We start from the raw sequence: 144179 nt of genomic DNA on the forward strand, positions 1-144179 counted from the left end.
TGTCCTATCCTTTTGTTTTTGTCTTTGTTTTGTTGTTGTTGTTTTTTTTTTTAGTTGTCCTATCCTGTAAAAGCTCTACTCACTTTTACAAGGGGTCAAAGATCCAGAACACACATGTGTTTTTCAAATGACAATTCATGTTTTGGGTTAAAATATACTCCAGGCAAACCGAGCTCACTTTAGGTAAGATATTAGAACAAATTACAATGGATAAGGAACAATTATAAAGGGTAAGACAGGCCAAGGAGGGGGAAAAAAAACCCTAACAGTCTGGGGGCTTTGAAATGTAAATCTAAAGGGGGCGGGCTACTGGGCTACCAGCAGGGGTGGGAATGTTAGTTTCCTCAACTTCATACATTCTTTCTTTCTTCTAAGCAGTTTCTTCCAGTAAAACTGGTTCTTTTTCCCCAGGGACCACAAATATCTGATTCTTGTCCTAGCCCAGATGGTGGAGTACAGTGACCGTCAACAGAAGAAGAAAAGAGATCCAGTAAAAATAAAGGTCAGGAGATGCAGGCGCCGGGTGCCGCCTGGGTTGGTAAGAGCTTGCGAATCTGTCTGAAATGCCAGGCTGGAAAGAAAAGTCACATCTGCCCGGAGGCCCCAGCAAATGTTACAGGGTTTTCCTGCACCCACCTTTCTGGACCTGTTGAATGTCACTCTTCACCGCATTGACTCTGCATCAAATAGTTAAGGCAGAGCTTTGTCATTTCTGAATAAATGACCGTGAGTAAGGACGGTCGTGCCTTGAACATTAGTGAAGGCGACTAATTACATTACCTGCTGGATGGGCCTCTCAGGACTGGCAGGCGCACAGAGGAAACAAGTCGGAACGCTGAGGACAGATGCTGAGACACATCAAAAACCTCTATTACTAAAGAATGAAGGAAAACCTTAGCTTGGGGGCAGATTTACATAACAGATGTCAACGCAGCTTTCACAACCTCTTTCTGATTTGCTGACGGAGCAGCAGACGTGTGCGTGTGGTTGGGTGGGAGAGTGCGGCCCGCGGGCAGGCGAGCCCCAGCCCCAGCCCCAGCCCCAGCCCCAGCCCGACGCTGCTGTCTGCTGCTTAGACGTGGAACCAGGGACGGGGGAGCTGATCTGAGTCTGTTGTTCACCTCTTCAAGGGGGCTGATGCCTTTCTCTTTGGTGTCTGGTGAGGATCGAATGAGAGGAGGGTGTGCATCTTCTCTGATTGAACGGGGCCCTGATCTCCTGCTGCCTGGGCCCGGGGCGGGTTGTCTAACCTTACAGTTTCCTCATCTGTCAAATGGGGATAATTCACATCTCCCCAGGTTTGCTGTGACAAGTCAGAGTAAGTTAAGTGTCCAGTAAGTTAAGGGCCCAAGCGGTGATTGCTACTTGACATTGTCCAACCCACGTCCCAGGGTCTTCTTCCACCTTCAGAAATGGAAACCCGAAACAGGTAATCCCCTAAACAATAGCAGTTACTTAGAACTGAGGGGTGGAAGGTATCACCTTCAATAGGCATCGGCCACTTCTCAGGCAGGAATGAAAATACTGACCTCGCCAAAACTTTCTGCCTCGCATGATGATAAATTAATAGCAAACTGTGTTTGCTCACCGTTTATCTCCAGGGAGCTCTGGGCACTGTGCTGACATAATCTTCCCAACATCCTGGCGAAGAGATGATGAGTGATTTAATCACCATCTTCAAGAAAATGAAGGATGCAGGATTGTCCTCTGGATGGTGACCAGCTGTTTCCACCACAGCCAAAGCCAGATAAAGAGCCAGCAGGCCTAAGTCGTAGGAAAGATCTGGGTTAAACCCTTGGAGATACATCTCGAAGAGGTTTCCAGCCAGGAAAGTACTGAATTATGTGGCTGCTACTCTGAATTAGTTTCCCAGCGGTAAATTGAAGACACAGATTTCTTTACAGTATACACAAAGCCTCCCTTAACACCTGGGTGATCCCTTTGGGCGGGTCTTCCCCTCAACCGACTCCAGCCAATTTCCATGCCAGGCTGTTTGGCAGTTTCCCAGGGACATTCTGGAAAGGCTCAAATGAGCGGGTTATCCCACGGTTGAGTGAGCTTTGAGCAGCTAACCCAGACCAGGCCTGAAGGTGAAACAACACAATGGGTTGTTTAGACACCTGGACTTGTGGAAGGGTGTCTATGGCCCGAGTATGTCATGAGAGCAGTTAAAGGACGTGCCAAAGCCTCAGACTCCTGAGGGAATGCTATGTATCCCCACTGCCTCTTCAAGCAGTCACCAAAGTGGGCCTATCCTGCCGCCTTCCTACGGCTGCCGCGGGAGTCAAAGGGAGGCATGGAAGTTGGTAGAAGCCACAAGCACCAGCAAAACCCCAGTTCCTCCCAAATGAGAGCCCAGGGAGAGGCAGCACCCGATGTTGGTAGAAACCCCAGTCACCAGCACCGTCCTCTTTCCAGCTCCTGACGAGGACTTGTTCTTGATAGGAGTGCTCTTTAGGACAACGCTTCTCAAGTTGTAGCGTGCCTATACATCCCCTGGATATCATTTTGTAAAAATAGAGATTTTGATTCCATTGGTCTGGGTAAGAGTCTGAGCTTCTGCATTTCTCAGAGGCTCCCTGCACAGCAGTTTGAGCAGCAAAATCTTTAGGACTTGCATGTATAAGAACCCCCTAAGAACCGGGGGCGGGTGTTACACCTCCTTTATGTAACCCTGTTCTTTGGAGGTGTCAGGGGCCCAGTCTTCTGTCCTGCTGCTGGGCCATACCTGCTTTGTTGCCCTGGGTCTGCAGTCTACACTGGACTCACTTCTATAACCTGCCATTTCATCATCAGTGGTGAGGAAAGGGCAGGCCTGCCCCTCCCTTTAAGGGCCCAATCCAGAAATTGCACATTCCCCTTCCATTCTGATCCTTCTGGTTAGAATTCAGTCACATGGCCACATCTAGCCCCAAGTAAAGTTGGCACAGGTTTTATTTTATGCATATTTTATGCTCTGTTCTCAGGTATGCACTGAAAAATCCATACCAAGGAAGGAGAGAACGCATAGTAGGGGACGCTGACAGTCTCTGTCACAGTTGGGGATACAAAGTGACACTGGAATGGTATTGAGTACTTACTCTCTGGCAGGCACAGCGCCTTAAATGAATCCCCTCATCCAATCTTCACACACACACAAAATCACTGGTAAGTACTATTATTGTTCCCATTTACAGATAAAGAAACTGAGGCTTGGGGAGGTTAAGCAGCTTACTATGGTCAGGATTCAAATTCAGACACTGTCACTCCAGGACCTGGAATCTTAGGAATAGGGAAAGGACTGATTATAGAAACAGCAGCTGGGGTCAGGCCGTTTCAACCCTCAGAGGTCCCCCAGCAGTGGGAGGGGGGTGGGTCATGAGTCTATGAGATGAAACCCTGCAGGACTGACTACACAAAAAATCTTGTGCATTCCATGAGAAAGACGATGCTTACCTGGGACAGTTTATATGTTGTATCTCCAGAGGCGGAAGGTTGAAGATGTTCTCCTTCCGAGTTTTGAGACTTGTGAACCAAGGAGTTTATTATTCCTCTGGTGTTGGAGGTATGGCTGTCATCTCAGGCTATACCGGTCTTGAAAGGCAATGGTCTGTGGCTCTGCTGTCCATCTCCCCACCCCCACCCCCCAGGGGTAGACAGTACTCTGAATACCTGGTGCATTGGTCGGAGAGCCACAGCTGGCCAGGACCAGATGGGACCACTTCTTGTGTCAGTCACAAGTTAGAGGACATTTGAAAACTGTTTTCCAAAGTTCTCCCCCCCTCCTTCTTCTTTTCATGAAAAGGGCTTTTTGTTAGTACAGCCTTTGTTTGGGGATTCAGTTGATAAAGGGACCATTTTATTGGAATGAATTACTGACGCAAGTGCTGCCAGAAATCCTAGCAAGAGGCCAGCACTCTGGCTTTTATTCAGCAAGGTGAATGGAAACAGCTACTGGGCGTTGGTATCAAGGGCACTTTGGAGTTCAGTGCCATCAGCAACTTGGGAGTTTAGAGGAGGCAGTCAGAGAAAGTGCTAGCAATAAAATATAAGACTTTTTCCCTTATATATTTTTATATAATGTCAAATGGGCAGGAACTGTTGGCCAGGACTTCTAGAGAATGAACTCTTTCTACCTATTATTAACTTGCTAAATCTCCACTACAAAGACTGGGGTCCCTGTAACAATTTCAGCTCATTCTTCTGAATTCCGGAAAAAGTCACTTTTCTCTGTTGAGCCAAATGACAGCTGGGGGAGAGAACGTCAAACAGCCAAAAGTAAACCTCAGGTTTTGTGGGACTCACATAGACATGGAACATTTAAAGGTTCTTTAAAGTGATTCTCTTCAGATGGTGCTCAAAGGACTTTGCTAAAAGATACGAAAATACTAGCAAGCCGAAACTCATACATTCTAACTTGTTTTTCTCCCATGTCTGGGGTGTGCGGTGCCAACAAAAATTTGTGAAGACACATGGACTGACAGTGTTATTTCTCCATAATCTCATCTGCTGTTTTGTTGAGACTCCAAGACCCAGTATATTTGAAGTTTGCTAGATGAATCAGCATTTCTTGGGAAACCTCTTTTAAAATATTGTTATTTGCAAACAGTGGCAAGGAATGAGGCACTTAAATCAATTGACCATGAACTCTTCAGAGTTCAAGGAAATCATTAAGGGCTGATAAAGTCAATAGAAGTTTAGGTAAGAGAAAAGGTATCCCTTGATGTTGTTTGAAGGCATGTAACACCAATCAGTTCTAAGTGACTGAACCCCAAGTATTGATTAGAAAACAGGTGCCCACGGGCAGGTGCCAGCTGTCAAGCTTGGGAGTGTCACACTGACTGGGTCCTACAGATCTCCCTGAAAAGCAAGATGAACAGTGGGGGGGTCCTGCCATTTATGCCTTTCAAAGACAACACGCACTTGTTTTAAGAAAGGAAGACAAGTTTCCTAGTCTGTAAAGCAAGGATTGCTAAGATCTGGCCTGTTTATCTCACAAGCAAGACAATGAAGCATCCTTCTAAAACCGCTGTACCCACATCTGGTGGTGGCATTACTATGCAAGGAGAACAGTGCCCTATGTGGCTGGCGGGAAGGAAACATAGAGGAATGTTTACAGGTGCAAAACTTCTCTGAAGCTCCTCTTTAACTGTGCCCCCTCCCAGCCATCATTCATTCACAGATTCTACACGCCTTCTAGATTACAATTGTAATTCATCATTTGTATAATTTGCATTACTAATATTCTCTCCCCCACTTGGCCAATAGTTCTTGCCCATTTGTCACTTTTTATAAAGGAAAAAGTCTTATATTTTATCGCTAGCACCTTCCCTGTCTCTCCTAAACTCCAAGTCACCCAGTAACTAAACTCAAAGTTGCTGATGGCAGTGCGCTCTGATAGCAGTAAAGCTCCAGGAGCCAGAGATTTTGGCTCATTCCAACAGCAAATTCCCAGTTCCCTGGACTGGCCAGTCACATAGTAGGTGCATAATCAATACTAGTGAAGACATCAGTGAATGCTGAAGACAAATGGAAGGTGCATAGTCAATTCGCTTATATATCCCAAATTTGCCCTTGACCTCTGATTTTCTGAACTTGAGATTTTATAAACTAGTCTTTCAGGAGGGAAGAGAGTGGCTGGGATGCTGTAGCTGGGGTCAGTTTCTAATTCAGCCAGAGAGGTCAAAGCTTTATTAGTGATATCACTTCTCAGAGTATTTATAAACTCTACAGCCAGGGAAGATTCACCACCACTTGCTACAGGCCAGTACCCTGAAACCAGTTTTGAGAGGAAAAGCAAGGATGTGAGTCCATCTTTTCACATTCTCTGCAAAAATCCTACAAGTCATGCTAAGGAGTGACAAGAGAATGTCCAATGTCTTTTTTATTTTTAAGTTTATTTATTTTGTTTTTGTAATCTCTACACCCAACATGGGGCTTAAGTTCACAATCGAGATCAAGAGCTGCACACTCTTCTGAGTCAGCCAGGCCGCCCCTCCAGCGTCTTATTAGATGAGTCCAGTCTCATACAGAGAGGACATTACTTTGTCATCCAGAGTGCCGAACAGTCTTCTTCTCTTGAAAAAAACACATCTGCAGAAAGGCTAAGAAACACCTGCTGACCAATACCTAAATAGGTGGCAGGGAACCTCTTTGTTTTCTGAGCTGGATTTGGACATTTTGTAGGTTAAAGAAGGAAAACCACCATCTAAAAAGTATATTCCACCAGAATTTCCCTGGACGTGATCCCTCCTAGCCACAGGAAACACAGGAAACATAGCCCGTCGCTAAAATGAATAAAGTCAGGTTTCATTTGATGAACCACAAGTCCTATTTTTTCCCCACGACACTGAAAAGGGCAAGAAATTAATAATAATCGCTTTGATTTTGGGTTATCTTTTGAATGTTGATATATCAAAAAGCATTAATTACTAAGCCACTGAAAATTTTGTCTTGCGGGGCACCTGGGTTGTTGTAAATTGGTCAAGTGTCTGACTCTTGGTTTCGGCTCAGATCACGATCTCAGTCATGAGACTGAGCCCCACATCGGGCTCTATGCTCAGCACAGAGGCTGCTTGTGATTCTTTCCCTCTTTCTCTGTCCCTCCTGCTGTGCTTGTGCATGCATGCTCACTCTCTCTCTCAAATGAATAAGTTAATTGAAAAAAAAATTTTGCCTTGGTTATAATTTTTAAAAAACATTTATTTACTGGCAACCTTATAGTACTGATAGAAAAATGTGTCCTGGAATAACTCCAGACTATGGAAAAACAGCTATTAGTAAGGGAGGGATGTTTTCTTTTTTGTTTTTCAAAAATGAACAAATAACCTCTCCTCCTGTCACCACCTACACAGCTTTACTGTGTTCCAGGCCTTCAAGAGTGTAAAATCGATAAAATGGGGTTCTCAGAAGTAGTAGCCCTAGCCCAATGTCACAAGAAGTGCTTATTAAAACAGGAAGGAAACCAGTATTTCAGCAAACCCAAATTGAACAGGTTGGGACCTGACATGTCTTTAAGCGGTCTGAGGTAAAGCACTATTGCACCATAATCGGCAAAGCAAATCAAGACACCTCCAAAAAGGTGGTATAGTAAGAAAAATGTCAATTTAATCATTTACTTTAGCAAGCAAGCAATTTGTAAACATTCAGTAGCGGCAGCATCCAAGTTACAAACAATTTAAAAAGAAACCGAGATTAGTGATTATGATCGTTCCTTCCCTTTCCCCAAAGGAAAAAAAAAAAAAAAAGAAAAGAAAGAAAGAAAGAAAAGAAAAGAAAAAAGACTTGGAAATGAACGACTGAAAACACTACAAACATGGAACATTCAGGTACGTCTTCTATCAGCCTTCTATGCGTCCTCTCTGTGTTTTATTTTTAAAGATGTATCTACTCCTAAAATGCATTATCTTGCAATAACTGGTACGTGAGTGTCTGCCATCTAGGAAGTTCGGTCTGCACGCGGATGTGCACGCAATCGTCTCCGTTTAAATCCCATTGGCGAAGGGGATATTGAGGTCTTGATTCAAAGCTTCTTTGACTTCTAGTGGCAGGGTGTCAAAAAGGTGATCTTCCACCACAAGCCCGCTTTTCTTGAGCAGGCGACACTGGCCCAGCTGGGCTGGCAGGCGGTCCAAGCAGTTCCCCTTCAGCTCCAGCTGAGTGAGCTGGGACAGCTGACCGATCTTCTCGGACAGGAAGGTGATGCAGTTTTGCCCCAGATTTAAAGTCCTCAACTTCACGCATTTGAACAACTGTTTTGGCAGAAGGTCCACTTTGTTCCCAGTGATATGCAAATGCTGCAGGTTCTGAAGCAGCCCTATTTCTATCGGAATCACTGAAATGTTGTTGTAGCTGACATCTAAGCATCTGAGTTTCTGTAAACTGAACACTGCCACCGGTAAGGATTCGAGCTTATTGTTAGAGAAATAAAGCGACTCCAAGTTTTTGACGTGGGTAATGGAGGGAGGAATGGTGGCGATTTTATTATGCCATAATTTTAAACACGTCAGTCGTTTTAAATGCTGGAAACTGATGATCTCCTCGATGGTGCGTATGTTATTCGATTTTAAATCCAGTTCCTGCAGATTTGAGAGGCTGAAAATGGCATGGGGGATTCTCTCCAGCTCACAGTTCTGAAGTTCGAGCTCGGCGACATTCATCATTTTCTTAAGGCTGTTCAGTACCAAGAGTTTAGTGCCGTCATTATGAATGACTAACTTTGTAAGATGTGGGGCCACATCTGTAATGTTGGAGGGAACTTTGGTCAAGTTACTCTTCACGTGGAGAATCTTAAGGTGCCGCAACTCTCGGAGAGACTCGAGTCCAATCATCTTATTGTTTTCAGAGTTCAAGTTGCCTATCAAGTACAACTCTCGAAGGTTTTTGAGCAAATACACCCAGGCAGGGATTTCAGCCACGTCGGTGAACTTCACATAAAGGCATCTCAAGTGATCTCGGAGGAAGCTAAAAGCAGTCTGTTCAACTTTTGCAGGGCAGTGGCAGAGGTGGAGCTCTTGGAGGTTGGTCATCTGAGAGATCTTGGCGGGAATTTTAGCTTCTGGAATCAGTTCAAGTTTTAGGACATCCAGGTCTGTGAGGTCGAAGACGGCGTCGGGCACACCCGACAGCATGAACAGATGGAGCTCCTGCTTGTCCTGGGCGTTGCGGGACACGTGCTGCCGAAGTTTTTCAAATGTCCACTCATGGTTCAGACTAATTTCCCTAAGTTTATTTTCACTAACTTCTGACAAGAACACACCGAAGCGCTTCGAATACAGCTGATCGTATTGGTCCACCATGTGTAGGAGGAACGCAAAATCGTTTTTGACATCTGGAATGTCACTGAAACTGCTCTCTTCTCTGACTTTTTCGAAAGAATATTCCTTCAAAGGTATCCTGAATAACCAGAAGAGAGTGTAGAGGCAGATAAAACCATAAACACAAATAATGGATATGTAACTGATAAGCAGCTTTTTCAGCATGTAAGCCATGTTGTGGGTGCACTCAAACACCTCATAACCGGTCAGGTGCTCCACTTTGGGCTTGCAGACGTGTTCAAAGCTGATTGCGTTGACAAAGTTTGCAGTATAGCAGAGGATAAAAATGAATTTGGCTGTTTTGATAAATGTTTGGACCACGTAGAGTTTGTAGATCAAGTCACTGTCTTCCACGTGAGCACGGAACTTCCTTACTTTCTCAAACAGGGCCTTGGCCTGTTCCCCATCTTTTTTATCTAGGATGGTCATGCTGGGGACTTCGATCACAGGCTTCTCGGCTGAAAATTTGAAGCCCGTTTTGTTGATCATTGGGGTACTGGCACTGGGGCTCCCTTCATCGCTGCTGGTAGACACATGCTTTGGTAGAGTCTGGGCACCTGTTATTCTCTGCTTGTTTTCCTCCGAGTCTTCACATGCTGTCTCGGACAACGCTTTAGTAGTCCAAGGAGATTCAAAGCACTTTCCTAATATTGAAACAAAATGTTCTACTTTTGAGCATGTTTTGGGATATTTGAACCAAAAGTTGCTACTGACCATGAGAATAATAGTATGTATAAGAGCAAGGTATGGAAAGTACTTAGAATACCACGGAAGGGCCAGATGGTAACACATCTGATTAATAAATACATATTGCTGAAAATCCAAGTTTGTCTTTCGGCCTGTTGGATCTTTCTTCTCTTTCTTTGTCTCCTGATTTGGAACTGTCGAATCTGTGTGAGGATATGTGGCTCTGAGAGGTATGTCAGGTGTCACAGCAGATGCGCCGAAGGAAATGTCACTTGTCGTCCGCCCATCTCGGTCTTGGTCTGTGGCTGCTTCCATCCTGGGGATACTGGTGGTAACGTCGGCATTTCCCGGTGGTGTGTGTGCCTTTGAATTTACAGGAGATGGCAATACTGGCAAGCAGACCACCTGATCTTTGGTAAGCTGCATGGTTCCTGCAAAGATGGCTACCATCAACATAACGACAGCCAGGTAATCCATAAACACGTCCCACCATGGTTTCAGGATTCGGTAAGTTGGTTGAATGTCATTAAGTGAAGCAACTTCCGCAAGGGTAAACATTCCTAGAGAACAAGAAAACAAGAGAACATCATTACAAAGATGCAAGCGAAAAACATTAAATGAAAAAAATTCTTTACTTGCTCCAAACTAAAATGTTCTCCTCCACATCCTAGCTTTTTATCCACGATAGGTGTGGTAAAAAATAAAATAAAAGGAACACATATGAGAAAAATGGTGCTTTGTCACAGGAGCTTTTCTCTCCTTGCCCAAGAAAAGAGAAAAAAAAAAAAAAAAAAACGGGTGGGAAATAAAAGATGCCTTCCAGGTGAGACATAAGGGCAGTTTGCTGATGGTCTACAAGGGTTAGAGGAGAAAAGTTTGAGAGCTGTTTTATTTATTTTTTATTTTTTTTGAGATCTGTTTTAGAGGTAGAATCGAAAGACTTGTACTTCCTGGACCTTGAACAAGATGATATTTGCTGTAGACTGGACTTGTTTAAAGTGAAGACTGGAGTTTTAGGGAGAGAAGTGAGATGATTTCTGTTTTGTACAAGCCAAAATGGAAACGTCTGTATATACTAATTAAACTTTCGATAAGCCTTGTGTACCAGACTCCGGCTTATCCCTTACTAATGGTATGATTCTCCAAGCCTTCCTGTTTCCCATCTATATAATGGGGATGATTACTTCTGAGGGTTACTGGAAAGCCTCAATTAAGCACTGATTATAAAGCTCTTAGCACACCTTCTGGCCATAAGTATTTGTTACCTCGTTACATTAGCTCTTATCACTCTGGTGGAAATGTGCCATGGACAGCAAAAATCAGAGTTTAGAGTTTATTTTTTTAAGGTCTAAAAAATTTATTTATTCATGAGAGACATAGGCACAGGGAGAAGCAAGCTCTATACGGGAAGCTCAATGTGGGACTTGATCCCAGAATCCCAGGATCACAACCTGAGCCGAAGGCAGATGCTCCACCACTGAGCCACCCTGGTGCCCCTAAGGGTCTAGAGTTTAAGAGGACCCTTAGTATAATACTTGGGATTTATCGGTTATATATAGCTGAAAGTCTGGCCTTGGATGTAGTACCTGTGGAACAGCATGTGGTATGAAAAGAGGGCCAGAGACACAGGAGGGACAATCAGTGACACAAGATGAAATAGGTCAGGGCCAGTAAGACCTTTGACCTCTACCAAAGCAGGAGACCCTAGCAATGAAGGGAATTCCAGTACCAGGACACCCGAGAATGTTGCCACCATTCACTGACAGTTGGCAGCATTTTAGACCTGAAACTATTCCTACAAAGAATTAAAGTACCAAGGACAATCATTCTGGAAGAAACCAAGAAAAACACAAGGTTTATAGGGAAAGTAATGGGAATGGGCTTCTGTAATCACATATGTGAAATAAATGTTTATCGTCTTGAATTCGGAAGTTTCAACTTCTTGAAAAGTAACATTATCATAGCCTACTTTCTTGGGATGCTCCCAGGTTCCAATATTCATATATAAAATGATGTATTTCTTTGAAAAGCTAGTGAAAATAACAGATAAAAGTCAGGCAGATACCTAATGTTCTGGGAATATATTATTGTTTAAAATAAAGGAAAGAAGATAGATTTTTATCTAATTATGGAATGCTGTGTTGAGAGGGATTCTGAGGCTGACTCTCGTTTCAGCAGGAAAGTGTTACATGACTAGTTACTAGTGTCTCCCTTGGATGACAAAACAGAGTGGTCATACCAGTATTTTTGACTCTGCTTGCTCTGTTTTAGACCACGTCTTATTTCTTCTGAAACTCTCCATATACACCTATAAAATATAATTCTATTCAATTATAATAGCGATTCTCGTATCTGTAGTTTTTTTTTTAATGTGAAATATCTTTTATGTAACTAGGTAAATGTAAGCCCAAGAACTCCAAATGCATCTCACTTATTCTGTTGTACTTATATTTTGTGAAAAATCTCTAGAAATCACATTTCTAGACTTCTGGGCTTAAGTATGAAATGCCTGGCAACCCAGTCTTTATTTAAAAATGACCAAGGGAGTGGGAGACAACATTCCCACTGGAATCCCTTTATTCTGAGCTCTTGCATCTCATTGTGTGTTTGGTTTTATGAGTGGTCAGGAATTTAAGCAGGAAGGAAGGCTATTGGAATGCACAGTGGTCCCAACTAAATAAGAAATAGTTCAACCACACGTCATGTGAGCTCTTTGGTCCCTATATAGAATGCACAAGACACAGCACTGAGCCACAGGTTACAGAGTGACTCTTATTTCACGTATAGAGATTGCAGAAAACACCTCACAGGTTTCTTCCCGGCAAAGAACTCCATATGGTCACACTCAAGGACCATGGTCTTAAACGGCCATCGGTATAAATAATTGTTTGCACATAATACTTCTTTCTAATAAGATTTTTCTTTACTCTTGTCACACTGTGGTGGAACCAACTGATTACTTGTCTGATCCCACACTAGATTTTTTTTTTTTCCCACACTAGATTTTAAATTCAATGGGGCCAGGGACCATGTCCTTCCTCCTTATTCCCATATGACCAATGCCTGATGCACATAGCAGGTGCTTGATCAAGGAAAGACTATGTGGCTCTTGATCATCATCTTCAGCATGCTCCTCCTCCTCCTACCAATTCCTCAAGAACACTGATCCACTATCTACATATGGTATTGGGCAGACGAGCATTTTATTAAGCTTAAATGCCACCACACTGCAACTTCAAGGAGTACAAGAATAAAAACTCTAAGACAGGCCTCTGCATAAAAGTAAACAGCTAAAGGATCACAGAGCAAAGAAACCATGGGATCCTTGTAACCAGTATTCTGTAGCTGTTAAAACTTCATCTGTGGTTTTAAAGCACCTTGGACTCAGGACAGGCTTTGATTCCAGGAGAGAAGAGGAGGTCGATCACTTTTCCAAGGGAGGAGGAAAAAAGTCAAAAGGTGGGGGCAGAGAACACAGCGTGAGAGGACTCTAACTTCACAATGACCCTTCACTAGCTCAGCCCCCACATCCCAGCATGGGTGACAACATCTGAGCAACAGAGACCAGCCTGCAAGGTTGGGCTCTCTACTCTGTCGCTGCCTGCCAAGGGTTCCGTGCCCCTGCCACCTCCTCCAGCTCACTTCCCTTGTTTTTTCTGGTGAACTCCTACTTATTCCTCAAGCACCAGCTCAAGTATGACCTCTTTGCCCAAACTCCTATTGTATGGCCTAATAATCTGTAATAATCTCGTATTTGTCTCTTCATCTAGATCTTGAGCTCCTTTGGGCAGAGACTATGCGTTATTATTCACCTTTGATCCACAGTGACCTACTCTCTCCCTTCTAACGAACAGGGAAGGCATTTAGTGATGATGACGATGATGATGATGGAAGCTATTTTGTGTCGCCTTCCTTCCTCATGCAAAGCACTGCAACAGAACCTTTACATCTTGGGGCACCTGGGTGGCTTAGTAGTTGGGAATCTGCCTTTGGCTCAGGTCATGATCCCGGGGTCCTGGGATCGAGTCCTATATCAGGCTCCCCATAGGGGGCCTGCTTCTCCCTCTGCCTGTGTCTCTGCCTCTCTCTCTGTGTGTCTCCCACGAATAAATAAAATCTTAAACACAACACCTTTATATCTGGTATAATCTGCTTTTGTGTAAGATGCATTCCTGAAAATGAATATATGAAAGTTTGGAGTTTCAAGTTTTGGGGACTAAGGGAACAGTTCTATTTCCAAATTGCTGCACAATATCATAAAATCCACCAGAATTTCGAAAATTAAAAAAACAGACAATACCAAGTGCTGGTAAGGATGTGGAGCAATCGAAACTCTTAAACATTGCTGGTAGGAGTAAAATGGTAAAACCATACTGGGAAACTTTTGAGTTAATATCTACTAACCTGAACATGTGTATATTCTATGACCCAGCAATTCCATCGGTACCCATGAGAAATATATATTCTTTTTAAAAAATATTTTATTTATTTATTCATGAGAGACACACATAGAGAGGCAGAGGGAGAAGCAGGTTCCCTGCTGGGAGCCCGATGTAGGACTCGATCCTGGGACCCCAGGATCACACGCTGAGCTGAAGGCATTTGCTTAACCACTGAGCCACCCAGGCATTCCGAGAAATATATATTCTTATCAAAAGACATGTACAAGGATGTTCACAGTGGCACTATTTGCAATCACCCTAAACCGGAAGCTAGCTAGATGTCCATCACCACTAGAATGAAAAAACGCAACGTGGTATATTCACAAAGTGGAGTATCAGGCATCAATGGGAATGAATACTCTGGTTACATGGGTCTGCTCACTTTATAAAATATGATCTGTACGCTTAGGCTGTGTGCCTTTTTGGGTATACGTTTTTAACCTCAATAGATGGTTTCAGAAAGAAATGATAAAAGCACACACACCTGCCCTACGAATGTGCAGCGTCAGCAGACTGAGGTTTCGCCTTCCCACAGCCCAAGGCAATGCACAGTCTGGCTGGGGTCAGAGGCCAGGGAAGCCCATACTTTCTTCTGGCAGCCTCCCCTTGCTGACTCTCTTCCCCGGCCTGAGAGGAGGGCCCCAGTCTCCCAGGAGTACAAAGAGAGGTATGAATATACCACGCGCAAAAGCTCTGGCTGGGAATAGCTGAGTGTGCACAGATGGAACGCCAGTGAACACTGTCCAAATTCCATCTAACCCTCACAACATTACACTAATCTGCCACAGTGTTGTTATTTTCCCGTGACAGATAAAGAAAGAGGCTTGCAGGAGTTGTGGAAATCAAATAATTAGTGGTGGAATCTGGATTGAAAAATATCATCTAAGGCCAAACCACATGTTCCTTCTAGCAGATTACACTGCCTCTCTCCTTTACTTCTCATGTTTGCAGTGCTTTGCAGTTTGCAAGCTACTTTTTTTTTTTTTTTAAAGGATTTTATTTATTTGAGAGTGAGTGAGTGAGGGAGAGAATGAGTAGGGAATGGGGCAGGGTGAGAAACAGCACGGGCTCGATCCCAGGGCTCCAGGATCATGGCCTGAGCCAAAGGCAGACAGACGCTTATCTGACTGAGCCACCTAGACACCCCGCAAGCTACTTTCCTATAAAATACCCCAGCTGATTCTCATAGTGACCCAGTGACTGAGGCACTGCTACTGCCTACCAGTATGCAGAAACCTGAAGCACAAAAAGCGTAAATGACCTCCCTGGGCTAATAAATGACATGGCTAACAGAATCTTTCATCTCCACATCTCATTCTCTATCACGCGGTCTTCCAGTGGCGGTGTTGTTGGCCAAGGTTGGCTGCTGAAGGAGGAACTTCTGACCATTGTCCTTGGCTTTGAAGAGACAGAGGAATGAAATTATGTAAGCATCACCTTCCCTCCAGTGATCTTTCATGACATGTGCTCTGAATTCAAGAAAACTGTGAGCCAGGCACCATGGAGGGAATGCGGAAATGGTGTTAACTTAGTCCTTGCCCTCCAGAACTTCCCAGTCTACTGGGGATGACAAGCAGTAAGTGTGCTATTACAACACGGTAAGAAAACTGCCCTGACCAGGTTCATTCAAAATACGGGAGGCACAGGACAGGACAATCGTCTGCATCTGATAACCGGGAGGGCTCCACAGAGAGGTGGTTTGTAGGCTGAGATCAGAAGGAGACAGACAGTCATGGGGTGGTGGGGAAGGTAGGAAATACAATTTTGACAGAAGAAATAGCAAGTGCAGAGGCATGCAGACATGGGAGAAATTAGATGTTAGAGAAACAACAAATAATTCTAATGTTATCCCATTCTTAGTCTAGAATGCTCCTATACAGATAGCACATTTCATAGGTAAGTCACAAGATGGAAACAAACCAAGGCACGGATGGTGTAAATGTAGTCTTAAAGAAGTGTCTGGGCCATAAGGCAGGAAACCAGTACTTTCCTGCCATGTCAGGCACTGACTAGCTCTTATCTCAAACACATGACGTCAATAAATGTGCCTATTATCCTATTTTACCCATCAAAAACTGAGTAAAAACTTTCTACCTCCCAGGAAGTGTTTTATCCATTAACTGAGGAAATAGAAGTTGCTTTTCACATATACAAGTGCATACAAAGTATATTAAATACATATTCATACTCATGTAAAGTACATGATGATCCTCAAGTAACTTTCTAATGTGAAAGTCAAGTCAATGAGAGCGACCAGTACCTAACTTCCATATCTTAAGGTTTGATCAGGACTCAGAATAGATATACAAGGTTATCAGTGGATTTCTTTAATCTGAGGAAGGTACATTTAGTCAGTATTAATTGCTTACATTCTTTGGGTTCTCCTTTACAATTTGTCTGTTGCAAAGGATTTAAAGAATTACATTATGAGGATGAGGATTTCACATTCCAAGGCTTCTTTGTTTATGGTACATATGAAAATCAGCTTAACATTCTCTATAAGCACACATTTCTCATGGAAATTGAGAAAGTTTTTTGTACTAGAACTGAAAGAGGGAAATTGATGGACTCTGGTGAACAATGATGCATCAGAAAAGAACAGATACATGTAAACACATATATCCATACAGCTGGGCATAAATGCACACACATGCCACACCCAAACAGACATGAAAAATTCATATGATTAAAGAAAATAAATGCTTCATATGTAAAATGAGAGAGGAGGAATGTTTCAATTTTTCAATTTTTTCAAACAGAGCTCTGAATTACTGGTATTATATAAGTATTAACTATTAATTTATGAATTAATTAAAGTTATTAATTAATAAGTATTATGTGTTTTAATTATGCAAGATATTCTAGCTAATATAATTCTATATACAAATACAACTCACTTGGTGTTACTCCTTCTTAAAAGATTATACGTAATTTTCTTCATTTTTTTTTTAAGATGCGGGAGGGGCAGAGTGAGAGGGGGAGAGGATTTTAAGTAGGCTCCATGGCCAGCCCAGAGCCTGAAGTGCAGCTTGATCTCACCAGCCCGAGATCATGACCTTAAATGAAATCAAGAGTTGGATGCTCAACTGATTGAGCTGCCCAGGTTCCCTGAAATTTTCTTTTAAAGATAGTATTCCATTTTTAGTAATAGAATTTTATTTCTGATTTTTCAGTCAGTAGAGCATGGGACTCTTGATCTCATGGTTGAGCCCCATGTTGAGTGTAAGTTTGAGCCCCATATTGGGTGTAAGGATTGCTTAAAAATAAAACCTTAAAAAAAATAAATAATAATTTTCTTTTAATACTACTTTGGTCTAAATACCTCAAAAATCACTGAAAAAAACCACTTAGGGACTTATCCCTTGATTTTACAAAACATTTGGCCATATAAAACCTACTAAAATCATATTTCACTGACTGGGCAAAATCCATCCATTTTACTAACCCCCAAAGCTTTTTTTTCTCTTTTTTTTCTTTTTTTTAAGTAGAGAGAGGTGCAGAGAGAAACTTAAGCAGGCTCCATGCCCAACATAGGGCTTGATCTCACAATCCTGAGATTATGGCTGAAATCAAGAGTCGGATGTTTAACCGACTGAGCCACCCAGGCACCCCTCCAAAAGCTTTCAATAAATCCTTTTAACACCTGAAAGAAGAGGACATAAGAAAATTCAGAACTTGTGAGCTGTAAAAACAACTTTACACAAAGCGTATTTTAGTGCCTATTTGGAGTTTATCTCTAGAGTACCGCTAATCACAGAGAAAAATCTACCTCAAAGCTAAAACATAGAACTCTCAATACATTTTAGAAGATCTAAGGCAAAATATCTCAGGAATTAACAAAAATGTTTTCATACATCATTATGTATTTTCTTGCCTTGTCTTTTAGCTCTTAATTCTAAAGGTCAAGGCCCATGTTTGAAAGCTAGAAAATGAGATCTTATTCATAGAACAAAAGGACCTCTAAATCAATGGCTTCCACATTTCATTTCATACAACATCAGAGTTTCTTTTTACAAATTATCACTAGCATTGCCTTGACCAGGAACTCAGGCCAACAGAGTTTCACAGACCCTTCGGCACCTACAGGCCTGGTTTAGGATACCCTCTATTAGAAACTACATTTCCTTCAACAAGTATTTACAGAGTATCTATGTGCTAGATACAGGTGCTGGGGATAGAGGGAAATAACAGTAAGATAAATGAGTAGCTGGCCTTATTGAGAAAGCAGCCTAGAGGAAGCACAGAGAGAAAGAGGTAGGGCGATGGTCTGATTGGCCCCGAGAAAGAGCTGACAGCTAATGGGCCTTAATTAAAGGCTCCAGAGAAAGAGACATCCCACGCTCCGAAAAGCCTGTTTGGTCAAATCCTTCTAATCCTAACTTCACCCAGTTTGCCAGGCAGCCAGTGGGATTTCTAAGGGGAGTTCTGTTTGTGTTTCTAAATTCTTCCCACCTATAAGACAGACATCTCAGACCAAAACTGACCATTTTCTTTTTAAGTTTACTGACCTCTAATACTGCTTCTCCAGAGGATGAATGGTACATGTCTGAGACTGGAGAAAGGAAATTGAACCAGAATGGAGCTCCCTGACCCCTGGAGCACCTCTCTCCCAGCAAGTGTTGCCTTCGGGGCGGAAAGCCCTCCTCATCACAAACCCATGGATATCTGCTCTGGAAACAGACAGCTGGGAGCCTACTGGCCCTTATACCTGATTTGGCTCAGATTGCTTGAAAGCCCCTGAGTACCCTGCCGGCTGCTGATTTTACTAGCTGTGAGAAAACTTCTCAAAGTCAGGAAAAGATACTCAGGTATTAATACACTCTACCTTGGACATGGAGTTAATGTTAAAAAGGCTACTTGGCAGTTCGTTAGGACACCCCCCAATCAGGACTAGAAACGAATGTAGAGTTAGACACCCTGGCTGAACTGCAAGTTCCGTCTGTCCGTCTCCTTTTCTCCCCCTACCTGGGTTTGAATTCCTAACCTAAAGGAACAGGGTTTCTTTTATCTGCGTGCCCTGTGTCCCCAGAGCATGACATAGGGAAAAAAAAAAACAAACCTTAATAAAGGTCTGTACCAGAATGAATCCTGGTGACCAATACCCCCATTCTAGGAGCTGGCGAAGGCACTGAACCTGTGAGCCACTTACTGTCGCTGTTAATTACAGTGACGTCTAAGATCACCATCAATCATGCCAAAGTCAAAATGATCAGCCCTGACAGGAACTCTTCAGTGTCCAGATGGACACTGCCATACAACTCTTTTTAACAGGGTATTCTGAAGGTAACTCATCTGGATAGACCACCTGCATGCAGTTAGGCTTTGAAGTAAACATTCTGCAGGAAGACAGAAAGACAGGGGTAAGTTGGGCACACCCTCCCCAGGAGATAAGAGCCCAAGGTCTGATTCTTGATGGCGGACAGGTGATAAGTCAGAGGGAACTCTGAGACAGAGGTGAAAGAGCACCATTTTAGCACACAGCCGGGTGGTACAAAAAGGCCAAGCAGGAAGGAGCTCCAGAGAGGCAGACTCCCGGAGATGAGGAAGCTGCCAGAAGCTCAGTCTTTCCCTCTCCTTGTCCTCATGGGGTTTTCTGCCCTTCTGCACACGTTCTGGATGCAGATGTTCTGACCGTATCTAACTGTGTGTGCACAGTTTGCTGGAGTCAGTAACCACCACCGAAGTGCTGAGTAAGGACCCAGCACGTGGGAAGGGCTCGTGAAAGCTGCTGTTGTTACTCCCTGTGTTGTATAAGGCATTTTATATAAAGAACCCCATAAAAATTCTTTACTACTAGGTACTAAGAGAAGTTTGCCTTTCATGATATACGGATATAAGAACAATGGAATCTGTGTGTTCTCCACTTAGCTGTGGCTTCCAGGAAATTCAGCTCAATTTTATAAAGGCATTGTAAGCATTAACCCTTAGCCTGAATCTTTGTTTACTTACTCCCTCATCCTTCCATCCATGAAATAGATCTGGGTACTCAAGTGTTAACATGATGCAAATTCCTGGAGAAACTCTGGTGAGCAAATTCAGACATACCTCCTTTCTCACAGAGTGCAGTCTAGGAGAGAGAACTATTCATATCTGAAGATATAAAATGGTCAATCGAGAAGAGGACCACACAGAGGCAGACTGACTTTGCAGGGAGAGAGGAGTAAGCCTTGGGACCCCTCACTTCCACAGGCCCCTTTCAAGGCCCTGTGCCTACTTTCATATTTCTAATTTTGTGCTTTTTTCCTTAAAGAGAGCTCCCCAGTGTCAGGATTCCAGAAGATCTTGACGTTCCTCTGTATGCCATTGTGAAGGCAGATGATGAGGCTTTTCCTCCAGCTGGCAAGATCAGGGAAGAAGTCATGACTGGGGCAAGGTGTAGAGAAAGAGTGAGGAGGGGCTGGGCCAGAAGGTCCAAAGGCTTCATGTTGAGAGGGACAATGAGGACAGAGCATCTGAGGAACTGAAGGTTCTGTAGCCCGGAGCTCAGGGAGAGAAAGTGTGCGGTGTGAGGGGATGAGGTCCTATAAACCACGTAGAAGATTCTGACGTCCTACAGAGACACTATACTTTGGACATGTCTCTATAGCAGGGAGCCACTGATGTGTTTTGGGCTTGAGAGGGGAGGCATGTGAAAATCGGGGTTGTATCTCCTTTCCAAGATCTCTGCGGGCCAGGTGGACAGGCTAGTGAGGGAAGAGGTGAGGTTAGGAGAGGAGCTACTGGTTACTCAGGGGAAGGTGAAGACTGCTCTAAGTGCAGAAGAGAGGGAGCCAGGAACATGGAGGATTTAGGAGCTAACAGGTCCAAGAACTAACAACAGGACTTCATGGTCCGGATGAGGAAGGCAAAGGAGAGAAAGGTGTCAAGGGATGACCCCTAGACTTCCTTTAATTCTCTACCTCATTGTTCCATACCCTTGTACTTTTACATCCATTTACAGGATTTTACTCTAACTAAATCTTTATTCCTAAGCCCTTCAAATCCTTTTTTCTCCCCCCCCCCCCACATATCTTCCAGAATCCTTTATTCCTTTTTTTCCTCTAGATCCTTTTTAAAAGTAAGCAGATTATATATAATAAGGAAAAAGAAATATAAGCCCTCACGTGTTAGGGCATAAAATCTATAATCTTAGATAGTTTGAAAAACATTACTTAAGAGGCACCTGGGTGGTTCAGTCTGTTAAGGGTCTGCCTTTGGCTCAGGTCATGATCTCAGGGTCCTGAGATTGAGCCCTGCATTAGGATGGATCCCTGCTCAGCAGGGAGCCTGCTTCTCCCTCTGCTCCCTAACTCCACCACCCTGCCCCCACTCACGAGCTCTCTCTCGCCCTCGCTTTCTCTCTCAATTAAATAAATAATATCTTAAAAACCAACACTGTAAGAATCCTACATACAGTCAAAGCTTGTGACTTTTCATGCTAATAAAAACTGGTTTCTTCAATAAACTAAAATGGACACTAGTAAAAAACCAAATACATACCTTCATTAGCTCTTTCAGGGGAGACATGGAAAGGCAGCATAGTTTTATTCTTTCCTATGTTTTCTTTAGGTCAATACTCAAATGAGTTTGTATTTTATAAGTATACAATAGCTGAGGAGTGGGTGGCAATTAGATGGGGCAAAGATATCGGGTAGCAGTATAAGAACACCATGAAATACTTTCAACTTATACAAAAATAATTTAAAATTGGCCTAATTTATGTATAAATAATCTAGAGTCTCCTTTTACTGAACTAATAATTTAAAACAATTTCAATTCTTACAAGTTGGTAGCATAATGGATAAGAATGTGGCTTAAGGAGTTAGCCTGCCTGAGTTTTCATCCCATCTCTACCTCTTACCACTTCATCTATAAAATGAACACACAATTAATGTCTCCTATCACTAGCTGTGTCAACTTGGGCCTTCATTTTCCTTATCAGTGAGGTGGGGATAAAATACCACAGTGACATACACAAGACATCCAGGATAACGCTGAACACATAGTAGGTATGCTCACTGAATGTTCCCACACCAACCACTCTCCAAAATGTCCAGAAAAAAATTAAGGAAGGTGACAGCCTTTAAAGAAAACCCTGGAGAATGTGAGGGGGAGAAAACAATGAAGAAAAAAGAGAACAGAAACAATAGCAATAAGATAAAGAGGGGACTTCTGACAATAAGGCGTAAATCAAATACTGCAAAGATTAAAAACAACCAAAACTCCTAAAAATCATTAATGACATTTGACAAAATAATCTCTAGAATACATCACTGACATTAGAAACCATTATACATTAGAAACCATCTTAGTTAGGTTTAATACAAAATTCTCCCAAAGGGTCAGCCTTCTAAAGTAATATAAAGCCTTATTTTAGAATTAGTGATAAAAAAGAAAGAATTAGTGATAAACAGGTAAACTTGGCTGCATATCACTTTTGTCCTATTTCAAGGGATTTGATAAAAGAAATGTTTTATTCACATTCAATTTACTTAATCTTCTTGTTCTTAACATCTCTTTGTGTAGCTCTTGTGAAAATTATGTATCATCTTGATAAAAGTAGGTCTGATAGGATCTTTAACTGGAAACCCTTTACTAGCTAAGGTGTGCATGGAATTAATGGTATTTTCCCTTTTACCAAATTAGGATGAATTAGTGGAGTTTTAATAGAGAGCCACAATCATGATGATATAATTTATAAAATTTCCCCTAGAATTAGTGGAGCTGTAAAGCTGAATCACAATAGAATAGCCTACAGTTTGTAAAAGCTCCTGAACCTTTTTGTATGGGGAAGGCACAATGACTTACCTGTATGTACATGGTTACCTCACATATAAATAAGCGTAATTTCTAATTCAGTATGGTGCTTATTTTAAATGAGCTGCTTCTTTGACGATTACGTGAAGATCTTCGACTTAAAAAAATTGGGGGTACTGGGGCACCTGGGTGGCTCAGTCGGTTAAGCATCTGCCTTCGGCTCAGGTCACGATCCTGGAGTCCAGGAATGGAGCTCTACATTTGGCTCTGTGCTCAGCAGGGAGCCTGCTTCTCCTTCTCTCTCAGCCCCTCCCCACTTAATGCTCTTTCTCTCTCTCACTTTTTCTCAAATAAATAAAATCTTTTAAAAAATTGGGGGTCTTTACTTTCTGATAAAGCATGACATCTATTCAACCCTGAAAAAAATGGCTTAAGATAACATTTTTGAAAAAAAAAAAGTGTTAACATACGCAAGTGCCAATGTATTTATTTAGGCATCTGCTATTTTAATTGTAGAGATCCTTAGCGGTGTTGCTCAATCCATTTCATGTCATAGTCCACAGAAAAAAAGGACATTTTTACAAGCCCTTGGGTAAACACAAGAGGGTGAACACAATCAGGCCTTGGGCTTTAGGCTCCACCCAAATGAACTGATAATTCAGCCATCTGGTACCCATTCCTGGCACAGATTGAGAATTCCAGACTAAAGTATAAGATATTGGATGTAAATGAAGGTCTAAAATCTTCTAAGTGATAGAATCTATCCATCTGAAGTGTGATAATTTTTGGGAGTGATTAAATGTTATTTTCCTTTCTTCCTCATGAGACAGCCAAAACCCAGTAAAAACAGATTATAACCAAGAAACAATTTGCTCATTTGTGTCCTACATACAACACATTAGAACTATAATAATAATGATGTGTACTGTCTTAATGGACCAGTATCATTAGGTAGATGCTGCTAATGCTAAAATGGAGGGTGGCTGTTCAATCATCCATTGATTCATTGTCAAGCGCCATATACTGTGTTAAAGTATTAAGGATCTGTAGTTGAAGATAACTTACTGGCCCATCATGGACTTCAGGAAACCTTTACTGTCATGAAGCCATCAGGCTCACATCATTATACATTATCAACAATTATTTGGCTTACGTAATATGATAGTGCTGAGAATATGTATATAATAGAGAAAGATAGAAACAGTTCTTGTCCTCCTACGGCTTAAGGATCTGCCCATGCTTACTTTATTTACGTACTCTGGAAAAGATGAAGCATGAACCACTACCATCATTCTGCCCAGAATTATCTAAACAGTCCTAACACATCCTAATCTAAAGTGACAACAAAGTAAGTATATGACCATTAAGAACTCTGTGATAGTCAAGACTAGTATTATGCAATAAGGGTGAAAATGCAGTTCACCCTCTGAACTAGAAAGCTTTTTTTTTTTTTTTTAAAGATTTTATTTATTTATTCACGAGAGACAGAGAGGGGGGGGTGGGGCAGAAACATAGGCAGAGGGAAATGCAGGCTCCATGCAGGGAGCCCGATATGGGACTCGATCCCAGGACTCCAGGATCACGCCCTGGGCCAAAGGCAGGCACCAAACCGCTGAGCCACCCAGGGAGCCCTGAACTAGAAAGCTTTTGAGAGTGACAAATGATAAACAAAAGGGATAAGGTAACTGGAACTCTCCCATGGAAACCAGGGGTTGTTGTTGCCCTTACAGGCCACATGAGCTAGAAACATTTGAGGCCGTTATGCAAGGCTGATGTATAAACACAAGCCTAGATTTTTTTTTTTAGGAAAATAATCTGTAGACACATCCTATCTTAAATATTTCACTCTATAGCACTTGATTCAAAGTAGCTGATATCTCAAGACAGAATTTACTACCTTACGGATGACAACTGACCTCTTATCTTGGTAGGATGTTGCACATTACAATTATTTTCTAGTAAGAAACCTAAAATTTTTTAAAAATGAAAGAGACATAAACCATTTAAACAGCATTCCCCTACCCACCAAGATATGTGCAGAAAACAACATTTGTACTGCACAAAATGGAACACCACAGAAGCTGCTGGAGTGCCCTGCAACGTGGGCTGAGAGCATCTGTATTTTGGCAAACATGTATGCAATTCTGTTATGTGTGCCACACCATAGCAGCTGAAAAACTGACCCAAATTATGCAACACATCGACGGATGCTGTCTGTTTACACATCTGAGACTAAAGAATACAAAAGGGCAGGATGAATGATAATTTCCCTTAGAAGGAGAATATATCAACATCACCTTTCAGAAAATGCTCTGAAGATGGAGGTGAAATGTTACCAATAATGGTACCAAATGTGAAAACCTAAGTGCTGAGGTTAGCAGCACTATATGCTCCTGTGTCTTGTCACCAAACTTTTACCATAAAGCATTAGTTGAGAATGAGAGCTACAAACTGCTCTTTCCATGTATATGCCCTCAACCCTGGATGACACACTTTTTTGGATGGGGAAGGAAATAAAGTACGAGGTGTTGAATCCTATGAACTACATATGGCAACTGCTCAATCTTCCAGGGTAGGTTCAGATGGGTTAAAAAAAATCACCAATTTTCTCCCAGTTTGAGATCCTTTTCTTCCCCAGTTTGACTTTTAATCAACATCATTCTCCCTTTCTACTTTTTTGGTAACAGACACCTGCTACTGTCACCGTTCAGTTGAGCTGGATGTACTGTTGCCCAGGTAGAGGTCCTATTTCCTAGTCTTACTTGTAACCAGGTATGGCCATGTAACTGAGCTGGTTGTGAGAGGCTGTGAGAGGTGATTGCTCACTTCTTGGTAAGTTCCATAATGACAAGCTTACCTGCTCTGGCTTCCCTTTTTCCTTTTTCCTGCTAGCTGGAAAATGGGGAAGCGGGCACAGCCTCAGAAGGCACAACAGAGCAGTCCTGCCAAGTGCATGCTGCTCACATCTGGACTGCTGTATGAGAAGGAAATGCCTTTTAAGCCACTCTGTTTGGGAGTCTCTGTTACAGCAGTTTAGCTGGTACCCAAATTAATAAAATTTTGAACTATTCAAAAACGCCTCTTAAATACAAGGATCCAGAAATAGATTGGATTGACTCATTTGTGGGTACTTCTATGTGGTTTCCCAGAACACAAAAGAGTGGAGGCTTTTCCAAGAGTAGGGCTCAGGGAGAGCATGACATTGTCATATCCAAGTTAGCAAAAGGGCAATAAGGAACCCCTGACGGGTCTGAACGGGGAGGCGGGCAATGGGATCAGAGCTCCAATTTAGAAAGAATCCTCTCCAGAGTGTGGAAGTTGGACTGGAGGCAGGAAAGACTGGAGGAGGGCAAGTTTGCATGAAAGTTGTACCAGTCAAGGTGACTTCCAGGTAAATTTAGTTTTTCAGCTTGAATAGCCTAGGACCTGTGTGTAATACATTTAAGTAGCGATTACCAGGAGTCACTTGGCCTAAATCTCAGGGGAAGGATCCAGGACAGAATTACTCATTTGTGACTAATCAGTATATGGAAGATGAGAGTACATAAGGAGAAAAAGGTCAAAGAATCCTGGGGATCTCTACCAGTTAGGGAACAAATGGGAGAAAAGGAACAGGGGGTCAGAGAAAGAGGAGAACTGTGCTCTGGAAGCTGAAGGGGGAAAGTCAAGGAGGTTAGGGAGTAAAGAGTGACTGCTCGGTCTGGCAGCTGAGGGTCACTCGAGACCTCAGCCCAAGCACTGTCCATTAAGAAGTCTGGCTCACTGAGGGTGAAGAGTCAGTGGGAAAGAGAATGTTTGCTTCTCGAATGTTGGCTGGGGAGAAAAACAAAAGGCTGAGACAGCAAGAAGGGGAAGGAAGTTAGATGGAAGGGTTTACTTTTTAGGATGGGAAAGGAGCTGGGAGTTAGAAGTTAAAAAGAACAGGGTGAGAAGGTACAGAGGTGTTTTTTATACGGCTGTCTGTTATTTGGAACATCGAGTTAAAACAGATGCAGTAAACACATTTCTACAAGGAACTCAGTTCAAGTATGCAGCACGCTGTTATGACTAAATGAAAGTATCAAGATTAAAGAGTTCATAACTCCACAGAAATTCTTAAACAGAGTTTGGACATATATTGTTTGCTTTTCTCTTCAGTAAGTCGGTAAACATTAACCTTGCTATCTGACATATTACTTATCCAGTTGTAAAACTTTAAAAGAGGCCTTTCTGGGGAAAGTTGAAAAAGAGAAAACAAAAAAGAAAGGTGACTTGCAAAAAAAAAAAAAAAAAAAAAGAATTCCACGAATCCTATAACGTTGAAAAGAAAACCCAGCACATGGGCATATGAGGGAGTAGCTCTCTGTAAGTTCAAGTAATCTAAACAGTGTCAGGCACTTTCACCCACTGACACCCCCTGGTAAGGTCAAGCATTAAGAGAACTCAAGTCAGGTTACACTGAAAGGAAGAAGGTGGTTAAAGAAATATTTATTATTCCTAAGGAGAGTGGTAGTGACCTAAAGCTGCTTGATTTACTTTTTGTTTCACTGGCTGCAGTATGGAGAGGAAGATGGGGTGAGGAGGAGGAGGTGGTGTGCGCAGCTGTCGGGGGCGAGTGACACGCTTGGTTGGGAGCCACCGTCACAGAACGTGGACACCGCTGTGTATACACAGGAGGTGGGAAGAAAACTGCCCCTGATAAGGAATCAACACACACTTGAGCCCAAGAAATTGTCACATCCCCCGCTCTGAGCAGAGGCATTACTGTTCCAGTTTTATGGAGAAAAAAACTGAGGTTTAGAAATTTTGCGATGACCAAGATCACGCCGCTGAATTCCAGTAGACCCAGATCTGACTGATTCCTACCAAGCCCATACCTGCCCCCATGAGCTTTTATTAAATTGGAAATTAGCTCCAACTCAATTAAAAATCCCCCCCCCCCCCCAGGGGCGCCTGGGTGCCTCAGCGGTTGAGCATCTGCCTCCAGTGCAAGGCGTGGTCCTGGGGTCCTGGGATCGAGTCCCACGTTGGGTTCTCCGCAGGGAGCCTGCTTCCCCCTCTATGTCTCTGCTATGTCTCTTCCTCTCTCTGTGTCTCACATGAATAAATAAAATCTTTAAAAAAAATTTCCCCCCAAATTAATGAATTATTAGAATGGATGCTTAAGTAAAGGAGACACAACCCTGATGTTCAAAGGCTGCTTCAGGACACAAGGAGCAAAGTCTAAAAAGTGAAATGATAATTTACAACCTGATGGCCATTTAATCACAGGATTACCTCGTGTCTTTATCATCATGTCAGCTTTTAACAGCACCTGCATGGATTTCAACTAATCTGATCCTTACAAACTGCTAGGAGACAAAGAAATAGTGTCAGATTCATTTTCTAGCCAAGAAACTGCTGCAACGAGGCAGTGGCCAGCTGAGATTGGAAGTGGAGAGCTCTGTCACCGTCAGCAGCTTACTTACCAGGACAGGCTCCGACAGGTGTGACAGTCTCACAATTTTACAGATCTTCAGAAGGAGTGGTTAACAGACAAAATATTCTCTGGAAACCCTTCTTGAAATGTAGCCTATGAAGCTTTCCTTTTTCTCCTGAATTCATTTACTAAAACTCTAACTGTACTTCTTAAAGAGTAAATAACTCCCAATAACTCACTTGGGCCAGCCAGTTCTTGTGGCAAAATACGTAGTGATTACCCAGTGTGAACAGAGCCCTGCTTTAGCTATGACCGTAGGAATACCACAGGAAGGTTACGGGACTCCATCAGATCTAACCTGCTTACTCAGGGAGAGACTGCCTGCATTTACTATATTCTTATAATTCTATTTCGCCAAATAAATTGCCTTTGGTGCTTCTGGAAAGATGCACCATTGGTGCACCCCTATAACATTCTCAGACTCTTATACTGGACAATGAAAAACACTGGTATTAGAGAAAATATTTGTACCTATTGCTTTTTTAAAAAAGATTTTATTTGAGAGAGTGTGTGTGAGAGTGAGAAAGCACAAGCAGGGGGAGCAGCAGAGGGAGAGGGAGAAGCAGACTCCCCGCTGAGCAGAGAGCCCGGTGTGGTGCTTGATCCCAGAACCCTGGGATCATGACCTGAGCCAAAGGCAGCCGCTTAACCAACTGAGCCACCCAGGCGCCCCCTACCTATTACTTTTAATTCAAAGATAACACAAATCCAGCAAGTGACATCCTAATAATCTATACCCAAGGGCTACTTTCCATGAACTACGGCACCTGAGGAGGTAGTGTGTTTCTTAAATAACGTGGGTTTTTATTCACCAATAACACAGTCACAGGCAAAAGAAAAACCAGACTTGAGTTGCACAAGCATAACTGAGACATGTAATACCACTGATACAAATGACAGACCTCCTCCAAATCAGAGGCCATCCTCCATCTCAGCTTCCTGCTCAATAAAATCTGCCTTAATTGATTTTCTTTCTGTTGAAAGAAAGAAAATTTTCTGTTGAAAAATAGAGAGTGAGCCAGCCCAGGCAGCATCATGGGAATTTCACACACACACACACACACACACACACACACACACACCCCTGGCAGCAACATGGGAACTTCACACACTCACAGACACATGCATACACACCAGGCAGCATCATGGGAATTACACACACACACACACACACACACACACACACACCCCTGGCAGCAACATGGGAATTTCACACACTCACAGACACACACACACACACACACCAGGCAGCATCATGGGAATTTCACATACTCACACCCACCCACACACACACCAAGCAGCAACATGGGAATTTCACACACGCACACACACACACACACACACACACCAGGCAGCATCATGGGAATTTCACACCCACACACACCCACACCAGGCAGCAACATGGGAATTTCACACACACACACACACACACACACCAGGCAGCATCATGGGAATTTCACATATACACAGACACACACACACACACACACACACACACTAGGCAGCATCATGGGGATTTCACACACACACACACACACACACACACACACACACACACACACCAGGCAGGAACATGGGAATTTCACACCCACACACCCACACACACACACCAGGCAGCAACATGGGAATTTCACACACTCACAGACACACACACACACGAGGCAGCATCATGGGAATTTCACGCACTCACAGACACATACACACACACACACACACACACACACACACAAAGCAGTAACATGGGAATTTCACACACACACGCAGACACACACACCAGGCAGCAATATGAGAATTTCAAACGCACACACATACATACTCATTAAAGCCCAAGTGACTACATCTAGTTTTTAAGGAAATACTAGTAACAAGGAACAGGTTGAGGGTATTTTCCACTGGTTTAAAAATAAAGCATTCTACCCTTTAAAAAAATAAATCTTAGAATTATAGAAACAGGAAGCAGCAGCTGGATTTATCATCCTTCATTTCCTCTGAGAGTCCTGGTAAGGAACTCCCCATCGAGACAAAAGCCATGGAGGGCCAGCCTCCTCCTGCCGGGACCCACAGCCACATGCTGCCGCCCTATCAGAACTCTGGCTGGTCACTTCAAAATCAAACTGCTCACTTTATCTTTGGAAGCTTTCCATGCCCAGGTCCTACATCTTGACAAAATAAAAAATCTGACTAGACCTGGAAGACACACAGGTAAGGGCCCCCGTCCTGGGAAAGCCCAGCTCCCACCTCCCCCGCAGGTCTCTCTCCAAGGGCTCCCTCCCTGAAGGACCCCGCAGCCTAGTTCTGGTGGCTGGTGTCGGAAAGAGCAGGAGAGCTGGGCTCTGCTTCCTTCAGCCACTTTAGTGACTGTAGCTGACGTTCTGCACTTCTCTCAGGTTCAGTTCTCTCATCTGTGCAATGGCAACAAGACATCCTTTCGCATGGCTGTAATGGGCAGTCAATGAGATGATGAACGCCAAAGTACCTTGCAAATCACACATTCAGTCATAACACCCAGAGTAATAGCGACATATATCTTTGCAGAAGGGGTTTTACCAGTTCCGAAGCTTTCACAAATATTATCTTTTCGTTTGATCCTCAAAATGATCTAGCAGCTTAGGTGGTGGCGGCGGCGGCAGCATCAACACCAACACTATTATTAGTACTGTTTTATAAATGAGCTCGTCTAGAAGAGCATAATAGGAAAACTGTGTCTTAACTCCTTAGCAGCATCCAAGTCATTTGAAAACATTTCTGGCAGTACATGAGAGATAAGTACCAGGCTGGGAGTTATGAAAGCTGTTCACATTTCAGGTCTGCTACTCTGGGCAAGTCCCTTAACCTCTCCAGGCAACATGATTCATCCATCTGTCACCAGGCTGGTGGGAGACAAAAATAAAATTAGACCTGGTTCCAGCTCTTGAAGAACTCACTTGGAGGCAAGGGTGGGGGATGGAAACAAGTGACATATAAACAGATTAATTGCAAAATGGTATTTACTTAAAATATGGAGTTGAACAAAGTGCCTTTGGGATCACAAAGCAGGAAATGACTAACTTTGGGGGACTCATGGAAGAATTCCTTTCATTTGTAAACTGGGAAAAGAAGGAAATCAGACTCTGCATTTATCAATGTCTCTTTGGGGCTGAAGCTCTCAGAAAACTAAGGCTTAGCAAGATCATTGGCAATGTCAATTCTCAGCATGAGGCCTCTTATACACCTGTGCAGCCAACACTTATTTATTTATTTATTTATTAAAGATTTTTTTAATTTATTAATAAGAGACATACAGAGAGAGAGAGGCAGAGACATAGGCAGAGGGAGAAGCAGGCTCCATGCAGGGAGCCTGACATGGGACTCAATCCTGGGACCCCGGGATCATACCCTGAGCCAAAGGCAAATGCTCAACCACTGAGCCACCCAGGCATCCCCCAACAAATCATTTAAAAAGTAATGTAGGCATCTTACATGCTAGAAAAGTGTACTTTAGAAATCTCTGAGCAATATGATTTTTCAGAATATTACTCAAATACAAATCATACTTGAAAGTCTGTGGGAACTGGGAACACACACACCCTATTTTTTTTTTATTTTTATTTATTTATGATAGTCATAGAGAGAGAGAGAGAGAGAGAGAGGCAGAGACATAGGCAGAGGGAGAAGCAGGCTCCATGCACCGGGAGCCCGACGTAGGATTCGATCCCGGGTCTCCAGGATCACGCCCTCGGCCAAAGGCAGGCACTAAACCGCTGCGCCACCCAGGGATCCCAGTTAACCCTATTTGTACTAATTATGAGACTTAGACACTAGAGCCACATTATCTGGGTTAAACTCTTGATTAGTTACCAGCTGTGTAACTAGCGAAGTTATTTAGTCTCTTTGTGCTTCAGATTCCTCATCTATGAAATGGCAGTGGTGTGGGGCGGGTTAGTGGTAGTGATTATAGTAATACTACCACCTACCTCCTAGGGTTGTTGTGAAGATTAAAAGTACTATATATTTATAAAATTCCACATGAGTGAGATTACATAACTGTCTTTCTCTGATAAACTTATTTCACTTAGCATAATATTCTCTAGTTCCATTCATGTTGTTACAAATGGCAAGATTTCATTCTTTTTGATAGTTAAATAGAATTCCATTGTGTGTGTATATATATGTATATATATACACCACATCTTAACAGAGGATCATAGAGAAAGCAAAGAAAAAAATTTAAAAAGACAAAATCAGAGAGCGAGAGAAATCGTAAGAAACTCTTAATCATAGGAAACAAACTGAGGGTTGCTGGAGAGGAGAGAAGTAGGGGGACAGGGAAACTGGGTGATAAACATTAAGGAGGGCACGTGATATAATGAGCATGGGGTATTATATACAACTGATGAATCACTGACCTTTACACCTCTGAGACATATAACATATATTGTATGTTAACTGAAATTAAATTTTTTTAAAAACTAGAAAAACAGGGGATCCCTGGTAGCTCAGCAGTTTAGCATCTGCCTTCAGCCCAGGGTATGGTCCTGGAGTCTTGGGATCAAGTCCCACATCAAGATCCCTGCATGGAGCCTCCTTCTCCCTCTGCTTGTGTCTCTGCCTCTTTTTCTCTCTCTGTCTCTCATGAATAAATAAATAAAATCTTTAAAAAAATAAAAATAAAAACTAGAAAAACAAAAGTACTATATACGCATACTTAGAGCAGTTTTTGCACACGATAAAGGCTGAGTTAGCTACTGTCAGGACATATGCAAAAGTATAATAACTGGCATTTTTGGACTGCTCTTCTACAGATACTCTCTTAAGCCTGAAAGTTTCCAATTTAGTCTCAATCCACAATTTTCATTTTCCAGAAATTTATGGGAAGTTCAATTAATCAATAATGAAATATTGGTTATCTGCTTCAGAAATACATTCCCCCCAAATCCTGCTTAAGCATGATTTTAAAACCCTATTTCCAGTGGCAGATATGAAACTAACAAAGGCAATACAGGTTTATGGTGACAGAAATGATTGCGCTTCAGAAAACTGTACACCTTTAAAGCAACTACGTGGGGGTTTTGAATGATGTTTTGGACTTATGGAAAACAACAAAATGAAAGAGGAAGGATGCCTATATTCCCACAAAATTTCTTTTTTTTCTACTTAGTTTTATATTTAAGACATCATTTATAGTACCTTTAAAACATAAACATTCAAAGCAATATTAAATACGCAAATTTAGCCACCCACTGAAAAATATAAGCATTTAAATAACAACTTTTTTTTCATTTTTCTCTCTGAATTCACACAGAATTTCAAGAAATTACTTGGACTGGTAACAGTATTTTATCATTATTATATAGTAACCATCTGCTGGAACGGATTGTATGCAGATAAAATTAAACCTCTATAAATCAAACTGTCATGTTTTAATTGGCAGCATTAGCAACACTCACCAAACCAGAAGATTCTGCATTTAATATTTAATATATAAAACATCATTATCCCATTGGCTCTCAACCAACATCAATACTTACTGACTCTTGGGACCTGTGGTTTTCATCTTAGTCAATAATGCTTAGGTTCAGGCCTCAAAATTAATCATTAAAACCTGCTGTTACAAAAAAAAATGTCACTAGAACCCCAAAAGAATAAAGACAGAGGCAGGATATTTATCATACTGTTATGTTCTGGGAAAGAATAGGATACTTTTTCTCAATACAAAACAGATTTGTTTTGTGACTCTATTTAATGCATTATAATATATCCATAGGAAAAGCAGCAAGATACTTCAAGCTATAATTTACTCAGATTCAAGTATGTGTTAGGCACATTTGAGGAGAGGTTTTATGAAGACTACTTAATTCATACAGCTTCTTGAGGCAAACTGAGGAAAATTATTTCCCTAATTTTATAGGTTGGAAAAAAAAAGCTAAGAAATGTTAGGTAACATTCTGTAAAGTCACAGAACTAAAAACTGATAAACCAGAGGGTGCCTGGGTGCCTCAGTCAGTTGGGCATTTGACTCTTGATTTTAGCTCAGGTCATGATCTTAGGGTCATGAGATGAAGTCCCATGGTGGGCTCAGTGCCTCAGCACAGTCTCCTTGAGATTCTCTTCTCTCCCTACCTCTGACCCTCTACCCTACCACCCCTCATTCTTAAATAAAGAAATAAAATCTTAAAACAAAAAAGCTGATAGACCAGGAAGCAAAACTAAACCTAAATACACAAGCACACACACTTTTTTGTAGGTTGTCCAGGTAATCATTTTAGAGACATATAAGGAAGGCATTCAAATATTTCTTAATGAGGGTACTAAATGAATCTACTTAATTCTACTAATCAAGAATTACAAATGATATAAAATGAATTTAAAAATGCTCTGTGGACATATGGTCAAAAAGTTAGGAATAAACCTTACAGGAACAGAAATTTTATGTACCCCTATTAGGTCAAAAGGCTGCTTTCTCAATTAACCAATCTTTATAATCAGAATTAATTAAAAACAAAAAATACAGTGAAATCTTAATAATTTTATAGAAAAGGTTTAAGATAGCATTCAACATTCAAATAATTCAGTGCCCTTTATTCAGTTTCACTTATGTACCAGGAGTATGCTCAGAAAATAGATGAATAAGATTCGTTCATCCTTTCTTTTATCTGCCTAATTAATTATACTGTGTGACATTCTATTATGTTTGGTGCAATGATTTACAATTCCTAGATTACTTCAGGGCCACACACTATTCCAACTAGCAAGTTTCCAGACTGCCCTGCCTTTTACTGTTTTGTAATAAAATATTAAAATAATGTAACTAGTTTATGTACCAGGACTTTAGGCTCATACAAAAGAGAGTTTAACAGTTAATCAATCCTTCTAAGATAGCTTCATGATAAAGGTGACTCTAACATACCCGGTTGTTCTAGGAGAACCGATACTTAGAGTTGATCCCATTTTCCCCAAACAGTCAATTCTTTGGGTTCCCCAAGTTCTATTTCTGGAAGCAACAGGAAAGTTCTGGTAGGATTCTAGTTCTGGCACGGAATAGCTTTTGGATCCTAGCCTTAGGTTCTCTATCTGCAAACAGTAACACTGTATTAGATTGTCTCTTCCTTCTTGACATAAAAATTTAAGACTCAGTTCACATTGGGACGTCTGGGTGGATCAGCAGTTTAGTGCCTGCCTTTGGCCCAGGGCATGATCCTGGAGTCCCAGGATCAAGTCCCACATCAGGCTCCCGGCATGGGGCCTGCTTCTCCCTCTGCCTGTGTCTCTGCCCCTGCCGTGTCTCTCATGAATTAAAAAAAAAAAAAAAAAATTCAGTTTACACTTAAAATCCAAACTCAAATATATCCTTCCACAAAAGCCATCTGCCTCCCATCTTCACCCCAAGGCAGTCAGCTGCTCAGATTAGCTGAGTCCCCACACTACTTGGTTCACTGTTCATTAGGGTAATCATTAAGATATAAGCGTTTGTTTATGCAACAGAGTGTTAGTTATTCCAGAGCAGAAACTATGCCTTATTGATCTTTGTATATTTGTCATATGACAGATTCTAATTGCTTGGTATACAAAAAGTATGCAACAGATATTTTAAAAATAAATTATTCGAGCCACCCTATCAAGCAAGCATTCATTTGGTACCTCTCTGTTTGGGATCTAGACCACATTCTGGAGATGAATCAAAGTTCCCACCCATAAAGTACTTGGAATTTAGAAACAGGGCAATTGGGATTCCTGGGTGGCTCAGCCGTTTAGCACCTGCCTTCGGCCCAGGGTGTGATCCTGGAGTCCAGGGATTGAGTCCCACAACAGGCTTCTGCATGGAGCCTGCTTTTCCCTCTGCCTGTGTCTCTGCCTCTTTTTCTCTGTGTCTCTCGTGAATAAATAAATAAAATCTTAAAAAAAAAAAAAAGGAAATGGCAATCGTGTGATGACGAATAATAATACGAGTTTAGTACACTTTAAGTCATAAGTTTGAGTTCTGCAGAAAAAAACATGCCCCTGGAATTTAAAATATCTAAGACCCTTTGCTGTTTTAACATTTTATGACCAATCCTGCAGAGCCCTACAATTTCCCCCTCCCCCACTCCTCTATATAATGGGCATGAATCTATGTCATGCTCACTTTTAACGATTCAATTGTTCAGGAGAAAAAGTGATCTTAAAAGAGTAGAGACTCATTCAAAGCTGGAAAAGACTTAGACAGTTGAAAATAAGCAGAAGAAAAAAAAGTTTAGGAAAGAGTAATAAAAATTTTTAGTGGGATGGTGTAAATTGAAGCAAAGGTTACCTCAGGCCAGGGCACGGAAAAGAAAAGAAGTAAAAATATATGTTTTTTGGCCTGGGAGTGTTTAGCTTTCAAGTTCCAAAACAAAATTTCATGTAGCACTTGTCAGTTCTCTGGTATTTATTTTTCTTGTTCATGCACATCCCTGCCACTTAGCAACAAAATGAAGTGAAGGCCGCTGGCATTGGTGTGTAGAAGCATGGGAGAAGACAGGAAGCCCAGCACCTGAAGGATGGCCAAGAAGCCCTTCAGGACCCTTTGCTGGCAACTCACAATAGCCTCTCTGCACGAATAAATGCTGACAGGTTTGCATGGAGGAGACTGAGTGACCCATTCTTTTGCATTTTTTTCTAAAGCAACACCAGAATCAAGATGAGTTGGGGTATACATTACAAACCCAGATTCCTGGGCTCCACCAAGACCTATCCCTTTCTACATAAGCTTCCCCTCCTCATTTGTGAAAGAGCCTCTGACAGGCTAAAATACAGTAAGTAAAGCAAAGTAAATGCAGCTTGGGGACTCTTGCCAGCAAGGCTGAGCTGAGATGACTCAGCAGGTTAGAGCTGTGACCCTTTACTTCTGGACTCATTATTCTGGTTCTTATCCAGTGGCTACTACAAATGCACAGGCACGGATTGGTCTTACTCCAGAGCCCATCTGAGAACAACATGGAGTGGTAACAAAGCTTGGCACGACACAGGGGGAGGTTTCCCTGAAGAAAGCCAGCCTCGGGTCCTGGTTGATAACCAGCTCTCAAAGTTTGGCTGAGAACACATTAACAAAAAGGTCATGGTCTACCATAAATTCTACAAAATTCTATTCTTTAAAAACACACAGAAGTTGGGGAAAGTAGAAAAGAGAAGGTGGGTGAGAGGTGGGATTATGTGGTTCTATCAGTGAAGTGCTACAAACCAATTTCCAAAGCTATGAAATTAATGGTGCTAATAAAAATAAAAATAGTAGAATTCCTTTCAAGGCCTACTTTTTTTCTACTCTTCAACTGCTGCAATGCACTTGCTTCTATGTGAGCTGAGTGTTGCCAAACAAGGTATTCTGTGTCCTGCTTAATCACCTCTGGGCTAAGGTATATGCACCACCAGATGTATGTAAGGCAATACTGTTTGGCTCCTTAGAAAAAGGAATTAGTCCTTTCGTTATTATTTTTTTCGTCAAATAAGAATTTTTTTTTTTAAAGCCTAAAAGTGGTGCTTGAAAGCAGCTTCGGATATAGGAAGGGATCAGAAGTAAAAAGGCGTGGGGGCCAGTTAAAACACCTCCTCAGTAGGCCACATAAAATGTGCTCCTACTCCAAATTTAAAGCTTTAGCTAAAGGGTGAAGAAGCACAAAGAAGAGCAATCTCAAGTTCAATCACACGGACAGATGTCTTATCTCCCTTCCTCATCAAATGTCCCTGGTGAGCAGGGCCAGGTCTGATCAACCCTTGGAGAGGCCACAGCAGGTGTCATAAGAGGACTTTTATTTGCTCTCCTCATGTTATCACCTGGACAAAATTCGCCACAATAACAGATCTAGCCTCTTCTCTTTCTTCTTCTTCTTTCTTCCCTTTGGGATCTGCCTGCCTATAAAGATGATGCATTCTGGACTCCTGCTGGCTGGTAGGAGGCTTTACCTCCTGGCTGCCAGCTTCCGCTGTCCTGCTATGCTGGGGAAAGAGTGGGTAGTTTATCTAAATCAAGGATGAAATTTCAGAAGGCCCACTTGGCTGCAGACCCAAAGCCACATTCTCCAAAAAGTATTTTCAGTAATAAAGATGGGATCTTGCTGTCCATCAGCCTGACTCCTTTATCTTTCTCAAGAGCTTTTTAATCTGGGCAAGGGAGGAGGGGTTATTTCTGGGCCCCCCTCAAACCTCAAGAGTAGGTAGGTCACCTTGCTTTGTCTATTGCATAGTTTCTAGCAACTATTTATTGCAGATATATGTATAAAATTGTGGTGAGAAGGAAATGAAAAGCATCTATCTGGTCTTATTTGTTCATGGGTGGCTCTGTGACCATATCCCTCCCCACCAGTTTCTTGGGGAGGTAGACCCAAACATGGTACCAATTTTTTTGTGAAATCTTGGAAACAATTCGTCTAAAATATATTCAAAAGAGAAACAGCTCTATCAAAAATATTATTGATGACTTAGCACACGGGAATAGGTTTCTGACCTATGAGGAGCATGAACCACCTGCACACTTTTCTTCCAAGTATTTTGCGAGCCAAATGGCAAAGGTGAAAACTTGACCTTTGGCGTGATTTCTAGAATCGTAACAAGCAAAGATACTATATAGCCAACAAAGTAATTTAACACATGTTATTTTTAGAATTTATCTCCACAACTACCCTGTAAAATAAGTGTTATTATCAATCTCCAACTAGGGGAGAAAACTGTGTTTGAGTAGTTCACCTCTCTGCCTAAGACTACTCAGCTAATTAATTAATAGTGGTGGCACTGAGACTCAAACCCAAGTCTTCTGATGGTTGTAAAAGCCCAGTGCTTTCTGTGAAGTCATGATGCTGGAACTGGGATGCTAAGGTGTCTATGCCCTTGCCTGCAGTTTTCCAGAGACCTGGGCAGCAGAAGCCACAAGTAACCTGGAGCCAACAGAAGAGAAGCTAGCTCACTGAGGTCAAATTCCCCTGACCTTCTGTATTCCTTCTCAGTCCTTTTAAGGAAGAAAAGTGAGAGAACTCATTTCATTTTATTTCCTTCCTTCCCTTCCCTAGCACTGATCCACAAAGACACAGCCCAGGAACCAGATCAGTGGGAAGCTGATATCTCTAAAAACAGTTTCACATCTGTTAAATTATAGGATGCTCCATTAACTCCAAAGAGAAGCCGAGGGTCCAACTTCCTTGAATTCCCCAGTGGTCAGATGGTCATTACAGCTGTGATGAAAACCGCAGCTGAGCCTGGGGACTCTTGGAGGAGCCAAGCTAAGGGTGAGATGCTTTTGGATTCGAAGGAAGCATGGGAGGAAGATAAGAGAGCTCTTCCAGAATGCTCCAAAAGACACTTCTCTCTTCTGTTTTCATCCTGTCCCCTCACTTTAATTCTCAAGACCCCGCCTTCTCTTCTTTGTCCTTAAAAAAACAGCCACAGGCTTGAGTCCTGAGAAGGGGGAAACTGGGTGGTCTCACGCTAAACTGGGAATTCCAGAATGATCATTACTCTTAGGGTCAGAAATAATGAGTAACTGGAGCCTCCTGAGCCACTAAATAAATGACTAGTGGTTGTTAGATACCAGAGTTCCTAAGATGATCTTAATAGTACACTTATGTTTTGGTAGACATCAGTGCAGAGGCAACTATAAAATTTCTGGGCTCAATCTGAGGCATCAAATTACTCTTCAGAACTCCATTCAAGGGAAGAAGCAGATCGAAAGGTTCATAAAGTAAGAAACTGCTTTTGATGAGTCATGGTTATCACCACTATTACAAATATCAGCAAACACACCCAAAAGTCAGTAGTGCTAAAGAAGCAGAGGAAACAATGTGTTTAACTTTTGGAAGGAAACCCTCTTTTTTAAAGTAAAAAGTCAACCAAAACCACCAGAATGGTGAAAAGACACATTTCAGTGTGTGTGACTGTGCTTGGTTGAAGAGGAAGAGGTAAGATACCTAATACCAGCCTTTCTGGCTAATCCTGCCATTTCCCTCAGCGGTGAGAACGGTGTCACCTGAGTGGAAATTACACGTGGCAATGTGATACTGTGGAGCTCATTGAAAAGGCATCCCTATCAGACAATTTTATTTTGATCAAATACAGGGTAAAAAATAAAAAACAAAAACAAAAAAAAACACGAGGAGGAGAATGAAGAAAGGTGGCATTACAGAGAAAAGTTACTATCTAATATATTTAAGAGGAAGCATTTTCTTGCCAACAATTTAAAACACCTTCAACTTGCCAGAAGGAAAACTCAGAAGCAGTTCTTCTTCTCTTCAAACACAAAGCGCTACCACTTACCCCATGCTGTTTCCAGCCCACCAGACCTCCCCAGCCCCTCTTCCTTGGAACGCATGATACAGCGTCATGGTTAAGAGCAGGGGTCAGAAAATCCCACCACTGGCTTAAGAATTCTGGCTCTGCCATTCGTTAGCAGTTTGATCTTCAGGCTGGTTACTTCACGTCTCTGTCCCTCCCTTTCCTCCTCACTAAGATGGAAAAAACAGCACTCATCTGAGGCTGGGCTGAGGCTAGGAACCTGTACGTGTGGCACCCAGCACATCATAAGCACTCCATACATCTTAGGTTGATGATGATGGTAATGATGGAGATGAGGACAATGAGGACATGCACTTAACTAGACTGTGGTGAAAACAAGCACCGGGGGACCATGTAAGCCCCCCAGGCAACCACATGGAGAGTCTGCTAGAAAAAAAAAAAAAAAGGCAACCACATGGAGAGTCTGCTAGAAAAAAAAAAAAAGACTCCTCGTAGTCTGTGGTCCCAGGGCACTCAACTGGACTCTTCTTTTCAGTGGCTCCAGTGGCTTATCAGAAGGGGCAGGCTCAAAGGACCAAAGCCAGGGCAGGAGAGATACCGAGGAACAGGGACAGAGTGCGTGAGCCTGGAAGAAACTAGTTTGGGGCAGCTCGGAGAAGGGGTAGCAGCCAACAGTTCACAATCATGGGATTTAGAACTTAGAAAGAAAGTAACAGGTCAGTCAGATATGCACATTTTGTTAATATGACAAAACCCTCCACCACCTTCCCTCAAGGTCCCTGCGGCAGGGAGCATCTCCCAGAAACGGCTCTGCCTCTAAGCTCCTATAGCACTCCTTCACATTTTTATGGCTACTTTTTGCATGTAATCGTTCTGGAGAATAACGACTGTCTCAATCTGACTGTAAATTCTGGAAGGAGGACTGTAAATTCTGGAAGGACTGGCTCATACTCTTGCATCTCTCTTCCTGGCCTAGCTCTGTCCCAAGGCCTAACCCCAACCATGGACATTTTCAACTGGAAAGTACACATTCCAATGGGAGGCTTTGGTGAGCCAGTGCTATAGAGATACATGTTATGATACTAAAATAAGTGCACACGTGGCTAGTGCAGAGAAAAGGGCACAGAGCAAAACAGCACGCTTGCCTTTACGTCTTGGAGGCTTTCGTGAAAAGGCCGAGTCCCAGAAGTTAAGAGGTAGGAGATTAAGCCTTTAGTGATCCTTTTAAAAAAAATTGTATAAAATTTAGGGGATCCCTGGGTGGCTCAGCGGTTTAGCGTCTGCCTTTGGCCCAGGGCACGATCCTAGAGTCCCGGGATCGAGTATCATGATCTGATAGTCAGACTATCAGACTGCAGTTTGAAATAACTTAATTAGGTTTTATCAAAAAGAAAGGAACTTAAGTGGCAGCCGTGATCTCTGTGGATCTCAAGGTGGCAAAGGAAGGAAAACAGTGTTAGGACATTTCAGGCTGTCAGTTTATTCCTCCACACATGCTTGTGTCTGATTCAGCAGTAACCAAATGTATCTGGGGCTCAATTAATTCTGGGGATCCCTGGGTGGCTCAGCGATTTGGCGCCGCCTTCGGCCCAAGGCGTGATCCTGGAGACCAGGGCGTGATCCTGGAGACCGGGGATGGAGTCCCATGTCAGGTTCCCAGCATGGAGCCTGCTTCTCCCTCTGCCTGTCTTTACCTCTCTCTCTCTCTCTTTCTCTCTCTCTCTTTCTCTCTACCTCTCTCTATGTCTATCATGAATAAATAAATACAATCTTTAAAAAATAAAAAAATAAAAAATTGTATAAAATTTAAATTTTATGACCATGTTTGCACTTTTTTTACATTAAGCACAATGGAAATGTGCATATTCATTTTTGTCCTCAAAGGAATAATGTCTGAATAATCAAAATACTAAAAAGATTATAGAGTTCCCCCAAATAGAATTTATTTACTTTTTATAAAGATTTTATTTATTCATTCATGAGAGACAGAGAGAGAGGCAGAGACACAGGCAGAGGGAGAAGCAGGCTCCTCGCAGGGAACCTGATGTGGTTCTGGATCCTGGAACTCCAGGGTCACACCCTGAGCCAAAGGCAGACGTTCAACTGCTGAGCCACCCAGGTGTCATCTCCCCTCCCCCAAATAGAATTTAAATGACAAACCATAAAATAATAAGGAAGTCCAGCAAAAGTCCACTCTTCCCCCATGATGGTCACTTTGATTTTTTTAAAGCAGTGAATACCAAAATTCTTTTAAAGACATTTTCTAGTGGTGTCTTTGCTTTGCAGGTGCCCTAAATGCATGTTTCACCTGCCTACCTGGCAATCTAGCCCTACTTGGGCACCAAAGGATCCCTCCAGACATTGAGAGGCAGGCATGAAAGAACAGAGTACGGCAAGGGCAAGTAGGTGGAGAAGAACGAGACGACAGCTGGAAATCAGGCAACGATGCAGTTAGAGTGAGGTTTGTGACTTCGATTCCTGCCAGCTTCGATCTAGAGAGAACTGCAGAGAATGTCTTCCTTTTACGGGAAAAAAGTTATAACCCATCGATGACAACTTACTCAAGGCCAAAGCTGCCAGTGTGAGGCAGAGTGAGAGCTGGAATCTGGGTCTCCTGCTGCCTCCTGGGAGCCCTCCTCACTTACACATCCCCTCTTCTGTACACTCATAGGGCACAGGGCATCAGGGCTCAGACAGGCAGCTCAGAACTTGAGGAGCCATGAAAAAGCCCATAGTCTCCCCCTTCCTCAACACCACACGTGGTCAGAGTCAACAGAAGAGGCAAGAGAGATTAGGCCCCTGGTTGTCACATTTTTTTGATGAGACCATCTGCCCTTCTGCTAGGATTCGCTGGACTAGAAATGCATAGGCACAATCTGTTTCCTGGCCAGGAGGAAGTCTGGCTGTGTCAGGCCTGGGCTTGACAACTGACGGCATGGAAGCACACAGCACAGGAATTATGACCATTTACACTCCCAGGGCCCCTACTGCCTCCGCTGGTCATTGCAGAAGAAATGAAATCACTGCAGGATACACGGCTTTGTGGTCTCCCGATTCCTGGGGGAGTACAACTGGGAAGGGTACAGGATGAGGACAGGACACGTGAACCAAATGAGGCAGCTGCTTTAAGAACAGTCTTGAAAGGGATACTGTTGTGGTTTTGCCAGCTATAAAAACTGAGGCAGACACAGAAAATTGCTGTGAGGCTCAACTGATGCTCCTGCTAAGTGCTCTGCATGGCTTGTGGACCAGCACTCGGCTTAATTACAATTCAGACCCCCTGAGCTATCAAAGCTTTCTTTATAAAAGTCAGCCTCCTGCCTCTGAGAGAGACTTTCTGTAAGTACCACGATGCTTCAATGACCACCTCAAGCATTCAACAAATATATGACACCTGACCCAGGCAAAGTGGTCTTTTTAATCTTGGGGTTTTGACGATGTACATGAATCACGGAGCCTCATTCCCGTTCCATCTCCCGAATACCTACACAAAATCGGACAAATGGAGAGGAAAATAGATGACTATGTATTAAGCCTTTTCTCTTCTTTTGAACCCTCTCAAAGCCCTCTACATAATAAAAAGGTCATTTCTCCCAAGGGAAAGCAAGTGAGACCTGAAATAAAACACTTATAAGCATTAGCATCACAACATCCCCCTTCATGGTCCCCATGCCTCTGCCACTCTGTTCCCTCTGCTGGGAATATCCAGCTTTCTCGGACTCACCCTGACTTCTCCTTAGTCGCCCATCAGTACCTGTGAGAAGCCTTCCCCGAAATCTCTTTGCCCGTAACCTACTCCTTCTAATCCTTCTTTAAGGCTCTCAAGAGTATCCTGTGCATTTTGGCATCTCCACACCCTTTTACAATTACCTGGCTTTGAATCTATCTTCTTTACTGAGCTGTATGATTCTCCAGGGCAGGGATCATTACTTATTCATGTCTGTTTCCCCAAGGATGAGTAACAGCACCTGGCACACAGTAACAGTGCAACACATGCACCGTTGTAAGGCATTATCACACACATCCTCTAACTGGATTCTTAAAGTGACACTTAGGCAGGAATTGTTAGTCTCATTTTACAAAGAAACTGAGGTTCAGAAGGGTTTTATAGGCTCCCCCAGGCCACCAGTTCTGGCACCTTCTGGCTCCAGGCTAGATTTTCATTGGACCACATTATAATCAGTTAACTATACAAGCTCTGTATGAAAGATAAAAGAGAAAGCACTGATCTTCTGATGTGGGCATATATGCAGTGACCCGTACCTCTGAAAAAGAGACACAGAACTTTCAAATGTGGATAAAATCATTGTTCTGAAAGCAGGAACACTGACCAGATCTGGATATGGAATTCACACTTATTCTTTTCTCAAGGTCTTTTCTATCCTTGAACTCTGCAGAAATGTCTGGTGGATGTGAGTTAGAGACAAACAAAAGCTCATCTGATTGAAAGAAAGGTCATGAGACGAGCCATCTCTGGTTAAACCACCAAGGGTGCCTCGGACATCTTGAAAGAGCCAGACTTAGGACCACAGCAGCAGCAGCGGCTGCCAAACTAGAAGTCACTAAGATGGGGCTGAGTCACCAACAGGGCTCAGAGAAACAACTCAGAGAAAAAACAATAGGTAGGAGCTGTGGCTGTTGGCAGGACGGGGCTAGTTTGGGTCTTTGACCCTCCATAACCTTCTTAAGTGCACTTGAACCTCTCCTCAGCTGAAGAAAGCAGTTTTCAGCACAGCTATATCCTAGAATAATGTGATGGAGCCTCTAAAGTGTGGTCAATGGGGGGGGGGCCCAATTGCAGAAGTGCTAAGCTGGCCCTGGGTGTTTAGCCCTCATACCATATTTTATTTTATTATTTTCTCATATCATATTTTAAACATCAGAAGTGTTTAAAAGCTCCTCTGCAGGGGGGCCTGGGTGTACAGTTGGTTGAGCATCTGACCCTTGGTTTTGGCTCAGGTCACGATCTCAGGGTGGTGAGATTGAGTCCCGTGTTGGGCTCTGCATTCAGCACAGAGTCAGCTTAAAACTCCTCTTCCTCTGTCCCTCTCCGCCATGTTCTGTCTCTAAAAACAAATACATAAATCTTTAAAATAAATAAATTTTAAAAAAGCTCCTCTGCAATTCTAGTGCACAGCCAAAGTGAAGACGACAAGCACAACCAATGTCTTCTGGGCCCTTCCTTTTTCATGTATCCATCAAAGTTTAAAACACTGAAGTGAACAGCTAGCTGCTCAGCACACTCTGGGGGTACTGAAACCGTTTTTGCATTACTTACAATCAACTTTCCTAGAGATGGAAGCAGAACATTCTTCTACTATATCCTTGACTGGGAAATTTTCCAGCTTCTTCTACTCAAATATTTTCAATGCCAGGCAACTTGCTACCTTAAAAGGTCCTTTGGAATTATATGCTTTACAACAGTTGAATGTTACAGCATATAAATTACAGATCTTCCTCAATTTATGATAGGGTTATGTCCCAATAAGTCCTCTGTGAGGTGAAAATATTGTAAGCTGAAAATGCATTTTAATAGTGATGCCTGGGTGACTCAGTTAGGTGTCCAGTTCTTGATTTTTGCCTCAGGTATGATCTTGGGGTCATGAAATTGAGCCCCACATTGGGCTCTGCACTGGGAGTGGAGCCTGCTTGGGATTCTCTCTCCCTCTTTCCCTCCCCTCCTCTAAAAAATAAGTAAATAAATTAAATGTTTTTAAGAATTCATTTAATATACCTAACCTACCAAAAAACATCACATCTTAGCCTAGCCTACCTTAATCATGTTCAGAACACTTAAATTAGCCTATATCTGAGCAAAATCATCTAACACAAAGCCTAGCTTATTATAATAAAGCTGAATATCCCAAGTAATTTATACAATACTGTACTGAAAGTGAATGCTGTATGGTTATAGCATGATTGTCAGTGTATCAGAATTCTATACCATTGTGATCCTGTGGCTGATGGGGAGCTGGGGCCCCTGCCCAGCATCGTAAGAGACTACTGTACTATTGTTAGCCTTGGAAAAGATGTAAATTCACAATTTGAAACTTGTTTTCTACTGAATGTGTATCATTTTTGCACCATTGTAAAATCAAAAAATTATAAGTTGAACCATCGTAAGTAGGGGGTTGTCTGTGTATCTCACTAAAACTATGTGTGTGCGTGCATGTGTAAGTGGTCTATAGCAAATGATCTCAATTTCCTGATCCATAGCAAGTGAGAGTATTTCCTTTCTATGATTTATGAGAACTGGAAAGCACCTAATATCTGGAACACTGTAAGATGCTCAATGAATAATGCTTCCCTTTTTCTCCCCTTAAAGGCGGAATGCAAGTTTTCTTCCAAAGCCCTTTTTCGGGGTAACCTTCATTGATGTTTAGAATCCACAGATACTTAATGACTCCTCATCAGACTGTGGTTTTTTCCATTCCTCACCATTTCATTTCTCCTGCACTGAAATCCTTAGATTTTGTTCTGGTTTTGGTTTAAGTAAGCTCTATGCCCAAGGTGTTATTTGAACTCATGACCCCAAGATCAAAAGTTGCATGCTCTACTGACTGAGCCAGCCAGGCACCCCTGAAATCCTAAGATCTGACAAATGTTTGTGGTGGCATCACTTCCAGAGTATCAGTGGATTCTGGTACACTGGCATACCATCAGTTAGTTGCCTATGGGCACTATACCGTATATGCAGGTTCAGCAACATTTAGGAGATAATGGGTTATCTTTATTTACTTCCTCAGGAGATAAGTATAGGGATTAGGTGGACATTCCTTCCTATAGGTATCCCTAATTCCTACACTGTTAACTACTGTGCCAGGTGAGGTGGACTCCAATTATACCATGACAATGTTGTCCTCGTGTAAGCCTCCAGGACCAGACACATATCATGCTGCTCCTCACCCTATCTGCCCATCTCTGATGCTGTCACATCTGCCCAACCCTTTCTGATCTATGATTCTGGTTTGGCAGCACAACACTGCAGACACCAAAGATACATGGCTAAAACAGGTCCATATCATGGCACTCTCCCTCAAAGCAAGTCATGTGACTTTGGGCAAGCTGTGTAGCTCTGAATTATCAGCAAGCTCTTCTGAAAATGGAAACATAGCACCCTTCTATGGGGTTACTATGAAAATTAAGTGATATGTTATAATAAAACACACAGCCCAATGCCTAGTATTCAATAGGTATCCAAAAAGTAGAAGAGTAATTATTATCATCAGCACTATGGTATAGCAATTTCCCATTTTTACACTGGACTCTGTCCTAAATGCTAATTTATTTGGCTAGGGCCTTGACCTCTCTGCTTAGTCCCTGCCATCTCTGTCCTCCAGGAGAGAGAAAACCTGGTCCCCACACAGGAACTTCCCCCACCCTCCACTCTTCTTCATAGCTCCTCTCCCCACAAACCCCAGAGTGTGGACTTGGCAGCTTATCAGCACCCGCCAGTGTATAAATTGAGCAGGGAGTCAGGAGACCTGGACCCTAGGTCCTGCTCAGCTACTAGCTATGTGACCTTGGGCCAGCAACACAGACTTCTTGGATCTCTGTTTCCTCTTCTGTAAGATAATGGTACTAGACAACATAGTCTCCAAGGCCTCTTCCTGACCCAAAGTTTTATGATCCCCTCCTCCCCATACCCCTCCCTCTGGGCCTCTTCCTAGCTATCCTTTATCACTCCCAATTCACCCATCTGCCTTCTCACCCACCAAAGGAAAGACTTCAAGTAATGACCCTCTCAACACATTCTGACTTCTGCCCAAACCCCAGAAACACATTATTAGTGGCAAAGAATATATAACAACAAGCCACTTAAGAGATATATTTCTGGAGGCTAGTCTGCAAACTAAAACTCATGTATCATATTATGTTTATTAGAGAATGTATTCATAAACTACACTGAGATTATATTGAGATTATAATCTCTACTAATGATTCCAACAACTGCCTGTTAAAAGAAAATGTAATATATATACTATGTAAAATGTTTCATAAACATTTTCTGGAATAGCTTTCTTTTCCTGGTGTTTCCTATGGAAATATTGCCTGCTCTGCTCCCCAGAGCTGGAGATGATACCGTGCAGTGTGAAACTCAGAGACAAGTTTATCCTGGTCTCAAAAATTATACACAGATGTAAACTGCTTTAAGAAAATATGATCACTAAGATCACAGAAAAATTTAGAAATTATTATTCTTTTCTTTTTAAAGAGCTCTTTTAGGGGTCTCTGGGTGACTCGGTCAGTAAAGTGTCCAACTATTTTTTTTAAAGATTTTATTTATTTATTCATGAGAGACACACACAGAGAGAGAGGCAGAGACACAGGCAGAGGGAGAAGCAGGCTCCATGCAGGGAGCCCGACGTGGGACTCGATCCCAGGTCTCCAAGATCATGCCCTGGACTGAAGGCAGTGCTAAACCGCTGAGCCACTGGGGCTGCCCAGTGTCCAACTCTTTTTTTTAACTTTATGATTTTATGTATTTGAATGAGAGAGAACAGTAGCTGGGGGTGATGACAGGGAAGAGGCAGAGGGAGGGGGAGGGAGAAGCAGACTCCCCTCTGATCAGGAAGCCCCCAACACAGAGCTCAATCCCAGGACCCCAAGATCATGACCTGATCCGAAGGCAGATGCTTAACCGACTGAACCACCCAGGCACCCCAAACATCTCACTCTTGGTTTCAGCTCAGGTCATGATCTTAGGGTCTTGAGATGGAGTCCCGGGTCGGGCTCCCTGCTCTGCTCTAATTCTGCTTGAGATCCTCTCTCCCTCTCCCTCTGCCTATCCTGCTTGCTCCAGTGTGCTCTCTCTCTCAAATATATTAAATAAATAGATAGATAGATAGATAGATAGATAGATAGATAAATAAATAAATAAATAAAATCTTTTTTTAAAAAGAGCTCTTTTAGGGTCACCTGGGTGGCAGTATAGTCGGTTAAGTGCCCAACTCTTGGTTTCAGCTCAGGTCGTGATCTCAGGCGCATGAGACTGAGCCCCAAGACAGGCTCTGTGCTCAGCATGGAGTCCTCTTAAGACTCTCTCTCCTTCTGCCCCTCCCCTTGTGCACTTTCTTTCTCAAATAAACAAATAAATCTTTACAGATTATTTCTCAAATAAACAAATAAATCTTTACAGAGAAATAAAGAGCTCTCTTAAGACATCTAAAAACAATTTCACTTTCAAAAGTTCAAGGCCTCAACAACTTTTCAGAAGCTCAATTGCTGTATAAAATGGAATAGATCATGTATGAATAGAAACTTGTAGAAACAAAGACATTTTAAGTAATTTTAAAAGTTATAAAAGTTAAACCTGTTCACATATAAAATCAGAAACTAAGAGAAAAAGAAACTAAAGATAAGCCAGAAAAATGAACAGATACATCTTTATATATATATATATATATATATATATATATATATATATATGAGTTTTTCAAGCCAACATATATATTACCTAGAAGATACATACAAAAAAATTCACTACACACATTTTTATATACAGTTTCTGAGCTTGCTAAGGACTAACTTCTGTTGTCTTTGGAATTTAAGCAGACATTTGGGATAAAATTACCTATCTGAATTTCTATAAGCTGTTTGCTTGTTTACAACAACAGCTTGAAAAAAATATTCCAAGTCTGCCAAGTTTGTAAATACACAGAGATTTAAAACTTTTGTCAAATAAGAGAAACAAATGAATTTAAATGCCATCTGACAGATGTTTACAATTTATTCTATGAATACAGAAGGCTTATCTTTATGCAGAATTAATGTAAAAGTCCTGTATATGCTCCTAGTATACTCAGTTACATATTTAGGAATATGTAATAATTCTGCTTCTCTCTCTCTCTCTCTCTCTCTTTTTTTTTTTTTTTGCTTCTCTCTCTTTTTTAAAGATTTTATTTATTTATTCATGAGAGACACAGAGAGAGGCAGAGACACAGGCAGAGGGAGAAGCAGGCTCCATACAGGGAGCCTGATGTGGGCCTCGATATTGGGACTCAAGGATCACGCCCTGGGCCAAAGGCAGGCACTAAACTGCTGAGCTATCCAGACATCCCAATAATTCTGCTTCTCAAAAATGTTCACTGTTACCACATATGTTATTAATTTTTCAGCATACTTATCTGTCCTCAGACAAGCAAGTACAAGATTAGTCAATACTGTTCACTGCAGCTACTGAAACAGCAGCCTGTTTGCTGAGTGATGGGTGGGCAGGGTGGCGGACATATCTGGCTCCTGGGGATAACAATGAAAGCACATAAGTATGTTGCAGGGAATACAGCTTTTTCCTCTTTTAAATGCATGGTGCTTTCTGAACTTGACAGAACTTTCCATAACTTGTAAGCCAAGAGCTTTCTCACTTATACAGGATAGCCTGTATCCTGAAGGAAGGAAGGAGATGACTTTTTAAATGGTTATTTATCTTGCCTTTATGAAAATATACTTACGTTATTCATATCCAAATAAGGGTAAGTATAAATTATTTTTATACACTTCAGCTTACCTAATATTGTGCTGCTATACATGAATTTTGTTAGCATTATAAATAAAATAAAAATAAGCAAGTAGTGAACAGGAGCCTGAGATGTTCTATGCCAACCTATGAGGAAGCCTTGAATGCACAGGGTGCACAAGGCTCTCTGTCCTGTTCCTATCCAGTTCCACGTTTAGATCGGTGATACCCTTGCAGAAAACGTTTTGATGGCACAAAGCTTAAGAAGATAGCAAAAGAGAATTAGCAATGAAAACACCTCAATAGGTTGAAAGAGGGGCCAAAACAAAACAGGTTATAGTTAGCAGGAATCAAGTCAAATCATTCAATTCAAAAACTTTCAAGAGCACAAATCAGGTTAAAGAACCATCTAGGGGATCCCTGAGTGGCGCAGCGGCTTAGCGCCTGCCTTTGGCCCAGGGTGCGATCCTGGAGACCCGGGATCAAATCCCACGTCGGGCTCCCTGCATGGAGCCTGCTTCTCCCTCTGCCTGTGTCTCTGCCTCTCTCTCTCTCTCTGTGTGACTATCATAAATTAAAAAAAAAAAAAAAAAGAACCATCTAAACAGTTACCACATTTATGAGAAAGGCTTTGATGTTTTCATAGATTGGGAGCTTAACAGGAGACAAAGAGGAGACTGGCCACCAAACAAATATTACCAGATGGACAATGACCGGGACGGGCGGAGGTGGCCCCACTCATCTCTGTGCTTGTCAGATCATGCCCACTGTTCTCTGTTCAGTTCAGTTCTGGGCATCAAAGTCCAAATGTGACACAGCTATGAGATGAACCAGGGTTGTGAAGGGTCAGAAAGATGAATTTGAAAGTACTTTGTGAGTACTACAATTTGTACAAGGTATTATAAAGTGTGCTAGGACCTGAGGGTGATAAAGAATGAAAATGAGAACGAAGGAAATAACTAGCTTATCTTATCCCAAGCGTTGCTCAAAGCACTTTCTAGGTGTTAATTCACTTAACCAGACAACTGACTTTGCTTCTTGGTGATCTTCCAATGGGCTCCCCATTTCTGCCTAAGTGAACAACCCCTATATCAACACATGGTATTTAATCACTTAATCTTCCATATTTGAAACCATGTTTCCTCCCATTTTTCTTTTGTTAAAAATAACATTTAAATTAGCACCAAACTGATTTCCCCCCATCATCACCTGACTTTTTAAAAGTAACTTTTTGGTTATAAAGCTAATAACAGAGCAAAGAAGATTTGGGGAACACAGACACAGAGAGAGAAGTAAAAGAAAAACAAATTAGATGATTTTCCGACCATTGTTAGCATTGTGGAGTTCCCCTCCACTTTCTGCTGTGAATACGTTTGTGGTTTTCATTTTACATTGAAGTTATCATACTGCTTAAGCATATTTGTATTTGACCTGGCTAACCTGACAAGCATTTTTCCCTTTTACTAAACAGGCTGTTACTGTCAATTTATGGGCTGTGAATATACCATATGTTTGGAGATACAATCCAAAGAAAACGTTTCCTCATTCGCCCCCACTTTAAATTGCTCATTACGAGGGCTTTAAAGTTTCTGAGAAGATGTCCTTGTCCGTGCTAATAGAAAAAGAGAAGTAGTCTCTTAATTGCTTTAGAGATTTAATGAAATTTAATGAGCACTTACTGGATAAGGAGAAATTTTACTGAGTGAGCTAGACTACAAGAGTCACTAGATCCTTTTTGTACTACTTAAACCTCTAAGAACAATCTTGAGCAGAAAAGAAAGTCCTAAATGTAACTGCTATCTCTTAGGCAGTTACAAATCACTAACTCTTGAGGCTCTTGAGAACGAGAGCCTCCCCGTCCATCCTAAGGCAGTCTCTCCTACTTCTAAATGAATTCGCAGAAAGAGAAATCAGGCTATTGAAGTTCCTACTAACCTGCCACAGATGAGGTGCTATACACTTTAGAAAACGGAGAGAGAACTTCAAAGACTGATGAAATTCATCATGGATGAGGTATGACAGGGAACAGATTCTCTCATTAATATCCCTCTCTCTTCCCTCACCTCTTCTTACAGAGATAAAGGAACAGAAGGAGAATGCAATCAGTCTATATTCCAAAAAATATCTGGTTACACCTAAAGAAAAATAATGGAAAGGAGTCTGGGGAGTGAACTTAAATGTCTTTTTCAATATTCTGCTTCCCACAGCTTGAGATCTGAAGCCATAATTTGAGGTGCTGAGATTCCTGGCACTCTTCCTATGAAGGGCTCCACACACACGGTCTTCACTAATGCCTAAGTGTGATGTGCTTATTCCATCTAAGTAAAAGGTTAAGGAATGGCAGTAAATCTAGCAATAGTAAAATAAAGGTTCTCTGGGAGGTTTAGAAAAATGTTTCTTCGTGCCATAAACAGGAAACTTATTATTGCCTTCTTGCTCTTTCCAAATCCCCTAATTCAAAAACATCTTCCTCTGGGTGGTTTAATACTCTGGTACTACCTTACTAGGATGTACTGATGCCATTACGAAGGTAATATATCCCAACACTGTCGAAAAACTAATTATCAAGGCAGAAATAAAAGGGAAAGCAAAGGGCTATGTGTCAAGATATTAAGCTCCTCATCATTTTTTAGAAGAAAGATGTATTTCTGGGTCCTCATGTTTCTTTCGTGACTAATGATACATGCATATTTTAAAATATAAGCAGTGCTGCATGTGCATTTTGGGCCCAAGGAACAGCATAAGCAAAGGCACAGAAGTAGGACTGAGTTCATCATATGCCCAAAGTTAAGATGCCTACGTGACTGGAACACAAAACTGTACCGAGTCATAGGAAATGAAGTTAAAGGGTTAAGGTTTAGCTAGATTCCAGAAGACACTAAAATCCAGGAGAGTTTGGTTTTAGTTAGTAGGGCAACAGAGAGACCATGCAAATTAATAAAAACATGGAACAGAGCTTTGGAAAGTAGAGTCACACCATGACACATGAGATAGAAGGTAGCTGTGATGCAGGGGGTATTAGAGACGCAAAAGCCTGGCTGGGGGGTTGCTGCCATTGTGCAGCTGGAGAGAAGGTCCAATCTGGTATCCGTGGGACTGAGAAAGAAAGAGCAGATGTGTGGTCTCAACAGACAAAACCCAGGTGGGAAGTGTGATAGTGCGGCCATGAGGAACAGAGGTGAGGACAGTTCAGTGGTGCCAGGATCTAATAGCAGGCCACCAAGTCAGGCATCCTGGTAAGGCGTCATCAGCCACTGTGCACTTCTCAGTTCAGGCCACGCCCGACAAGTTCTGTGAACCCTGTTTCTTTCTACTGTCATGCCAACTCTGAGAGGAATTACCACTCCACTTTCCAACGAGGAAGTTTGGACTTAAAGACACTGAGTGCCTTGCTGAAAGCTGCTGGCTGGAAGAGCTGGGATTTGGACCCCTAACTCTGTGGGTGTTTTTCACTCCATTGCATCCGCCTTGTGAAGGTTTTGAGAAACCCAAGTAGCCTGCCCATCACAAGTCCTTACCCAACTGATCATAGTCTCCTATGCACCCAACAGCTAGATTTATTTTGCTTTCACTGGTTTACAGTATAACATCACGTATATGATTTCTGATATTTGGTTATGAATATATATGGCACTTGGGAGCTCTAAATTGACGAACAGATGTTAGGTATTATTTTTATTATTATGTGGGTGTTTTCCTTCAGTGACTAATGTCAGGAAATAGAAAGGGCTCCATTACACACAGAGTCTATCTCATCCACAGCCCACCCTAAAGATGAACTTATTAAGGCTTACTGTGAGGTCATTTCCCTTTATACCAAGATACACAGAACAAATGAAGAATCTGTATTCACGTGCTTCGGATTCTTACAGAAAGGCCCATCTGCAATTTTAGGTACAGGCTGTAGCACGACCAGATGCTGTTCAAACAACATGCCCTACTTTCTTGGGTGATGACAAAGAGAAAAAAAGGTGAATGTGAAACACCCTGAACTGGCTGGTTTATTTTCCTATAAACTTTACCTACAAAATATTAGTAATGAGTAAGCAAGATATGGATCAAAGTAGCCACATTGTGCCAGGTTTAGATGCCCCCCCACACCACCCCCCTGCTGGGTGCTGGCAGAGGGTGGCCGGCTGAGCTTTCAGAAAGCATCCTGCTTTTCTAAGTCCCTTATGTCTCCACTGACAGATTCATAGGCTGTTAGTGCTGAACAGCATCTGAAGAGTTCTGACAAAGAAGGTCATTAAGGCCCTGAGAGATGAATGTAGTACATTCTGCATTTTCTGCCCAATTGTCAATATCCCAATTACACCACCTGAACAACGTGTTAGAGGCTAGGGAACATAGAAGGGATGTGGAATTAGCCTCTTCTGGCTTCCTTTCTTGTCCCCCTGTCCAATAGAAACCCTCTGGTTAGCCATTTTTTGAGTGGCCTCAGAAGCTCAAGAATCTGCAGCCTAGGCCAGCTCCTCTAAAAGCATCTCTCTTCAGGGAGGGGAGGGGGGTAGTGTCCTGCACTTGGCCCTCCAAAGGCATGCTGCTCATCTCACCCTCCCTTAGCACCTCAGAGTGACCTTGAAACTTAGGAAAAACCCCTTTTTCCACTAGGCCCTTCTCAGCCTCCACTCATGCCTGGGTCTCCCCACCCCCACTCTAAAAAAATACAACCCCATTTTGATCCTGCAACCCCTCCAATTTACCTATCAAACTGCCACCAGTGGCGGTTTCTGAGAGTCCCCTCTGGAGCAACCTTTTAAAAACTCAGTGACCTACTAAATAAAGTCTAAACGCACTTGACTGGCCGTCGGTATCCCACCATTACTGGCCCCTGGCCTTTCTCTTCTCTCCACATTTTCCCATATGCCCTGTGCTCATCACCAAACAGAACCCCTGTTGTTTCCTGGGCTTCATGAGTGGCTCATGCCATTTCTGATATTTGGACTATGCCTTGGGGCACCTCCTCTCTTTTCATGTGGAACTGCCACCTATTTTCTCAGGCCCAGCTCAAATGTCACTCCTTCTGAAAGAATGGCTCTCTATTACAACAACAAGTTAATTTCTGTCTTGCAAAGCATACTTATTGATTCATTAATTCAACCAACACTTATTAAGTACTTGAGCACCAGGTACATTGCTGGGAATAAAAGACACTTAGAATCAGAAATACAAATTATCAAACAGCCGTATGTGCTTCTGGGGGTACTATGGCTTCGCTTCTTCCCATGAGACCGTATGCTCCCTGATGATGAATCCTCTTCTTCAGTATCTCCCATAGCACCTAATACCATGTGTGGACTCACACAACTCTCAAGCTCTCTCAATTACGGAATGTAAATGTATCGCAACTTATGTGCTTATCCTTGAGCAGACCGACATTAATTTTTTTTACATTCCCAACAGCCACTCCAATGGATGCCATGTAGTAGTCTCTTGGTAATTCAGGAATGAATGAAGAGAAGGAAGGAGGCAAGAAGCAAACCACCATGACAACAGGAATGCCTGCCTTGTTCACATTTGTGCCCCTGGGGCCCTCTCCAGGGCTTGGAACATATGAAAAATAACAAACACTTAGCAAATAACCATAGCCTCTGTCCGTCAAGAACGTGTCTCTCAACCATCAGGTTTCTAGTCTCCTCTCCCAGCACACAGCCAAAGGAAGCTCCTAGGCAAGCTTCTAACAAGCATCAGAAGTCCTCGTCCAATTCCTATGGGAGTGAGGTCTTAGCTTCACAACACTTTCCCAGGCAGCTGCTCTGTTGGGCAGAGTTTTAGCACCTGACCCTCCCAAGACATCAACTAGGCAGAGGTGTGGATGAACCGTCTCCAGAATAAGGCCCAGGAGAAGCTCAAAGAAAGGCATAAAGTGAGCAGCGCCAACTCCATCTCTTAGTTCAGGGCCAGGGGTACCCCCTCAGCATGGCCTTGCCACTCTGGGCCAATGCTTCTACGTTCAGTTATCAATTTGGAAATGAAAAGCAGAAGAACCGCCTCCAGAATAAGGCCCAGGAGAAGCTCAAAGAAAGGCATAAAGTGAGCAGCGCCAACTCCATCTCTTAGTTCAGGGCCAGGGGTACCCCCTCAGCATGGCCTTGCCACTCTGGGCCAATGCTTCTACGTTCAGTTATCAATTTGGAAATGAAAAGCAGAAGCTAAAAATAAATTTCAGTGAAACTGTTGAAGGTTAATGGGATGGAAACCACAAAGAATTCCTGCCTGAGGGCAAGGCCCGCGGTTCTGGGGAGATAGCACATAATCAGCACCACGCTGGCCAGAGCTCTGTAACCTCTCCTGGGCCTCTTCTCAGAACTGCTCTCGATGTGTGGCCTGGACCACACAACTCAGCACCCGGTTTGCCTCTACCTCATGTGGCTTCAAATTCTTTCTTAAGATGGAAGTATAGGTGCAATTTCATGTATATAAATCTTACTTACTGGACAGAATGTCTGCAAGGGAAAAAATGGTCTGGGGTCTAAATACAACTTGCTGCTGTTTAGCTAAGAAAAAAAAAACATGTAGTCAGCATTTATAAATTGAGAGATCATATATTAAAAACCTGACTATTTTTAAAACCGGAGGCTCTAGCAACCTGGGATCCCCATACAGCAAGAACAACTACAGCTGAGCTGTCTGTCCCCTTTCAGAACGACATGTGTCTGCCAGTTTACACAAGCCCCTAACCATTCCTTGTTTTTTTTTTTGTTTTGTTTTGTTTTTTTTGACATTCTTAGCTGCCTGACCTGGTGAATACCTGAGCTTGGAAACCACATTTATCAAGTCAACTCAAGTGAAAGCCTGAATACTACTCCTGAATTCACTCTTTTTCTCACTCTTATATTTAATCAACAGAAAGTTCTACTCATCTTTTAAACATTTCTGAAACCCTTAATTTTCCAATTCAATCCCTCTTGCATTCACGCTAATAATCTGTTAATCCCACTGGGACCAAAGTCCATGGATCCTGTAGGTTTTCACGGTCACTCAGCCTCCTGTCTTTCCACACGCCTACTATTATAAATCCTGTCTTCCACCTCAGCTCCCCCTGTCTCTCTCCTTCATCCTAGCGAACTGGCAACCCATAGTTCTTGTTCCAAATTCAACTCTCTGCTTGCTCGGCACCTGTACCTGGGTTGCTGAATGTGGCTATGGGGAAACACTTTATCATGCTGACCGATGAGATCTATTTTAAATTCATAAATGATCTCCAGAGGGTCCAGTGTAGACTCAGCAACCCAACTGTCTTTTCCTACTCCGTGATTCTTCCTGTCTCCTAAGTGACTATTTCACACATTTCTCCTTTGTTTAGAAATCTCCTCCCTGCCCGCAGCTGCAAACCCCTGTGCTCTGAGATTCACTGAGAAAACAGAAGAAATGGAAGGAGAATTTCTACACTCTCCCATTTCCATCTTTACCGATCTTCCTGCATGTAGACCCATGCTCCTCCACCTTCCTCCTTTCTGTTCCTATGGATGAATGGTCTGCCCAGCTAAAGTAACTCCTGCTCTTGTATTCTAGATGCCAGCTTCTGATTTCCACACCATTATTCCTCCAGCAACTCCCTCTCTCTTAGGTCACCAATCGTCCCTTCACCACTGGGTTGGACCTGTGGGCAAAGTGCAGGTTGCAATTATCTCCAATTTAAAAACTGCCCCCTTCACCTCATCTCCTCCTTTGGGTTCTTTTACCTCTCCACTTCCCTTTATTTTATTTTATTTTTTAATTTATGATAGTCACACACAGAGAGAGAGAGAGACAGAACACAGGCAGAGGGAGAAGCAGGCTCCATGCACCGGGAGCCCGACGTGGGATTCGATCCCAGGTCTCCAGGATCGCGCCCTGGGCCAAAGGCAGGCACTAAACCGCTGCGCCACCCAGGGATCCCCTCCACTTCCCTTTAAAGGGAAATTCCTCAAGAGATGTCTACAGCTCATTCCCATTCTCTTTATTTTTTGTTATTTTTTTAAAAGATTTTATTTTTAAGTAATCTTTATACCCAATGTGGGCTCTGAACTTACAACCCTGAGATCAAGAGTCACATGCTCCAGTGACTGAGCCAGTCAGGTGTTCCTTTTGCCATTTACTTGAAAAGCCACGAGACCAGGCTTTCATCCCTTCCACTCCATCAGAACACTCCACACCAGCGACCCAAGCTCCTTGCTGATCCTTGGACATGCCAAGCATTCTTCTGCTTGGAACCTTTGCTCAGGCTGGCATTCTGCTTGACACACTCTCCCTGATATAGCTCCACCTGGCTCCTGCCATCCCCTTCCCCAGGCTTTCCTGACCACTGTCCTCTCACACACACATCTTGACAGTGCCTAGCCCCCAGTCCTGTGTTTTATTTTTCTCCATTGTCCTTATTGCTGTGACCTATTGTAAATTTACATGGTTCTTATCCATCTCTCTCCTCTCCCACTGGCTTTCTCATTATTAAGTTCTGAATAAGATAATATGTGTGGGGTTTTTGTTCTTCGATCACAGAATACCCCTTGGGTTATTACTTAAAGTATATGATTTGCACTCTCTAGCAGTTTACTTTCTGCGAGAAGACACATCGGATGGGAGACTGGGAAGGCTGCTAGGAAGAACTTTAGGTCTGTCATTTGGACCGAGTCAATACTTGTGATTCAGTGCAAGTCTTCAGGTATCCTGATATGATGGATTACACAAACTTGCTACTTACTAAGTCACATGAAAATATGTACTGAGCATAAAACTACTCAGACTCTTGTTAACAATGTCTTCAATGTTATTTCTTTTGTTCCCCAAGGTTATTTCTTAATCATTCAAATACTAAAGTCCCTTGGTGGACACAGACACAAAACTTCTTTTTACCAAATCGCTCAACGCTGCGATCAATGTAATATATTCAAACTACTGTTTGGTTACAATGGTGCCATCATTTCTTCACCTATCGTGCAGGGAGGCGATAAGTAAAACAAGTCCTGTGTTTTGAAGAAAATGATTCCAACAAATGATTCTGCTGTCATTTTTAACATTAGAAAAAGGAGAATAGCCATTTTGGAAACCTTGCCTAAAGAAATATTTCCCCAAAACTTGGGGAAAAAACCTTGCCTAAAGAAATGTTTCCCCAAAACTTGGGGAAAAAGTATATCAGCATTACAGGTTATGGTATTTTGCATGACAGTGAAGTACTTGATCTTTCCCTCACAGTAAAATGATGGTATGCCACTAAATGGAATATTATATAGTTATATAAGAGTGATAGTTAAATATTAATATGAAAAAATATAGTCTCTCAATTGTTCTGTATACTACAACTTTAACTACATTTTTAGAGACACGGAATGGAAAGAAGTCAAGATGTTTATAATAATTATGTGCAGGCACTTTTTTCTTTTCTCTGTCAAAAGTTTTATTGCTTTTAATTTAAATGTGTGACTAAATTTTAAACTTAAGAAAATACAGACAACTTTGACACACACATATTAACATGAAAAGGCTCAACTGCACGTTATTTTGTGAACTGTCAGGTCTTGAGACTTGAGTTCACATCCTGTTCCAAGTCCCCACACACTCCTAACTTCCTCTTTCAATAGTTTCAGTCAGTCTTCTCTACATGGTATATGGTTTTAAGTCCCAACTAGTTTTAATTTCTATAAAAATGTAAAAATATATACAGAAAAAAATATACTGAAGATACAGACAACTTAAAATGTAAACTCTTTCAACAGACTGAATTACATACAAATAACAATCAATATCACTCTGCATGTGAAGAGTCCAAAGAACAACTATTTCTTTTACTTTTACTGACTCTGTTTTTAATTATAAAACAATGATGTACTCATTTTGTAAGTGCAAAGACTGAGAGACGGAGTATTCATTGTATCACTAAAAATCCCACAGTGTATCTAGAATTTTATACAAAAAACTGGAACAATTTTGTTAAACTAACTTAAATTCAACCACTTATTTAGCAAAATTTACACATTGCTAATGTAAGATGCCCAGAGCTATATAGAAGTGTAGAAATATGTAGTTTTAATCCTCAAGGAGCTTATGGTCTGGAAGTAGTGGTAAGATGTGTACAGCTGTGACTATCACTAGGTGACTCAAATGGGATGTGACTCAATCTTATTTACCCGTGTGTCTTCACCATTGGGCAGAGTTTGTGACACACATCAGATGCTCAATAAATGTTGGTTGAGTAGATAAGTGAATGAAAACTGTTACAAAATATAAAAAGCAATGAAGAAGAGAGAAATTAGTTTGGATTAGGGGATAGAAAATATAAATGGAGCTGGAAATGAGAAGAGGCCAAAGACAGGCAGGCGAGAAAGAGAGATTAATGTTGGAATAGTTGAAACCAGTAGGTAAGAACCTGTTCTTCATTCTGTGGGAGATGAAATGCCACTGCAGATCTCTGAACAGGGCAATAAAGTGACATATGTTATACTTGAAAAAAATTACTCTGACAGTCTACATTTAGGAGAGCAAGTGTGGAAATTGGTTCAGAGACTCTTGTAACAGTCCGTGTAAGACGAAATAAGGTGCTAAGTCCAAGAGGTTGAAAGGGAATAGAAAGGAAATATATTTAGGGTTTCTGGCTGACTGGTCAAGAGCTGCTGTTTTAAAATCCCATTTTATGATTTCGATTCAATTGATATTTTACTAAGTCCTTCAAAGATATGTACGTATGGCACCAAGTCTGGACCTGTCATATACTCATGGAACAGTATTATTGCCCCTCATATTATGGATGGAGAGACATAGTCTCTGCAGCACACTCAGAAAGTGGTAAAGGAAAAAAGAAAAAAAAAATCAGGCCCAGGACTTCTGGGTATTCTTTCTGGTCACGACAAATGTTCAACTTAATGAGATTTCTCTGTATTACAGTCTAGAACTGCAATCTAAAGCTCATCATTCCAATGCCAATATATTTTGCAGGAGGCAGTTTGTTTGTGATAGCCCTAGAAGTGACTCTGGAAAGTCAACTTTTTCATTTGGATTACATAATTTGCCTCCAATATACCTTTCCTCTGTCTTATCCAGTTTTCTGTCTCCACAAACCCTGCACCTTCAGCCACACCAGACTCTCAACATTCCTTTCTTCACATATCCTGACCACATTCTCTTTTACACAACCCATTTTCTGATCTGTACAATGAAGGTAACAGTGTCAAACCTCACAGACACACGAAGCACATGTAAAAAAATTTCACATATAGCAGATACCAAAATGAATGTGAATTATTATACCTGTCCCTCCAACCTTATTTGTGTTTTAAAGTTCAGTCTACATTGACTCTTTGACTTGTTCCAGGAACAATTAAATGGCTCCCTCTTTGCTCTTTCTGCAATTTGATATTAAATTTTTTTATAGTTTCCTTTAGGTTCTGGCTAAAAAGCACAAGTCTAGTTCTCCAATTATAACACTAAGGCACTATCTCATTTATAGTTTTATCCTCTGTGAAGCTGGCACAGTGTGAAGGGTACAGTAGGTCCCAAATAAGTAATTGCTGAATTCATCCATGTATACTTTAATTAGTAAATTGCTAATTAATCTTAAAATGAATTTGCAGGCCAAATGATTATACAACACACATCATTAGAACAAATGTATCTACTAGAGCGTCACATTTAATAAGTTAGTCTCACAATTCAGCTAAAAAAATAATTCCTTCTACACAACACTTTAAGGTAACATCACAGATATAATTGGAAAATATTTATTTGTGTTATAGTATCTCTGACGGGTACAATATCACAGCAAACAATATCATCTCGTCCAGCTGGCTATCCATTCCCACATCCTCACAGAATGGTCTGACTCCCCACATCCAAGGTCTGTTAATGGCAGATCACTGGCCAGCTCTGATGCTTAACAAATGTTTCCTTATACTGAGCTTAAGTCAGTCTTCTCATAACTTCTACTCATTAATTCTAGCTCTGCAATTTACATTAATAAGGTTTCTCCCCCAAGGAAATTTATAATTGAAGCTACAGTCCTCTAAACAAGCTGCCTCCCCTGTCTACAGTTCAAACAAAAAAGAGAGGGAAAATACTGAATTTATAGCAGGAGAAAATGTTTTATTGCGTACTCTCTTTCAACCTGAAGTGATACAAATGGGTGTCAATAGGCTGTAGAGAAATGTGTCAGAAGAGCAGTAGATAAAGGCCAACCAGCAAATGTGGTGGGGTGATACGGAGCAGGGAGGTGCAGAGAAGTGCACCTAAAAACAGAGCCTGCAAGTCAAACAGCCCTGCCTGCTTGGGCAGCCTCATCCCTCGTGGGTCACATCACATCAGAGACTCAGATACTTCCATCTTCTCCTAACTAAGCTGACTAAAGTTTCAGGCCGCACATGATTCCAAGTGAGAAGATATGAACAGTTGACTATTTTGTCATTTTTATTTTGTGCAAAATGACACCTTGAAAACTTATAGCAGGTTCAATGTATCTTTGATACATTCAAACACAATCTAGAATTTGAAAACCGAAAACAAACAGGACACTATGGCCTAAACAAAGGATGGGATCACCACCTGCACAATGAAACAGTGCAGGTCATCTGGGCCAGGTTTTCTCCTTATATTATTTGCTTATCGAGGAGTGTTGCAACACAGTCTTACAGATCAAAAAGGTAGCCTTGGAGAGTAACCGTTGAGCACATAATATCTGCTGAACACTGTTGTTCCAGCCTTGGGAACAGATCTAAGGGCTGAAAAGTACTGTTATATCATCATTATCTCAGAAAGCCTAAAAGTAGATTTTCAAGAGGCTGCCTTCATTGGCTTTTGGAAAGTCTTCAAAAGTAGTATTGTTTAGCCATGGCAAGTATATACACTGGGTTATTAGTAGGTAATACTGAAGATGAGAAAGTTATCAAATTGTCAATTTTAAAAACCCCATAGTGATTTTATTCTGAATTTTTTTTCATTTCTGGATTTGTACTACTGCTATCATTTACACAAACAATTGCCAACTATCCCCTCCCTATATGCTCCTGATGGCCCTGCGCATGGTTCTATCATAGGGAAACCATCAAACTTACTTCACGTTAGAAGAGCCTTACATGTTTCCAGATAAAATAGAAACATACTTCCTTTCAAATATTATGAGGATTTCTTCAGCTTAGGGAATAAACACCGATACTAAGAAATGTTCTGTTTCTAGCTAAATATGCCTAGTTTATTTGTGAAGAGTGAGAGTCTCTACAAAATAATCTGGCCATCTATCAGTGATGACAGTGACCAACCAATAAAACTCAGACAACAACCTTACCACATACATATGTCACATGCTGGACCCACCCAGGTTAACCGTAACGAACCTACACAGAAGGACAGGAAGTATATCTGGTCTCAAAATCAGAAACACAATACATTAGCCAGATTAGTGTACAAATTACCCTGGAATTCAGAATCCACTTTCCTTTAAGGAAGAAAAAAGGAGGGGAGATATAGAAGGATTATATTCCTAAACTAGGCCATAAAAAACTTATGAAATAATGATAAAGGGCAGCAAAAATCTATAAAGTGTTTATACTGTTTAAGAACTCAAACTTCATAGCAATCTTATTAGGTAGGTACTATTACTATTTCTTTTACAAGATGAGAAAATTGATGCAGAGAGAAGCCAAGTAACTTGACCAAGGTCAAAAAGCTGGTAATGGTAGAGATGGATCCTGATACAACTTGCTTGCTTATTTGAGAGAGAGCAAGCACGAGCAGAAGGAGAAGAAGAGGAAGAAGCAGGCCCCCCACAGAACACGGGGCCCAACACGGGGCTCGATTCCAGAATCCTGAGATCACAAGGTGAACTGAAGGCCAACACTTCACCCACTGAGCCACCCAGGTACCTCTAAACTTAAATTAATTTTCAAAGCTGAATTAAAACTAGATAAAACTTTCAGTTACTCAGTCACATTACTCACTCTTCAAGTGTTCAATACCCAAACTGCAAGTATCATTGGCTAGCAGAGTGAGGAGAGCAGAGAGAAATATTTCTACCTTTACAGAAAGTTCTATTGGATAGCTCAGCTGCCTAAATTCTTCTGTAAAAGGCCAAATAGTAAATATTTTCGGTTTTGCAGTCCGTATGGTCTTTGGAGCAACTACTCGACTCTGCCATTGTAGCGCTGCAGCCACAGACAATACATAAAGAATGAATGTGGCTGTGTTCCAAACACACAGCAGCTGTCCCACAGGCCATGGTTTCCTATGCCTTATTCTAGATGACTGTGGAGTTTGCCCTTAAGGTTTGAGCTCCCACCATCCTGCAACTTCTCTTAGCTAACAGAGAAAAAAATTACAGTAGGATACAGGATCCCCTGCACTCTGTGGAGAGGAACTTGGGTCATAGACCTCTCTCTTATTTCATCTTTTTCCCCCTCACAAGGGCAAGGGCACATCTTCTAACCCAGTAGCTCTTTTTTTTTTTCTTTTTAAATATTTTATTTATTTATTTGAGAGAGAGAGAGACAGAGCATGAGCTTGGGGCAGGGGGGAAGGGCACAGAAAGAGAGAGAGGGAGAAGCAGACTCTCCACTGACCTGGAGAGGGTCAGGATCCCAGGGAGCCCGATGCAGGACAGGATCCCAGGCTGCCACTTAACCAACTGATGCCCCTGTCCTGGTAGCTCTTAAGCCTAAATTGCAGATGTGGGAACCCCATGTGCAAAGACGGACTTAGTGGGGCTGAGGTGGAGCTCAGGGAGGCACATGTCAAATGAGGCCCACGGTGGTGTTACTCCTGGTTTTCTGTGCACCACGCATAAGACATGCTGCCGGCCTTTTAAACACAAGGTGGGAGAAGAGACGGGAGAGTTAGGCGGAAAGTTCACCTCTAGAAGGTATAATCCTCAAACTGTGTAGAAAAGCCAGCACTTATCCCTGGCAGTCCCAGCAAAGTCCAAGCATCGACCGAGGAGAGGAGGCAACAAACGAGGTGCCAAATGGGCTGGCAGGAAAGAGCTTGGGTGGAAGGAAGCCTACTTAGAGTGGAGTCGGCCTGGCAGGAGCGGTGGGAGATGAAGAATCTCCCAAAGTGCTTTAGGAGTGGACATGTTCCCCCACATGTGGACTCCCATGCTGGCACCTGGGTGGATCAGTGGTTGAGCTTCTGCCTTCAGCTCAGGTTGTGACCCTGGGGTTCTGGGATCTAGTCCCGTATCGGGCTCCCCACAGGGAGCCTGCTTTTCCCTCTGCTTATATCTCTGCCTCTCTCTCTCTGTCTCTCATGAATAAATAAATAAAAACTTGAAAAAAAATAAATGGGTCCATTCATTATTAGCTGTGACCTTGTACAAGTCCTTCAATAGCTTAGTGCCTCAGTTTCCTCCTAAAATGAAACCAAGAATCTAGAGGGTCTTGTGAAAATCAAATCAATGAGTATGCGCAATGGGCTTAGAGCACTGGCTCAGAGTAAGTGCTGTAGAGGCGTTTGTTAAATAAAAAATGCCACTTAACATTTTATAATCACCTCCCACCCGTCAGGTACAGTGTTAGATGTAAAGATACAGAAATAAAGAGAATTTCAAAAGAGATGGAAAGTGAAACACTGTTGGATATGCTATGTGTGTAAATAAGGGAATGCTGTGAGAACACAAAGGATACAATTCAGGAGATGTGTTGCATTGCAATGTGCATATAAACACTACTGCACTGTGCACTGAAAAATGGTTAAGATGCTAGGTTTTATGGTATATATATTTTTTTACCACAATAAAAAAATCACAAGTGAAAAGGAGAGGGAGGCGTTGAGGAGAAAGGGGAAGAAAAGTTGATGGGGATAATAATTTGGGATTGGACAGAAGCAAGAGGGATAGAACAGAAGAACCAGTTCTAATAGGGAAGCCTAGGTTCCCAGATAGGCTGGGGATGGAGCTCAGAAGTGCCACATGGGAAGGACAGGAGTTAGGCTAGTTGTCGGAGATGGTGGTTAGTTTGTTCATTATCAAATCTCCAGCAATTATAAAAAATCAAAATACAAAAAACTCTAATAAATCCTGGATATTATTTATGGGGACTTAATATTATCAATCAGAAAATGGGAGGCTTTTTTTTTTTTAAAGGAAATTCATTATTTGATTCATGTTATAAACTGGTCGTTTTGCTTCCCTGATATGATATTTCATGAAGACGCTTTAGTAAGGACTTTCATTGTAGATTTATGTGGTTGGTGTTTTGTGATATGTGATATTATCTTCCTAGATAAGGTTTTGTCATCTTATTGAAAAAAAAAAGTATCGCTACTCTAAAAAACAAATACATAAGCAGTGCCCAGGTGGCTCAGTCGTTAAGTGTCTGCCTCTGGCTCAGGTCATAATCCCAGGGTCCTGGGATGGAGCCTCGGGTCAAGCTCCCTGCTCAGTGGGGAGTCTACTTCTCCCTCTCCCTTTGCCTCCCCTTACCCTTGCACTCAGTCTCTCTCTCTCTTAAATAAGTAAATAAAATCTTTTTTAAAAAGTATCAAAAAAACAACAAAAATCCAAATGGAGAGTGTATTATAGCCCAGGAGACCCTGGGTGGGGGGATCCATTCACCTCCCTGCATCCTCCTCTGAACTGTCTCCTCTGCTCTGCCCCCACTGTTCACCTTCAGCCACACAGCTGCCAGAAGGCTTCTGTACTTAACGTTTCCTCTGCCTGGAACATTTGTTCTCCTAATACCCTATCTGGCATGTACCTTTATTTCCTTCAGATCTCTCCTCATGTCTACTTCTCCCATTGCTCCGTCTCCTATCCTGCTTGATTTTTCTTATTAGCACTTATTATAGGATAGATAATACTTATCAGCCCCATCCACCTCATGATCTCCTTGAGGATAAGGACTTTGTTATGTTCACTACTGTATTTCTAACTTCTAAAACAGTGCCTGGTGTACAATAAATGATCAAAAACTATTTCTGACATGAAATTAAGTGTAGATGAAGAACATTTAACAAACCCTTATTTATATTATGGTATTTTATAAAGGCCGGGTAGTCAAATATTTTGGAGCCTCTCATTTTTAATCACATGCATATTTTAGATTTTACTTATTTAAGAGAGACAGAGATAGTGAGAGAGAGTACAAACAGGAGAAGAGGGACAAGCAGGCTCCCCACTGAGCAGGGAGCCTGATGCAGGGCTCAATCCCAGGACCCGGAGATCATGACCTGACCTGAAGCCAGACGCTTCACCGACTGAGCCACCTAGGTGCCCCTCATGTGCATATTTTAAAGCTTATACTTTAGTAAACCCTCCCATGTTAAACAAACAAACAAAAAAAAACAAACAAACAAAAAAAATCAAACAGCGAGATCTAATTATCAAAAGGACATTTGTGTTTTGAGCAAGTCTAAAGATTCTACTTGGCTATTTATCATATAAAGCAACATTGTTTATAGCTTCACTCAGGTCTCTTGTTTATCCTTAAAATGCTCTTGAGGGGTAAGGATGGGATAGGCATTTGCCCCCACTTAATAATGAGAAAATAGTCCAAAGAAGTTTCCTTGTTCACACACACCCAGATTAGCAACAAAAGTGGAAACATGGACACCCTTCTCACAAGTTTACTGAATCATTTGGACTAAGTGATTCCAATTCCACTTTTAAGATATTCCTATTACAGAAACTGCCGAAAAGACAGTCACGACAGTCTTAGAACTGAGAATTAAATGGATATATGAATAAACATTCTCACTAACCAATTCATTCAGCCTCCACTTCCACAAGTCAAATTAAACATCTATAATTCAGATTATTACATACTTTGTCACTACTAGATTCCACTGGTATTCCCATGTCAACATATACTGAGTGGAGAGGAAGGAGGGATCCACTGACAAACGGCAACATGTGACCCCAAACCATACTGAATTGTTTTTAGGAGATAAAGTCATTGCAGTATAACAATGATCCTCATTACTCCTGAAATAATGAGAAACATCCAAGTATAATATCTCCCATCAAAAAAATAGTTTCATAGTTGAAGGAACAATGAAGGAAAACAGATTCATCACTTAGGGGTCATGGAGTCCAACTCTATCTTGTTACAGTTGAGAAATCTGAGACCCAAATAAGCTAAAAGATTTGTCAAAAGCCACACAATTAGTTTTTACAAGAGCCAAAGCTAAAACCCTGGTCTCCTGCCTCTCAATTCCAAGTTCTACATGTACAAACTTGATAATCCACATAAACTGGGATCTTCTCCTCCTAGTTTTTTCCTTTGTTTTTGGTTTTGTGTAAAGGAAAATTAGTCATTAAACAAAGTACCACAGACTTTTTGATCGTTAAATGCCCCATAAATATTTGAGTGAACTGAACCGAATCTGGATATGACGTATCCCCATAAGAAGCAGAATGCTTAATACTTAAGACTATCCCATTTGTGATTTTTGGTTTCCATAGTGATACATAACATTTACTGCTACATGTGGTCTGGCTTACATCTATGAACAAGCATTTCCTGATGAATGGCAACTCCCACAAGATATAATTTCCCAAATATCTTAGACAGCTGATGAAGAAAAAGCATTCCCCATAGAAAAGATTAATATCCTATTAGGTCATTCAGCACTGAAAGGCACTGTTTGCTATGAAATTGCTGATACTCTGCCCTTATAAATCTGCTTTAGGCACATAATGGTAGATATTTGGGCTTCATTAACCATCTTAACAGACAGGATTAAAAATTTAGGATTATAAGAAACATACCCTATATAATTTTGATTCAATGGTCTAAATCAAGAAAACTTCCAATCCTACACAATGACAAGGTTTTATTTCATATTTTAATTCTTCAATGATTAGTGTTAGCTTTACAGATGGTTCTACTGTATATGATAGTGAGTTTCCTTCTCTACTGTATTTAGTATATTTGCACCATAACATAATGCAGTCACTTTATTCAGAACATAAGCATGGAGCAATGTCCAATGGAGAAGCCATGGAAAAGAGCCATGAGCTTCAATAACTGCCTAGTCCTTCACTGCCTCCAGCTGCTTGCTGTGGGGTGGGGGTAGGGTAGTTCAGTGTTTCTGTAACAACTATACTTGCTGAAAATGTTCAAGGTTAGGACACTGAAAATAGAAGAGGAACCTAAGAAGGGTATATATGAAATGATATATTTAGAAATACATATATTATTTTTTTCTCCTAGCATCCTCTTCCCAGAAAGCTGTAACACAGAAACTGGTTTTGATCTCTTTCCTATTTTGCAACTTTGTATTGACAGCTTTGAGGGGTTATTCAGTTAAAGGGAAGGGGTCAAATATTTTTCCTAAAGTACAGGTTGAGTTAGTATCTTGATGTTCCCTGGATCTCTATCTCTCCCCTGTATGATTACAGAAGACCGTACACATTGTTTCTAAGAACATTTCAACAAAATTGCCTCTAGTGAGAACAAGGCAACTGTTCACAGTCTGGACAGAATAAGTAAATCATTTGTACTAGAAGCCTGGCTGTAATATGGCTTTAAAAACCCATCTTTATTCATCTTAGGTCACAAAAACTATTCCTACCTAAAACTCCCAAGATTCTATCCCAATTTTGACTCCAACTAATCCTCTTAACTTGTAGAGATTAAGCAAAATACTGTTAAGAGTTAAACATCATTCCTGCAAGTTTTGAACAAACATCACAAGCACTTATTATATACGTGGCACCAGGCAGGAGGTAGAACGGGCCATGCCACATGGTTCCGCACATTGACCTAAGAGGGGAAAGGCTAAGCTGAGGAAGGGAACAAAAACACACCAACACTGACCTCAGGGAAACACAGTTGTATTAAGTAAGCAGACAGAATCCATAGCACAGATAAAATAGTGAAATACGGATAGTGCTTGGTTTCTCCAAAGGACAGCATAGAGCTACCCTTCAACATCAATAGGATAGATTTTTCACAATTTCTATCCTTAATGGGAATTCTCTTGGAGATGTGGAATGAAGAAAACAGAAGCTGGGGAAAGCAGAACAAGCTGTTAATGTCTTTGTACAGAATATGATTGGGTTGGTTCATGTCTGCTTGCTCTGTTACAAACAGCCAAACAAAGTCCTGGTCACTCTAATGCAAGAACTCCCATCAAGAGTGAGGAAAGAAAGCATCAACAACTGACTGACTGCCTCCGCTCTACCCCACCCACCCCTCAACTGGGCAGTCAGGCTTAGTGTCTTGGCAATGAGTGGTTTGGCCTGGAATGGATATGCAACATCCCTGGAAGCTGTTAGAACACTCTATGTTCTACTTCCAGATAATAAGGGCTGCCTCTATCACACAACCTGACAGTTCATTTCAATGAGTGCTTACCATGAAAGCACCATGTAGTTAGCTTGAAGCTAGTTTCCATGACTGGATAATTTACATTTAAACTATAATACTTACCTCAACAAACAAACAAACAAACTATAGTACTTGTCCCAAAAGAACCTGCATTTAAGTTGGAGATAAATATATTCTCAGGAAAGCCATATTCCTAATTCTAAATTTGAAATTCTGTAAAATATTGCCAGGTAGTGAGGAAGAAATAATTAAGGGACTTAGCTATACATATCAGGTTAAGAGAAATACAATGGCTCCAAAGCCAAATGACAATAAAAGCCACAGGTGCCCAAAAGGAAAATACAAGGTAGCACTTGAGAGCAAACTATCAAAAATAAAGACAATAAAATAAAAGTACACACAGACAAAACCACCTCACAATATTTTCAATGGAGTTTTACTACGGAAAAGAGTCACTGAAGGTATTGGAATAAATCTGTCTACCATTTGTACCAAATCAAACCAGGTACTATAGGTCACCTACATTCCAACATTCTCCAACTGCAAATCACCAGGATGTTTTATAATGAAGTTGACTGACATAAATCATTAACTCTTGAGATGATACTTAAAGTATCTTGTTAATAGTCCTGTAAGGAGCAGAAACAAACAAGTGTTAAAATATATATATATATATATATATATATATATATATATATATATATATACATATATATATATACACACATATATATATATATATATAAAAGGAACTCTACTGCTATTAGAGACCTAAGGGTAATTATGCCCTATGTAAATTAATGTAAATGCAAAAGTCTAAGAACTCTAAGCTTTGAATTCTGTTCAAATAGATTTTAAGTGTAAGAGTAAACATAGTTCTTAGGAGGGGTAAGAGGATATCTCTTGAATATTTGAGCCCTCAGAGACCGTTATGTACAGGTACTTAGAAAAAAGGTACTTCTGTATGTTTTTAATTAATCATTAATGAGGCTTGAAATACCAATTCAACCTCAGGTAATCATCTACTCACTTTCCTTAACAAAGTACAAACCAGAAACTATGTTACACTGTATTACCCATGAGATTATGACATTTAACCCTAGATATGCATAAGATAACTTGGCCCTGTAAACATAAGACAGCTGCAAGAAAAGGCCAAAGATACTCATCATGCTAACTGCTAGGGGTCTGTACCTTCTAGCAGTGGCAAATGAACTTTTCTTCACTAGCATTTTATCTGTAAACAACTTACATAACTTTGCAACCTTGAGGCATGAATGAAACAACAGAGGAAGTAACTTCATCATCCACCACTTCAATGCTGTATTACTAAGTATCTCATCTCTGAAACAGATTTTGAAGTAGAATTAGTAAAGCTCAATTCCATGTACAAATGGAAGGTGTGGAGTGTCCTATATAAATGTTTAAATGTAATTCTTCCCAGAAGAAAAAAATGCTAAGAATACTACTTGTTTACTTCTAAATTATCAAACCGGACCAACGTTCACCAAGCTGAACTGGGAGGGGTACCCAGTCCTAGGTGGTCAGGCTGGGCACTGCTGGTCAAGAGCTGTCTGCTGCTCTTCAACTAGAGCTCAGTCTTGAGAAATCTTTTTTTTTTTTTTTTTTTTTTTTTTTTTTTAAGATTTAACATTTTATTTATTTGACAGAAAGGCAGAGAGCACAAACAGGGAGCGGGAGAGGAGAAGCAGGCTCCCTGCTTGGGGATGCTGCGGGACTCAATCCCAACCTGGGCTGAAGGCAGATGCTTAACTGACTGAGCCACCCAGGTGACACAGTCTTGAGGAATCTTACAGCCAAGGATGGGTCAGATGCTGGGAGCTACAACTGTGAAAGTACCTGCACGAGAGACTGGATTCCTTTGGGGAGCAGCAGAATGCAAAATATCTCTTATCTCCTGACAAAATGGTATTTGTTGAGTTTCCCTGCTAAATGCTCCTACTTAAGAGAAATTTTTGAAAAAGGTAGGAAAACTGTAAAGTATTAACAGTTCAAACTCTTTTCTTTCCTTATTCAACTACCTGAGGCCAACAGAAACTTCAGTGTTCATCAACTTTCTAGAAAAAACAAAAAGGCAAGCAAACACAATTTAACTTCTTTTATCTTCTAATTGAGTTGACTAAAGCAGCCAAGCTCAAGAGAGCCACTAAGGTTCTCAGTCCCTCAGGGCAGAGCCTTGAACCTAACTCTACCACTGGCTCTGGTATCCTTCATCCCACCTCTTCCCCAATCCTACAACTCTCCATCAATATAGCACCTTTCCCACGTCCCCTCAGCTAGAATTGTTGAAACTGTCTTCAAGTTAACTCTCTTATCCAGAAAGCGGCTAAGTCCTAATGGTTTCAGTTTAGAAATCATTCACCCTGGCCTTCTCTTCCCCACTGCCTAAGTCTAGGCTTTAACTTCAACTGGACCCTCTGCCCCCCATCTCTACCTACTGCAGCCTATTTTCTCTAGAAGAGAAAAAGGAAATCTAATTACAACTTTCCCCTGCTGGTTCTGGGATCAAGTCCAATCTTCGCAGGTGTGTAGAAAACTGAAATGACTACTTCAGGTGCGCACTGTAGCCACACACCCTGTGAGGTTCCTGCCATGCTCAACTGTACCTGCAGTGAGTAGACCAAGAGAACAATGACAAAATCTCCATCAAAATAATACTCTGGCAATATTTATTCAAAGTTCTTGTTCTACATCTTTCCCCAACTCCTGTTGCAAAGACTCAGAGGGGTAACGGAGGACTTTTCTTGTCCTGAGTAGAGTGACTGAGAGCGTTGGTTGGAAGCCTGAAATCCTCCTGGCCTGCCTCTTGATAGCTGGTGTGATCCTGGGCAAGTTACTTAAGCCTGCTGAGCCTAAACTTCCTTTTCTGTAATATGGGAATAAGAGGACCAACTTTACTTCAAGCGCTGTGTCAATTAAGTGACACAGTTAAGTGTGTGCTGCTTAGCAGAGCACCTGGCATACAGTTAGAGTTCCCCAACTAGCTACACAACCATGGGAGTTTTATATGGGGAGGAATAAAGTGAGGTATAATTACATACATAAATCTCACTGGCATCACAGAATTCACAAATACTCTTCAAACTCATGGTGTGTGCAGTAGTTGTGGGCGAAATGAGGCACATATTTTTTAAGAAATCTGTGTGATCTGAGGTCAGTCAGCTTTTAAGAACTTAATCTAGAGATGTTTTATTTTGCAACCTCTTTTTATTTTTTAATTTATTTTACTTTTTAATTTAAATTCAACTAGCTAACATATAATACATCATTAGTTTCAGAGACAGAATTCAGTAATTCATCAGTTGCATACAGCACCCAATGCTCATCACATCACATGCCATCCTTAATGCCCATCAGTTACCCCATCCCCCCACCGCCTTCTCCAGCAACCCTCAGTTTCCTTTCCCATAGTTTAGAGTTTATCATGGTTTGTCTTCCTCTCTGATTTCTTCCCATTCAGTTATCCCTCCCTTCCCTGTCGTCTTCTGCACTATTTCTTATATTCCTCACAGGAGTGAAACCATATGATAATTGTCTTTCTCTGAATGACTTATTTCACTCAGCATAATACGCTTCAGTTCTATCCACGTTGATGTAAATGGTAAGATTTCATCCTTTCTGATGGCTGAGTAATATTCCACTGTATACATATACCACATCTTCTTTATCCATTCACCTGTCAATGGACATCTGGCCTCTTTCCATAGATGGGCTATTGTGGACATTATTGCTATAAATATCAGAGTTGCAGCCCCTTTTTAAATGATGTAAAGTTCCCTGCAAGGGGTTGTTTCTAATTCCTACATTTTATGATTCTAAACTCTTTTGATTTGTCTGCTCCATTACATCTTCTTCAAAACCAAGAATAAATACTTTGTGCCAGATACCAAACAAGAATTGGGAGTTATAAAGATAGCTTTTATATTTTCTCACCATTTGAAGGCTATTCTTTGGCTTGCTTATGATGGTAATTTAGTACCTTGAAAAGAAAACTCTTACATTTGTGCCCATCTTCCACCTTCTTTTGCTTCCTTTACTTATCATAGGCAAGGATTCCATTTAACATGTTCCTGAAGAGGAGAAATTGCTCAACTGCTTCCACTTAAATTCTAACCTACCAATAGTCCTTAGAGTGAGGACAGTAATTTTCTCTCAATCTCCCAATCCCAGAAGTCACAGGGTCATAATGTGGGTCATAATTTGTATCTTTTGAGAATTCCCAAAGGGTATATTTGTTAAGTGTATTAGAATTCCTAAGAGCCCAGGAAATCTTCATTTTAAGGAAAAAAAAACATTAATTAAATATCGTTACATGAAAAGATGCTCTACATCATTAGTCACTAGATAAATGTAAAATACAGTGGTACACCATTTCAGCCCTACTAAGATGGCTACAATCAGAAAGGCAGGTAATGACAAGTGTTGGTCAGAATGGGGCAAAACTGAAACCATTATACACTGCTGGTGGGAATGCAAAATGATGCAGCTGCTTCTTAAAGTCTGGCAGTTCCTTGATATGTTAAACATAGAATAATGTATGGCCTACCAATTCCACTCCTAAGTATATAACCAAGAAAAATTAAAATATATACCCCCACAAAAATGTGTACATGAATGCTCACAGCAACATTATATACAACAGCCCATCAGTGGCAAACAACCCAAATGTCTGACAAGCAATAAAAATGGATAAATAAAATTTGGTATATCTAATGCAGTTTTATAAGAGTTTTGCAAAAGTTCTGAAAAACCTGTTTACCACAATCTGAACATAATACAACTGAATAGACACTTAACAATATTTTTTGGCGTATCTATTCAACAGAATACTATTGGACAATAAAAAATGAAATACTGACAACATGGATGAACCTTGAAAACATTATGCTCAGGGAGCATACATTATGTGCTAGTCACAAAGGTCACATACTGTATGATTCTATTTATATTAAATGTTCAGAACAGGCAAATTTACAGAAAGTAGATTAGTGGTTGCCAGGGGCTAGTGGGGTTAGGGAAAATGGAGGATGCCTTGAAATGCGTACAGAATTTTAGGGTGTTTTTTTTTAAGTTTTATTTATTTAAATAATCTCTACACCCAATGTGGACCTTGAACTCATAACCCTGAGATCAAGAGTCACATGCTTTTCCAACTGAACCAGCCAGGAACTCCCCAGAGTTTCTTTTCAGGCAATGAAATGTTATAGAATTGATTGTCATGATAGTTGCATAATTCTGTGAAAATACTAAACGCCACTGGATTGTATACTTTAAATGGGTCAATTGTATGGTATGTGAACTTTATCTCAAGCTGTCAAAAATATGTAAGCAAAAAGAAAAAAAAAAAAACAACAAGTGACTTGCTAGGTCCTTAGGCTAAAGCCATGACATTTTGTTTAGAGGTCTGCAACAGTAACATTTGTACCAATTTTTTCCTTTCAATGTTAAGTATAAGGATCTGATATAATTGAAGTCTTTGTGGCTTCTCTAGTTGCTCTGCTGCATTCTTACTACACTCCCTCTTCAAGAAGTTGCTCCTGAGTGACAGGGCTGCAGGGGGTTCTCTGGATAACCATATACTGCCAAGATACAACAACAGAGAGCCTACAGCCCTTAATAAGACAAGAAAACAAGGCTTTATAAGATGTAGGAAACTCGACAGGTAGAGAACCAAGGGAATGACCCACATGAGCCACAGCACCTTTGGAAACACAATGATATGGCACAATGACATGTCTGTGTATGGTCTGCATTCAGTCTGCTATGAGTGCTATAAGCAAGTGTTCTCAAGTGGGGCTCTAAGGAGCTCTAGAGGACCAGAGACACATTCAAGAGTCTCTGACCTCTCTAAAATGATCTTTCAATTTTGTTTTCATTTCACTGTTAATCTAAAAGAAACTGATATAAATACACATTGGACCATATGAATGATCCCCTTACCAACACAATGCCCAGGTTTGCATTCATGACTGCAGTGGCTTCTAGTGATCCTCATCACTAATAGTACTTATAATACGCTGGCAAGCACATAGGGCAATGACAAAGGTCAATGTAAGACACTTATTGAATAAGACTTTGATTTCATGACACCATGAAATAAACAGTATTGTACTATGTTAATTGCTATAGGCTAATAAGGACAGAAGTAGAACTGATACATAATTGATGTAGTCACACTAAGTGAAGACCAAGTGATTTTAACACATTCATAACACCTTCATAATGGCATGAAAGTACTGTAGAACAAAGGTTTTGTTTTAGTAATTCAAAATTTTGCTTTAGTAATTCAAAAATTACTAAGGGGAGGCAATTATCAGAAAAAGAGTTATGTTCAAGTTGTTTTCAAAATAGTGTGAATGAGTCATTTCTATTATCTATTGACTTCCTTTGGCAGTCTGACGCTTGGCCACATGCTAAAACTTAAAAAATTTTCCACATCTACAAGAACTAAAACTGACAAACATATCCCTGTTCCTGGTTTTAGTAATAGTTGAATTAGGTATATGTTTGATGTTGATTTCAGTAGTTCCAGGAGGCTAACCTTATCTTTAATGACAGGAATTTATAGCACTAGCCAGAAAATTAGAAATCATTAAAATCATCAGAATTGTAATTCACGGGCTGCTCACTGACATATGTGGCGTGTTAACATCTTATGGTTCTGAGATAGTCAGCAAGGCCTTCAAATCCATAATGTGCTTCTGAATAACACAGTTACTACAAACAAGTATTTTCTACATTAACTATTATCAAAATCAAGAGATTTATGTGCATTAAGTAAATATTAGGACCCAAGACAACAATTTCATTATCTTAAAAAAAATCAGTATAAGGTGTCTAGGTGACTCAATCGGTTAAGCATCCAACTCTTGATTTGACTCAGGTCCACTGATCTCAGGGTTATGAGACTGAACTCTGCATCAGACTCCATGCTCAGCTGGAAAATGTACTTAAGATTCTCTCCCTTTGCCCCTCTCCCCTAACCCACTTGCACACATGCTCTCTCTCTCTCTCTCAAAAAAAAAAAAAATCAATATAAATGATTTAGTTTCAGCAAAAGAACACTCATCATATGAATATTTTTTATTTAAATTTTAATGGTTTTAAAATATTGTTTGTACTTTTTGGTGATTTTTCAAGTGTTTCAATTGTTGCCCAAGAACTATTAGCATAAGGAGCACATATTTTATTTCATGTTTGTACATACAAATAAGCAAAGCTAATTTAAGTCAATAAAAGGAGTTTACTAAAAACTCCCTTAAAGAAAAGAAATTCATGCATGGCTGTGGGACAAGCAATACTGTAAGTAGTAACACAGGAGTCATTTGGAACATGTTCATTTCATTCAAAGAACACGTGAGACCCTACTAGGCACAAGGCACTAGGATATGGAGGGAAACAAGATTTGACATATCTATGCCCACACAGAGCCTGGAATCTATTAGAAAAGATAAGTAAATGCAATAAGCGAAATGTTGGGAAGATATGAGTTACTACAGAAACAAACATCAGGGGGACCTAATTTAGTTTAGGGGGTAAAAAGGGCTTCTTGAAGGCTATAACATTTAAGGTAAGGCAACAGGAAGAAACAGAAGTTAGCTAGACAAAAGTGAAGCAGCAGAGGAGGAAGGGTGTTTCAGGAATCAGATACACCCTGCAGGCTCGTTTTCATGAAAGTGTAGCAGATTTGAAGAACAGAAGTTCTCTGAGGCTGTAAATGGAGTGATCTGGAGTGCAGTTGGGGATGAGGTAAGGCAACAGCTATAGACTGAAGACTTCCTTATGCAAGGTCTTAAAGTCTTCTTAGGGAGTCTGGTTTTTAACTTCTTATGAAGAAGTTCCGAGTTCTCAGTGACTGAGAAGTCACTGGAAGGTTCTGACATATTGTGTTCAGTTTTGTAAAAGCCTGTAAGACTTCAGTGAGTAGAGAGCACTGGAGGTCAGAGGCAGGGAGAGGAGCTGGAGGTAGCTTCCTGGCAAGACTTGATGGTAGACCCACTGGAGTTGTGTACTGGAGCAGTATATTGGAGTTTCAAGGGATATCAGATAAAGTTTAAGAATTTAAATTAAGATAGAATTGGTACTACTTGGCAAATCATCACAAGTGGAAGTTAAATGAGAGGACATACAAAGAAAAATGGCCAAATGGTAACTGGTGGACAGTGATGTCGTTCCCAAGATGGAGGAAGAATTGCAAATCCTTGTGTTGAGGACCACCTGCATTCAAAGACGGCTTTGTACAAGCTGTTTGAAAAAAACATTTTGTTTTTCTTGCAATTTCATACCTCTAAATCTATTATGAATAGTTTTTCTTTTTTTTAAACAAAAATACTACTGACTTGCATAATCACTCACACCCAGGGGCGGCAATATTCAAAACAACTCTGTGTTCTTTTTAGAAAGTCTTGGTTCAAAGACAAAAATCAGAGAACAGACAAATCTTTTGATCCTTACTACTGACATGGTGCTTCAGTGCAAACCCAAGCACTACTTAAGACTTTTCTTTGATGGGACAAAGGGCAACAGCTCAACATAGGCACTTAGGTTTAAGAGGCTCACTCTACACTTCATGTGATAGAAAGGAGGATTTAAATATCAAAAGAACTGGGAACTCAAGTTCAAGTGACCAATGCACCTAGCAGAATTTAACCCAGCGTTAAACCTCTCCATGCAAATTCACAATTTTTTAGGAATAAACAACCCTGGGAAAATTTTCCCATGACCCACCTCCTCATGAACGTTTTTAATATTTCAAAAATGTTTAAAAACCGGAACAAAGCAATTTTGAAATCTCAAAGGGTCACAGCAACTGGAATTCGTTTAAGAATGCATTATACATGAAAGACGCCAAGGCTCCATAAACAGGGCATCTTCTTCACACCGAAGCACAAGAAAACAAAGGAAGAACTAAACTAACACAGACCGCAGAAAATATCACATGAAAGGAAATCATGTCTGGCCTAGCCTGCAACAGAAAAATCTCAAATAAACAGGCTTGGGTTTTGTGAGCTTCCTAAAAGCAACACGTAGAAAAAGGAGAATCACAACCATTTTGAACATCTTGAAAGTGAAAGACAGTAGAATTTCAGTAATATTCCAAGTTATTAGGATTACTAAGGAAACAAACAGAAGCAGAGGATCCAGGGCCACCAACCCTGCCTGGTTGTGCATAGAGCAGCCCATTACCCACTCACTGCACTGCATAATCTACCTTCTGGGTCTCTCTCTACCTCTTCCTCCAGGGGCCAGAGATGGGAAGACTACAGCTGACCCTTGAAAAACAAGGGTTTGAACTTTGCAGAATCCACTTGTACCCAAATTGTTTTCAGTAAATACAGTACGGTATTGTAAATATACTTTTTCTTCTTTATATTAATAACATTTTCTTTTCTCTAGCTTATTTTATTCTAAGAACATAGTATACAATACATATAACACACATAATACGCTAACCAACTTTATGTTATTGGTAAGGCTTCCAGTCAAGAACAGGCCATTAGTAACTAAGTTGTGGGGGAGTCAACAGTGCCCCTAACCTCCATGTTACTCAAGGGTCTAATGTATTTACATGGTTATTTATTTATTTATTTATTTAGGCTCCACACCCAGCATGAATCCCAACGTGGGCCTTGAGCTCATGATTCTGAGATCAAGACCTGAGCTGAAATCAAGTGTTGGATGTTTAACTAGCTTAGCCACTTAGACTAATCGTCCCAATGGGTAATCATTTATTTTATTTAACCAACATTTGTATTGTACTTGCTGTATGCCAGACACTGTTCTAAATGCTTCACAAATAAGAATCCATACTTAATCCTCATAACAACTATATGAGAGAGGCAGTATGATGGGATTCCTGTTTACATGCAGAGAATCAAGGCACAGAAAGTGATAAAGCTTGCTAAAAGTCAAACTGCTAGTAATTGGTACAGCTGAGATTTGAACCCACTCTTCATCATCTGACTATGGAGCTACAAAGGTTGTTTTAATGTCTCCTATATTTTCATATTTTCTTTAAATGACAATTTATTATTTTCATAATAAGGAAAAGCTAAAAGATCATTTCTATTTTGAAACAGAAAACAAACCAAAAAACCCCCAAAAAAGACCTCAAATACCTCTTCTATGAAATCATAGACACAAACACCCCAACTGCTGGAAGTCAATGGGTTAAGCCAGATGATCTTCTTTGAATTATCTGCCATAGATCTTCAATTCCATGGGGTTCCCCCATTATACAAACAGCAACAGGAGCAGAAAATGTGGAGAAAAGTAGCAGTTAAGGACATGTTATCTGGAAAACTGACCTGGGATCTAGTTCCACTTACAAGCTGTATAAACCTAGAACAAGTGGCTTAAGACCTATAAGCCCCAGTTTTCTGATCCCACAAATGGCTACAGCTATACCTGTCTCCTAGAACTAACTCACAAAACCACTAAAAAACACAAAAGTGCCTACTATAGAGTAAGAGGTTAAAAAACTATTCAACAGAGGAGGACCAAACTGTTTTAAATATTTAAGATTATTCCTGGGTCAGAGTAATTGAACCCACCAAATATCTCATAAAATAACCAAACACGGACAAAAGAAAGAATTTAAATAACAACACAGAAAGCTTTTCATCCATGCTTTAGTTAGCAATTAGCAACAGGGCCAACAGGATGGAGATCACCTCTGGGCCACAGAGAAATGACTCCTAGGTCTAAAGGCTAGCATCATGGTGCTGCACTGGAGTCTAAGAAAATAACTACAATGTTAGTAGCCGTGTCTCCCTGATTTGCCTTTTTATAATATGAAGAGCTATGTTTCAAGGAACAAGTTACTCCACCTGATTCCCCATTTCATTATTTATACAAGAAAATCATTGAATTTAGTGGTCCCAAAGATTCCCTCTAGCTCTAAAAGTCTGTATTTCTTTAATGGTATAAACCTGATGTCTCTTAGTCATGAAGTCTGTACTGATGAGATTCTATCACATTTCTAAGTGATACCATTCTATCAAGCAAGTAGGTCTTCAAATAGCTTGTACTGAATAAATTTTTTATGTTGCCCATTTAGTATCTACAGAGATTCTCTAAAGTTATGTTGAATGTTCTCTCTTAAAATAATGCTTCTGGCCCCTCTGGACCCAATATTATTCTTCTCTGTCAAATACAACATCTATGATCAGGAGTTTGGCTCAAAAAAAAAAAAAGAATAAAAATAAAAACTTAAAGAGAAACTAAATGTTACCAACACAGATTTCTACATCCATAAGCCTTTATATAGGGTAAGAGTGTTCCCTCTCCATACCCAAATGCCCTTTAGTGCTTTCGTGACCATCAATGATGACACAGAAAGCAATATAGTAAAAGTTCATGGGAAAGCTAAAGCAGCAATGAATCTTGGCTTTATCAATGGTTTAAGGACCCCTGGGCACCACTGGTAGAGAGGTGGGTAAGAAAAAAAATAATTAAAAGCTCAGAAAGAATGAATGGGAGGACAGAAAAGGAAGACCAGAGGGAAATGAAAAGGGAAACAGAGTAAAAAGCTACAGAGAATCATGTTCAGTTGGAAGGAATAACTATACCAAGGGCTTTACATACAATTAAGTTCACATGATAAGCCTCCCATCATTTTATCCCTATTTTAAAAGGAGCAAACTGAGGTTTAGAAAATATAACTTAAGAGTGAATGGTACGTATGCACGTTATGACCTCAGAGAGCTCACTTTGTGACAAGGGGAGATGTTGGGCTCTCTGCACCTTTGACTGAAGACAGCCTCTCCAAGGTGCCCTCAGCACTGAGACCCTGGACATCACAGGGCACTTCGGTCCAGCTCTGCAGAGCTCTGAAGAAGATTTCTTCCTCCTCTGAAGCCAAAGTCTGTCTCTCTGCAACTTCCACCTGCTGCCTTTATTCCAAGAGATTAACACCCTTTTAGCCACAAGGTTTCCTGTCAAAGCCTCCATTAATAACTCAAAGGGGAATGGAAAATGTAAGAAAAATTTCAAGAAAAATCTCCAAAAATCCTACAAATTAAAAAGAAAAAAAAAAAGACTTGTAAGGTAAGAGTTAAGAACCTTGGAATTTGTACTCACTACAGAAAAGGCTGAAATTGGGTCTGTCTCTGATTAGGTACTTCAGAGAGGATGATGTACATCTATTTCTATTAAGAAAGGAATCAGAGTTGCCTTAAGTTTTAGTGTAAAAGATTTCATTTAAAATATTACTGACTTGAGATCAGAGAGTGCAGAGATTTTTATTTCTTCTCGAAAAGCTTAAATTGTACATTGCCTTTACCCTGGAATGCTTCAGATAAAAGTCTGCCTTCAGTAAGAGATTTGTAAGCTTTCTTTCCCAGTACTAATGAAAGCTTCCTTAAAAATGAAAAGCTCATCTAATGTGTGACCTTCAACTTAAACTACCTGGCTTTTAAAAGTTCCATCTGTAAAGTGGGAATACTACTTGGTAAATTGGATTTTAGGCCTGTTGTAAAAATGTTGCCTTTTGCTCTCACCGTTATAGCCCTCTAAAATACATGAATTACTCATCTAGAATTAAACACTAAAAAAGCAGGGAAACTTACTTTAACAAATATATAAAATACTTCATAAGTTTGGTAACTCATATGTACCTACATAACAGATATTAGTTTGGCAATTATAGAAATATTATTTTAATATTCAGTATTTTTACCAGGTGTTGCCAAAATCATTTTTTCAATTTTTGAATTTTCACTTCACTGTTTGTAACCACCTCCTGAAGGCACAAAATGGGAGTCAGCCTCTTTGTCAAATCACTGCTCTAATATCCAAATCTCATACTGGGCATTTGTGGCAGCGCTGATCACAAGCTCACACTTCTTTCAAAGAGCAAGTGATTAGGAAACACACAGAGGAACCATCATGGAATAAGTGGATGATAGGCAGACCAAAATTCATGCCTACTGATTTTTTTTCTAAGAGGACTTATTAAAGCATTACGGTTTACATTTAGAAAAGCAAAGATAACCTATTATACTATCAGTTCTTTTAGGGTGAAAGCTCAGGGTTGCAGATAATCCTCTTTCTCCCTATTTAAAATAATGAGAGGATTATTTCTTTCTTCCATTCACAGTTCTTACCCCCAAACCATTCTTCACTTAAGTAATTTTCACAGCTGTACCTGAGGAGCAAAAAGGCAGACAGGATATTACAACATGGATGTTGACAAGTTAAAAACCGAAGGGACTAATGGCAGCTCAGGTCAAAGGGACCAAAGCCAATACAGGTAATGCTTAGATAAATGGGTAACACAGTAACAACCCCTAGAATTCTCATCATTGTTTCTCCACTAACATTTCCATGTATCAAGTCTCTCATTCAAAAGTGAATTTAAAAAAGAACCAATTATTTACCCTTACTCCTGCACCTACTGAAGAGTTTACGAATATGGTTTATACTGCAAATATAAAAATTCATTTCAAGCCTATCTTAATAAGCATCAGAAATCAGAACTTGATCTCTGATGTCTCTACTTCTTACAAAATATTTAACAGCAAAATAATACAGAGAAAATGTATTAAATTCTACCCATAATCCCTTAACTAGCAACATTTGTATGTTTGTATTCCCTTCAAAATTTGTATTTATCTCAACACCGTCGCAATAATTAATGTTGTGAATGAATTCCTTTTTACGCTTATTTCATAATTTTTCTAATTGTTTTTGTATATGTCAAAATGTTTAATTCTATTAGCTTTAAATTCTTTTTTTTTTTTTTTAATTTTTTATTTATTTATGATAGTCACAGAGAGAGAGAGAGAGGCAGAGACACAGGCAGAGGGAGAAGCAGGCTCCATGCACCGGGAGCCCGACGTGGGATTCGATCCCGGGTCTCCAGGATCGCGCCCTGGGCCAAAGGCAGGCGCTAAACCGCTGCGCCACCCAGGGATCCCTAATTCTATTAGCTTTAAACAGAATATGAAGATTAATTCATTTCTTACCTTAAATGAAATTTCCTAGCTCTAATAATAAGGAATATTAAAATGGAGACCTACAATTTTAACTTGGAAATAGAGATAACACTGGTTTGCTTTCTAAAGATGCTCTTCTTTCAGAAGACACAAAAAAGCTTCATTGGTCTTTGCTTACTTGAATGCAGTGATTAAGCAGCAAAAGATAATGATCCCAGTTTTACAGGCTGACAAACTATGGTATTCATAAAATTTCTGACTTTCTTGAAAACACCTGGCAGGTTAGTTGGTACTAAAACCATTTTTTAAAGAAAATCTACATTTTATCTGTTTGCATTGAGCTATGAAACTTTTTTAAACCTTAACCTGGTTTGGTTTATATGCAAACTCAAAGTCAGAGAATATAATCAACATTATAATAACAATAATGGTGATTTTCTCTAAAACTGCATGAAGGGGAGTTTTTGGAAATAAGGACAGTAATGACCCTGCATCACTTACGAGTTCTTCACCTACTACCAAATGTACCAGCTCTAACCCTCTTGCCCCCACCCCGCCCAAGACGACAGCAGGTTTCATACCAGCACATCAAAAAACTATTACAAGTTTTATAGGGAAAGCTATACTTTAAACTACTTTTCAAGTGTTCTTACTCTGCTCATTATTTTTTGAGAGACAGTAAAGAGCCATAAGGACCTTCCATGCAGATGAAAACTTAATTATATAGAAAGAGAGGAAGCTGGTTAACTCTGTATAAGTGAAAACCTTTTTTATGTCAAACCACATAGTGGATGGATCCTAAGTCATTTGGAGGGTTCATTCTCACTGTGTAGGCAGACAAGGTGTAGGACAGGAGCTGACAACCTTCCCAGTGCAAGGTAAGAAACGGCCAACCCCTTTTCCTTTTTTACTCCCAATGCAGTAATGGGAATTGTGGGGCGTGGTAGTTATCTCAAGCTGGAAGACAAGATAGGTGTAAACTGTAGAACCATAGGAGATTTTCAGCTTGTTTTGCTATGATTTGACCTTTCCTTTCTCTTTGAAATGAAAAGAGCCTTGTTATTTCTGATTATAAAAGCAATACCTGCTTGCCATTAAAAGAATCAGATAATACAGACAACTGGAGAAATGAAAGTAAAGATTGTCTATAATCTTTCCACCCAGAGATTAACTACTCAATGTCTTAATACATATCCTTCCAAAATTATTTCCACTCCATATGCACACAACCATGTTTTTGCTTTTTTTTTCTTCAGAAAGTAAAATCAATTGTAAACTCTAGGGTAACCACTGAAAAAAATTCTGCAAAAAGTTTAAATGATATGCTTAAAGAGGAGATAGAACAGAATCCTATAAAATGTTCACTTAAAAACCATAGACTGCCTGGCTGGCTCAGTCAGTTGAGTGACTTACTCTTGACTTTGGCTCAGGTCATGATCTCAGGGTCCTGAGACTAAGCCCTACATCAGGCTCTGTGCTCAACATGGAGTCTGAGGATTCTCTCCCTTGCCCTCTGCCCCGCCTTGCCCTGTGAATGCAAGGGCACACACATGCTCTCTCTCTCCCAGAAAGAAATCTTAAAAAAAAAAAAAAAACCCACCACAGAAGGAAGAGAAGAAGGGGCACCTGAGTGACTCAGTTCAACGTCCACCTTCAGCTCAGGTCATGATCCCTGGATTGTGGGATCAAGCCCCATGTTGGGCTCCTTGCTCAGCAGGAGCCTGCTTCTCCCTTTCTTCCATGCTTGTGCTCTCTCTCTGTCTCTCTCTATTTCTTTCTCTCTCAAATAAATAAATAAAATCTTTTAAAAAGGGGGTGGGGGAGAAACAAATAGAAAATAGTTAGAAACATAGTAGATACTAAGGTGACTATATCAATAATTACTTCAAATGGGACCCATGTCAATACACCAATTAAAAGATACAGTTTAACAGATTAGATTTTAAAAAAGAGATCCAAATACACATGGTCATTAAAGATAAAACAAAACAAAACAAATATACATGGTCTATGAGAGACCCACTGTAAACATAGACTTAGGTTAAAAACAAAGTAAGAAAGAAACTGAGATCAAAGCTGTATGGTACTCTGAGATGTTTTCTACCTTGTTTTGAAGATAAGCACAGAAAAAAAAAAAAATGATTGGGACACCTGGGTGGCTCAGTAGTTGAGCGTCTCTGCCTTTGACTCAGGGCATGATCCAAGAATCCCGGGATCGAGTCTCACCTCTGGTTCCCCACAGGGAGCCTGCTTCTCCCTCTGCCTATGTCTCTGCCTCTCTCTCTGTGTCTCTCACGAATAAATAAGTAAAATCTTAAAACAAAACAAAACAAAACTCGATTTATTGAGAAATTCTGTAAAGTTCTCAATATATATATAATTTCCCTAATACATATAAACAATGCCCAATATTTCAAAATGTTGACTTACTTATACAATTTGAGGAATACAGAATTGCATATTATTTGAACTCACAAATTAATGATCGCTGAACACTTAATGCCCACATTTCTCCCTAATCTTGCTTATATCTCACAAACAAAACTCTGCTGACCATAACACAGCTGATTTCCTTTCTTTAAGATGAGCTCTCACTTCTTGTTTCTAGATGTAGAGAAATATTAATAAATGTTTTTATTCCTATCCAAGGATGTGTGTGTATGATATATAAATAGTTACTGTAGCAGATTCCTTTTTCCATGTAGTTCAATGACCAACATGAGCTGTTAAACTTTTCTTACTAGCAAAGTTATGAAATAATTCACTGATCTAGAATATTTCAGTTGAAATGCTATATGTTGGTCTTCATCTAGTCTTCCTGAATTGAATATCCAAAAAAGGCATCTTCATCCTTGCATGTCTAGCATGCCCATACTAATCAAATACATCTTGGAAGTGGAACCTCCTAGAAGTATTAGCGGTTAGACCATGACGATTTCACATATGCTAAGTGCATGTTTGTGGATTTCACATACATACCCCAGCTCCTCATGTTAAAAGTGAAAAAAAAAGCATTCGATTTGATTTTCCGAGGTCGGAAAAAAAATGACTGAAACTTTTCCCATTGTGTGATGATCCTGGAATCTTTGATCTCTACTACTCTAAGTTCACAGTCAGGCTACTTAGTTTATTTTGAGAAAGCAAATCCTTCCTGTTGTTTCTCAGGAAATGGAAGAACACATTTATAGACTATGTTTTAACTTCACGTTTAAATGGCTTTAATTTTTTCAAACTATGTTTCACTTTGAAGAATATTTAATTATATGGAGAAGTTTAGGCTTTCGGAGAGAAACTAGAGCAGTGGGGTGGAGAGAGAATACTATTCTCAGACTTAAGCTAAAAGGGTGAATTAAAAAAAAAAAAAAAAGAAAAGGTCTCACGCAAACTGTTACACCCTGTTTTCTTCCTGTGAAGAATTTTCCAAGCATTAAGTTGTGTAAGAGCTTAATGAGGAAAAAAGGAAATGCCCAAGTTTCTCTCAAATATATAACAGCACAGAGGAAGATGAAGGATTTACTTTTCTAAAAGGGTGTCCTATTACCTGTTTAGGCTCATTAAATTATTAACAATAATCTCTTAGAGCCACTCACCTGATCTGGATTCATTTTTTAATGCTAGCCACACCTCTGGGGCTTTGAGATGTCATCCACGTTCTTAACAGGAGGCACAGACAGTTTAAATGGCTTTGAAAAGTAAACCTTCCGGAGGAAGAACATACCCTACTGGGCCTTAAATGATGAAATGCTTCAAACGGTCTCTGGCTGCTCGACCAGCAAAGAAGTCGAGGTGTAGGGAAGGAGATGGAAAGGAGAAAAGCCTTTTGACGTAAGATGCTAGAAATAATGCTCGGCCTTCCTCCAACTGTTGAATTCTCTTCTACCAGGCGACGTTTCTGAGGAGGAGGGAGCCGTAACCCAGGGAAAGGAAAGCGCAGTCCTACAAGGGAAAGCAATGGCACGATGACAAGTGCAAAGTCTCTTTACGAGGGGGCCTGGGAAGTCTCGGGGAGCCTTGGCGCACCCACGGCGAACCCGCCCTGACAGCCCGCCCGGCTCCCCTTTTCCGACGTGCTACCGGGTGCAGCCTGGCCGCGGACACTGGCGTGCTCACGACAGCCGGCCTGGCCTCGTGCTGTCACCTCCCCAAAGGCGCTGGGGACAGCTGCCATCGGAGCAGCTCACGAATGATAAACGACAGGACTCGCGCTACTCTCACTCCTCTGTCCGCTCCCCGTGGTCTACTGGTGAACAAGCTGACGCTGAGGGAGACTCAGGAGGACACGAACTGTAACTTCCTCCCCTGAAAGAGGAGGACCGGGGGGCTCCCTGAGATTAGCGGGTCCCCAAGGCCCTCGGACCAGGACTGGCCTTCCCTGACGTCCAATCTCGTCCAATCTCTTCACTCCTCCTCCCTGCCCGGCATCTCTAAGTGTCCTTAAATCACCATCTAAACCTAACATTTCAGGCAAGGCCTTTGTGTTTTATTTCCAAAGGCCATTCATGATTTTCCTTGTGCCCTATCAGCAGGGAAAGCCCCCACCATCAGCACCTAATGGCGGCGACAAAGCCCCGAATGGGCCCTCGATGATACCCAACTGCTGTGCGTCCTACCTCAGTGAGTCCTTTCTCCAAGTCTGCGGTTACTAACTTTCAACTGTCTTCCCGAGGCCCCTTCACTCCCAGCAGCTGCCAAAGGCTCCTTCTTTACTGAGAACACCCGAGCCTTCAGGATGAACTTCCTCACTTCCTTCTTGCCTACACTCATCTACAGGCACCCATACCTCCTCTTCCTCTCCTGCCCCAAAGGAATGAATGTCCCTGTTCCCTCTCAAGACACCTCCTTTGACCGTGCTTGCACCCCAGATCTTGACCAGAACTGGCTTTTTTTGTTTTTGTTTTTGTTTTTTGTTTTTTTTGGGTTTTTTTCTGGAGCCTTCCTGCATCAATTATCCTCTCTCCCACCTTTAGTCACTCCCTCTCCACTATTCTCAAACAAGATACAACTTCGAGACATGACTGCACACACAAAAATATTCCTTCACGGACAGACGTGTACATATACACACTCCAGCTGGTGCTCCCGTTCTCAACACCTACTCTCTGCTCACCTGCGACCATGCAGACTTAGATTTAAGAACTCTTCCGACTACTGAATACCAACTGAATACCTCATTGCCAAACCCAGGCTCCCACTCCCAATCTCTGCTCTACCTGACCTTCCTGCGGCCTCTGACAGACCCGAGAGCTTTTCCCTATTTACCACCTAGGTGGCTTTGCTTACCGGGGCTTTAGAGAGCTTATCTGTAAAAGTCAAATAACAATAATTGCTGAAAGGACTGTATGACAATATATTGAAACAAAACAAAAACCCTAGTGATCAACAGTCCCACTAGTTTTGTTTGTATCTTTCCCTGATCCTTCTTTCTCCTCTTGTCTGCTGGGTCTCTGGTCACTGGGGCCATCCGTGGGTGGTCTCAGCTACATTCATGGCAACAACCAGCCATTCCAGTCACTCCTCAAAACACATCTTCGACCCTGACTTCTCCCTGGGGGCGAGGCCTCTCAAGATCAACTCAGTGTCCCAAGGGCACCCCAACTTAAGTTCATACTGATCTCATTGCTCTCTCTCCAAAAGGCTCCTCTCATATTTTCCATTCTGACTAATGTCACCTTCAGACAGTGAATCTTCCAGAAACATCAAGAGTCCTCTTTCCTATGTCTTCTTCTTCTTCCCCTCCCACTTCCCATTCAGTCAGTAACCAATTCTCTCTCCTAAATGAGTCTCAAACCTATTTTCTCTTTTCCTCCCCCACCATTGTCACCATACTTTGAGTCCTCACTTTCTATCTGGATCGTTTTAATAGCCACTAGACTTCTCCCTGCTTCCTTTCCATATACCTTAAGACCATGGTTTAAACATTTATTTCATCTCTGGTGATTTCACAATGCTATCAGGAAAAAACCCACACTTCCAGAAACAGCAGGTGTGGCCCTAGACATGGCTGGATCAAGAACCTAGACTAAGATGCAGCGCCCCTTCTTCCCTCTGCACCACGACCTCTCTGCACCAGTCACTCACACCCTGTTCCTCATGCACTGAGCTCTTCTGGGCTCTGAACCTGGGCTCTTTTTTCTGTTTTTTTCTCTCCTGCTCAGCCTAGTAAATAATCCCATCTCTCTAATAATCACCAAAATCACCTCCTTCATGAATTCTTTCCTCATGGACAAGAAAGAACAAATCACTGCCTCCTTTATGTCTCACCCTCTATTATTATTTATCACAACATGTTGCTGTAGAGTGCCTCACATTCTAAGTCTCAGTTAATGATTTATGTGTCTATCTTCTGAGGTCAGGCACTGTGTCATATTCACAGTGTATCTTCAGAACTTAGCACAATGACTGGTACACAACAGGTAGGAGGAAGAGAGATAAGGGAACTAAGAGTTAGTAGTCTGGAGCCCAGCAAATGTCTGTCGAATGGATGAAGTAGCTTTGCTGTCAATTATATTAGAATAACTGAGCAAGAGAGGAGGCTGGTAAGACAGGTGGATCTGACAGCTGGTGAGGTGAGCATAAAGGAACCTGAATGAGAAATGGAAAATGTCAGCACTGATGAAGACCTCTCCTGAGTATATAAGTTCAATCAGGTCAGTAGCTGGGGTTGTTATAATCAAACTTAGGTGAATACCTAATAAATCCTGTTTAAAGCATACTGGGAGAACAACTCTAAGAGCCCAAGGACATGGTCTTAGCTGTCTAAGCAGGTTTTAGACTTTAAACATTTTACATTATACTTTTATTGGACTTTGTGGAAGCTTACTAAATTTCAGTAGTTAGACTGCAACCCTCCCCTACATACATAAAACACCTTAAGATCTCCGGATGAAAGAAGAATAAAATATAGCCTATCACCCATATAATGCTACAACTAATGGCCAAGGGGAGCATCTTTGGTCCAGACAACCATGTCATGCAATATCTATTTTGAGACCACAATTTGTCCCCCACAGTAATTTCAAATTTATTTATAATGATAAGCCATGTTATATACAACATGGTTTCCTGCCATTTTATCAACTATGGAAAAAAGACACTATATTTTGTGTAGGCATACAAATGCCTGTTTATCAAACCAAGTGATCCAGCATTCAGGGTGGAATGAGACCAAGTGAACTGAGAAGAGAGTGGAGAGAAGTGGACTTGGAGAACTGGAGAAAACCAAGCCAAAATTGGCCATGTTTTCCCAATAATAAAGAGACATCTATAATTAACAGGCTTTCAAGGCTGTTCAGCCATGTGTTACAGCATCACACCTCATAAAACATTCATTCAAAAGCCATACCAGGAACGCACATCCTAGCTCTATAAGCACATGCAGAGCACTGACTAGAGAGAAGCCTTTGAAGTGAGATACCCCCTTGCCCTACATAGATGACCAAGTGTGAAGGGAGCCATATTGCTAAAAATGAAGAAATAAAGAAAACTGAGAAGGAAATGTAATACTAGAGATGTTAAAATTAAAATATGTTATTACATAAATACAGAATGTTCCTAGTGAAGTAAACACATTTCTAGAAAATGTTTGCAAGTGTAAAGAGTTAACATGCAAGTAACAGCAAGAAATCTACCTAACACAATCTATTTTTAAACTTTCAAATTTATATTAATCTTGGCAATAAGATCAAGTTATATAAATGCATATGTATCAAGACATATTTCAAAGCCATAGTACTTTATTTTTCTTAAAGATTTTATTTATTTGAGAGAGAGACATAGAGCGTGTGAGCAAGGGCAGGATAGAGGGAAAGGGAGAAGCCCACTCCCAGCTGAGCAAGGAGCCTGACATGGGGGCTCCATCTCAGGACCTCGAGATCACAACCTGAGCCAAAGGCAGATGCTTAATTGACTAAGCCATCCAGGCACCCCTAAAGCCACAGTAATTTAAAAAGTGTATTAATGACCCAGGAGCACACAATTAAGCCACCTAAACAAACAAGAGTTCTCAGAAAGAGATCTATATAAATGTAGAAGTAGAGAAAGAGGATTATTTCATAAATAGTATTGGTGAAACTGGCCAACAATATGTCCAGTATTTTTTTTTTATTTTTTTTAAAAGATTTTATTTATTTATTCATAGAGACACAGAGAGAGAGAGAGAGGCAGAGACACAGGCAGAGGGAGAAGCAGGCTCCATGCAGGGAGCCCAATGTGGGACTCAATCCAGGGTCTCCAGGATCACGCCCTGGGCTGCAGGCGGCCCTAAACCGCTGTGCCACCGGGGCTGCCCATGAATAGTTTTTTAAAAGTAAAAATGGGTTTCTACCTCATAGCTTCAATTCCAAATAAAACTCAAGAGGAAAGCTATAAAATTAATAAAGTGAGGAAAAACTAAACTCTAAGCCTAGAATAGGGAAGGATTCCTGAAATAACTCAATGCACAGACCACAATAATATCAAAAACCAATGGGGTTCACCTACATTAAAATTTAAAATTTTGTTGTTGATGAAAGTCACCACAGACAGTTATCTGGCAAGTGACATATTGGGAGAAAGTGTTCACAATACCTAAAGCTAAGAAGGGTTTAGTTTCTAGAATATACAGGAATGCCAGAAGAAGGCTTTCAAGGAACTTCTGGCCAGAAAGAGGGAAGAGACCCGATTCACAGAAAAGGGAAACTGAATTAAGTAAATTGAGGAGATGCTCAACCTCACTAGTCATCATAAAAAGGCAAAATTAAACTCTGAAGTACAAGTAACATCCATCAGATTGGCAAAAATCAGGAAATTTGTTAAGAAAAAAAGAAATCATCATGCAGTACTAGTGGAGATACTGTTCACTAAGACAACAACCTGTAGAGCTCCTAGGAAAATCAGTACACTTAGAACCTAAGATCCAGCAATGCTACTTATGGGCAATATTGCCTCAAGAAACTATCACCAACAGATTCAATATATCTAGGCTCCTTAGGGGGAAAAAAGCATACATATTACATGAAAGCCAAAAATATTTATAAAATGTTGTTTATAAAATTTCTAAAAATGTTGACTCATACCATGTATGTCCCTCTTCCCTTTTTTTTAAGATTTTATTTATTTATTCATGAGAGACACAGAGAGAGAGGCAGAGACACAGGCAGAGGGAGAAGCAGGCTCCATGCAGGGGGCCTGACGTGGAACTCGATCCCGAGACTCCAGGATCACGCCCTGGGCTGAAGGCAGGCACTAAACCGCTGAGCCACCCAGAGATCCCCTATGCCTCTCTTTCCTAACACATATTCTCTATGGGTATAACTTAACCCTTACTGAAAAGATAAAGTGAAAGGTAACACTAAGCAGAGTTCTATCATTTCTTTTCCCCTGTGAGGTTAAGGACTGACAAAAAAGCAGATATACAGGAGGGAGTGTTTGAGCATGGGGAATCAAAAACAGTCCAGGCCTTAGCTAGTTTCTGTACACTGGATAAGTTACAATCTCTGCCCACCTCAGTTTCTTCACTTATAAAACAGGGATGTTACTCACCCTGCACAACACTAGGAGGATTAGAGATAATCCAAGTAAAGTGTCTGACTCACATGAGGTGTTCAATAAATAGGAAGCGACTTTTTCTTTCTTTTTTTTTTTTTTTTAAAGAGTAACACTGGAACCCTTGGGTGGCTCAGGGGTTGAATGTCTGCCTTTGGCTTGGGTCATGATCCCAGGGTCCTGGGATCGAGTTCCTCATCAGGCTCCCTGCAGGGAGCCTGCTTCTACCTCTGCTTAAGTCTCTGCCCCTCTCTCTGTGTGACTCTCATGAATAAATAAATAAAATCTTCAAAAAAAAAAAAATGCACTAACCCTAAGAGATTTTGGTGCTCAGCCTCCCCTGTCTTAAACAGAATACCAAAACTATAGCAACAGGCATGGAAACCAAAGAGGCTGATTCAATAAGAGTTTATAGTACTTTTTTTCCCCACTACAGAATAGAGATAAATAATATCTCTTTCTACATACTTATCAAAAATGGTAAAGGTTACGGTTGGGAGGAACTTCTTTTAGCTTCTGGGAAATGAATATAAGGCTGCTGCTCGGTGTACTTAAGACAGTGGTGATTATGCAACTGGTGTCAAGAGTCCTGACTCAACAAACATTAAGGAAGGAGCATTCATAGAAGTAATGTAGGCAAAATGTTCTTAGAAGACTTGCAGTTATCTGCAATGGAGTAATTCTAAGACCTCAAAGCAGACAATGAAAAACAATTAACCTTGAAACAAAATCAGATCCAAAGTCAGGACGTTACACATCATCTATTTAATGGACACCAAAGGGGAAAATCTCTACCTGGGAATCTTGATAATCCGATGGTGAGCGTACTATACATTTAAATTACCACCTCAGCATTTCCAGCCTGGAACAGTTGTTTAACTTCAGCCCTGATTTTCAAACCTACGGACTTCAGGATGCTGGCGGAAGTGAGCATATGTACTACTACTTTATAGAAACAGGAAGATGCTGTTATAATAATGTGGTCATTATTTACAATATGTACTCAGTTGAATGATATTAAATAGTACCTGTGTCACAAAATATTAGCAATCATCAGAAACAAGAAGTGAAACTCTAAGCCTGTCAAAATCCTTGATATCTTTAATTTTTTTTTTTTTTTATGATAGTCACAGAGAGAGAGAGAGAGAGACAGAGACACAGGTGGAGGAAGAAGCAGGCTCCATGCACCGGGAGCCTGATGTGGGATTCGATCCCGGGTCTCCAGGATCGCGCCCTGGGCCAAAGGCAGGCGCCAAACCGCTGCGCCACCCAGGGATCCCAATCTTTGATATCTTTAAATATTAATAAAAGCTTCCCAACTTTTGTAAGGGTTGAGAAATGCTGCTCTAAAGGTTACAATTTTCAATAAAAGACAATTTTTATTTTATAATAGACATGAAAAAAAATGAATGAAAATCCTAACACATTTATCTCCACCCCTAGTCCTCCCTTGGTCATAAACTTTTCCTTGGCATTTAACATCAAAGCGTGTTATGCTTTAATTCCTATTCACAAGCCACTGTAACTGTCCCAAACAGAAATGGCAGTGCATTGTGTATTAAGAAAACATACATACTTCATTCCTCACTTATAAAACAAAAATCACTCACTTTATCTCTTTCCTCCCCCATTTTCTCCCTTTCTCCTGATACTCTGACACAATTCTAAGGAGAAGTTATAGATCACGACAGATATTCCAACTGTTGAAGAGAAAATAAATCTTTTATCCAGCATTTCCCAGTGAAAATGTATTCCCCATTTTAATTTATATTCTCAATGCAACATAAGATATTAGCTAAAGAGAGGCTTAACTTTAAGCATTGCAAAGGTAAGAAAAATAAACTTACTTCCATCAAGGGAATGCTACAAAAATACTTAATTTATAAGGTGTATATGGGTTTTCCAATTTCTTTCTATAACATGACCTTTTCTTTCTTTTTTTAAAGTAATCCCTATGTCCAACATGGAACTCAAATTCACAACCCTGAGATCATGCTCTACCCAATGAGCCAGTCTGGTGCCTCTGTAATATGACCTTGTTAGTGGGTATCCCAAACTGGAATAGGGAAGCTGGAGGGCTATGTATGGTGGTGGTATGGTATGTATGGTAGTGGGCTCTACAGAGTCACACACATCATTTTTTAATATATTATTTCTTTCCTGGGACATAAAGTGTTGTAGGGGTAAACCAGAAGTACTACCTTTTTTATTCTAAAAAGATACAATATGCCAATCTGACCCTTCAAAAAGATACTGTTCGCTAACACCTGATACAAGGTATCCATAAATTAAAATATGTCATTGGAATTTTGGCAGCGGAAAATAAATCACATTGATGCAAACACAGCTAAATCTAGTCACTAATACAGAGGAAGTGTAAATTACAAATGTGGAGGAGGGGGTGGAAATCACCACAAAGAAACCTTTGACCTCTAGGTGGAGAGAGTGGGAAAAGATGGGAAGATGTAGTAGCCTCAAGTCAGTGTTACCTCTCTTGGAATGGCAAAAGACCCCTGAATCAGCACTGCCATCTCTTCCTCAGGTTGCAACTTTCCAGATTACAGAAGAGCCAAGGACTGTAAATCAAAAGACTGTTGAAGTCCGAGCATCTTCATTTACCAATATGACCACTGACAAGTCACATTTCATCAGCCTCAGTTTCTTCTCTCCATAAAATGGAGTAAATGAGTTCTATTTCACCAGACCATTAAAGGGAATAACACATTATAAATGAGATCTAGCAAATGTGCTCTGTAAACAGAAAATGCGGCTCTTAAGATCAGTTATCATTATTCCTGGGTTATTACTTAATAATTATTAAACTCGGCCAGGGTGGAAATAAATCCTGTTTCTATATAGGGTACACGTTTGGAGAGTCACAAAGGCTGCTGAAGCAGAATGACTGATGCTGAAGTAAGTCCTCAAGTAAATTAATGAACCAGAGGGCCAAGGGTATACTCGGGTATAAGGCAAAGTACTATGGTTATACGGGTCTTTCAAGAGTCTCTCTCACTGACAAATTGTTTTCACTTTTAATCTTGTCATATGTTTGGCAAGAGAAGAGGCATAAACACAGACATATCACAATGAAATTCAAATTTAAGAAGTCCACGTCCATCTATCTAGAAAAAGAGGAAATTAATTGCTCAGTTCTTATAGTGTATCTTGGCTATTTACTGCTAACACAATTATGGCAATTATTGATATTATCGCAATGCTTAAAGCAGCTGCCTTTTAAAAGAGACTAAGTTCTGAAGGACCATTGGAATAATGGGATCACAGAATTCAAACCACTACTGATGGGGGGGGGGGCGGGGAAGAGAGGGAGAGGGCAGTACAAATTTATTAGACTATCTGACTACAAAAGATTTTCCTTTCAAAGCAAAATTAGGTAGGAAATATATTTTATTACAAAAAGCACACGTTAGAATCACGTAGCCTGCATCTGACATCATAAATTTAAATCTACAACGGATCCCGCTTGGGGATGAGGCCTGGCCACCCAGTAAGGTGAGGGAGCTAACCGCACAGGGTGGCAGCATTCTGCATATTCCCTCTGGGCTGCGGAAAGGGACCCTTCCTCGCAGGATCCTGCTTCCCCCCCCCCCCCCCCCCATTTGTTTGCATCCCTTCTTCCAACATAAAAGAGCAAGAGGAGCTTGCACACTGTTCAAACACTGCATTTGAGGCCAGTCTTCCCCTGGAGCTGATTCTTCTCAACCGTCCAACCTCCCTTAGTGACCCTCCACCAGACGGGAGTTTCACCAGGTGGATAAATATAGGCAGAGAAACAAGGCCAGGCTTTCATTAGGGGGAAGTCCATCTGACTTGGGCTGCGGAGGCCGGAGCTGCCGGGGAAAGAAGCCGCACGGGCCGGGCCGCGCCTCACACCCGTCGGGTCCCCAGCAGTGTCCTCCCCACCTGGGAGCCGGGGAGGGGCCCAGGTGCCCGCGTACGCCAACGGTCTACTTGGGGACCCCGAGAAAAGTCACTCTCCGCTTTGCTCTGATGGGAAAGGGAAGACGATGAATAAAGATGTCTGGCTCACACCTCTCATAGCACCTCCTGTCTGAGCACGGCCCGGCCGAGAAGCCGCCACCCGAGCTCCAACGAGCCAGACACCAGACTAAACACCTCGGCACCGGCTGCCCTTCCCAGCGCGCCGCCGCATCACTAATTCCCTTAATTCGCTCCGTTCCTGGAAGTCTGGTTCCCCCCTCATCGCCCCCTCCCTCCAAAAAAAAAAAAAAGAAGAAGAAGAAGAAGAAGAAGAAGAAGAAGAAGAAGCAGCCAACAGAGTGGGGCTGTGCTGCAGGGGTGCAATTTCCGAGCCCGGGCACCGAGACTGTCGCTCCCCTTCCCCTCTGTGTCTCCCCCTGGGTCCCCACTTGCAGGCACCACTTTTCCTTCCGCGGAGGAGGAGGAGGAGGAGGGGGAGGAGGAGGCGGCGGCGGCGGGGAGGGCGGCGAGGGCAGCCGGGAGCTCGGGGAGGGCTCCCGGGCTGCACGAGCGAGGGGGGCAGGTCCCGGCGGCCGCCCCCCCTCCCCTCCCCTCCCCTCCCCGGCGGAGACCCCTGCGCGGGGCTGGACGCTGGCTGCGCGGCACCCCGGGCACCCCGGGCACCCCCGGCCCGCATGCTCGCGGGCTGACCCCACGCACCTGGACCCGGCGGCCACCCTGCTCCCTCAGGGCGCTCTCCGGGGACTCGGCTTCAGCGGGGAGGGGCGCTCCGCAGGCAGGACCCGGCGGCGGCGGCGGCGGGGACCTCACTCCTCCATCCCGGGACCGGCGGCACGTTACAGGCGGCCGTGCACTTCCTGTTTGAAGGCACAGGGGAGAGAAAGCGAGAGACCCGAGGTCGGCGGGGTGCAGGGCGCAGCCCCGGCAGCGAGCACGGGGGGCTCCGGGTTGCATAACTCCGGCCGCCCCCGCCCCCGCGCCCGCGCCCGCCGGCCGCCCCCCCCCCCCCCCCCGCCCGGTGGCGGAGGCCTCGCAGCCCTTCCGTTTCCAGCCCCGCCGCCCCTCCCCTCCCGACTGTACCGAGTCGAGGGACCGCGCGCTTCCTCCCCGACTCGGCCTCGTGTCGTCCTTTCCTCTCCTCCCCGCCCCCGCCCGGGGAACAGAATCGCCGCGGGGAAGGTGTGAAGACGGGGACCGAGCCTTTCCAGGGGAGTGGAGGCTGGATTTATGCAAAATTGTAGAGTGAACAGCCACATCCCAGCACATCCTCTCCGGCTCGGCAACTGGAGGCGCCCCGGGATGGGAGATCACTCGTGGGTGCCGGCAGCCTCCGAGGAAGGAAGCGCGCACGCAGCCGCCTGCCCGGGGTGCTGGGGGGGGGGGCGGGGGGGGTCTCTACTACGAGCAACCCCATCCGCACAGGCCCCCAACACTGCATATCCCAGCTCCACGCAGATGATAACGGCATAGTGTATCGTTTCAGAAAACAAGTTCTTTCTTTGTGCTTATGAAATCACAGAGCGGTTCGGGAATCCGGAGTTTGGGTTCCCTGCATTGGCCCCCCACTTAAGGTGAACTTCAGGGTAGCGTTTAAGAAACAGGAGACAGATGGCTTAGGGATCTGCCATGCAGAGCGCGCCAGCTCCAGGAGTTCCTATGTGTGTGCAGTGCCGGGTCTCTGGGCTTCCAGGTGCGGACGGCTTCACCTGTACCCTGCCTGCCCTTGCACACGAATCTCTCTCTCTCGGATCACAGGGCACCTACAGGACGGTCTGAGATAAACAGCTCTTTCTGTCATCAAGCTGATGGCTTAAATAACAGTTATTCGTGTGTCAAAACGCAGCATGCAGAGTAAGATCATTACGCTCCACGAAAAACCAAATTTGGACGAAAGTAGAAATTAATCAATGGACGTTAAGCTCCTACTCTGCGCTAGACAGCATCTCATTCTAATCTGCTCTTAGTTTTAACATTTCCCAACAGATCTACAAATGTCCTATTCTCATATTCCCCACTGAGGAAACAAGGTCAGAGAAGTTAAGTAACTGTCCTGATGTCTCAGCTAGAAAGTGGTCAAATGGAGAGTTGAATAACAGGTCTTTCCTAAGTATAAAATCTGGGCCATTTCCTCTACACTCTGCTAATTCTCAAAACAATAGTGAATCCTGGGAGAAAAATCAAACCCAGCGACCATCTGTGATCCATTTCTTCATCTCTAAATGATCCTGCAATTTCCATGCTGTAACCCGGCTGAACTGGCCAGGGTCCTTACCCACCTCAGTAGTATGTACCTTGATTACCCGAGCAGAGGACACCATGCTCTTTCCTACTATCTACTACTGGCTCTTTCAGCCTTTTCAGAATTACTCAGTGGCAAAAGTTCAAAAGGTTCTAGGATAGCCTCTCTTATGCCAAGGTACAAAGTCTGAGCAAGTTCGGAACCTAATCGGCTGACTAATATTTGTTCCCTGAATTCTTTTTCACTAACTGGGATTTTTTTTTAAAGAGGGCAAACAAAACAAAACAACACATACACACATGACCTCAACTTTTAGTAAAACTGTCGAAATTCTCTTATTTTCTATTTCCTTCTGCTTCAGCCCTTAGCTCACACTCACCTGTCAGTAGCATGCTATTAGCCTCCTGACAAGCCAAGAAGCAAAGCACATGCAAAAAGATGATTGAGAACCTTGGCAATGCAAGACCCCAGAGGCTTGCTGAAGTGAGTGCTTTTATCCTGTGTCCAGATGAACTGCGTCTCACTTGCCCTTTGCCTCCCCCCTCACTGAGGAGCACACCGTGGAGCTGTAGATTGTGCAGGTGAATGGCAAGGGCAGTCCAAGTGCAGCAGCAGGGTGCGGGTGGGGTGTGGGGCAGAGATATAGTCCCAACCATCGGGCATGCTCAGTGTAATGAGGGCTTATTGCTGAAATCTTCCTGAGGGCTCTCAGCATCCTTTTAGGGTCCAGCTCTGCATCGGCTGCCACCTTTACCTTCTCACAGTCCCTTGCTTCCCTGGACTTGTCTGTCAACTCTTCATCTCTTTTCACAGACTTAATGCTTTTTCTCAAAGCACTGCCATCCCCCCCCCTCCACACACACACAAAGTACATGGTGGGAGGGAAGCAGAAAGGAAGGCATGTAACTCAAAACTTCTCTCACTTCTCTCTCATCTAAACAACCCTGTCAATAATTACCATGTTTTTGAGGATGCAATTCTGTTTTAAAATACGTTTTGGAAAAAATTAATTAATTAATTAATTAATTAAAATACATTTTGGTATCCCTGCCTTCATTTCTGTTACTCATTTTTTTTTAAAATTTTTATTTATTTATGATAGTCACACAGAGAGCGAGAGAGAGAGGCAGAGACACAGGCAGAGGGAGAAGCAGGCTCCATGCACCGGGAGCCTGATGTGGGATTCGATCCTGGGTCTCCAGGATCGCGCCCTGGGCCAAAGGCAGGCGCCAAACCGCTGCGCCACCCAGGGATCCCCATTTCTGTTACTCATTATAACTCCAAGAGCCTAGATGGAAAAGCTCTGAAGAAAAAAGAAACTCTTAAGAAAAACCAAAGGAAATATGCTTAAATTAACCTGCATGGATCCCAAAGTATACAGTTTGGATAATACATACAACATTCCTACAGGCAGGTTTCCTAATAGCTACAAGGTCTAAGTATCATATCACACTTTCAGCTGTACTTTTCATTTAGGTATTCTCCTACACCTTCTGTGTTTCATAGAGAGGTGTTTCTACCTTACAACTATTGAGGTAAAAAAGAAAAATTAGGGGACACCTGGTGGTTCAGTGGTTGAGCGTCTGTCTTTGACTCAGGGCCTGATCCCGGGGTTCCAGATGGAGTCCCACAACGGGTTCCTGCAGACAGCCTGCTTCTCCCTCTGCCTATGTCTCTGCCTCTTTCTGTCTTTGTATCTCATGAATAAATAAATAAAATATTTTTAAAAAATTAAAATCACAACCTCCTAGAAAGAGAAAAATATGCTCCCCAGCAGGTACAAATCATACCACAAGAGATATAACTGATTTTAGAAGAATACTGAAAGTTCATTTTCAAAAGTCTCCACTTCTGGGGCACCTGGTTTGTGTTGGTCAGTGGTTGAGCATCTACCTTTTTGGCTCAGGGTATGATCCTGGGATCCCGGGATCGAGTCCCACATCAGGCTCCCCACAAGGAGCGTGCTTCTCCCTCTAAGTTTCTGCCTCTCTCTCTGTGTGTCTCATGAATAAATACATAGAAATACATAGAAAGAAGAAAAAGAAAGAAAGGAAGCCTCCACTCCCTAAGTTCAGCAGTCTGTGGATGAAGATGGCAATACTGTAAAAGCCATTTTGGAGGCTCCAAATTAAGTGACAAGAGATAGCTTGTCTGAGGACTAACAGGTGTGGAGGAGGAGACAATATACCCATTATCTTAAATGATGCCGCTTATCTTTCTTCATCTTAAAAAAGAAAAAGACCCTACTTTGGTGGTTAAAAATGTCTGTCACAGATTTCTTTGTATGAGAATTCTTGGTCATTATTACAGCTGGATTTTACAAACAAGAAAAAGAAAACTGACAAGCCGTCTGGCTTACCTAAGAGATTTGCCTCTCTGCCCTAGCAGCCTTCACATCAGTGTCCCTGTCTGTCTGCACTTCCAGGAGGCACATGCAACAGGCTTTTCTGTAAAGGAGGTCTCTGGCACTCACACTCACCTCCTAGCCTCTGCAAAACCTGGGCCATGGCTTTCAAGGAAGATGTTCTCGGAGCCAACTGGCTGGCTTGATTGGCATTTACCCACAGTGGTTATTAGCCATTTTCAAGAAGCCAGAATGTCATTTCCCATGGCAAAATAACAGCAGAGGGGTGCAAATCATTTTTTAAAAATTGGCCAGCAAGACAGTGTAGGGTCCCTTCTGGGCACAGAGTTTCCTGGCTTTGAACAAGCTGAGAAGGAAAGCACTGCTTAGAGCATTCCATAGCATGACTTAGAAGACCCAGCTACAGGGCAGAAACACAGGGTCAGGGTGATTAACAGGCCTGAGCTGGTATATCTCAAGACTTAGTGCCTCAGTTTCCCCAGCTTCTAATCACACATATGAAGCCACCTGCACTGCACAGAATTAGTGACTTTACCTGGGACGCTCACATGCCTTGCCCCCCTGTTTGCAGAACTGCTTTTTCAGGGAAGAGTCATTATCACTGTGTGAGAAGAAGCAGTGCAGCTCACAGATGTTAAGTCATTTTCTCAAAGCAGCAGGTAATGGAGCTAACCTCACCCTGGGTCTGTCCTTCCTCCTTTTAATTGAAGAGAAATGAGTGGGTGCTTTTGGGCTATGGATTTATTGTTCTGTGCTATGCAACTCTTACTCAGAAGAATCTTATTTTTCAAACACAACTCACGATGTTCTCTCAGCTGCATCATGTCACTTCATCACCTTGCCAAATTTCTGTAAAGTATAAATTATAAACATGTATTTTGCAATAGGCCAACTGATTTTAAACCCTAGCAATGGAAGTCCATACATATTTAGTCAAATATGCCCTGGGGCTGCAGCTGAGTATTATTTTATAAAATAACAGATACGACAGATCCACTATGATGATCAAAATCTCATTATACTTTTTCCAAGTTTCCCCTCTCACTCTTGAGTTAGTATGCAAGTATGTAAGTAAAGTGGGCCACAGTGGCTGATGTTCAGCGATTTAAAAAAGCATAAATATGAAAGAATAGCAAAAACCCACAAAAGTTTGACTAATGCAAAAAAAAAAAAAAGTTTGACTAATGCAAATACCTGTACACAATTTAAGAGTATTCAAAATGTTCCTGGCACAAACTGTTAGCAATAGACAGCCTTGGATTATCTACTGACTGTTGATCGTCATGTGTATTGTGTAGACTAAACACTGCCCTGTAAGACATTTTTCTTTGGAAGGCATGTTTTGTCTATTTATCTTCTGTAGTGGGTATTTCTGCTTCCTTATTAAAAAAATACTTAGGGGTGCCTGGCTGGCTCAGTCAGGAGAGCATGAGATTCTTGATCTTGGGGTTCTAAGTTTGAGCCCCATGTTGGGTATTTATAGATCACTTAAAAATAAAATCTTAAGAAAAAAATAATTCTCTTTGGGCATCCATCCACTTAAAAAATAATTAGAAATCTGACAACTTAAAAGGATTGGCTCCAACAAGTCAAATAAATATAATGTTCACAACCAAGAAAATAATGTTCTTAAAAAGGATTTTAAAAATATATAAACGTCTGTACATATCTGATGGAAGCAAAATATGGGAGTTAATAAGGAGTTAAGTCACACACATCACTATCTATTAAATATATCAATTCCCAGTGATCTATTATAATAGAATCTTAAAGAAAAGGGGCAATTTGTGAATAGTTTATAGAGGCAAAATGAGATATTTGTTTTTCCTTTCCTTTCCTTTCCTTGTAATGGAATGGTTAAGGTGAACAGCTTGAAAGAGAAACAAAATGCCTAGAAAATCCAGAAACATTATTATAAACTTTTGAAAAGATTATCCACCAAGGTTTAAACTAAACCTAGCTAAACAAATTCTAACCACTTTACTTGTCCTGACTCAATTATTCCTGACAACAACCCTATGAGGTAGAAATTAGGACTACCTCTGCATTACAGATCAGGAAACAGACACAGAGATACTAATTTGTCCAAAGTAACACCGTTTAGCAACTACTGGAACTTGGGCAGCCTGGCTGGCCACGGAGTCTACCTTCAACCAACACGTTTTACTACCAGTAAGGCACAATTAGATTGGGCTTGGGTTTTTCCAGCGTGAAAGTTCATGGAGGGAATGGTCCAAAGGGTGTGGCACAATGAGCATGGCAGATGAAAGGCTCAGAGTTTTTCCTTTTTGCAGCAAAAATGGTTGTCAGGGGTAAGAGATATATACAGCCTGCTATATGTTGCTGAAAAAAAGGATACTGGAAGGAAAGGAAAAGATATTCGCAGACTGGAAAAGCCAGGAAGAAGAACTGCTTCCCCGCCTTGCGTGGAATTCTGGATTGCAAGGCTCCAGGATTGCCTGGCTACAGCACAACTGAGTTAGCAAGGGAAGGGAATGCAAGGAACCCCATGTACTTTGATCTTCCTGAAGCATTCGATACAGTGTCCCATGAAATCAGGATCACTAAATCAACTGAAACTTATGTGGCAACAAGAACCACACAGGAGTTAAGCAGACTAGAAAGAAAAACACTGGGTATCTCTACTAGTATGATGAAGCAAAGACCCACAAGGAACAGTGTTCAAAAGTAACTTAGAAATTACGCTGTATAACATTAATTTGGGAGGTAGAAAAGGGCAAATGAGGGCAAGCTGATCAAATCCGTTAAATTACCAGAGAGGTGAAGAAAAACAAATTCAGTTTCATTTTTGTGCTCCTTTAATTTTCTGGGAGGGGCTAGGACATCCAATGGAGGTGGACTAACCACTTCCAGACCTGAAAAGCCAAGACTGAGCTAAGTAAGCAACAGTAAATTGGATATGTTTAAAATTTTTGGACCTTAGGTCTGAACTTCAGAAAGCATGATCCCATTATTCTACACACCATCAGTAAAGTTCCATGAGAAATAATATTCATTTTGACAAGAAGACTTTGTTAGCAAAATTCAAAGAAACAAAGGGGCTCAAAGGCCGAATTTGGAGGTCTGATGAAAAAGTCAGTGGTGTATGTATAATCTGGCCCCACTACAAATATGCCACACAGGCAGAAGGTCATGAGAATGGTTTGCAAACACAAGGCAGGATAAAGAGCAGTGGAGAAGGAAGAGAGAAGAGAGCTAAAACTTGGGCTAACATTATTTTTTTAAGCATAAATTATAATTTCTAATTTCTTTAATGTTGAGAAATCACTTTTCCCTTGGTACAACTGTTTGCCTTCCCAGCAGAAATTATACTTTAAATGTCAGTAGTTGATTTAGAACTCAAGAAATGGGAGTAAGAGAGGTCTGTAACATTTTGAAAAAGTGGCTTAAGTTCAGGCTTGGTCCCAGGAAATGCACAAGGGAGCAGCATTTCGTTCAACTCCTAAGAGAGTAAACTGAACTGGAAGTGCTGAAACCACCCTGCCCCAGGCAGTGGACTCCAGAACTCATGCTCTGAGAAACTGTCGATGAACAGTCACCAAGGAAATCCTACATATTCCATTTCCTTCAAATAAAGAAAAAAAAAGGCAAGTTTAACACAAAGGCGTAAAGTTAAGAGCCACGTTACTACATTTTAGACCATGTTCTGAAATTGTCATTTAATATTTATAGAGCATATAGACAGATCTTCCTCAAGTATTGATTATTGGCCCCATCCCATGGTTTAAAAATTGTCCACACAGGAAAAAAAAAATTATCCACACAGGGCCTGGGTGGCTCAGTCGATTACACATATGCCTTCGGCTCGGGTCACAATCCCAGGGTGCTGGGACTGGGGTCACACATCAGGCTCCCGGCTCTATGGATGGGCAGCCTGCTTCTCCCTCTCCCTCTGCCTGCCACTCCCCTTGCTTGTGCATTCTCTCTCTCTCTCTCTCTCTCTCTCTCTCTCGTAAATAAAATCCTTATAAAAAATAAAAAACTAAAAACTAAAAAAAATTAAAATAGAAATTAGCGACATCATGACAAACCCACAATTAGGCTCTGCCCAGACCACTGGACCCAATGTCCTAATGCCCACAGGACCTGTTCCTTGATCTGACTGCATTCAGAAGCACCTGTAGGACCTTTTCAACACAATCATCCAGGCCAGGCCCCACCCTAGATCCATACCATCACAATCACTGCTGGGGGTGAGGGTGTTCATCAGTCCATTTAGGGAACTCCCAGGGGACCCTCAGGTGCAGCCTGACTAGGAACCTCTGCTGCAGATATTCTGATACTCTCTTCACTCCACCACCAGAATTGCTGAAGTCAGAGATCGGAGCAAATAACGTCTCTTCTCATGAACCTTTAGTGGAATAATCCTCCAAGGCAATGGAATGAAGTCCAAGTTCCCTAGCAGGACACTCTAGTGTAATTGTCCCAAACTGCTTCTTCCCACATCCCTCACAATCTGCACAGCACCAATCCCCAAACACATTATGTATTTCTTTTACGTCTCCACACTTTGCTGCCCCAGAGTCCCCTTGGTCTTCCTCCCTTTCTCTACCAGACACCATCTTTCACATCTTTTAAAGGCTCTGTTCAAATTACTTTTCTGAAATAGTTTTGTGTGTGTGACATCTTCGCTGACCTTTCCGGTCAAAAATCAGTCTCTCCTTCCTCTGAGCAAATGTCTAAAAATGTAGCTCATGTACGAGTTACCATACACTGCGTGAATTATCCTGAACTGTTCACATGCCAGTCTTCCCCGTGAAAGCAAGGGCATATGTAACTCATGTTTTACAGATCCAGGTTCAAAGTGTAGTTCTTCCAAGGTAGTGACTAGAGTTGTAATCCTTGGTAGGTTATTTAAACATACTGAGCCTCAATTTTGTGATCTCTGAAATGGGATAGCAACAAATGATACCCACCTTCCTGAACGAAATGAAGATAAAGCATGAAAAATGTTTGGCTCCATATGGACCCACCTAAAAATTCACCAAGATGACAGCTTATTATTTTTATTATTAATTTTTGTTTCCTCTGCTACTAGACTGGACTGCAGGACATGGTGCTCAAAAAGCATTTGCTTTCACTCAAAAAGAAAAAAAAAATAAGCACTGGCTCTCAAACGAATAAGCAGTGATTTCTTAATGCCCCTTTCTCCTTACCCAATTTTGTTCTGTTATGAAGGGTATTTCATAATATTTCTATTGATAAGTCATCTCTTACTCCCTTTTCTTTCCTTCAAACATCATTGTACAAGATTCTAACGAACAAGCCCTGTCAGTGTCCCTCCTACCCCAGCTTGACTTTTCGCTTTGAACTACAGTAACTGCCTGCAGCCACAGTGTCGCTGCCCAGAGAATCGCCTGCTTCACTCGGACAACAAACAGCACTTTGTAGGCAGACTGGAGGCGAGCCCAAGTAGGAGGGGGGAAGGCCAAGGAAGAGGAGCTTGGGCCAGAAACGGAGCTGACACCCACACGATCGTCCATACTATAACACAGGTAGGGAGCGAACAGGAAAGGAAAGAAGTTCAAATCAACACAAACCTTCCCAAGTGCTCCCAAGCCTCCACCTCACCGCTCACCCATGGACAATGACTTCCACGATTCACAAAGGACACGCTGGTCCCCTCACTGCCTAACACCCATGGCTCCTGTTGACGACAAATGACTGTCCTGTGTAATAGCACCTGATCTTCACCAAACCAGGCATGGTGCTGTTAGTATCCTCTCCATCCTTCCCATGGGGATGAAACCCAATGAACTCCACCGTGAAGTAAATCCAAGGTCACACAGTCAGTAGAAGTAAGGGCCAACACCAGATCTCAAGTAGTCCTCAGGCTCCAGATCTATGGTCCTCCCCTGCCTTATATGAAGTGTGAAAAACTGTTTTCAGAATGTTCTCGGAAGCACTCCAAAGACTCTAGTTGTAAAGGTAAAGGTAAAATACTTTTTGTGCTCTTAAAAACAATTCTCGTGCCAAGAGTGAGGGCTGTCACAGCAGCAAGGCCCCAGTGGCAGCCCTGAGGATGATCTGGGCAGGATGCTAGCACGCTGTTCCAGGAAGATCTGCAGCTTTCTGTTTCTAGATGGAAACTGTTTCCTGACGACTCATTTGGTTTGGGGAGGAGTGATTGGGGATGGAACAACATTTTCACTCTCTTTTCAAATCCAATCTTGGGCCTGAGTTTAAAGCCGAGGTAATGTGAGAAGCAAAAGAGTTTCTCTCTCTTTTTTCTTAAGATTTTATTTATTTATTCATGAGAAACACACAGAGAGAGAGAGAGAGAGAGGCACAGAGAGAGAGACATAGAGGGAGAAGCAGGCTCCCTGCAGGGAGCCCAATACGGGACTCGATCCCAGGACCTTGGGATGACACCCTGAGCCGAAGGAAGATGCTCAACCCTGAGCTACCCAGGTGCCCCAGCAAAAGTTTCTAAAGCAAATCTGTGAAAGAATGCAAGAGGCAATAATGCAGTCCTCGAAAGCACCGATCCTAAAGCCACGAGGGCCTGGGTTCTCATCACTGCTCTGTCACTGCCAGTGCCTGGCCCTGAGTCCCTCAACTGCTCGCAGTCATGGGGAGGTGCAGCCAGTGTCCTGGGCTACATGGGGCAGCGGGAAGGGGGGGGGCGTTGTGAGGAGCAAATGAGCTCCTCCATGCAAAGGGCCCCAAACAGTGACAGTCGCATGTGAGTACTACATAAATGTTTCCTAGTATTATTTCCAGGATAGAATCGGTCTCTAAGATTGTGTTCTTTTTAAAGTGTATTTTATACGAAGGTTCAAGGAGACTTCTTGTACAATTTGCTAATCCCCCAAACCAGCACAAAGAGTATTTATAAATTTCACTTCCTGATAGAATCTTCCAGGATTTCCATCTGTGAACTAGAGACCCTGGAAGAACAAACTGTGGAATCTGAAGAATTCTTCCCAGCCATAGTGCAAGGAAACCTGCACCCATTCTCTCAATACCACAGACTGGCTTCCATAATGAGAAGAAAAAAAAAAAAAAGAAAAAAAAAAAGACCTTCATTGCATTAAACTAACTAATGCAGGGTGGAAGGGCGGGGGGTACCTTTTTAAATGCGTTTTTTATTCTGAAGGCAACCAAAGTGCTAAAAATCTAAAGTCAGGCCAGCTGAGAAGGACACAGTTCAGCTCACACAGGGATGACAGTCCTAGGGACTGGAATAAAACCTGCTGATGAATCAAAAGATTTCTTTCCCAGAAAAAGCTGAAATTCCAGGAACAATGTGCGATACTTGGGATATTAAGAGAACAATGCTCTTAAAGATCCGCTGTCCAGCCAGGAGTCCAGGCTGGGCTCAGCTGGAGGTTGCTCGGTCCCACCTCTCCTGGGGCAGAGCATCTCCCAGGGAGCGGATGGCAGGCTCTGCTTGGGAGCTGGGACAGGCAGATGCTGTCGCCTGCCGCTGCCTTCACCCAAAGGGGCTGGGGGGGGGGGGGAGTTGCTCCAAGTCGAGCGAGCAGCCAGCCTCCCCGGCAGGGTGGAGGCATGGGGAGCTGGGGGCTGCCGGCGACCCCCTGGGCCACGCTGCCCTTTGCCCTCCAACAGCGCCAGCTCTCCCGGCTGCCGCTGCTCCGGCTCCAGGGCTCCTGCTCCAGGCCCAGCCGTCTCTGTCCTTCCCACTCCAACTTGCCTGCGAAGCCACAACACAGGCGCACACGCTGGGAGGGGCAAGGTCCTGGCACTCGGAGATGCCACGCTGCTCCTAAATGTTTATCGGGTCATAGTTTTCCCTTTCTCCTGTAAGGACTCTTCTCTAGGATTCCCAAATCGATTTTAAGATCTAAATAAATGCTCCTCTTCCCCTATCCTGGGGGTGGGGGGGGGTGGGGGTAGATGATCTCTTTCTTCACCTCCAAATGGCCTTACCCCTCATTCTCTACCCCTGGGCCACCTGCCCCCCTCTACCCCGAGACCCGTGTCATCTTCACCTGGCCACTTAATTCACAAACTACATAGTTCTCCCTGAATCACTACTCCTCAAGCAAGACAACCCTTCAAATGCATTCACTCCAGATACAACATAACACATTTAAAGGGCAGAAACTGTTACTTTACCATCATGGGGTTTTGAGGGTTTTGTTGTTGTTGATTTTCTGCTTTGGGGTGGGGGGCACAAAACCATGAAATCAAGTTTTGGGTTGTTTCCCACTTCAACTCATTTGTCAAAGTGTATCGTACTTTTGTTCTGTTTATCCGGCCACTAAGGCCATCTATCTCTAAGGGCCTAGGCATGCAGGCTGTATCCAGCCCACAAAGCCATTTTGTTTGGTCTACAGGAAGTACTTATTTAAAATGTTGAGTTAGCCAATCTTTTAAAATCAGGAGATTTTAAAGTAATAATCCAGATTTCTGGCTTACAGTGAAAAATCAGAAGATCTGGCAAGACTTGCCCACATTCCCATATGGCAACAATTGGCTGCTGAACAGATCAAGCTAAACAGCCCCTTTTGACAGACCTGCATTTTCTGGTTCAGCCCAGATCCATCCCACTCCCTCCTGATCACCCCACCCTGAGGCTAAGGACCTGCTGCCACAAATCATCTTCCGGGAGGCTGGCTTCAGGCAGCGCTTGACATTTGCTTGAGACCCCAAGGCAGAGTGGGCCTCCAACTTTATCACTCACTCCCTCTAGTTCCTGCAAAAGCTACAATTACAGACTTTCAGTTTTGTACACAATTTGCCACCTACAAATAATTTATAAGAATTAAGAGAAAAGGAAAATGTATGATAATAGAAAGATACCTGAAAAGAACCAGGTTAAAGAGAGAGAAAAGTGTCCCTCCCTCTGCCTTTCCCTCCCTCTCTGTATGCATGTGCATGGGATGGGGGTGCATCCATGCAAGCTGTTAACACTGCAGACCATCTCCTAAATTATCCTCTGTTATTGGCTGAATGTTAGTATGAAAAATAAAACCATTAAAGTAGAAATTCTAACAGAATGAATTCACTCAAATGATCATCCTTGAGGGGAATAAATCTACAAATAGAGTATAAATAGGTGATCCAGATACACGGATATCGATTGACTCACTGTTTATTTACAGGATATGGATAGGATTATTTATTGCATATGTTTGCTTATAGCATTTATTCAGCAAGCACCTGGATGTAACACCATACAAACCTGAGCTACATCTGTGTGTATTTGTGTGTGGCAGTCACTGTAAGGTCACCTCTCCTGAGGAGGAGGGTGCTTAATGTATACTACTACAAGTGGCACTCCATCGCCAACAGAGAAGTCACCAAAGCAAGTGATTTTAAAATATCCTCTCAAATATAGGACAAACTTACACTCCAGTGGTGTTATTTTGGATGGTATTTTCTAAAACTCTGTGCGCCGGCAAGAACACTGGCCTGGAAGCCAGAAGACCCAGGTGCCATGACCAGCTCTCCTCTTCACAGCTTGTGTTCCCACAGTTCAGATCTGATCCTTGAACGAGGAGCATGACCCAGACAAGCTGTAAGGTCCCTTTACACCTCAAAACTCCATTCTCTTTTTTGTCTTTTTGGCAAGAATATTAATAGGCATTATAAAATGAATACAAAGAAATACAAGAGAAATGAGAACAGTGGATAAGAGAATGGCTTTGAAATAACAAGAGTAGTTTCAAATTCTACCTCCACCACCCCTGGGGTTTTTTTTTTGGGGGGGGGTGTTTTTTATTTGTTTTATTTATTTATTTATTTATTTATTTATTTATTTATTTATTGCAAATCACATAACCTCTCAAGCCTCATGACCTCATCTGCAAGGTGGGAGTAGCTAAAAAATTAGCTATATCTGATAATAAATAAATTGATTTTAAAAGCCTATTCAGTAGGGTAGCATCACAGAGACGATTCTCCAAAGAATTTTGATTTTCCAATACTTCTTAGAACTGAGCTTGGAACAATCAGTGATGAGAATTTTGACTGATGGTACTTCATATAAACTGTGATGGGCATGAATCTGTCCTGTCTCCCTTGCATGAGATCTGGAAAGGCAGCTCTCTGGGGATCAATGTCCTTCTGAGAGAAGGGCTGTCTTGCACTTCCTTTCTTCTCCCTGCTTTGTAGAATTCATTGCAGTGATGGTGATCTGTTGACGCTGAGATTTAGCAATGGAATTTATGGGTTGCTGGGGAAGTGAAGCCTTCTCTGGCAATGTTCCTAACTATTACCAGTAAGCAGAAGAGGAAAGTAAAAAGGGTTTTAAGAAATGTTCATAATGGAATCTAACATTGACATTTGTGAACCTTCCCCAGCAGCAGGTGTCCACAGGAGGATACGGACATCTTGAAAACCTCAGAGCAGTAGTAATACCCAGACTTGATGTCAAACTAGTACAATTTGAAAGGAAGAGTGTCATAAAACTGTCAGGGCTTAGGTGACCAAGAAATGACCCGAAAAACCAAACCATTACCATCCTTCACGAGATTTAAAAAAAAAAAAAAAAAAAAAGAACACCTCAAAATAGAAAGAACTCAAGATTTTTTTTTTAAAAAAAGGCCTTTTAAACTGAATAAACTCAGCATTAAAAATCAAAACCAAAAAGCCTGCTGCACTGCCTGCCTTCTTTTCTTTCCCCTGAGGCTGGAGCCACCATCACCACGGACCCCCTCTGGAAAACAACTGCTCAGGAATGGACTTCCAGTTGGCCCCATCATGCCATCAAGCCCAGGACCCAACACCTCATGGAGGCACCAGGGGCCATACCGTGAACCATCCAGTGCCTTGGTCATCACCTTCCAAGGATACAGATGTATCCTTAAAGCCCCTTGTTTGTCTTAGTAACAAATTGTGAGCCTGTCAGCCAGGAATGTTTCAAAACCTTTCGAGAGTATCCAGCCTTCGTGTACTGCCATGTAAGATAGAGTTCCCAGTCTCGGCTGTACATATGGGATCACTTGGGGGTGGGGAGAGCTCTTTTCAAAATGAAACTCCACTCCCAGAGATTTTGATTCAATACATAGGGCTCAAGTAACTTTGAAATATTCCCCAGACTGACTCAGATGATAGCCAGGGTTGAGAAAAGCTGGTGCCATGTATTTTTGCCTTCATCCTGAATTTATGTATTGCAAAGCTTTAAGGTATACCTCTTCAGGCATTCCTGCAGGGGACAAACGTGGATGGAGGGCCTGCCCCAGAGGCGGCACTGGACAATCAGCAGAGACCAAGACAGATACCTCCCTGCCCTCACCGCACTAACAGAGTCCTGGAGCAGGAGACAAGGAAGCTGGCAACTGAAGTACCACATTGAGGCCTCCTGGGATTAGGTGAACATTCCAGGTTCCTCTTTCCTTATCCTAGGGGTTTCACAGGCTTCAATAACATCTCCCAGTCTTCTTTCCAGATACTAAAAATCCCAATATTTTTTTATCAGAAAAACAGATGGGCAAGGCACTGTCCTGGTGGAGCTTCCATTCTAGCAGGAATGTCTACATCTTCTAGGTACCGTTACATTGGTTGTTCCCGCTCCAGTGCCTTTCCTAAAGCCAAGTGCCCAAGCTTTGAACAAAGCACAATGGAAACTCAAATAAGACTGTCTTCTGTTTTGTTTCTAAAATCTTTTTTTTTCCAAAATCTTTTTGATGGAGCTTAGCATTTCCTGTCTTTTTTAATCTCCGCGAGCAAGCTGGGACAACACTGTGAAAGTGTTTTCGAAGTCTTTTCCTGGGTTTTGCCACCAAAACATTATCTGACCTCACAGTGCCCACAGAGAAACTCACCTGCAAATCTTCTGATGACTCACATACCCTAATACGGTTTCCCTGGAGTAAATCCCCATTGGTTAGTTATTTCATAATTCAGAAGAGCTTGCTGTCAACTGTAAACCTAGAAATTCCACTGTGTGCTCCTTCTTTTGGATCAATTATGTAAATAAGGCCTGAGGGACCCACTGTTTACACACCTCCAAGCAGAGGAGAAATCTTTTTATCCTTAGCCTTTATTTGTGGTCTTTAAGGCAGGTAAATTCTAGTGCCTGCTATGTCACTTCACGGGTAAGCTATAGCTGGTCACAGCACCACCCGGGCCTCGATTTTCTCATCTCTAAAATTCGAGTGTTGATACCTTCCATCTATAAAATTCTACATTTCTACTCAATTGGCACATCACATCCCTAATTCCAAGGGGACTTCAAGTTTGATATAGCCCTTGAAAGTACAAAAGGACAGTATCTAAGGGTTTTCAAATATTTTCCCTCTAAAGAAATCTCCTACACCTTCACAAAACATCCCTTCTTCTCTCCGGAATATCCCTCATCTCCGAGGACAGGAACAAGGTTCCCATGTGGACCAGAACGGAAGGGAGAGCAAACAGACTGACCATCTGGACAGACAACATACCAGCAGGGGATCGGGGCACAAGGGACATTCATTACAAACAGGCTGCACACATTTGCTATGAGATCTGGAATTCTGTTCTAGCACTCTCAACGACTTTGGATGGCCACCACTTCAACCAAGTAATTTATTTAAATCTAGTTTGTTGGATAGATCTAGAACATTTAGAGAACTGCCTGCTTCAAAAGACATCTGAGCATGGTGATTTCCTGATGTCATTTCAGAGATGACTTGTGAAATCTGGTAAGTATGAAATTACACTGATGACAGGCTAAACCCCAGTTCTGGGGAAAAGGCCTGTTTCTAAGCTCCAATCCTCTCTCCTTCCCCAAATGTAAAGCTGTCACTAATGAAAAATTTGGAGTGTACTAATAAAAAGAAAAGGAAAAAAAAGCTTAGCCTGAGTGGGAACCAAGTTCATACGTGTTTTTTCAGTATCAGTTATTCTATTTACTTCTTTACAAATTTCAAAAGCAACTCTGATCTGGCAAGCTTCAGATTTGCACAGAACATTAGAAATTCTCTTCCAGATGTCTGAACAGAATTACAACGACCCCAGAGGATGGAGTACAGATTTCAGAAGCTTGCAACAGACTCAAATAATTTCAAAAGGGCATTTCAGGTGCAAACATTTGCAAAAACTAAATGCAATGTAGTCTGACCACAAACACAGATTTCTCAGAAGCCCCTAAACTAAAGGTCAATCAACCCCTGGAATTCACCTTCATCACTCAGCACCCCAGCTCTGGAATAGGACTAACAGTGCCAAACCACTGAGTTGCATGTAGTATTAATACAAGTGGCTACAAAGCTTTTGGTAAAGTCATCCTGTACTCCTCTCTCATAGGATTGGAAGGCAGAAGCAAGATTTTAAAATCTAAAAAATACTGGGATGCCTGGGTGGCTCAGTGGTTGAGCATCGCAGGTCCTAGGTCGAGTCCCACATCGGGCTTCCCACGAGGAGCCTGCTTCTCCCTCTATCTCTCTGTGTCTCTCATGAATAAACAAATAAAATCCTTTAAAAAAAAAAAAACAACCTAAAAAATCTGAAGACTGGACCAAAATAAATAGGATAGTCTGAAGAGGGACAAAAACAAACAACTTCCATTCATTTTCTCTTTTTCACACACACACACACACACACACACACACACACCTGCCAGATGAATATAAGGATGCAGCAGCTCATACAACAAATATCTAGATGTCCTGACTGTTTAACTGGATGGAACCTATACATAAATCTTTGCTAGCTAGGCACTGCTTTTTTTTAAGGCAGTTTTGTAAGTTTAATTCACAGTAAATAGAGGCTTATGCCTTGGTTTCAGGAAACAGGTGTCCCACTGTACTCTTTGTTGGACAGAACACATTTCAATCATCATATTCAATTCCAGACACTGTTACTCTCTGTGAGAGACGCTGACAAACTAAAAACATCTAGAAACCATGTCCCATGCAGGATTATGAAAAGAAGTGGACTCTTTTGCACTGAGAAGAGGGGAGGGAGACATCATACTGTCTTTGCAAATGCAAAGGGCCGTCCTGTGAATGTGGGAAGTTCTAGAGGAACAGAATCAATGAACAACGTTGCCAGGAGGCAGTCTTGAGCACTAATAATAATCATACACCTAGTCCAAAGATACAATGGCATGTCTTCCTGAGTACAGAGTTCCCTGCTCCCGGGGGTGTTTAAATAGAGGCTGTCTAGCAAGTCTAAGAATTTACTAAAGAAGTTAGACGAGGCTCTCTCTAAAATTCCAATTTTGATTCTGTGATTCCTCATCTACCTAATATTATACTGCCCTGCTAGCTCATCTGCCATGATCTCTCAAAAATGCCCTTTCCTTCTGATTAGGTTTTGCCCAGATCCTCATCACTTCAGGCCTGAGCAGAACAGAAGTCTCCTACCTAGATTGGCTTCCCCACCTTGAATCCCTCCTCACATGTCAAGAACCACCTCCTTCAAGGCCTATTTGGAGATGTGACTTCACTTCATAGTGACCTTTATGTTTACTGTCTAGAGCAGGGTTTCTCCAGCCTGGCACTACTGACATTTTTGCCAGGATAATCCTTTGTTGTGGGGGCTGTCCGGGGCATTGCAGGATGGATGTTCGGCAGGATCCCTGGTCTCTATCCACTACATGTCCGTAGCACCTGCCTCCCAGCTATGACCCAAAAAAAAAAAAAAATTGTCTCCAGACATTGCCAAATGTTTGCTGGGAGGCAAAATTACCCCTTGTTGAGAGCTGCTCTTCTTGAGGCAAATGATTAACGCCGCTGACCTGTGGTTCAAGTTTTCCACTAACTAGATTCCCCCTACCTTCATCCGTCATGTTCTCTGCTCCGCCAGGCAAATCTATTTACTATCTTTGACTAGTGACAAAGCTCACTGCTTCCCCTAATACATGCCCCTTCCCTCTTTCCCAAAGCACACAACATTCTCATCTGGCTCCAAAATCCCTTTCCATTTCAGTATTCTTTGACCTTCTAGAAAAAGAGAACCCTTTGCTTTTGGTGGTGTCTTCCCCTATACTGTCTTACGTGCCCTCTATTTGTACAAGAATCCTCTCCTTCCTCGTTAAGGAACCACAGCACCCACTCTGGTTCTCTGCCTGCTGTTAGCACTCAATAAATAACTGTTTGGTGTTTCTTAAAATGTCAAACATCAGCTCCAATTGCACGTGAAAAATACATGAAATCCCTTACCAACTACCACTTCAAGAACATATGTGATCATGAGTACGTAGTTTCAACAAAACTTTGACTTCATACACAGTGTCAACCTATCTACACTACTGGAATTGAACCAAGTCTAACTTCCATGTCATACAGCTACCAGGACAATTTAGCTAATGGGACCAGACACACACATCAAAATTTTGTCAAATTAATCAAAAAAGCTCAGCACAATATAAAAGGTAAGAGGAAAAGGCCACGTTTTGACCAAGTTTTTAAAAATTCTGTAAGCCTCAGCAAGGAGGAAAAGATGCAGATATGGAGCCAAAATCCATATGGTTCACCTGCTGCATCGTACACCACTCAACATGGGAATGGAAGAGACTGGGCGACCGAGTCACTGAAGGACACTCTCCTCTTCCACCTGCTAATGTTCTAATCAACAAGTACAGTCACACACCCTCAATAAAAACGAGACAAATCTAAGATAAAATGTTCAAATATATAAGTAAGCCATTCCAACTCAAGATCTGGAATTTTTTTTTTTTTTTAGCTCCATGGATTACCTAATCATTTTATGGGAGGCTCCCTGCATAACCCACAGAGATCAAGCACTGCAGATCAACTTTGCTGGATCCCTATTTTAACTCATTTCAGGATCTTTCCTCTTGCTTTTGCATTTTCACAGGGCTTTAGTCACCTGTTGTAGAAGACAGGGGAAGAGACAACGCGATCCCTTCCTAGCTGACGGTAGGGGTTTGGTCAGTATTTGTGGACAGTAAAAAGAAACGTTGCCTCATAAGACCTCATTTACCTGGTTACGATGCAGGATTCTTCCCACAGGTCTGTAAAAAGCAGAGGTCCCAGAGGCTTTGGTGGGGAAGGTCTGAATCACTGTCATTCTTGGCACCTGGAAGTACCGGTGGTCTATGAGGTCAATGGCCCTCACCATTACCTGCAGACAGGAATTCCTTGTCCAGCCAGACACCCGGCGAGGTCCAGCACAGAACACAAAATAGGTGCTCAAAAAACACCGCCAGAATGGAACTGAATTACCAAAGCTAAGGAAAGTTTCCAGAAGTCCCCTCTCCCTGTACTCCTGTGTCTTTTAAAATATGTCCTCATCACTTTCTTTGCTCAACGAGAAATATTTTTCAAAGTCTGGGAAGAGGGCAGGAGGAAACCTGCAAAGCCAAGGGGGCCCTGGAGGAGCTCAGGTGGGCCCCACAGGTGGCCAGGACTCCGGAGTCTGGTCTCCATCGTTCCGCCTCCCTCTGGAGTGCTCGCTCCCTCTCACCCTCGCGTTTGCGCTTTCCTGATGCCCTACGACCCCCACCTTTTGCCACACGCCCCCCCCCACTGCGCCCCGGATGGGGCCGCAGATCCCCACGTCCTCCTCTACAGCGGGGACCTACCTCACCACCCTCGAACCTGCAGCAGCTCTTCTCCACTGGGCTGGCTTTTTAAGAAACACCGAACAAAACAAAACAAAAACAGCCCCCCTGAGACCAAAACTCTAATTTCTTTATCCCTAAAGGATACCCCAGATTAGGGGGGACGTTCGGAGGAAGGCCTCTGCCAAGCCTCCGATGAGCAGCATCGCCCCCAACGAAGCCCCCGGCGGCAGCGGCGCGGAGCCCCGTCCCCGAGCGCCCACGCCTCCCAGCAAGCTGGAAGCGGATTATACCGGTACCCAACCCGGAGACGGCGCGGCCCGGGTGCACCTGCGGGGGGCGGGGCGCGGGCCTCACTCCCCGCCCCACCGCCCGGCGCGGGAAGCGGGCGGCGGGCGGCGGGCGGCGTTTCTGGAGAAGTTAAAGGGCGCAGCTCCGGGCCGCGGGCCAGGGGGCCGGGCGCCGCGCACCCCGCCGGAGGCCTCCGCGGAGCCCACCCGGGCCCGCCCCCCGCCCCCCCCCGCCCGAGCCGCACGATGCTCGCGGGCGGGAGCCCCCCCTGCAGCCTCCGCTCGGGATGGGGGCGCGCCTCGGCCGCGGGCGGCCCCCCCGCTTGGCGCCCGGACCCCGGCCCCGGCCTCGGGGGGCGCGCACCCACCTGGGGGCGCAGCCGGGCAGCGGGGCCGCCGAGCCGCGGCTTAGGCCGAGGCGGGGGGCGGCGGCATCACCTGCGGCGGGCGGCGGCTGCACCGGGACGCGCCGGGGGGCGCGCGGCGCCCTGGGCCCTGCTCCCGAGGCCCCGCCCGCGGCTGCCACCTCGAAGCGCGGCGGAGGAGCCGGGGCACCCCGGGCGGCGGCAGCGGCAGCGGCGGCGGCGGGAGCAGCAGCACATGACTCTGTAACGGGGGGAATTAGACAAAGCGTAACATGGACTCCGGGCCCGTGCAGGCGCTGCGGCCCCGGGACCAACCGCAGCCAGCGAGCGCCGCGACTGGCTCGGCCGCAGCCAATGGGGCGGGCCCGGGCCTGCATGTGACGGCGGCCGCTCTCCCCGCCGCCCGGCCGCGCCCGCCGCGGGCCCGGCTCCCCGACGGGGCTGCGCGGCGGGGGGGCCGGGGGGGCCGGGGGGGCCGGGGGCGGGGGGCGGGGCCCGGCAGGTGCGCGCCCAGGCGGGGCCGCGCGTTCCCGGAGCGCACCTGCCCGGCGCCCCCGGAGCTCGGCGCGCGGCCGTCGCCCTGCCCGGGTCCGTCCTTCCGACCGAAGCCCCGACATCCACGCGGAAGGAGAAATTCAGTGAAGTCGGGGGGGGGGGGGGGGGGGGGCCCGCGGCGAAAGTCGTGTGAGCGCTCGGACTCGGGGCGCGCACAACTTTCTCCTGCACCAACAGCTTCCCAGCCCCGTTTGTTCCGTCCCTGCTCCGAGAGATGCAGCGGGGAGGCAGCTCGTGTTTTTTTATGTGTTTTTTTTTTTAAGATTTTATTTATTTATTCATGAGACGCAGAGAGAGAGAGAGAGAGGCAGAGACACAGGCAGAGGGAGAAGCAGGCTCCATGCAGGGAGCCCGACGCGGGATTCGATCCCGGGTCTCCAGGATCACGCCCCGGGCTGAAAGCAGGTGCCAAACCCCTGAGCCACCCAGGGATCCCCGCAGCCCGTGTTGTAACCCGAGTCTACTCGTTGTTGCCACAACTGTCTTGTGTCTGCAGCAGATGGATGAAAGGTGGCCCTCTGCTAAGAGGGGTTTTCCTTTTTTTTTTTTTTTTTTTTAAGATTTCATTTATTTATTCATGAGACACGGAGAGCGACAGAGACACAGGCAGAGGCAGAAGCAGGCTCCACGCAGGGAGCCCGATGTGGGACTCGATCCCGGGTCTCCAGGATCACGCCCTGGGCTGAAGGCGGCGCTAAACCGCTGAGCCACCCGGGCTGCCCTGAGAGGTGTTTTCCAACCTGATAGTTGTCCCTCTTGTTTTTGTTGTAAGATCGAAATGTATTTCCCGTCTTTCTCGCGGGTGGGGAGAAGCCGGGATAAAGAAGGAAAGCCTGGAGGGACGTTTGGAATTGTTGGCTTATAGTCAAACAAATGGTTCCAGCCCCCCAATACTTCAATATCTCCTTTTATCCAAATCCACCCTTTTCTGTGAACAACGGGGAGTCTCATCTCTATCAGGATCTCTCTGTGTCAGCGAACATTCAATCAACATTTACTCAGTGTTCAAATGTTCTCTGTTAAACGTGCTGCACAAAATGTGACAGCCGCTCAAGAAACTGTGTGCCCAGATATAGCAAGGCCTTAGAAAAGAAGGGTTTTCAAGGGTTTCAGGAAAGGCTTCAGAGAGAAGAGGATGATAGAACTGACCCCTGGCAGAGTGAGCCCTTGTTGCTCAGGTACTGGAAGGGAAGAAGAACAGCCCTGGCAGGGAGGAGGAGTATGAACACAGGTTCAGAACTCACTCAAGGAACCATTCTAGACTAGTTACAACATGACTCTAGATTTTGAGCCCTTCTGACCTCTTGCTTTTCTCACTTACCTTGCCCTGTCCCTCACATGCCAGCAGCGTCTCCTCTTCTACACACCCAGCCAAGAAGGAGGTGTGTGGGCACGGGCTGTGTGGCAAGTGATTTAATCACAGTACCAGATTTGCTCATCTGGGAGGTTAGAGCAGGTTTTAAACTGTTAACATCTAGTGGTGTAATATTTTGATTGAAAACACCCCACTATTATAACTAATCTGGAACATTTTACTGTTTGTAAAAACACTTTGTTCCGTGTTTTGATCTTCCCTGGACTTTAAACTATGATTCTAGATCTGAGACAAATATGATTTCAAGATTGGTATGACTTGAGGGGAAAAAAGTAAAAACAGTCAGAAAATAGTCAAATGTGGAGAAACAGGTATCCACATGGACTATACATGTGAGTACAAATTGAGTAAATCCCTTTGGAAGACAGTTTGGCAATTTTGGAAACTTTGGGGAAAAAGCACAGACTTGTGTTCTCTTTAACCAGGTAATTCCACATCTAGGACTTTATACCTCAGGCTTACATATGCAAATATTAATGTATTTCTGAAGAATCTACAAATGTATAAAGACATATACAGGTACGTTCACTGCAGCATTGTTTGTAATAATGAAGACATGTAAGGTGTACAAGTCTCATCAGAATCCCAGTAGGAAGTTCTTCGAGCACTGCTAGATCTGTAGAAGGAAACTGTAAGTGGCCACTAATAAAAATAAGATAAATCTATTTGTACATAGAAGAATGTCCAAAATCTGTAAGTGAAAAAAAGCCAACTGCAGAACGATTTAGGTAGCAGGATCCCATCTTTATTTGCATCTATTTGTCTCAAAACATACAAGTTATTACACATATGCTTAGAGGAAATCTAGAAGTATCCATAACAAGCAATTAACAGTGGTTATCTCTGGATGTGGGATCACTATTGCCATTCACTTTCTGTTACAGAGTTGTGTACGTTTGCATTGTTTTCATGTTGAGCACATATTGCCTTGATAACAAGAAAAATAAAACATTTTTAAAGGTGAAATTGGTAAGAGCTCTACTACCAATGACAAATAATGAAAGATCACTCTGATGGTCCAGGATATCAAAAGTTGTCAAAAGTTTCCTTATACCCTAAGGAAAACAGATAGAAAGGAGGCACAGTAGAGGACAATAACTGATTTGACACTGGATTCAAAATTAAGGAATGTGACAGGGAATCTGAGGCTACTCCAGATATGTCTACACGAATAAGGCTTCAAGGACGTTCTGTTCAACAAAACCTTACAGAGCACTTGCTATCCTTTGCTGAGCTGGTATGGTCAGGAATCAGCAACTATTCCAGCACATGGTAAATCTGTATCACACTAATAATAACAACCAGTGCAGTGCTGATGACAGGCCAGGCACTGCTCTAAGTACCTTACATATGTTCCCTTTGAGTCCTCACAGCAACCCTAGGAGATAGATACTATTCCTATCCTCATTTTTTAAGACTGGAGACAGAGGCCTGAAGGGGTTATGTAATTAGCTCAAGTTCACACAGCCTCTAAGTGGCTCTAGAGGTAAGTAAGCACTTAAAATACTATCTAAAAGGACCCTTTAAGATAAAGGCCAATATATGTGCATCTCCTTTTAGCAAGTCTTGCAATTCTAGGTTGATTTGTGTTCGCCTAAACTATAGCACTTGGCATGCCCTGAGGCACTGAGTAATAGTGAATGAATGAGTGAATAATTGACTTTCCTATAGAGAAGAATCTGAGCTCCTTGGAGGAGCGATTTTGCATTGTTCCTTTTTTTTGATCACCTGCTAGAGTGCCCAACATGTGGTAAGCAATATGAATTTCAATAATCTGTAAACATGTTTTTGAAATGTTGTGTGGAAATCAAGCTTTATAAATTGATCCCAAGTACACTGCGCCAGCCTATGAATAATATCATGATGAATTCCTTGTTAGAGTGAAGAATAGCCTGGGGGAACAGGGCTAAGTCTGGATACACCTGCACAACCATACATAAATAAATACAGACTGGTAAGTGGCAGTCATGCTGAAGAGCTGAAGGGCTACAAAATTTTAAGTTATTTGAGCCTCTTTGTCTCTCCTCTCTCAGTTTCTGAAATGGGGAGAACGATACATATCTCAAGCTATCGTGAGGCCAAGGACTGACATATGGGAAAGGCTTAGCTAAGTGCCTAGAACATAGGCATTGCTTCAGTAATGTTACCTATTATAAGTGTGTCCATGTAGCATAAATGTGACCTGAATTTTTTTAAGATTTATTTATTTTAGAGAGAGAATGGCAACAGGGAGAGGGGCAGAGGGAGAGGGAAAAGCAGACTCCAAGCTGAGCGTGGAGTTGGATGCCGGCAGATTCCAGGACCCTGAGATCATGACCTGAGTTGAAATCAAGAATCAGACACAACTGACTGAGCCACCCAGGCATCCCCTGCTTTCCTAATCTATTGTGAACCTATAAACTCTATAGCTAACATAATAGGCAACACCTGGGAGTTCACGTCCATTTCATGCTTGAATCTGTAGAGTAGGGACTCAGTCAAAGTAAATGGAAACCCAATGGTCTCCTCTTTCTTCTCCTGTCCTACCTTCCCACTTTCCTCTTCACTGCACTTCTTAGACTTATTTAAACTCTCAGCCTGGGAGGTAGAAAGCAAATTGTCATCTTTCTTCACAGCTGAGAAGATTGAAATGCTGGAGATTAGATTAGAAACGAGCAAGCAGGTGGAGGGAAGAGAACAGTGTGGGGGAAATGGAACTGGGCGGGTATGCGGGGGTAACTCTCCATGAGTATTGACGTAACACGAGGTCCAAAGAGGAAGGGAAATTGCCAGACTGCTATAATTAGAAATGATATGGTGAAATTGAAACTAGAAAAACTAAGGGTACATGTCATAACCACAAGGAGGAGAAGTGGGCCTCTTCCTTCAAAATGGATTCATAGAGTGAAAACCTTAGGCTTGTCTATCTAGGCAAGCCAGGGCTCCTTACTCGGTACCCCTGGACTGTGGTTTCTTCACTGGGGAGAATGAAAAAAACAAAACAAAACATTAAAAGGGGCACCTACGTGGCTCAGTCAGTTAAGCATATGCCTTTGGCTAGGGTCATGATCCCAGGGTCCTGGGGTAGAGCCCGGCATCAGGCTCCTTGCTCAGTGAAGAGCCTGCTTCTCCCTTTCCCTTGGCCCGCCACTCCCCCTGCTTGTGCCTTCTTTCTCCCTCTGTCAAATAAATAAGTAAAATCTTTTTTAAAAAAAAATTAAAAACACCAAATTTAACCATGTAAGGATCTGTGCCCAGATCCTCTGCCTTCCTGCCTGCCACCACTAGGGATGGACTATCCATGTTCTTATTGAAAGCCAGTTTCTTCACTCTTGCACCCAATCTCATCCAATCTCAAATGACCATTGCAGCAAGTGTCCCTTGTCTCCCATCTCATTAATTCCCCCCTCTCTGCTGGATGACTACCATCAACCTTTTTAAAAATGTGATTATTTTCTCCACTTTAAGGAATGTCTCCTAGCCCTGCCTTCCCCATTGCATTTCTCTTCTCTCCTTTGCATCTAAATGTCTCACAAGAATTGTTTATGCTCATTGTTTCCAATTCCTTTCTTCCCATTTTTTCTTCAACTCAATCTATTTGGGGTTTCACTCCCAATGCATCACCAAAACTGATCTTGCCAAGGTAACTGACAACTTCCACTTAGCTAAATACAGCACTGAATCCTTAACTGACCTCTCAGCAGTATTAGACGTCACGGACTGCTCCCTCCTCTTTGGTAAACTACCTTGTCTGGTCTTCTGAGACACCACACTCACTCCCTTCAAGGAGCTCATCCACTCAGATGACTTTGAATTCCCTTTCTATGCCAACCACCCCACATTTATAACCCCAGCATATTTCTCTCTCCTGAGTTCCAATTTGCATTTGTAACTGCCTTTTTGGCTTTTCCACTTAGACTTCTAACAGATATCTCAAACTCAACAAGTTCCAAACCAAACTCCTGACATCCCCCCAAATCCTGTGCAATCCACACGGCTTTTTCCCTCTCAGTAAATGGCAACTCTGTCCTTCCAGTTGCTTGGGCTAAAAGCCTTGAAGTCAGGGCACCTGGGTGACTTAGTCAGTTGAGCACCCCACTCTGGATTTCTGCTCAGGTCATGATCTCAGGGTCGTAGGATCTAGCCCCATGTCAGGTTCTGCACTCAGCTTAGAGTCTGCTTGTCCCTCTCTCTGTTCTCCTCCCCCAGCTCATGCTTGCTTGCTCTCTCTCTCTCTCTCTCTAAAATAAATAAATAAAATCTTGAAAAAGAAATCCTTGGAGTCAGTCATCCTTAACTCTTCTGTCTTTCTCTCATAACTTATATTGAAACTGTCAGGAAACGCTGTTGGGCCTACCTTCTAAACATATATCTCGTCACACCTTAGCTCTATCCACCTTCTCTCCCCTGGATTAACTCATTAGCCACTTAACTAGTCCATATGCTCCCACTCCTGCCCCATCCCTCGCCACAGGTGATTCTTAACAGCAGCCAAAGTGAACTTTTTAACATGTAAGACACATCGGCTCATACCTTTGCCCAAACCCTGTGCCCAGCTCCCCTTTTTACTCAGAGTAAAGACATGTGACTCACAAGGTTCTTGCCTGATCTGCATCCCTCCCTCCCAATGTCACATACTCAGGGAAGTAGACCCCGACAGCCTCATCTAAAATTGGAACTCTGGGTGGCTCAGTGGTTGAGCATCTGCCTTCCGCTCATGTCGTGGTCCTGGGGTACTGGGATCAAGTCCCACATCGGGCTCTCAGGAGGGAGCCTGCTTCTCCCTCTGCCTATGTCTCTGTCTCTCATAAATAAATAAATAAAATCTTAAAAAACAAACTAGAACTCCATGCTTACCCATTCCTCCTACCTTGCCTTATTATTTTCCACCAGCACTTGTTATTTACTTATCATATATATTTTTTTGTTTAGTATCTCTCTTCCCTGCTAGAATATAAGCCCTGTAAAGACAGGAAATTTTTATCTGTCTTGATTACTCATGTATTCCATGCATTTGGAATAGTGTCCAGCACATAGTAGGCAGTCAATAATTATGGGGTTTTTAAAAGATTTTATTTCTTTATTTGGCAGAGAGAGAGAGAGCACAAGCAGGGGGAGCAGCAGAGGGAGAGGGAGAAGCAGGCTCCCCACTGAGCAGGGAGCCCGATTTGGGGCTCGATCCCAGGACCCTGAAATCATGACCTGAGCTGAAGGCTGATGCTTAACCCACTGAGCCATACAGGCACCCCTTAAATCATACTCTTATTAAAGAAAATAAGCCATGTAACACAGCAGTGAAAAGAATGAAGTTAGAACAGATTAAATACTCCCTCTCCCGTAACAGATGACTTACATTAAAACTGTCTTGCTGTGCAGTAAAGTTGCTGTGTACTCCTGCTGCAAGAAGAAGTTCAAATAAAATGAGGGAACATAGATGGGACATAAAATAGCAAGTGGGACTCTTAATTATAGCTTTGCCAATTGAAAGTTGAAATGACACAAAAATCCCGAGAAAAAGCACCATGAAAAGGAATTGTGCAATACTTTACAACGAAACAAAATAAAACCCAGCCCCCAAAGCAAACTGATTTGTGGAGCCATGTGAAAAGAGGAAGGAAGAGTAATTGCAGTTTCCAAATGGTGAGTTGACTGTTTAAAAATCCACACGGAACTCACTCTGTCAGGATGTCTCTGGAAAGCTCTCTCCTGTGGGAAGGGGAGATGAGCACACAGCCAGAAACCTTAAATGTCAAGCTGAGGCCGAGCAGTGCCTGCGCTGAAGAGAGGCGTGCAGAGAGCCCAGGGAGACAAGCCAGCCTGTGGGGTCTTCTTCCTTCTGGGGGAAATCCTAGCATTCTGGGATTAAGAGTGATATTGTCTGGGCACTGCCTGGAACCTCGTCTGACAGCTCTTCAAAACAGTGTGGCCCAGAGACAATCTGAAAATTAAGTTTAGACTCAGTGGTCTAAGTAGTTATGTCACTATGTCAGCATTGCCCTAACGCGAGCTGCTCCTCGGACGATGCAGACAGAAGGAGGAGACAACAGAGCCATCTCCTGTTCCTGGTCGTCTCGAAGTCGGGGGCCTTTGCCAGGGCCAGACATGGGGAGCTCGGGCCAGGAGTCTAGATTTATATCTAAATCTGAAGGCATGAGACTGGGTGACCTCCAAGTCTCAGATGCTGTGACAGCCCCCAAAAGTTTATCTCCAGTGTACTAATGCACAGTCTCTTGCCACTGTCCTCATCACTGTTTGCCTCCTCTCCCCAAATCTCTACTCTTTTCTCCCTTTCTACATGAGTTTTATGAGTTAACTATGTGAGTCTCTCTCCTCTTTCTGTGTGATATACCCAAAGCCTACAGATGTGTTGTAACCACATAGTGTTTTCTTAAAAACTTTTTAATTAGAGATGCCTGGGTGGCTCAGTGGTTGAGCATCTGCCTTTGGCTCAGGTCGTGATGCCAGAGGCCTGGGATGGAGTCCCACATCAGGCTTTCCGCGTGGATCCCGCTTCTCCCTCTGCCTATGTCTTCACCTCTCTGTCTCTCATGAATAAATAAAATCTCAAAAAAATTTTAACTAGTTGCCAATTTTTAATAATCAGGAAATGTCACAAGAATGCCCATATTTCTAGTGTTTTGAACAACCAGAACACCCGGCAAACCTGGAGCAATGCCTGTGCACCAAATCCTGCGAGGGCTGGGAGGCTGCAGCCACCTTTCAGTGGCCTGTCATGCTGCAGGGCACGAGGGGCTCAGCCACTCCGCTGCTCCCTGGTTCTGAGGCAGGGAGGGGCGATTACCCTTTGTCAGTTTGTGTACACTATTGTTTTTTCTATAACAGAGAAAGACCTCTTTCTACCATGTCTCAGTGTTTCCTACAAATGTGCTTTGCTATCTGGTGGCTCTAGGCGTTTGGGACTGTGGTCCATGGTTTATATTATCAGGCTGTCCTCCCTGGTTTTCAAGCAAAAAACCATCTAAACAGAATTCAAAATGAAGGGGTGGAATGGATGCCGTAAGCCCCAAACAACCCAAGACTTTATATACATAATATAATTATCAGGTAGTTAGGACTGAGGACTGATTTCTTCTAACCAGGATTTTGAGAGTTATACTTTTTAAATCATTATAAATATTTTTCATAGACATTTAGTCCTCAAGCAATTCTGCTAGATATGTATCATTACCTCCACTTTTACAAATGCAAAAACTGAGGCACAGAGAAGGGAAAGAATTTGCCCATGGCCACCAGGCTAATCAATGCCTGACCCAGGAACCAAGCCCAAATTTGTGCATGTGTGTTTGTGTTTTAAGGACTCTATTTTTGGGATCCCTGGGTGGCGCAGCGGTTTAGCGCCTGCTTTTGGCCCGGGGCACGAACCTGGAGACCCAGGATCGAATCCCACGTCAGGCTCCCGGTGCATGGAGCCTGCTTCTCCCTCTGCCTATGTCTCTGCCTCTCTCTCTCTCTCACTGTGTGCCTATCATAAATAAATAAAAATTAAAAAAAAATAAAGACTCTATTTTTGAGTATTCTCTATGCCCAACATGGGGCTCCAACTCATGACCCTGAGATCCAGAGTCACATGCTCTACTGACTGAGCCAGCCAAGTGCCCTCTATGTGATTTGTTTGGTTGTTTGTTTAAAAGATTTTATTTATTTATTCATGACAGAGAGAGAGAGAGACAGAGGCAGAGGGAGAAGCAGGCTCTGTGCAGGGAGCCGGACGTGGGGCTGGATTCCAGGTCTCCAGGATCACACCCTGGGATGAAGGTGGCACTAAACCATTGGGCCACCGGGGCTGCCCTATATGATTTGTTTTAATGAATGGGTTGCAAGTGGAAGTGACATGTGCCACTTCTGGACAGAATCTTCAAGCGGTTGTGTGTGATTTGCATGTTCTCCTTCTGGAGACGGTGAAAACTTATGTTGAGATGAAACCTCTATCATCTGAGTGATTATAATGGGCTGAGAACCCCTGCCAGCCCACTTTGGTCATGTGGATGAGAAATAAATGTTTGTTTAGTTACTGAAATTTGGAGGTTGGTTGTTACCACCATAAAACCCGCCCTATCCTTTCTTTTCTTTTTTTTTTTTAAATTACGATTTTTTAAATTTAAATTTAATTTGCCAACATGTAGTATAACACCCAGTGCATCAGGTGCCCTCCTTAATACCCCATCCCCCCACCCACCTCCCCTTCTGCAACCCTTTGTTTGTTTCCCAGAGTCAGGAGTCTCTGGTGGTTTGTCATGCTCTCTGATTTCTTCCCATTCAGTTTTCCCTCCCTTCCCCTATGGTTCTCTGTGCTGTTTCTTATATTCCACACATGAGTGAAGCCATATGATTATTATCTTTCTCCGATTGACTTATTTTATTCAGCATGATACCCTCCAGTTCCATCCACGTCGATGTAAATGGTAGATGCTCATCCTTTCTGATCCAAGCCCAAACTTTTGAAGCCAAGTTCAGTGCTTTTTATGGCATATCATAGCTGTTGCATATCATCCGTGAAAGTCAATGTGCTATGATTCTAAGAAGTCTTTAGAATGTTCTCTGCCATCAACTCCATAACATATTTCAATGCCTTATAACCCAGCTAGTTAGGAGAAATCTTGGAACCATCTTTGACTCATACCCCTGCAGTGCCTACCCCTCACCAGGTAAATGGTCCTGTCTATTCTTCCTTTAAAACAACTATTCTACTCAAACATTTGTCTCTGTTTGTTGCATACAATCTTCATCCCAAATCCATTGGCTCACTCTTGGGGTAATGTAACAGGCCCCGATTGAGGCTTTCACACAGCACTTTGTTTCCACTCCAATCTGTATTAATATGCAAAGTAAATGGCCTTGTCATAGAGCTCCCTGCTTGTCTCAGAAACTTGCGGTGGTTTCCTAAATAATTAGCTATAAACTACTGGATCTGAAGTTCAAGGTCCATCCTTCTCTTAGCTGCCATATTGTTCTCACTTCCTTTGTACTTTACTCATCTGTAGGAGAATTATACTTTTCTACCCAGTAACTCAGACTGGGCCACATGACTTGCTTTGACTAATGGAATGTGAGTCAAAGTGACATGTGCCACTTCTGAGAAAGAGTTTTCAGAGTCACTGTGGGCTCTCATGGTTTCTTTTCTCCCCTCCTCCTTGAAAATGGCAAGGTGCCAGATTAGAGCTGCTCCTTCAGTTTCAACCTTGGAATAAAGAAAGTGTGGAAATAGGGTTACTACCAGCATGGGGGCTGATCCTAGAGCAATGGGGACTTACAGGAGGAGAGAGTCAAATCTCCTGTTCATAGGAGGTAACATCTAACATGAGCAAGAAATCAAACTTTGCTGCGGATTTGATGCTCTTTGTCATGGGGTAACCCGGAAAGAGCTCACTGGCACAGCCTCCACAAGCAGTCTGTTTCCTTGACTCCACATAACATGTTCCTTTTTCTTTTTTAAAAGATTCTATTTATTTATTTGTGAGAGATGCACAGAGAGGGGCAGACGCATAGGCAGATGGAGAAGCAGTCTCCCTGCAGGGATCCTGATGCAGCACTCCATCCCAGGACCCCAGGATCTTGACCTGAGCCAAAGGCAGACACTCAACCACTGAGCCATCCAGGTGCCTCCATGCTCCTTTTTCAGGGCTCTGTGCTGGGGCATATGCTGTCCCCAGCTTTTCTAGTCCTTCTGAGTTAGAGCCACTTCACTTGGACCTATCATTTTGCTTGGTATCAACTTAATCCCCAAAGTTGTACTCAGTCAGAGATTCCTGGCTCAGCCTACATTTTCTAGGGTATGGCAACAGTAAACCTAGAAATTTGTAGATCATCTATTCATTCACACAAAAGAATGTTCATACAACCTGATCCTTAATACTAAGCAGTTGATGCACTAATCAAATAGCATTTCCTTAAATGTCCAACCACTCAGGATTACATACGGGTTTGCAAGTTTCAAAATCTATAACTCCTTTCTTTGAGGGGTATGAATAAAGTAAGCAGTGATTTGCCCAGAGTTAGGTGATTTCTGTGACTTCTTAAACTCTAGCTGCTACCTTGGTGGCTCTTTTGAGCACTGTGGTATCTTTAATTTAGATTGCACATTTGGCAGTGGCACTGGTTCAGCCCCAGGATGAGAGCACCAGAAGACTGATCCAAAGGTCCCCAACTCATGAAGATGCTGTTTTCTTCAGTCCCATTCCTCGCTGTTCTCATTACCTGCCAATGTTTCCTATTCACCCTTCTGAAATCTTTAAGGCCCGCCTTTCTCAGGAAGTCTCTCACTTTTCAGGATCCCAGGAATGGTGGTAGGAAAGTGCCCAGTGAAAGTGGAATATAGCCCTGCAGGGGCCCGGCTAAACCCCAAGGCACCTGTCTAATGAGTTCCTTGGACGAGTCTGCACCAAAGAGGGAAGGGGACACTCAGAAGTCTCCAGAGGCAAATTAGGATTGGAAGCCGGGGCAGGAAGAATTGGGGATCAGGGAGGCAACATTGCATGAAGCTGTAGACAGCAAGCAGAATCATTGGCCAGAAAAGGAGACAGAATGGGGGAGAGCCAGTGTGCATGGATGAGGCTTAGCAGTCAGGACACCAAGGCTACAAACACTTGGAGCAGAACATTTCTTTGTGTGGAGCCTAGAGGGGGTGGTGGGGTGAAGCAGCCCGTCTTTCAGGATCTTTCATAACTGCTTTGGTCCTCAGAGATATTTCTCTGGTGCCAAGGAAAGGGGGAAACCCTTTAGGTCTTCCTGGCTCCTGAGCAGGGGTTCTGAGGTCATGCCAGGAAAGGTGCCTGCTAGCTGTCAGTGTGAGCAAGGGTAACCAGGCAGGAGGGAAGTCTCAGGCTAGGAGTTTGTTGGCCGCAGGCTCTGGGTCCGAGGAGCAGAGACTTTAAGAGCAAAAGCAGGCAGGGGTGTGAGGGATTTGGGGAGATGAGAAAGGCAAAGCAGAGCATTGTTCAGAGAGTAGGCAAAGCAGAGCAAGGTGCAAAGTGTGGTCAGGAACATCCCAGAAAAGAGATCCCTTGACTTTTAAACTAGCTACTTGACTTTTAAACATTGGTTTGGGGTAATTTGTGTGTGTGTGTGTGTGTGTGTGTGTGTGTGTGTGTGTGTGTCTTGGTGGGGACGATAAAACTCATAGGGCCAAGCTCTGATACCTACCGCCTGCTACTCTGAACCACTAACTGTCTCACATACTGTTTTGTGCTCCCCTGCCGTTTCAGGCATGTTTCTTTTGACTCTCCTGACCAGGACCTAAACTCTGACCTATGTTTCTTCACTCTCTCCCCGCCCTTGCATAGTGATGAGCTGATTGATGGCTATGAATTTATGGATGAATACCTATCATCAACCCTTTCTATTATTTGTTCCCCCTGCCATTGCCATGCATGCACGCATTCAACAAGAATTCATTTCTATACATTACACGTAATAACAACACTTACTGAGTACTTAGGAACTGTGAGCCAGATGTTCTGCTGGGTGCTGAAGCACATATTATCAGTTGTAAGGCCCAGTCCCAGTCCTTGAAGAGCTCGCAGTCTGGTGGGGAGGGACAGAGATGCACATACGAAGATGATCCTCTGCCAGATGTATCAGGGGAGGCTTCAAGGAAGAGGTGATCATTTTGCTGGGTTCCAGAGGATGAATAAGGGTTCACCCAGTAGGGCAGGGAAAACCCCACAGACAGAGGAAAGAATATGAGCACAAACATGGAGCTTGGTTCCCCACTTGCATCCTATCCTTGTAATCATAGAAGAAGGAACAGGCCTCTTCTACCCTAAATTCAGTGAGTCCTTGAATGAGGATAAATACCCAGTCTGTTTATACTGTGTATAAAGCAAGAGCACTGCTTTCTTCTTTTGCCCTGCTAGCAAGTACGCAAGTAAAGACCTCAGCCAATTGTTTTTTAAGATGGGGCTTTGCTGAGCTTTAAATTTCTCATTGAGCGTCTAACCGTGAGAATCTTTGCCTTTATCATTATGAGCACTAGACTTGAGTGTCAACTCAAAAGACCTCCTCTTCTCATCTTGTCTGCTTTTGATTAATTAATTGAAGTTGCATACATCATGAAGAAATACTTCACATTCATTCTGACTGCAAATAGCTTCTTCTTTTATAATAACAAATTTTTAAAAGATTCTTAGTATTTACCAATTTCCACTTTACTTCCCAGCATCCTAAAAATCTTTTCATTTAGCTAAGATGGTCCAACAGCATTCTATGCGGCTCTGAGTGAGCATTTTTATCTTCTGAGTTACCATAGAATGCTTGCAATAACATGGATTCTAAAGAATGGTGGGTGCATTATAACACCAGCACAACCCAGAGAGTGGGCTATTTACCCGGGAGGAAGTTTTCCCTCCGATGAAGTCAAAGTATCACCCTCTCTCATTCGCAGACCTTAGACACACCAGCAGCAGTTACAAAGACTGCATTTATGTGCCTCTCACTGTATGCAGAAACTTTGGGCAGCAGAGAGCGTTTATGGGTGTCCCTGCAGTGAAGCATGGCCACACCCCAATGAGGAATGCACCTTCTGTGCCTGGGAAGGTCAGCAGCAGACTTTGGCACAACCCCACGGCTGGGTGTGAGCATCAGAGGGATTGAGGCTGGACTTTCACCCCTGGAAAGGCATCCGTGATGCTTTACCTTAAAAGTCCAGAAGGTCAGTGGCCGTGTCCTGACTGCTCTGACCCTGCTGCGGGCAGTCCTGTAATTGGTGACTTGGACTTCTTGCCATGCAGAACAGCTGAGAACATTTCCTGAAATCAACTTTGACCCAGGAGGCTTCTGGGCTTTGGGTGGATGGATGGCAGAGATGTTTATTGCCATAATTTCTTATGCCCTGCAAGAATACTTTAGCTATTTTGTTGTTTGTCTTGTTGTTGTTGTTAGGGTGGTGGCCCTAGCATTGGTGGTGGTGGTGGTGTGTGTGTGTGTGCATGTGATAGTTTTACGTGATAACGAACAGAAGTCTGAACTGCCACTCTTTCTCCCACTTGCTTCACATCCACAGCGCTGCCAGCTGGGTAGAGGCACAGAAGGTGAGAGGTGCAGAAAGCAGCTGGGGCAGCCAGGACTTCGCATCTCAAGGAACTCTTCCCTCCTGCCACTCCGCCCTCTGCAGCCCTGAGTTCTTCTGAACTTCTCACCTAAATCTCTACCTTCTGCTAAGTTCACGATGAACCCCTGGTTTGGCAAGTTTGTGATGTGGTGCGGAGGCTGCTGTCCAAAAATAAACTATTGTATTGAGGAGGGAAAGGCTGGTTTTAAGAGGCGTGCTAGCCAGCCAAGGCGTTCAGCAGCACTTACTGGTTAACGTCTGCAAAGTTTCTTTTTCTACACAAAAGCTAAATGGGGCTCATTAAGCTCCTCTGGTGTAATTTTTTTTTTTTCTTAAAAGAAAAGACAAGTTAAAAATAGCCTAAGCACAAGTCTTGGAGACAATGAAAGCTTTGGTTGTTAGGAAGAACTGGTGATGAGGTCCAGGGAGTGTTTTAGCAACTGAAATTCAAAGCCCTGCAGGAGGGATGGGACTCCAGCAGGAGGGGATGACTGGGGGCTTCCGTGAGAAAAAGGCAGTGTGGGCGCGCAGAGCCCCTGTTCCAGAACGGACTCATGCTCAAGGTCAACATGATTTTGCTTTTTTTTTTTTTTTCTGATTTTGCTTTCATCAAGCACCTATGTTAACATGTAACATATAAGCTACCAAATGGTCATAACATAAACTTCTTGGTCTTCTTGGGATGTCAGGGTCCTGGTACAATTTCACAAGGCATTTGGGGACCGAAGAACCTGAAGGAATGCTCTACTTTGAGGCGGCAGCTCTTTGAAGCAGGCAGCTGTCCTGACTCATCAGGGGATGATAAGGCCTTGCCTGCTGTGTGCCGGGAGAAGAGAAGACAAGACAAACAGGAAGCAGGGTTTTATCCTCTGGTCCCTCACCAACCAGCCCTTTGCTGAGAGCTAAACCAGGAGGATTCTGGAAGCAGCAAATTACATTCTGACATCTCCCTCCTCAGGTCTTCAAGTTGGCAAAAGGAAAAGCGAGGAGAGCCGTGGAGCTGGAAATTAGTCATCAATGAGCAGCCTGTAGCCTGGCAGCTCCAACAGGGGCCTGTGCCACCTGGGGAGGTGTCGCTTCTACACTCCGTGTACATAGATCTGTGTGTCCCGGGCCTTCTGGACTCCAGCACACTGAGCCAGTTCTCCCCAGCCCTGGTGCCCAGCACACCAGCTCCCCATGACTTAGGGCCTATCCACCTGTACCAATGTTAATTTGGATCCATTAACACATGAACTTTTCTTGTTCTCCCTGCCTCCTGGAGGGAGGAGTGAAGTGGGAGTGGGAAAGAATGACTCATCCTGTGGGAGGGAGGGAAGATCTCCAGCCTCTCCCAAGGTTATGTCCCTGCTAATCCCCACTCCCAATGGGCCACATGCACAACACAGAGGGTTGACTTAGAAGATCTTGAAAGTGTTGTCCAGCGGTGACTTCTGGGGCTGGGGCTCTATACCCTGTCCTCCCTGCATGAGAGCGATGAAGAGGCGGTATACAGATTGGGGGGTAGATTTGAGACAGAGATTAAAGCAGAGACATCTACTTGGAAGACATGTGGTAAGGGGATGTGTGCACTGGATGGGGACCCCAACTGGGCAACCTGTGAGGTCTTTGTAACCCTGAGGTGCTCTAGCTCCCCAGGTGTGAGGTCTGTGGTGATGGCTCTTGAGTCTGGGAAGCACAGTGCAGGAGATGTTGCAGAAGCACTGGTGGCTAGTGGACTTCTTTCCAGCCTCTGGCTTGGGTCACAAGCCCAGGAATCAGGCCCTCCTCCCTATCTCCTGAACCATCCTCACAGTGACTCACCTCAATAGCAGTAATTCTGTGGGCCCCACTTCTTGAGTACAATAAAAATATTATAAACCATTCATTGAAGGCTTATTACCTGCCAGGCACCATGCATTATCTCGTTTATTCATCAGCTAGTCCCAGGTTCAAATCCTGACTGTGCTATTTGTTATCAGATATCACATTAGGCAAATTGCGTAAACTCTCTAAGCCAGTTTCCTCAAGTAGTAAAATGTGAATGCTAAAAGCACTTACACTGGATAGCTGAGATGATCAAGTAAATTAATGCATGGAAAGGGCTTATCAGAGTGCCTGGCACAGTGCTCAATCGTATTAACCATTGCTATTACACGCTAGGAGTGTTAGTATTATCATCAGACCTACTTCACACACGTGGCCGAGGGTCCATGCAGCTCCAGGGTTCCAGCCTGGGATCATGGGACTTTGAAGCCTGGCTTTTTCCCATTCTGCTGCATTGCTCTTTCAGATTTCTCTTACATTATGTGGCAATTATAAGACTCAGTCATTTGAACTCTCCCGAGAGTGGAATAATGTCATCTCTTATTTCTTATTAATAGTTAAACCCACTGGCATATAGATCACAAAATGGTTTCACTTTAAATATCATATCCACAAATTCAAGGGCTGTGGCTTATACGTTTTTGCTTCCCCAGTGTCTAACAGTGCCTGTCACATCAAAGGCATCACTACATATGTATTGAGTTGAACCGACTTGCATCCACAGGAAAAATGAGGTGGGTGAAGTAACTAGGTCTTCACAGCTCCCCTTGGTCATCTCCTAGATGTCCCACTTGACCCCAAAGGTCACTGTCCCCATATGTCATAGCCCATTGTGAGTTAAGATACTTTTAAAAATTTCTTCTCTCATTTTACTCATTCTTTTCAGTTTGTTCATTCACTTGTTTTACAAATAATCATAAATGCTTATTCTAGGGCAGCCCAGGTGGCTCAGAGGTTTAGCGCCACCTGCAGCCCAGGGTCTGATCCTAGAGACCCGGGATTAAGTCCCACGTTGGGCTCCCTGCATGAACCCTGCTTCTCCCTCTGCCTGTGTCTCTGCCTCTCTCTCTCTCTCTCTCTCTCTGTTTCTCATGAATAAATAAATAAAATCTTAAAAAAATAAATGCTTATTCTACAAATAAGTATTTGTCTACTATGCATCAGGCTCTGCGCTAGATGCTGAAAGATGATCATGAACCAGAAAACCAAGTTCCCACTTTCACAAAGGGATACAGCAAGTATTCAGTAGGTAAGGTTGGCCTAAGTCACTAAGAAAATACAGAATGACCCATGCAGGAGACAGAAAGGTGTGTGTACCACATGCCATGCTCTGGTGGGAGAGGTGTGGGGTGCCATGGGAACACACAGTAGGAGTGTCTCTGGGATTCAGGCAACAAGATCACTTGGAGCAGCCTAAACTGAGTCCCAAAGGGGAGTAGGAACTACACAGGTAAGGGATACAGGAAGGAGGTTTAGGCAGAGAGAAGCACTGGGAAACTGGTAACCCAATAGGAACCTAATGGGTATGAAGTGGGGGGGGGGGGGATAGAACTTTTGTTCTTGAAAAACAAAATCTATAGAAAGGAGGTAAGCTGAGAAAATGTCTAAAGTAAGAGCAATAAATGGCAAATTGTATCAGATGATGTGATATATGAGTGTGAATAGCTTCGGAGAAATACAGCGAGAAGTATTTTGTACAAATGAAGTTCATGAACTACCTACATCAGAGTCAGCCAGGATGCTTGTTAAATATGCAAGGACACTATCTCCAACCTCGAGTATCATAATGTTTGGAAAGAGGGCTTGGGCATTTGCAAGGTCACCAAGCACCCTGGGTGACTAATGCTTGTTAAGGTTTGAGAACCACTGTGAATCAGTGTTTATTTGGCACCCATTATGCCTCAATAGACCCCAACAGTCAGGGTCAGAGAGAAGTGTCCTAAGGCCCAAATGTCACAGCCATGCAGACCCTGTGGCACAAAGGCAAGGTGGTCTCAGAATTAGATGAAGAAAAACAAGGATGTTTCTAGTAGGTGAGATTGGAATAATCACTAGGGAGTCCAAAAAGATGTGTGCATGGAACAGCAAAAATACTGGACTGGCTGGAGTAGAAGGGCAAGGCTGTGCAATAACAAAGTTTTAGCTGAAAAAATTCTAAAAAGGTCTGCAAAAGAAAGGCATTTAATTAGACAATAGGACATTGCATTGTCTTCCAGAAAAAGCCCCAGCACAGCAGAAATACCATTGGAAGGACAGTTAATTAGGAAGATACTTCGGCCATTGGAGATCTGACATTGCTATGTCTGTGACTGAACACCTTGCATAATTTCACTGGACCTCAATTTCCTTTTTTTAATTTATTTTTTATTTATTTTAAAAGATTTTATTTATTTATTCATGAGAGACAGAGAGAGAGAGAGAGAGAGAGAGAGAGAGGCAGAAACACAGGCAGAGGGAGAAGCAGGCTCCATGCAGGGAGCCTGACACAGGACTCGATCCCGGGTTCCCAGGATCAGGCTCTGGGCCAAAGGCGGTGCTAAACCACTGAGCTACCTGGGCTGCCCCCTCAATTTCTTCATCTATAAAGTGGAGCTCATAAAATCTACTTTGCAGGGTTGTAAGGATTGAATGGTATATATATGCGAATAATCAATCCTATCCTGGACCACGTCTACATTAAAACAATAACAAAAGCTAAAACCAAACATGAAGACACAAAGACACACACATAAATTTTCTTCACCCGTCGGTGGCTTGTGATGTCTGGCCCCGTGATAACTGTTGCACTTGTTTACTGTTTATTTTCCTTCTTTTTTTGCCTCCGTCTCTTGCTGCTCAGGTGGCTTCCCGGGAGTCTGGGTAGCCAGCCTTCGCATAGGGCACCCTCTAGTGCTGGATGCTATAATGACTCCATCAGTCTTGGAACTGGGGATGGAGTTTTCTGATCCTGGAAGAAACTGTCCTTGAGAGCTAATAAGCCTGCGTAAAAAAATGACATTTTTAGCAGGAGGTTATCCATTGTCAGCAAGAGCAAATTACTCTGTAGTCTATTGCCATCATATCAATGACCTTAATGATTTTCTTCCCTAAACAAAATCTTTTAGGAAATACTTTGGGGTTGAGGATAGAACCAGACACAAAATTTCACCATCCTGAGGCTTCCCCTTCTGTGCTTCCAAAGCAACTGAAGAAATGTTTCCTTTAAATATTTTTTTTATTATTGATTGCCTCACTTCAGTTTCTTTTGAAAGTATAGAAATAGGGATGCCTGGGTGGCTCCGTGGTTGAGCGTCTGCTTTTGGCTCAGGTCATGATCCTGGGGGTCCTGGGTTTGAGTCCCCATTGGGCTCCCTGCAAGGAGCCTGCTTCTCCCTCTGCCTGTGTCTCTGCCTCTCTCTGCGTGTCTCTCATGAATAAATAAAAAATAAATTGGGAATATCAGCAGTCTGGTTTTGGGTGCCAAGTCTGTGGTTGACTAATTGGGTGAGCTTGGCTAAGTAACACTCCATCTCTGGATCTTAGTTTCTGCAAATGTAAAATGAGAGCTGAAGTTTCTATGGTCACGTAGGTCTCTTCTAGCATGTGGCTCTTTGCCTAAATCAAGAGGCTGTGAAAAAGCACATATTGCTCTGGAGAGGGGTCAGAAGACCTGCATTCTCATTCCTGTCCCAGTATTTACCACTTCTGGGAACTTGGCCAAGCATTTAACCTGTCTGGACCTTAGTTTCCTCATCTGAAAAATGGGAGAAAGACCTGGTCTGCCTTATTTACAGTTCTTATAAGACCCTCTAAAAAAGAGGTGTTCACAAAACACGTTGAATACTATAAAATGCAATAGGAAATGCAAGTTTCTAAAATAAGAATCCCTTTCTAGTCATCTCCTTGTAAACAACGTATGGCAGTTAAAGACTTCAAGGACATTTAAAGACTTCAAGAACAAACACATCTGAGTTTTAAACCTACCCGTCGGCAGCTCCTCTAACTTTAGGTAAATCTCAGCCTCAATTTTATAAACTACAAAGGAAGAGAGATCAATATTGTTGTGGTACTTATACAAGAAATATGTGAAAGGGCAGAGTCTTTCCTCTGCTCTGCTGCCCCTCGTCTCTGAAAACAGCAGCACCACGCTCATGGCAGGGATTTTGCACTCAGTGGTTCCGAGGCCCCCAGACCAACAACAAACTATGACAAACCATGTGGAGCCTCTCACTTGAACAGATTGGATTTATCACAAACTTACCAAGTCGAGAATTCCAGATGAAGCGTTTCATCCCTTACCTGCAGACCATGAAAAATATGGGGTGGAGCCCATCACCCTCATAAACTGCATATAGTTACCAGAATAAAAAGTACAAAAATGTCCGTATTGGGGAAAAGATATGATAAAGATGCTTGGATGGGAAAAAGCACATACTCCTCAAATTCACAAGAACATCCCTTCAGTGAATGCAAGACTGCAAGTGGTTAAACACTTGGAAAGAATCAAACCCCCCTCAAGTCACCACCGAGGCCTCCAGTGGAGGAGAACTCATCTAATGTGTGCCTCAGGGGCGTGGGGGAGTCAGTAGTGAGGGGGCATCGAAACCCTGTAGGTCAGGAAAGCAGCTAAGGCCTAAGGCAAGAGCAGTTTTGTAATAAAAAATGTAAATCTTTTTTATTTAAAAGTAGTGAGAAAGTGTTCTCATTGAAATGGGTTTTAAATACTAGTATTTTTTGCTGGAAAAAAATAAGAAATACAGAAAAGGGCTGACCATAGTACCTGGCACAAAATAAGAACTCACTAAGTGTACACTCTTCTCTTTCTCTAATCAAGTTCATTAAAGCCTTTAATGGATAAAGAAGCTAAGAAAGGAAAGGTAAGGTACTGGGTGGCTCAGCTGGTTAAGCATCTGCCTTTGGCTCAGGTCATAATCCCGGGGCCCTGGGGTCGAGTCCTATGTTGGGCTCCCTCCTCAGTGCGGAGTCTGCTTCTCCGTCTCCCTCTGCTGTTCCCCCTGCATGTGCTCTCTCTCTGTCATATAAATAAACAAAATCTTTTAAAAAAGAAAAGTTAAATGATTTTTTGTAAGCAATCAAAGACTTTATTCTTAGACCCTTACAGGGAATTCTTTTTGGCTCTGCCATGTGGCATACATCTTCAATTCCAGGAGCGTGTTAACAGGAAAATCATCGGAAGGCCTCGGATTGTGTAGGAATGACAGGATAAGGTCCATGCCTGGTTTAGAAATGATTCCGGGGATCCCTGGGTGGCTCAGCGGTTTAGCCCCATCTTCGGCCCAGGTTGTGACCCTGGGGACCCGGGTTCGAGTCCCGTGTCGGGCTCCCTGCATGGAGCCTGCTTCTCCCTCTGCCTGTGTCTCTGCCTCTCTTTCTCTCTGTGTCTCCCATGAATAAATAAATAAAATCTTTTTTAAAAAAAAAAGAAAGAAAAGAAAAGAAACGATTCTGATAATCTCCTTGAATGGCCAACTCGGAAAGACAGTATCCTGATTCATTTTAGGAGGCCAGGGATACATAAACAGGATGACTATACCGAATGCCCTCAATCTCTTGATTCTCTGGGCTTTGAATTCTTGACCCAGCTGGACCATGCTGCTCCCAGAGCTGGCCCAGCTCGCCTGGAATAGGCTCATACGTTCTGCGCACTGAAAGGCAAAACATGAGGACAGACACTCCTTCTCACTGGGTCCTTGACCCAGATTCTGGTCACCATATTGTGTTCTGCCAAAAATAAAAACAAAGACAAAACCGGAGGCCCAATTTAAGGCCGTAAGCCCACAGTCAGAGCAAAAAGCTGAGGGCTCTGGTAGGTACTTCGGGGGCCCGGTTGTGACGCTGGAAAGAGGCTTGCTGTCTTCAATTTCCCCCACCATCCCTCCCAGCATGGGTAAAGAAGTTTCGCATAAACAACTGAGGAAAATCCCCACGAGAGCTAGCTGGCCTTATCTGCCAACAGTAGTTGGAGGACCGGAGGGAGTGGTACCCACCATATCCATGAGGCCACTTCATGTCAACATTATTTGGCCTGGATTTTAAAAACAGTGTCTATTTTCAGGCTGTGTGACTGAAAGGGGACAGCCCAGGTTGCACAACACAACTGATGAGAGAGCCTCTGTGCCTCCCTCCCTCTTCCTTCTTAGCCCAGACGTCCTGAGGACAGGGGAGTCCCATGAGACGGGTGGTGCAGGGGGCGCGTGGGCAGACAGGTATGAGCGCCTGGGAGAGGCCCACGGTGCAGTGAGCTGGCTCGTTCCTCCCACATTTCCCTTGTTTTAAAAATCAAGCCTCCTGCCAGGGATATATTTAGCATGATGTGCCTCCATCTTCGAAGCAGAGGGCCCAGATGGTGGGGTTTTACAGCCGCACGGCTATGAAGTTGATACCTGGGGGCTGAGTGAGCAGCCAAGCAATGGCTAAGTTTTCCTGCATGCTCTCCCTCCACAAAGGAAACCAGGGCTTCTTTGCACATCGCCCCAGATAGGTGGGCATGTGTGCTTTCACGCTTGGTTTACAGTATCCCATGAGATGTGTTGGCCAAGGATGGAGAAAAGAGATTGTCACTGACAAGGCCTTCATTCTGCGTTTCAAACTCCCTTGCGCATATAATTAGGAAATCAGACAGATTATGGTAATTCAAGGCCCACTAAAGTCTTCTATCTACGAAACTGGGAAGACCCCACTTTTGTGAAACAGCCCATCTTTTCTGCAGAGGCCGACTGAGGTTCGAGAATTTAGATTAAAATCCCACACAATTCACTCACTTCTTACTTCTGTGACTTGGGGCAAATCCTCAAGGCCTCTGACTAGAGAAAGTATAGCCTATGTTTCTTATTGACCTGAAGGGGTGATTATGAGAGTAAAAATTAAAATGTGATAAGGTTTCTGCAAAGGCTCTGGAAACTAGAAGGGATATTTCGGAGTGCCTGCCTGGCCCCTGGTTCGTCGCCAGCAAATATTTGTGGAATTGGCTGCTGGAGGGAGATATGTGGGATGTCAGGCATGAAGCAAGCAAAACTGATGAAGAGATATTTTGGGCTTTATCTTTGCTTGCTCTCTTCAATTATTTAGTCTGTCCAGACATGAAACTGGCTTCAATTCCCTTCAGCCACACTCTCTGCACCAAACAGCCATCCACACAGGGCACACAGTAGACCAGACTCTCTAATATCATCATGGCAGTCTGGGCCCATCCACCTGTGAGGGACCATGTCCCAAAAGCTTATTTGTAATTCCTCCTAACATT

At 42.6% G+C, this 144179-nt stretch overlaps 1 protein-coding gene and 1 pseudogene across 11 annotated transcripts; one reads left to right on the forward strand and one right to left on the reverse strand.

Moving 5' to 3' along the window:
* Positions 1-7064: 7064 nt before the first annotated feature.
* On the reverse strand, positions 7065-120320 carry LRRC8D (leucine rich repeat containing 8 VRAC subunit D). Of its 11 annotated transcripts, none has more exons than XM_072754663.1 (4): positions 120159-120281; positions 118921-119016; positions 99155-99312; positions 7065-10042 (listed from the first exon to the last, which is right to left on the reverse strand). In XM_072754663.1, the coding sequence occupies exon 4, from the start codon at positions 10038-10040 to the stop codon at positions 7464-7466; it is 2577 nt and encodes an 858-aa protein (XP_072610764.1). In that variant the 5' UTR covers positions 10041-10042; positions 99155-99312; positions 118921-119016; positions 120159-120281; the 3' UTR covers positions 7065-7463. The 11 variants fall into 11 exon arrangements, with proteins under 11 accessions (XP_072610764.1, XP_025860628.1, XP_072610763.1 ...); XM_026004843.2 differs by lacking the exon at positions 120159-120281 and adding an exon at positions 119649-119897 and having other exon boundaries at positions 118921-119153; XM_072754662.1 differs by lacking the exon at positions 120159-120281 and adding an exon at positions 119522-119806.
* A 20746-nt stretch (positions 120321-141066) lies between these two features.
* On the forward strand, positions 141067-141545 carry LOC112924449 (large ribosomal subunit protein uL30m pseudogene; annotated as a pseudogene).
* Positions 141546-144179: the final 2634 nt, after the last annotated feature.

This window comes from Vulpes vulpes, chromosome 3 (genome assembly GCF_048418805.1).
Source record: "Vulpes vulpes isolate BD-2025 chromosome 3, VulVul3, whole genome shotgun sequence".
NCBI classification, from domain to species: Eukaryota; Metazoa; Chordata; class Mammalia; order Carnivora; family Canidae; genus Vulpes; species Vulpes vulpes.

Coding starts and splice junctions, on each gene's coding strand:
- LRRC8D (XM_072754661.1), bottom strand. CDS start 10,040: ATGTTTACCCTTGCGGAAGTTGCTTCACTTAATGACATTCAACCAACT.